Here is a 144179-nt window from a genome sequence, read left to right as displayed (position 1 = left end):
CAAGAAAAGGAAAGAAAAAAGAAATGTTGATTTATTGAAAATTTGTTCTATAGGAGTTAGCTATATTTAACATGAATCAATCTTAAAAATTATTTTATATCTCCTGAGGACCCTGAAAATTAATAAACTGTGTGAAACTAGCTTGGAACCACTGAGAAATAAAGTAAAGCCACCCAAAAGTTGTAAAATGTTTCTGTAAAAGCATTAAAAAACAGATAAGCAAACAAATATTTGGCCTTCTCTGGAATTGAACCATCAGTTCTCTTTACTAAAAGATGAATCAGTACAAGGCCTTCCCTAAGGTCTTCTTTGCACCACCTCCTCCATAGGCTTAAGCATTTCTGTTTCCATGTGTCTTTTCACATGACTATAGACCTCTTCCTACTGGGTGGAGGCACATAGTATTGTTTCAGTGTTGCTCAGACAGAATGCGGCTTTGGGATTAAAATGGTTGTGGTGAGCTAGGAACCAACCCTCTGATCTCCCAGTGTTTCCTAGGAGAAGGCACCAACTGTAAGTCCTTGATCATCCTGTTCAGTTGCTGATTCTTTTCTGGTTTCTGTTGCCCTTTCCCATTTCCACTTCTATCCCACTGGTGGATATTGTAATTAGGTGATGTAAGTGCTGCATAATTCGTATGGTGCCAGGAAATGCCAAAGTAAAATAAAGGGAGTTTAGTCAAGAGGAAATTTTATTTTGAAGATGAGGAGAGGGTGAAGCAGTGGCATGGGGCCATCTGCTTCCTAAGGGCTAATTAGGAATGTGGTTTTCTGAGAATACTTTTAGAAGAAGCATTTGCAAGGGCTGCTGAAAAGCAGCATCAATTATGAGAAGGAAGTAGGAGATATGCAAAGGCTGAGCAGGTGGGGCGCCCTGGAAAAATCCCTAGACAGGTCAACCTTATGGGAAAGAACTCCCCTAAATGGTCCAGCCCGACGAAGGAAATCCTGAAAGTAGGAAGTAGCCAGCAAGTAGATTTGATAACCATGACTCCGATATACTGTCTCTTCAATCTAATGATATTCTAAAATGTCATTTATCTCCAAGAAGCAGAATAGCATGAGAAAAAATATGGACCAAGATGTTTTGAAAAAGTAAAGATTTTCTTCCTTCTTAATATCAATCTGTGACCACGTGCCAATTTTTTTCTCTTTGTTTATTTTTTATTTTTTTAATTTTTATTAGCATTTTCCAGGATTATAAAAAAATATCCCATGTTAATTCCCTCCCCCACACACTTTCTCCTTTGAAATTCCATTCTCCATCATATTACGTGCCAATTTTTACTTCCTGTGTCCCTGCAAAGAAAGGCTTAAGCATGCAACTCCTCAGAGATAAATACCCAGGGAGAAAGAAATAAGCTTCTAAAGGTCTCAAGAGAGGAGAAGGGGACAAAGGAAAGAAGAAAGGGAAAGAAGGGATGAGAGAGAGGGAGGAGGCAGGAAAAAGTACCTGGAAGAATATGTTGATGGGCTCTAAGTTTTAGAAGGTATTATTTCTGAACATGCCTCATGAATCTGGATCAGTATAGATGGGAGAGAGTATCTATCTAATTAACAATTCAAAAGTGTTTGTATTATGTGACTTTAATAAATATTGCACACATACTTCAATGTTTTGATTTTAATGGTTTCTGTAATATGAACTAAATTAGACAATTCACCACAATATTTGCCAGCATCTGTTATAATCACTGTAATTACCTTCATCTGTCTACTAAAGGACAATTTGTACTTCATGTCATTATCTCCACATTGAAATAGCACAACACAAATTATAACTTATGTAGAGACAAATTAAAGTTCTATCCCAGAATTTCAGTTTCTCATGTGAAAACTTTAGTGTCAGGTTCTAAATTTGCTTACATTTTAAACTTAACTACCTCATAGTCTACTTGGTATGAAATAAAGCATAACAAGTACTAAATAGTAAGCGAAATAAAACATCATAAAATCAGATTTTATTAATGTACACTTTAACATGTTTAGCTTTCTCTAGCTATAAAACACAATTTTCTAGAGAATTATTATTTAAATTCAAACATACCAAGATGCTTTCCAAAGCCATCTTTAAGAATCTGAATATTTTGAAATCAAAAACTTAAAATTTTATATAGTACTGTGGAATATACTGTCACAAGGGCCTTGCCTCTCTTTTTTGGGTGGGGGAGGAAGGACATTCTACTTATTCTAGCCTAGACATCTGGCAAGATGTACCATGTTACCGTGAGTGTTCGTTTCCTCCCCCAACATGAAAATACTTTTGAGGTTACAAAGTACAAAGCACCCATGTGATGCTCATACTTTATGTAGCAACTCCCCAGAAGGAAGATCACAGGGTCAATGCTGAGTGGGTGGGAATGTTCAAGGACAGAGTCATCCAAACCCACCACACAAGTCCTTATCACACACCAGCAAAAAAAGCATCTAGGTCACTTCTAACCAAAAGCCTGCCCCAGCTCCTGAGACAGGGCCATGCTAAGATCTCAGCTCATTGTTTCCAGAAGCTGTTCAAAAAGCAAGGAGGGCTGGAAAGATGGCTTAGCAGGTAAGGCACTTGCCTGCAAAGTCTAAGGACCCATGCTTAACTCTCCAGATCCCATGTTAGCCAGACACACAAAGATGAGGCAAGCACAAGGTTGCATATGCCCACTAGGTGGTGCCAGCCTCTGGAGTTTTATTTCAGTGGCTGAGGTCTTGGCATGCCAATTCTCTCTCTCTGTCTCTGTCTCTCTTGGGCTGTCTGTTTGACTGTGTCTCTCTCTGAAATAAAAAAATAAAAGACTTAAAAAAGGCAAAGAAACAAGTGCATGTCTATATTTCCATCGAGTTCATTTCTAGTCCTTTCCTCCTATAGAATTGTTCAACTGGATTGAGATGATTGATCATCTTACTAGATGGAAAAAACAAATAAATTCAGAATGCCTGCCACAAGTGAGTATGCGTCAAGGACAGGGAAAGTTCCCAGGTGGGGTGAAACTGTTCAAAGGAACACATGACTCCTAAGCCACTACCAAAGGCAGTCTTCTATCTCTAGCTCAGTGGATACCTGGTTTATAGGTAGTGACTGTTTTCTAGGCTAAGAAGCAAACAGAAGTCATGCTTGTGAAAGCTGAACCATGAAGTCCTGAAAAAGCTACACCTTGGAGAAGAACCACAGACAGCACCTGTGGCTGGACCAAAAGCCAGGATCTTCAAGATGAGGAAGAGTTTTGGCCAACATGCTGTGAGTGCCGTAAAGAGAGGTGGGAAGAGCTCTACCTTGCCAGGAAAGCCAGGTGTCAATTTGGCTGGACTTTTAGCCAGCTGAAATGAGGTTCCAGCACAATCCTCTGAACAATGTCTCACCTGTAAAATAAATGCAACAAACAGTATGATTGTTCATACAGGTCCCTTCTAGCTCCAGGCTCTCATGATGCTAAGGAATTGCCTACTGGTTAAGTATAATGAAGGTTAATGCTGTCTTTTTAACTATAACGATACACTTAAGAGTGGCACAATTTACCCCACATTCTGTGTAAGAGCTCAACCCAATCAAAAGGTTACTTGGAAAAATATTGAAATTCAATCCATTAAAACACTTGCTTCCCATATTACAAATTCAAGCCTATTTGTTTTCAGTCTATTGTTAATAATACAGAGAAATCTTCAGGAATAAAAATTTGGCTCTAACCTGAGAAATCATGGTGGTTTATATTTCTGTTCTTTGTGAGCAATTACCATCCCTGTCAGTAGAAACATGAGCAACAATTGGGGCCATGAGTAATCAAGAAGTCTGTTTTCATGTCCCAGAGTATTAAAGGTAGAAACCCAAGGGCCTAGGCAGAAATGAGGAAATAGCAGAACATATGTTGATTGTGTTTTTTAAATTTTCAATTTCATTTTTAAGTGCAGAATGTGTCCAGAAGCAAGAGTCTGCAAGCAGCCTACTTATTATGTCCTTAATTACTTCTTTCCCAGGCCTCTTCTACAAAGCTGGCCAGAAATCACTGGAAATCATTTTTCTCATTATTTACTTGAGAAGTAGGAAGAGGTTAAGTTGTGTAATGCTAGCCCACTGTGTAAGTATTCAACAGAATGAGGTTCAATCTTCCAGTCCCAGTGAGATTTCAGAGGCAGCAATGGCCCAAATGCTTTGCTCCCCTTGTGATTTATCTGACCTGGTTCTATCTGCTTCCCCATTCTATTTACCTAGACAGCATACTATTGACTTCTGCTAAGTTCTGGGACATCCAAACATGAAACAGGCTGCCTTATTACTTTTGCCATTACAAACATACTTTTTGTTTATTTATTTGTTTGTTTCTTTGTTTGTTTCTTGAGGTAGTGTCTCACTCTAGCTCAGGCTGATGTGGCATTCACTATGGAGTCTCAGGGTGGCCTCGAACTCATGACGTCCTCCTACCTCTGCCTCCTGGGTGCTGGGATTAAAGGCATGCACCACCACGCCCAGCCATATTTGCTATAATTTGTGCCCTGATTTGTATCCTGAAAGTTTGGGAATCCTGGGGAGTGGGCCTACTACCATGTATTGATGTGCTCTTTCAACAATTCACATGCTCAATTCTTTTAATAAAATTGGTGACAGTCAAATGCTCTTGGCATTTGTTGTAGTTACCTTCTTATTTCTGGGATAGAACACCCAGCCAGAAGCAGCTTAAAGGAGGAAAGGGTTTATTTCAACTTACTGTTTCAAGGAGAAGTTTCATCATGGCAAGGAAAGCACGGCAGGCAGCTGGGCATCACATCTTGTCACATAAGCTGGGGTGGGCAGCAGCAAAAGTAGGCTGGCTGAAATCTTAGTGGGGATAGACTGACAAACCTCAAGGTCCACCCCCAGTGACACACCTTCTCCAGCAGGGCTCCACATCCCAAGGGCTCCACCAGCTGCACACTGAGTACGAGGCTCAATCATCAACACAGAGGCTATGGGGGACATTTCACATTCAAACCATCATAGTGTGTCTTTAAACAAAGTTCACAATACCTCAAACTCTAAGCTGTTTTGATCAAAATATTCTTTCAAATTCTAGTAAAAAAGACACTCAAAATGTAAGAATTGGGGCTGGGGAGATGACTCCGTGGGTCAAGCATGAGGACCTGAGTTCTGATCCTCAGCACCCACGTAGATGCCACGTGTGGTGGTATGTGCCTGTAATCCTCACTCTTAGGAAGTAAGATAGGGGTTTCTCAGGGAAAGCTGACTATATATTAGCTGAATCTGTTAGCTCTGGGTCCTAGCAGAACTTGTCTTAATAAATAAGGTGGAGAGTCACTAAGGAAGATACCTATCATCAGCCTCTGGTCTACACACACATACACAGATATACCCACACATATGCAAATATGCATACCTATACATGTATACCACACAGATATACACAAGGGGACAAACAATTGATTTCATCTTCAGGAGTCAGTCTGAAGTCAATCAATTGTTGGTACAGAAGCAAATACCTTAAGTGCTTTGTGTAGCAGTGTCAAGTATTGTAGTGTGGATACAGGGTAAGGAAGTTAGAACACAGAGATATAAGCCAAAGAATAAAGAGAAGAAGGATAAATTGTCTCAAATAGGAAAAAAAAAGTTTTAACTCTTGAGTTTCTTCTATAAAACATCATTATTTTTGGAACAAGATCACTAATAGGGGAGAAACTCCAGACAGCATATGTGATGTGCTGATGTTGTATTTGACAGAATTAAAGCAAGAAATTCACCTTGAGAGAACCTGGTGCTATCCTCAGGCAGATGGGGCATGCTGAACACCTGCAAGGAGACGCTGAAGTGATGCTCATGCCAACATCGCCCTGTGGCAACCTCCTCTCTGGAGGCCAGACTGGCAATTTTGTAAATGTAAATGTTCCTACTTCAGACTTCTGACAAACAGCCAGTGCTTATAGATGCACCAATTCACTATCTTTGGAATGGAAGCACCCCTCTTGTGATGGCTGGGGCAGGCAGGAGGTCATCACTGGAAGGGTAACACAGCCTTTCCTCCCAACACTGAGATCACACTTCACACTGGTGAGCAGCAAGAATAGGAGAGACAAGGAGATGGATTCTTTTTTTTTTTTTTTAATGTATATTTTGAAGCTGGGCGTGGTGGCACACACCTTTAATCCCAGCACTCAGGAGGCAGAGGTAGGAGGATCACTGTGAGTTCAAGGCCACCCTGAGACTACATAGAGAATTCCAGGTCAGTCTGAGCTAAAGTGAGACCCTACCTCAAAAAAACCCCAAAATAATATATTTTAATAATATATTTTATTCATTTGAACTGCTATCCTTTGGCTTTGTAGGCAAATGCCTTAACTGCTAAGCCATTTCTCCACCCAGGAGATGGATTCTTTCTACAAATAAACAGGAAGCTGCTCTGAGATGCCGAAATCATAAAGATACAATGGGGTCACCAGGATCCTCTTAATTCACCAAGAAAACCTCAGCATAATGTAAGAATTATTTGGCACTTGAGTAAAAGACTTCACTATCAATGCTCTTTAAAATGAAATCTAAAAAAAAATTAAACTAAATCTAATGCTACTCTGGACAACTCAGGAGGGTGTACTTTAGACTAGGGCATTGGTAGGAGGCACTTTCTAATCCTTTTTTGTTTCATAAACATTTTTACGACTCATCCTATTATTGCTTCTTGATTTGAAATGTAACACAAACACCTCTGGAAAAACTACTAATCTTGTAGCTTTGGTCAAGAGTCTATCTTGTATGTTGGACCAAACTCTTGAGGATGTTGCTGAGCCAGTGGGTACCATGGCGCTGTCATCCTGAGTAGCATTGACTCAGTGATGCTAGTTCTGGAGTTGGCAGCCCCAACCACCAGTTGTATCTTCTCTCATTTTAAAAATGTCATTTTAGGGCTGGAAAGATGGCTTAGTGGTTAAGCGCTTGCCTGTGAAGCCTAAGGACCTTGGTTCGAGGCTTGATTCCCCAGGACCCACATTAGCCAGATGCACAAGTGGGTGTATGTGTCTGGAGTTTGTTTGCAGTGGCTGGAGGCCCTGGCATGCCCATTCTCTCTCTCTGTATCTTCCTCTTTCTCTCTCTGCCTGTTGCTCTCAAATAAATAAATAAAAATGAATGAAAAAAAATTTTTTTAAAAATTTTATTTAAAAATTCCCTATATACATATGCACATTTTAAACTAAATGGAGTTGTTTGGTTTTGCTTGCTTGCTCCTTTTCTTCTATATGTCTCCACCCATATCATTGCTTCTTTCTTCAAACAGGAATCTTCTGGAAACAACCTTGTGTAAACCCTTCCATATTTTCCCCTGTGTTCATAAAATAACATAAACTCACACAAATTTGTATAATTGTATATTTTAATAAGAAACATAGAGTTGTTTAGTACAAGGAGGTCTTATTTTAGGTACTTTTATGCATCTCATTTTGCTTGCATCCTCCCTCATGGAAATCTCTCCAAGCCAAGAGATGTAGGCCTGGGCCTTTGCTTTTTAAATGGCTGAATAAGATGCTATGATACATATACAAATACAATCACTGACAAAATCACTCTCATCCAAGGAAATATTCACTTTGTTTCCCATGGGTAAATCTACATGTGGCTTCTACAGAGAAACAGTAAAGGACGTGTGTGTAAATTGGTTTATTATAAGGAATTTGTAGATTGAATGTATGTCCCCCTTAGACTCAGGTGTTTTATTATGGTGAGTGGTTTTTATTGTGTTTAGGTACCTCTTTCTTTGTCTTTGCATCCTTTTTGTTTTTGTGAGACAAGGCCTTATATAGCTCAAGTTAGCCTCAAAGTTGCTATGCAACTGAGGATGACCTTGACTTCTTGATTCTGCTGCTCTGCCTTGCACGAGCTGGGATTCCATCTATAAACTACCATGCTTGAGCTCTTGCTTCTTTCATGTTTGTTTCTTTCTTAATATTTACTTGAGAGACAAGCGAGTGAGCGAGAGATAGAGCATGGACACGCCAGGGAGTTCTGCCATTATAAATGAACTCCAGATGCATGCACAACTTTGTGCATCTGGCATTACATGGGTAATGGGGAATCAAACCTGAGCCATCAGGCTTTGCCAGAATCTTTAACCACTGAGCCATCTCTTGGGCCTGTTTCTTTCATTTCTCTATTACTTAGTTTTGTTTTAAAAAAATTTTATAAGAGGGCTGGAGAGATGGCTTAGCCATTAAGGCACTTGCTTGCAAAGCCTAAGGACTTATGTTCTACTCTTCAGATCCCACATAAACCAGTCGCACAGGTGATGCATGTGCAAGGTCACACATGTGCACAAGGTGGCGCAAGCATCTGGAGTTTGATTATAGTGGTTAGAGGCCCTGGCATGCAAATTCTCTCTCTTGCTCGTTCTCAGTCTCTTGAATTAAAAAGTTCAGCCAGGACTTCCGGTTAAGATGGCAGCGTAGGTACCACGCCAAAGCAGCCTAGGGGGGAAAAAGACCAAAAAAACTCAGCAAAATACACACTTTTACTAAAAAGTGAGGTGTATAGGAAATTGAGGCGGCAGCGGAGAAGTAGAAGAGTTCCAGAGCATCCAGAGCCTGCACAGGCGGGAACAGCGGCTCCGGGGCGGCTCGGCCACCCGCCGCAGCCGCGGAGCAGCGGAGCGGCAGAAAGGCGCCGGACTCTCGGCTCGAGCCGCATGACAAGCCAAGTGCGGGATTTTCCCCTCACACCGCGCTCTCTGCAACTCGGGAAACGTGAGGGGAGAGCGGCAGCGAGCAACGGAGGGAAGAGCAGACCGCGAGGTAGAAGCACACGTGGAACAGCGATACAACCAGAGCAGCCGCGGCTCCCTCCCCTCCCCCACCACCTGAACCCAGCTCCAGCGAACACAGCAGCGGCCCGGGACCCGGCCACGCCAACTTGGGCTGACAGCAGGACCCAAGCAGGAGCAGACTTCGGCAGCAACTTCAGCGGCTCCAGCACCGGTACCAGTGGCCCCAGCAGCAGCAGACCCAGGAGCGGCAGCGGCGGCAGATCCTGCAGCAGCGGCTTCGGGGGGAGCAGCAGCGGTGGACACGGCAGCGGCAGCTTCAGCAGTGGTGGTGGCTCTGGTGGTGGCAGCTACAACAGCAGCAGAGGCAGCAGCAGCGGCTCAGTTTGCCCTGTAGGAAAAGCAAGTGCCCAGCTCCAGAAATCAGAACAGCAGCCCGACGACCCAGGCAGCAACTTGACTGAGACCACAATCACCCAAGGTAACTGGGATAGCACCAGGGAAGGGTCTCACTTGGTCACAGGCTGACTTGGATACCTCAACAGACCAGAAATCTAAACCTCTTTGTTGATAGAGGATCTGGTCATTATAATAACTACTCTTGCATACATACTCGGGGCTGTTTTTGATTGAATGTGTACAGTGTTTAGTTAAATTTTAGAATCTACTAGTATTTTATTCCACTCAGCCTGCTTGAATACTCCTATAGCAGGGAAACTCAACCCCTAGGAACATCTTTGTAGATACTCTGAGAGTCTTAAGAGCCACACCTAATACCTTAAGGTCCTACCCTGAAAATATATTACATCAAATCAATTGATACAGCTAAGAATACACAGCTAGCTAGAAAATCCAAGCATTAACTTAATCCAAGATGCAAAAATATATACATTATAACACAAGAAACACTAAAAAGCAAGACGATATAAATCCACCTAAAAGTATTAATGCATCAGAAATGTCCTCCAGTGAGAAAGAGTTAGAGGAAATGCCTGAGAAAGAGTTCAAAAGAATAATTATAAATATGTTCAAAGAGGTCAAAGAACACATCAAAACAATCAAAGAAGAAATCAAAGAGGAAATCAAAGGAATCAAAGAAGAGGCAGGACACCAATTTAATGAAATAAAGAAGGCAATACAAGACATAAATAGGGAAATAGAAATAATAAAGAAAAACCAGTCAGAATTACTAGCAATGAAGAACACAGTTAATGAAATAAAAAACTCTGTAGAAAATCTCACCAGTAGGATGGATGAGGGAGAGGACAGAATATCTAAGCTAGAAGATCAGGTGGCAGACCTAATGCAGTCCAACAAAGAGAAAGACAAACTTATAGAAAAGTATGAGTGGGAATTTCAAGATATTCGGGACACTATGTAAAGATCCAATATAAGAATTCAGGGCATAGTAGAAGGAGAAGAACTCCACTCCAGAGGCATAGTAGGCATCTTCAACAAAATCATAGAGGAAAATTTTCCCCAAATTGGGAAAGAGGTGCCAATACAGATACAGGAAGCCTTTAGAACCCCAGCCAGACAAAACCCAGAAAGAAACTCTCCTCGCCACATTATACTCAAACTTCCAAACACACAAACCAAAGAAAAAATATTGAAAGCAGTTAGAGAGAAAAATCAAGTTACATACAAAAGCAAGCCCATCAGGATTACAGCAGATTATTCAACACAAACTTTTAAAGCCAGAAGGGCTTGGAGTGATATATTCCAAGTTCTGAAAGATAACAACTGTCAACCAAGGTTACTTTATCCTGCAAAGTTATCCATCCAAATAGATGGAGAAATAAAGACATTCCATGACAAAAGCAGGTTAAAGGAGTATCTGAAGACAAAACCAGCTCTACAGAAAATACTTGATAGAATCCTCCATGCTGAAGAAAAGGAAAAGCACACATATAAGGAACCTAGAAAAAACCAGCTATACTCAAATACCAGTTAACAGAAGAGAGCACAGGTAGAACAAGTAACACACACACACACACACAAATGGCAAACATAAATACACACCTTTCAATAATATCTCTTTATATCAATGGTCTCAATGCCCCAACGAAAAGACATAGATTTGCAGACTGGGTTAAAAAGCAGGATCCTACAATTTGTTGTCTCCAAGAAACTCACCTTTCTACAAAGGATAGACATTATCTTAGGGTGAAAGGTTGGAAGACGGTGTTTCAAGCAAATGGGCCTAGAAAACAAGCAGGGGTTGCTATCCTAATATCAGACAGGGTAGACTTTAGTCCGACGTTAGTCAAGAAAGATAAGGAAGGTCACTTTATATTGATTAAGGGCACACTCCAACAGGAGGACATTACAATTCTAACATATATGCACCTAACATGGGGGCTCCCAAATTCGTCAAACAAACACTATTAGAACTAAGGTCACAGATAACACCAAACACAGTGGTGGTGGGTGACTTTAACACCCCACTCTCATCAATTGACAGGTCATCCAGGGAAAGAATAAACAGAGAAGCATCTGGACTAAATGAGGTCATAGAAGGAATGGACCTAACAGATATATACAGGACATTTCATCCAAAGGCTGCAGAATATACATTCTTTTCAGCAGCACATGGAACATTCTCTAAAATAGACCATATATTAGGACACAAAGCAAATCTTAACAAATTCAGGAAAATTGAAATAATTCCTTGCATTCTATCTGACCACAATGGAATTAAACTACAAATCAGTAGCAAGAAAGGCTATAGAGCATACACAAAATCATGGAAACTAAACAATACACTACTAAATGATGAGTGGGTCAATGAAGAAATCAAAAAGGAAATCAAAAAATTTATAGAGTCAAATGATAATGAGAACACAACATACCAAAATCTCTGGGACACAATGAAGGCAGTTCTAAGAGGTAAATTTATAGCCTTAAGTGCCTATATTAAGAAATTAGAAAGGTCGCAAGTAAACGACCTAATGCTTCGCCTTAAAGCCTTGGAAAAAGAAGAACAAGGCAAACCAAAAAGTAGTAGACGGGAAGAAATAATAAAGATTAGGGCAGAAATTAATGAAATAGAAACAAAAAGAACAATCCAAAGAATTAATGAAACAAAGAGTTGGTTCTTTGAAAGGATAAACAAGATTGATAAACCCTTAGCAAATCTGACCAAAAGAAAGAGAGAAGAGACACAAATTAATAAAATCAGAGATGAACAAGGTAACATCACAACAGATTCCAGAGAAATACAAAAAATTATAGGGACATACTATAAAAGCATATACTCCACAAAGTATGAAAATATGAAAGAAATGGATGATTTCCTTGATCTATATGACCTACCTAAATTAAATCAAAATGAGATTAATCACTTAAATAGACCTATAACAAACATGGAGATCCGAGCAGTTATCAATAATCTCCCAACTAAAAAAAGCCCAGGCCCGGATGGATTCACTGCTGAATTTTACCAGACTTTTAAGGAAGAGCTAACACCATTGCTTCTTAAGCTTTTCCAGGAAATAGAAAAAGAAGGAATCCTACCAAACTCCTTCTATGAGGCCAGCATCACCCTGATACCAAAACCAGGCAAAGATAGAACAAAAAAAGAAAATTACAGACCAATCTCCCTCATGAACATAGATGCAAAAATTCTCAACAAAATATTGGCAAACAGAATACAAGAGTATATCAAAAAGATCATTCACCCTGACCAAGTAGGCTTTATCCCAGAGATGCAGGGATGGTTCAACATACGCAAATCTATAAATGTAATACATTACATAAATGGGTTGAAGGACAAAAATCACATGATCATCTCATTAGATGCAGAGAAAGCATTTGACAAAATCCAACATCCCTTCATGATAAAAGTCCTACAGAGACTGGGAATAGAAGGAACATATCTCAATATAATAAAGGCTATTTATGACAAGCCTACAGCCAACATATTACTAAATGGGGAAAAACTGGAAGCTTTTCCACTAAAATCAGGAACAAGACAAGGGTGTCCACTGTCTCCACTTCTATTTAATATAGTTTTGGAAGTCTTAGCCATAGCAATAAGGCAAGAGACACACATAACATGGATACAAATTGGAAAGAAAGAAATCAAGTTATCATTATTTGCAGATGACATGATTCTATACATAAAGGACCCTAAAGACTCTACTAGCAAGCTGTTAGAGCTGATCAAAACCTACAGCAATGTAGCAGGATACAAAATAAATACACAGAAATCAGTAGCCTTTGTATATGCTAACAACAAACACACAGAGGATGAAATCAGAGAATCACTCCCATTCACAATTGCATCAAAAAAAATAAAATACCTTGGAATAAACCTAACCAAGGAAGTAAAGAATCTATACAATGATAACTTTAAAACACTCAAGCGAGAAATTGCAGAAGACACTAGAAAGTGGAGAAACATCCCTTGTTCCTGGCTTGGAAGAATCAATATCGTGAAAATGGCAATCTTACCTAAAGCAATCTACACATTTAATGCAATCCCTATCAAAATTCCAAAGGCTTTCTTCATGGAAATAGAAAAAACAATCCAAAAATTCATTTGGAATCACAAAAAACCTCGAATATCTAAAATAATACTGAGCAACAAAAAAGAGGCTGGTGGTATCACCATACCTGATTTTAACCTATACTACAGAGCCATAGTAACAAAAACAGCATGGTACTGGCACAAAAACAGACATGTAGATCAGTGGAACAGAATAGAGGACCCAGATGTAAGCCCAAGTAGCTATAGCCACCTGATATTCGATAAAAATGCCAAAAATACTCATTGGAGAAGAGACAGCCTCTTCAGCAAATGGTGTGTTGAAAACTGGATAAATATCTGCAGAAGGATGAAAATAGATTCTTCTCTCTCGCCATGCACAAGAATTAAGTCCAAATGGATTAAAGACCATAACATCAGACCGGAAACTTTGAAACTGCTAGAGGAAAAAGTAGGGGAAACCCTTCAACATATTGGTCTTGGCAAAGACTTTCTGAATACAACCCCAATTGCTCAGGCAATAAAACCACAGATTAACCACTGGGACCTAATGAAATTACAAAGATTTTGCACCGCAAAGAACACAGTGAAAAAAGCAAAGAGGCAACCTACAGAATGGGAAAAAATCTTCGCCAGCTATATATCTGATAGAGGATTAATATCTAGGATATACAAAGAACTCAAAAAGTTAACCAATAAGGAATCAAACAAACCAATCAAAAAATGGGCTAAGGAGCTAAATAGAGAGTTCTCAAAGGAAGAAATACGAATGGCATATAAGCACCTAAAAAAATGTTCTAAGTCACTAGTCATCAGGGAAATGCAGATTAAAACTACATTGAGATTCCATCTCACTCCTGTCAGATTGGCCACCATCATGAAAACAAATGATCATAAATGTTGGCGGGGATGTGGAAAAAAAGGAACCCTTCTGCACTGCTGGTGGGAATGCAATCTGGTCCAGCCATTGTGGAAAACAGTGTGGAGGTTCCTAAAGCAGCTAGAGATTGATCTACCATATGACCCAGCTATAGCACTCCTAGGCATATATCCAAAGGACTCATCTCATTTCCTTAGAAGTACATGCTCAACCATGTTTATTGCTGCTCAATTTATAATAGCTGGGAAATGGAACCAGCGTAGATGTCCCTCAACAGATGAGTGGATAATGAAGATGTGGTACATTTATACAATGGAGTTCTACTCAGCGGTAAAGAAAAATGAAGTTATGAAATTTGCAGAAAAATGGATGGACCTGGAAAGTATTATACTAAGTGAGGTAACCCAGGCCCAGAAAGCCAAGCGCCACATGTTCTCTCTCATAAGGGGATCCTAGCTACAGATGACTGGGCTTCTGTGTGAGAATGAAAATACTTAGTAGCAGAGGCCAGTAAGTTAAAAAGGAGACATAAAGGGTGGAGAAAGGAAGGAAGGAGGATACTTAATAGGTTGATATTGTATATATGTAATTACAATGATTGTAATGGGGAGGTAATATGATTGAGAATGGAATTTCAAACGGGAAAGTGTGGGGGTGGGGAGGGAGGGAATTACCATGGGATATATTTTATAATCATGGAAAATGTTAATAAAAATTAAAAAAAAAAAAAAAAGTTCAGCCAGAAGGTATCATGGTGATGGAAAGAAATGACCGCAGTGCTCAGTACTGCAATATTTGTATACACATTCCAAGGCTCAGGGTCTAATGCGGAAGAGGTGGCGGAAAGGATGTAAGAGCCAATGGAAGGGCAGGACTCCATACAACATGCTCCCTCCAGACACAAAATGGCCTGGATGTCCATGGCCTCACAGTGCCTGATACTACCTGCATAAGACCATCATAAGAGGAGGAAAAGATGAAGACATCAAAAGTAAAAGAGAGACTGATTGAGATGGGGAGGGGGTATAATGGAGATTGGAATTTCAAAGGGGTAAGTGGGGAGAGGGAGGGTATCATCATGGGGTGTTTTTTTATAATCATGGAAGTTGTTAATAAATTTTTTTTTTAAAGTTCAGTCTGTTGGGCTTGCCTCAAAAAAATTAAGAAATTTTGTAAGATGTATTTTTTAAAATCATCAATATAATCTCATGATTTTTCTCTTAATTTGCTAACAGTGAGTAATTCTGATACTCTTATGACCATCTATTTTTGGATTCACTAGATAAATCATACTAGGTCACATTGTAGAGTTATTTTAAACTTTAACTAGATTCCATTTGCTGTTTATTTTTGCATAGATACTGGTTAGATTTGTACTTTTTAAAAATTATACTTCCTTTAACAGAGTTGAATGTTAAAATTAGATGGGGCCCATTTTTAACTTTTCTGTGATTTAGGAACATTTGAATCACTTTAGAATTGCCTTTTTGGAAATGCTAGATGAACAGCTGGAGGCTGAGCAGCCCTGTTCTTTCTTGTTCTCTCCCTCTTTTGAGCCCAGAGCTGGAGACTGTGTGATCCTTTCAGGATCTACAAAAGACACAGGTTCTTTACACAAACCATTTGTCTCTACTTCATCTTCATCTTGGTCTAGTTCCTTTGCTATTGATGTTGACCCCTTTCTGGAAGATTTCTGAAACCATGAGTGTGAGCTAAATGGCTTAGAGGAGGGTGTGTCTTCAAGCCACTTTTTTTTTTTTTTTTTTTTTTTTTTGGCTTTGACACACAGATATTTTGATGATAGGATTCTCATCTATTTTTTGAAGTTTTTTTTCCAGTATATTCTAGCTCCCATATGAAAAGGCTGATGTTAATTTTATTCCTTGGAGTAATAACTTATTTTTCCTAAACAGTTACAAAATGTTTTATTCATTCCTAGAATGTGTCAAGTGTCACTTTCCTTGTCACTCTGATCTAGAACTCGGCTGGCCCTTCAGTGTATAGGTAAAATTTCCTCTAGAAAGTTGTCTTCTGTTGTGCATTTATTAATTCTTTTTTATTTACATTTATTTACTTATTGGACAGAGACAAAGAAGCAGAGTCAGTATGGGCATTCCAGGGCCTTTTGTCACTGTAAACAAACTCCAAACACATGTGTCACTTTGTGCATTTGGCTTTACATGGGTACTGGGGCATTGAACCTGGTCCATCAGACTTTGCAAGCAAGCACCTTTAGCCACTGAGCCATCTCTCCAGCCCCCAATATGTTTATTAATTCTTTTTTTTTTTTTTTAAGAGTGACAGGCAGAGAAAGAGGCAGATAGAGACAGACAGAGAATGGGCGCGCCAGGGCTTCCAGCCACTGCAAACGAACTCCAGATGCGTGTGCCCCCTTGTGCATCTGGCTAACATGGGTCCTGGGGAATCGAGCCTTGAACCGGGGTCCTTAGGCTTCACAGGCAAGCGCTTAACCACTAAGCCATCTCTCCAGCCCATGTTTATTAATTCTTATTCAACTGCTTCCTTTCAGTTTCAGTCCTACCACTTTCAGAGTAAATCTGTTGGTTCTACCAGTTTTACTTTTGATCTCACGTGATTTCTTCTCCATTTGACCTTGCTTAGTGCTCTGCTCTTCCAACCTATGAAAGTGGGTCTCAGCAGTGACTGTTAATTCTGTTACACCTACTGAATTGGTTGAGTGAGGACACATCTCCCCTCTTTGGGAGTCTTTTTCTGTAATGCATCTGTGGTAGTCTAAATGTATGTTCTCCCATAGACTCAGGTTTGTTGTGTTTTTTTTTTTTTTTTTTTAATTAAAGCTTATAACTTTGGTTTCCAGATGGATGGCTGGAGGATGTGTCACTGGGGGCAGATCCTGGTATCAACTCCAAAGATGTGTTTGGGGGCAGATCTGAATTCCAGCCCAGATATATGGAGAGTAGTCTGAGTTCTGTGTTCCTACTTGCTGCCAGTTTGTGCTTGCTGCTTTTGGTTTTTGCTGGCTGGTTGTTTCTCTATGTTTGGATGTATGGAAACAGCTTCTTCTGCCATTGATGGAACTTACCTCTGGGTCAGTAATCTTGAAATAAATCCTTTACCCATAAACAGTGTCTGGTTTGGATGTTCATCCCAGCAGCATGAAGCTCTCTTTAGGCTTCTTATCACTCTTTGCCCTTTTCCTACAGCAGCTCCACTTTGCTGAGATTACGTTCTTGGGGTTCTGGCTCATCTTCCTCTTTCCAGCTACATGTCCTTTTTCTCTATTGGTTCAGTGGAGTTGGAACTGGTTGGACGTGGGTGTAATGCAGTCTTTTCTTCCAAAGGCTGGCAGCACAAAAGCCAGCATATTTGAGGTCCTATTGTGGATTCAAGAGGAAAGTGATCCTCTCCCTGCTTCCAGAGAGGCTCTAGTGCTACCCCTTTGGCTTGTCCTTAGGCCTGTGGGCACTTGGGGAGCCAAAAGGGCCCAGTGGCTGATATCACCCTTGTCCCCTGAGATGCTGAGATCTTCAGAAGGGCCATGGGATCATATCACCCTTCTCCCCTGAGTTGCTGGACCAAACTCTATGAGGTCAACTCCCTTCATTCCTCACTGAACTTTATTGACTGTCCCCACTCCTTACCATATAAGCATCTGGTTCTAGCATAACATCTGTGTGAAGATTCTTGTGTACAGAGTCCCCCATCCCAACATAGCCCAATGAGCATCGGTTACAGTTGTCATTTAGTCTAGGAGATACAGACACACTGGAACTTGAGGTGTGGTGACATTCACTAGTGTGGGAAGCCATGCTGGCTTCGTCAGGCTTTGCCATGTCAGCTTGTTTACTGCTTTTGTATCCTAATTGTCTGCGCATGAGCACATGATGTTATTCTAATATGGTTGCTCACCCATCCCGATTGGGTGATGCAAAATCATCTGATGAGACTTAAGCCAATCAGACGATGCTATACAATCACATGACCACAAGTATATAAGCTTGGCGCTCCGTAGGGTCGGGGTCCTTCTCTCTTTCAGTTTGGAGCTCCCAATAAAGTGTGCTTGAGAAGAATCCTGTTGTTGTCGTTCTTCCTGCTGGCGGGAGGGGCGCAACACACTAGCTAATAAAACTAAATAAAAATAACCTCTAAAACCTGCTTTTCTCCTCCCTTCAGCCTAGTTCCAGCAACAGAAGGAAACGGATTCCTGTAACACAGCCCTGCTGGGGGGAGAGAAAGAGCAATCCAATGGAAGAAACATATTTTTAATATTTTTGTTTATTTTTACTTATTTATTTGAGAGCGACAGAGAGAAGCTTCACATGCAAGTGCTTAACTGCTAAGCTATCTCTCCAGCCCAGGAAGAAACATTTTAAATGATGTTTCTCTTCATTTCTGCAAGGCCTTCTCTGGTTCTGTGGGCCCTCAGCATGGGAGTCAATTCATAGCTTTGCCACTGTGTTTGCTATATATAAGAAACTGGATCATAAAGGCAGATCAGAAGGAGAGGGATATTTCCTTCCAAGTCCTACTTGCACTTTGTATAATTCAGCTGCAATGTCAAGAAAGCTAAATATTGCACAGCAATCATCCTTGTGTGAGCCATGTTAGGAAATGAAGAATATCACTGGCTTGTGCCCTAATAGACCTGAACCTTTGAAAACTGAGAATTCATAGCCAAATCCCACCTGAGGTGCCTAATGACCATTTAGCATTTATGTTTCCTTCTTACCATGCATGGAGAACATTTATACAGCCTCAAGCTGTCCTTTAATCAGCCTTGCTCACTTGAAATATAAACACATGGAGAAATTTCATGCTCCAAACATCAAGCACATGAGGACAATGTCAGCCAGCTTGGATGCACATGCACACGAGAGGATGATGTCAGTCAGCACAGGTGCACATGCACATGCAGATGGTGTCAGTCAGCATGGGTGCACATGCACACAAGGACGATGTCACCCATCATGGGTGCACATGCGCAGAGACTGGAAGAGCAATGGGAAGAAGTTCAGGACAGGGCACTACCCAGGTTTCCTAACCTGAAGGGTGGAGGCCCCAACACTTGCCTTCCAGAACTACTGGAAACTAAATGAAATGCTTCATAAATTGCCTTGTCAAAAGGCAATGATAGCCCTGCTGTCACCCTTATTCCAAAGGAGTGTGTGGGTCTCTTGTTTCAGGTCCAGGTCCCTGTTCATTTCAAGCCTGGCAGGTTTCAGCAAATAACATTCCTTCACACCTGTATCTATTTTTATTGTTTCCATAGCAATAAGAGGCTTCAGAGTGATGAAGCATGTGTTATTATTCACAATAGCTCATTGATTCACAAACAGAAGGATCTTATGGGTGTAGTTAACTGAATATAATAACCATGTACTAAAAGGCATGACTGTACTCATGAGTAGTAAGTCAATCCTAACTCTTAAAAAATAGTTAAGAATAAAAGACCCAATGGATTCAAATAGGTAAACAAGGGTTTTTGTCTCTCTCTCTCTCTCTCTCTCTCTCTCTTTTTTGCCATTCTTTGCCTGTTGCTTGCATATTTATTTTCAATCAAGGACTTTCCCTGTATCCTTTTAGCAGAGAAGTAACAAGGTTTTTCTTTACCAGATCCCTTAGCAATTGTTGGATGTGCTGGTCTTGACTGATTGCCCTTCCTCTAGTAAAAAGAAGTCCCATAAATTAGCAATACAGGGTGGTGGTATGAGATAGGCTCTTTTCCAGAGTCAAAGAGAGTGGGTCTGTAGCAACATAACTCTGTTTGGACATGTGAATCAAGCATACCAAGAAATTTTCAACATTTGTTAGGTTGTGTCACCTTGGCTTTGGAGAAAAGAATGCATTGTAAATAAGTTGTGATTAGCAAGAACTTTCCATGATATAGGAATAGAAAAAGACTTCTTGAACAAAACCCCATGATCTTAAACACTCACTCAACAAATGGGATCACATGAAGCTGAAGAGTTTCTTTACAGACAAACATACAATAAGCAAAGCCAATAGATTACCCACAGAATGGGAGAAAATATTTGCAGGTTATCCAACTGACAGAGGCCTAATCTCTAGAATCTACAAAGAACTCAAAAATCAAAACAGTAAAAAGCCAAACACCCCACTCACAAAATGGGCAAAGAGCTGAACAGGCAGTTCACAGAGCAAGAAATATAAATGGCAAACACACACTTAAGAAAATGTTCTTCATCCCTAATCATTGGGGAAATGCAAATTAAAACAACTATGAGATTCCACCTTACCCCAGTAAGGATAGCAAAATATCAAAAAACCAAACAAAAATAAATGCTGGCGAGGATGTGGAGAAGTAGGAACACTCATCCATTGTTGGTGGGAATGTAGGATGGTAAAACCACTTTGAAAGCAATATGGAGACTCCTGAAAAAGCTGAGTATAGAGATATCAACAGACCCAATTATTCCCTTACTGGGCATCTACCCTAAAACCTTCAAACCACAAGCCAGAGAGATTTGCTCAACCATGTTTGTAGCGGCTCTATTTGTGATAGCTAAGAGCTGGAATCAATCCAGATGTCCATCACTAGAAGCATGGATAACTAAGATGTGGTATATCTCTACACAGTGGAATTCTATACAGCAGTAAGAAAAAATGACACAAAGAAATTTGAGGAAAAATGGTTGAACCTGGAACAGATCATTCTCAGTGAACTTACCCAATCACAGAAAAAAAATTGCCAAATAATCTCACTCATCTACAGCACCTAACCTGAATCTACCCAAGATACCTTACATACCCAGCAAGCATCTCATGGACTAGACACTAGGATGGATGGGGATGGAGGGGAGGGCATCGAAGGGGTGGGAAATACTAATCTAAACCCAAACGGCAATGGTACCATAAACTTCTACTTCCTAAAAGGCAGACCAAATGGCTGAACCTTCACCAGGCCCTTATTTGTCCTAGTGCTAACTTACTCTCCGTTGGAGAATCTGCTTCTCTTTTTCAGATAGATGCAGATCCTAAGGAGAGAGCCACCCCATCATACCTCAAAAGGGTCCTGGCTGAAACTAAGTAAAATTGGCGAAACAAGCAAGGGTGTTGTTTTTCTCATGAACTGGATACCAGCAAAAGGGGGAAGGAGACCAACACAGAGAAAAATCAACTCCTACCAAATCAGAGAGCCAGAACCTCAGAGGCCCCCAACACCTCATCACTGAAGCAGACCAAAAATGAACCCAATATGGCTCAGGGAAATTTAGCAGAAGAGGGGACGGAAAGAATGTCAGAGCCACATGTTGGGTCATGATATGCAGAGACCTTTATTGTACCAATAACTGTGGGCTAACTCCACAATGCACAACCCATATACCTCAACAAGGAGGGGCTAATGGGGAGGGCGTAGGTCACGGAGGAGGCTAATAATGGTAACAAACTGCCTGTATTTGCTTAATACAAAAATAATTAAAAATGCACTATATACTTGTATAAATGAATCAGAAATAAAAATTAAGAGTTGAAAAACAAAAAAAAAAGTCGTGAGAATTACACTAAGATAAATCTTTTTAATTTTTTTTTTTGTTTTTTTTTTGAGATAGGGTCTCACTGTAGACCACGCTGACCTGGAATTCATTATGGAGTCTCAGGGAGGCCTTGAACTCATGGCAATCCTTCTACCTCTACCTCCCGAGTGCTGGGATTAAAGGCGTGCGCCACAATGCCCGGCTATCTTTTAAATTTTTTTGATGTGTGTGCAAGCTCATGAGTATGAGAACTGATGTGCACATGCCACAGACTTCATATGGAGGTCCAATGCTAACTTCAAGTTCTCTCACTCTCATTGTTCTTCACACTGTGTTTGTCAAGCTAGCTGGCCCATGAGCTTCTAGAAAGTTCTACCTCCACTTCCCTTCTCACCATAGAAACATTGGGATTACAGATTACCACTACAACATCTGGCTTTTACATGGGTTCTAAGGATTGGAACTCAGATATTCACAATTGCATAGCAAACACTTTATCCACTTTATCCATTAAACCATCTCCCTATCCCAAGATAATTCTTTTAAAAAGTAATTATTGGATCTGGGCATGGTGGTGCATGCCTTTAATCCCAGCACTTGGGAGGCAAAGGTACCAGGATTGCTATGAGTTCAAGGTCATTCTGAGACTACATAGTGAATTCCAAGTAAGTCTGGGCTAGAGCAAGATTCTACCTTAAAAAAAAAAAAGAAAGAAAGAAAGAGTAGGGTTGGAGAGATGGCTTAGCGGTTAAGAGCTTGCCTGTGAAGTCTAAGGACCCCGGTTCGAGGCTCGATTCCCCAGGACCCACGTTAGCCAGATGCACAAGGGGGCACACGCATCTGGAGTCCATTTGCAGTGGCTGGAGGCCATGGCATGCCCATTCTCTCTCTCTCGCTATCTGCCTCTTTCTCTCTCTGCCTGTCGCTCTCAAATAAATAAATAAAAATAAACAAAATATTTAAAAAAAGAGTAATTACGAGGCTGGAGAGGCGGCTTAAGCAGATAAGGTGCTTGGCTATGAAGCCTAAGAACCCAAGTTCAATTCACCTGTACCCACATAAAGCGAGATGCACATAGCAGCACATGTGTATGGAGTTAGTTTGCAGTGGCTAGAAGTTGTGGTGCACCCTCTCCCTCTCTGTGTCTCTCAATAAATATAAAAATACAAATTTTTAAGAAGGTTAATTTTTAAAATTTAATTTTAATTAACATTTTCCATGATTATAAAAAAAATCCCATGGTAATACCCTCCCTCACCACCCCTCTGACTTTCCCCTTTGACATTCCATTCTCCATCATATTACTTCGCCATCTCAATCACTGTACTTACATATATACAATACCAACATATTAATTACCCTCCTCCCTTCCTTTCTCTTCCCTTTATATCTCCTTTTTAACTTACTGGCCACTGCTACTAAGTATTTTCCTTCTCATGCAGAAGCCCAATCATCTGTAGCCAGGATCCACATATGAAGGAGAACATGTGGCGCTTGGCTTTCTGGGCCTGGGTTACCTCACTTAGCATAATACTTTCCAGGTCCATCCATTTTTCTGCAGATTTCATAACTTCATTTTTCTGTACTGCTGAGTAGAACACCATTGTATAAATGTGCCACATCATCATTATCCACTCATCAGTTGAGGGACATTTAGGCTGGCTCCATTTCCCAGCTATTATAAATTGAGCAGCAATAAACATGGTTGAGCATGCACTTCTAAGGAAATGAGATGAGTCCTTAAGATATATGCCTAGGAGTGCTATAGCTGGGTCATATGGTAGATCAACCTCTAGCTGTTTTAGGAACCTCCACACTGATTTCCATAATGGCTGGACCAGATTGCATTCCCACCAGCAGTGTAGAAGGGTTCCTCTTATTCCACATCCCTGCCAGCATTTATGATCATTTGTTTTCATGATGGTGGCCAATCTGACAGGAGATGGAATCTCAATGTAGTTTTAATCTGCATTTCCCTAATGACTAGTGATGTAGAACATTTTTTTAGATGCTTACATGCCATTCGTATTTCTTCCTTTGAGAATGCTCTATTTAGCTCCAAAGCCCATTTTTTGATTGGCTTGTTTGATTCCTTATTATTTAACTTTTTGAGTTCTTTGTATATCCTAGATATCAATCTCTATCAGATATATAGCTGATGAAGATTTTTTTTGCCATTCTGAAGGTTGCCTCTCTGCTTTTTTCACTGTGTCCTTTGCTGTGCAAATTTTTGTAATTTCATGAGGTCCCAGTGATTAAACTGTGGTTTTATTGCCTGAGCAATTGGGGTTGTATTCAGAAAGACTTTGCCAAGACCAATATGTTAAAGGGTTTCCCCTACTTTTTCCTGTAGCAATTTCAGAGTTTCAGGTCTGATGTTAAGGTCTTTAATCCATTTGGACTTAATTCTTGTGCATGGCGCGAGAGAAGAATCTATTTTCATCCTTCTGCACATACAGTTTTCCCAACACCATTTGCTGAAGAGGCTGTCTTTTCTCCAATGAGTATTTTTGGCATTTTTATCAAATATCAGGTGGCTATAGCTACCTGGGCTTTACATCTGGGTCCTCTATTCTGTTCCACTGATCTATATGTCTGTTTTTGTGCCACTACCATGCTGTTTTTGTTACTATGGCTCTGTAGTATAGGTTAAAATCTGGTATGGTGATACCACCAGCCTTATTTTTGTTGCTCAGTATTATTTTAGATATTCGAGGTTTTTTGTGATTCCAAATGAATTTTTGGATTGTTTTTTCTATTTCCATGAAGAATGCCTTTGGAATTTTGATAGGGATTGCATTAAATGTGTAGATTGCTTTTGGTAAGATTGCCATTTTCACAATACTGATTCTTCCAATCCGGGAACAAGGGATGTTTCTCCACTTTCTAGTGTCTTCTGCAATTTCTCGCTTGAGTGTTTTAAAGTTCTCATTGTAGAGATTCTTTACTTCCTTGGTTAGGTTTATTCTAAGGTACTTTATTTATTTGTTTATTTATTTATTTATTTTTTGATGCTATTGTGAATGGGAATGATTCTCTGATTTCATCCTCTGTGTGTTTGTTGTTAGCATATATGAAGGCTACTGATTTCTGTGTATTTATTTTGTATCCTGGTTTTGATCAGCTCTAACAGTTTGCTAGTAGAGTCTTTAGCGTCCTTTATGTATAGAATCATATCATCTGCAAATAATGATAACTTGATCTCTTCCTTTCCAATTTGTATCCATGTTATGTGTGTCTCTTGCCTTATTGCTATGGCTAAGACTTCCAAAACTATGTTAAATAAAAGTGGGGCCAGTGGATACCCTTGTCTTGTTCCTGATTTTAGTGGAAAAGCTTCCAGTTTTTCCCTGTTTAGTAATATGTTGACTGTAGGCTTGTCATAAATAGCTTTTATTATATTGAGATATGTTCCTTCTATTCCCAGTCTCTGTAGGACTTTTATCATGAAGGGATGTTGGATTTTGTCAAATGCTTTCTCTGCATCTAATGAGATGATCATGTGATTTTTGTCCTTCAACCCATTTGTATAATGTATTACATTTATAGATTTGCATATATTGAACCATCCCTGCATCTCTGGGATAAAGCCTACTTGGTCAGGGTGAATGATCTTTCTGATATACTCTTGTATTCTATTTGCCAATATTTTGTGGAGAATTTTTGCATCTATGTTCATGAGGGAGATTGGTCTGTAATTTTCTTTTTTTGTTCTATCTTTGCCTGGTTTTGGTATCAGGGTGATGCTGCCTCATAGAAGGAGTTTGGTAGAATTCCTTCTTTTTCTATTTCCTGGCAAAACTTAAGAAACAATGGTGTTAGTTCTTCCTTAATGGTCTGGTAAAAATCAGCAGTGAATCCATCTGGGCCTGGGCTTTTTTTAGTTGGGATATTATTGATAACTGTTCATATCTCCATGTTTGTTATAGGTCTATTTAAGTGATTAATCTCATCTTGATTTAATTTAGGTAGGTCATATAAATCAAGGAAATCATCCATTTCTTTTTGATTTTCATACTTTGTGGTGCTTTTATAGTATGTCCCTATGATTTTTTGAATATCTTGGGAATCTGTTGTGATGTTACCTTTTTCATCTGTGATTTTATTAATTTGTGTCTCTTCTCTCTTTCTTTTGGTCAGATTTGCTAAGGGTTTATCAATCTTGTTTGTCCTTTCAAAGCACCAACTCTTTGTTTCATTAATTCTTTGGATTTTTTTTTTTTGTTGTTGTTGTTTGTTTGTTTCTATTTCATTAATTTCTGCCCTAATCTTTGTTGTTTCTTCCTGTCTACTGATTTTTGGTTTGCCTTGTTCTTCTTTTTCCAAGGCTTTAAGGTGAAGCATTAGGTCATTTACTTTCGACCTTTCTAGTTTCTTAATATTGGCACTTAAGGCTATAAATTTACCTCTTAGAACTGCCTTCATTGTGTCCCATAGATTTTGGTATATTGTGTTCTCATTATTGTTTGACTCTATAAATTTTTTGATTTCCTTTTTGATTTCTTCATTGACCCATTCATCATTTAGTAGTGTATTGTTTAGTTTCCATGATTTTGTGTATGCTCTATAGCCTTTGTTGCCACTGATTTGTAGTTTAATTCCATTGTGGTCAGAGGGAATACAAAGGAGTTCTTAAGGGTTGAGTATCCCTGCTATGGGAGTATTCAAGTAGGCTGAGTGGAATAAAATATAGGTTGATTCTAAAATTTAACTAAACACTGAACACATTCAATCAAAACAGCACCGAATACTTATGCAAGAGTAGTTATTATAGCAACCAGATCCTCTAGCAACAAAGAGGTTAAGATTTCTGGTCTGTTGAGGGATCCAAGTCAGCTTGTGACCAAGTGAGACCCTTCCCTGGTGCAATCAATCCCAGTTACCTTTTTGGATGATTTTGGTCTCAGCCAAGTTGCTGGCTGGGTTGTTGGGCTGCTGTTCTGATTTCTGGAGCTGGGCACTGGCTTTTCCTGTGGGGCAAACCGAGACTGGCAACTGTTGCCCTGCAGATTGGCACCCCTCGTGCTGGAACTGCCACTGCTGCTAAAGCTGCCGCTGCTGGGTCTGTCACCTTTGCTGGGTTCACCACTGCTGCTGCTGCTGCCACTGCTGGATCCTCCCCTGCTGCTGCAGGATCTGCGACTGCTGTCCCTGCAGCTGCTGCTGCTTGATCTGCCACTGCTGCTGCTACTGGATCTGCCACTGCCGGGACCACTGCTGCTGGTGCTGGAGCTGCTGATGTTGCTGTGGGACCCTGCTCCTGCTTGAGTCCTGGTGTTCACTCAAGTTGGCGTGGCCAGGTCCTGGGACTGCTGCTCTGTTCAGTGGAGCTGGGCACAGGCGGTGGGGAAGGGAGGGAGCAGCAGCTGCTGTGGTTCTCTCACTGTTCCACATGTTCTTCTACCTTGTGGTCTCCTCCCCCGTTGTTCACTGCTGCTCTCCCTTCACATTTCTTGAGTTGTGGAGAGCTCTGCTGTGAGTGGAAGTTCCTATCACGTGGATTTTCCTCCCTGCTGGTGGCTTTCTGGTGCGCTGCCGCTGCTGTGGTTGGCGGATCTGCCTGGGCCGCTTTAGCCGGCCTGTGCAGGCTCTGGATCTCTTCTACTTCTCCACTGCCATTTTGATTTCCTATACACCTCACTTTTTAGTAAGTGTATTTTCCTGAGTTTTTTTTTTTTTTTTTTTTTTGGTCTTTTTTCCCCCCTAGGCTGCTTTGGCCTGGTACCTAAGCTGCCATCTTCAAAAATAAATTTTTTTAAATAAAAGTAATTATCCTATGGTGGTGGGGAAGGGATGAGTAGATCTCAGTTGGTACAATGTTTCTTATTATGTGCAAAGCCCTGGGGTCAATCCTAAGCATGTACTACTTCATAGTAGCATATGACTGTAATCTCAGTAGAAAAGGTGGAGTCAAGATCAGAAGTTAATGCAAGGTCATCCAAAGATACATAGTGAGTTTGAGGACAGCCTGGAGTATATAAAACCCTATATCAAGACAACATCAATAAAACTCATCTAAATACTGAGCAAAAACAAGTACAAAGAAATTTAATTTTAGATTTGTTAATAAAAATTCACTTCAATCCTATTATGTCTATATTTTCTTCAAAAATGCTAATATAATGAAATCTGAGTTAAGATTCAAGTGGGTGATTCCAAAGCCTGGCCACTCACCAGGCTTTTTTTTTTTTTTTTTTTTTTTGAGATAGGGTTTCAATGTAGTCCAGGCTTAACTGGAGTTCAGTATGTAGTCTCAGGGTGGCCTTGAACGCACAGCAATCCTACCTCTGCCTCCTGAGTACTGGGATTAAAGGCATGTGCCACCACACCTGGCCCTCATCAGGATTTTATTTTATTTATTTATTTTGTAATTTTTAAAATTAGTTTTGTATTCAGCAAATACAGTCAGTTTGGTACCATTATTAGGCTCATCTGTGACTTACCTCCTCCCCTTGGCCCCTTCTTGTTGAGGTATATGGATCATGCATTGTGGAGTTAGCCCACAGTTATGGGTAGATAAATATCTCTGCATATCATGACCCAACATATAGCTCTGACATCCTTTCCACCCCCTCTTCTGAGTTCATTTTTGGTCTGCTTCAGTGATGAGGTGTTGGGGGCCTCTGGGTCTCTTGCTCTCTGATTTGGTAGGAGTTGATTTTTCTCTGTGTTGGTCTCCTTCTCCCTTGTGCTGGTATCTGGAAAACAGCACCCTTGCTTGTTTTGCCAATTGTTGTAGTTTCAGGCAAAGCCCTTTTAAGGTATGATGGGGTGGCTCTCTCCTGAGGATCTACATATATCTGCAAAAGAGAAGCAGATTCTCCAATGGAGAGAAAGTTAGCACCAGGACAAATGAGATAACCCTTACTTTTTTGTACAGAATATAATAGGTGTAGGCCCTCTTTTAGCCCATGCTTGATGGTAGCTTGATAATGGAGAGTGGGCATATGTTGGGATATGGTTCTGACTTGTTTCCCAGCTCCAGCTATGGGTCCTGTACCACAGAGCGGACCAGTTAGCCGAATCAAGAGCAGTTGGTTCCCCACCCAGGCTGTGTGCAACTATTGCACTTGTGTGGGTATCACAACAGGTTATTTGCTGCTAAGTAGGTTAGACCATGAGTTGCTTGGACAGGTATTGGTCATTTTCCCCCAGTTGCCCATGTAGCATCTTCTGGCACTAGATGCACTGACTATCTGGGGACTGACTCTCTTCCAGTTTCCAGCCATGGCATCCCATTTTACATGTTGACCACATAAGGTGTCTTCAGCAGTAGGGTCTTACCACTAATCTTTGGTGGGTCATCAAGAACTCAGACAGAAATCTGTCTTTCTTTTAGAAAACCTTTTGGTCTCTCTGATGAAAAGCTCATTGTGGATGATAGCCCCATGCTGGTACTGGAAGTTACAGGTCAGTGCCCACTAAGAAAAGGAGGAAAAAGATAACTAATATACAAGAGTTAGAGAGACAAGAGAGAGAGAGAGGGAGAGGGCGAGAGAGAGGGAGAGGGAGGGAGGGAAGCTGTAGAAGATTAAGGTCAGTCCTCATCATACTCTCTCCAGTGTCCTGTGGTTCAGGTGATCCGTCTAAGTGCCTGGTGAAGGTTCAGCCATTTGGTCTGCCTTTTAGGAAGTAGAAGTTTATGGTACTGTTGCCGTTTGGGTCTAGATTAGTGTTTTCCACCCCTCTTTGCCCTCCCCTCCCTCCCCACCCATCCTATTGTCCAGTCCACGAGATGCTTGCTGGGGATGTAAGGCATCTTGGGTAGATTCAGGCTAGGTACTGTAGATGAGTGAGACTATGTGGTGATTTTTTTCCTGTGATTGGGTAAGTTCACTGAGAATGATCTGTTCCAGGTCCAACTGTTTTTCCTCAAATTTCATTGTGTCATTTTTTCTTAATGCTGTATAGAATTCCACTGTGTAGATATACCACATCTTAGTTATCCATGCTTCTAGTGATGGGCATCTGGATTGATTCCAGCTCTTAGCTATCACAAATTGAGCTGCTATGAACATGGTTGAGCAAATCTCTCTGGCATGTGGTTTGAAGGTTTTAGGGTAGATGCCCAGTAAGGGAAAAACTGGGTCTGTTGGTATCTCTACACTCAGCTTATTCAGGAGTCTCCATATTGCTTTCAAAGTGGTTGTACCATCTTACCTTCCCACCAACAGTGGATGAGTGTTCCTACTTCTCTACCTCCTTGGCAGCATTTATTTTCAGTTGATTTTTTTGATGTTTGCTATCCTTACTAAGGTAAGGTGGAATCTCATAGTTGTTTTAATTTGCATTTCCCCAATAATTAGGGATGAAGAACATTTTCTTAAGTGTGTGTTTGCCATTTGTATTTCTTGCTCTGTGAACTGCCTGTTCAGCTCTTTGCCCCATTTTGTGAGTAGGGTGTTTGACTTTTTCTGTTTAGATTTTTTAGTTCTTTGTAGATTCTAGAGATTAGGCCTCTGTTAGTTGGATAACCTGCAAATATTTTCTCCAATTCCGTGGGTAATCTATTGGCTTTGCTTATTGTATGCTTGTCTGTAAAGAAACTCTTCAGCTTTATGTGATCCCATTGGTTGAGTGACTGTTTAAGATCATGAGCTACTGGGTTTTTGTTCAGTGTGGAGAGCTGTGATGTGCCACGCCCTAAACATGGCAACGGCTTCCACCTTCCAATAGCCTGATAGCGAGCACTCTCTGGGATAAACAAGTCCTTATTTGGCTGAGGCTGCTTAACTAATTCTGCTTCCTTAATCATGGACCTATCTGCATGGGCCATGTGGCTCACTAGGATTGGCTAGTGCAGGACTACTTAGCTTGTGGGTCGGCTCTCCCCGGGGTCAGAAGATTGTTCAAGGTTCCTGAATAAACTGCTTAAAGAAGAGATCTCGGGTCGCGTCATTCTTGCTGGTCGAGGTGGTCGCGACAAGTGGTTGCCCATATGGGGAACCTCTGTCTCGAAGGAGGCTCAGAACTTTTTGCAGTCAGGGCAGTGCTGGTAAGTTCTCTAAGGTAAGGTGGGACAATAAAGATCGCCGGGAAATGACAACTTGTGCTCTACTCTGTAGATAAAAAGCAGTCAGGGCAGTGCTGGTAAGTTCCCTAAGGTAAGGTGGGACAATAAAGATCGCGTAGAAGCGACAACTTGTGCTCTACTCTGTAGATAAAAAGAGAGCGAAGAAGAGTTCGTCGTGATAGCAAACCGAAAGTAAAGTCACTGCGGACCAGTGAGCAGAGCTAAAGGTAAAAGTAACTATGGGCGCTTCTCATTCGCACCCAAATTTTTTGGCTCTTTAGGAGCTGCTATTGTCAAAGAATTTAAAAGTTAAGAAAAGTACCCTAATATGTTAAATGGAAAGATGTGCTCACGGGAACGTGGCATGGCCCTGATCCTGTATTGACGTGGACGAGAGGGTCTGTTTGTGTTTTTCTGCAGGATCACCAGGATCCAGTGTGGGTGCCCGAGAGACTGACCAGAAAAGTCCAACATGAAGATCCTTCTGCTAGCTGTTCTCCTGGTGCTGGCCTTCTTGGTGGGCCTGTGGTGTCTATGCAAGATGAGGGTCACACAGCAAAGGAATGCAGCTATGATTATTCAGCCTTTACAGCCATTGAGGCAGGACAGTCCCCTTATGCATGGCTTGCTGTCATGAAGAGCTAGAATACTCAGCACGTTCAGGTTGCGAGGCAAAGCACTGCACTCTAGGTATGCCGCCTGCAGTTAGCAGCCTAGAGGAGAGCATGTCTGAGAGAAAGCGGGTTAGTACCGTCCTTTCCCCATAATATCCATCCTTACTCCCGCCTCTGGAAAAATCGGTACTGGATTTCACTACAGAGCTCAGACCTCTACTCTCACCTGTTTCGTTTAAAACAAAAAGGGGGAACTGTGGAGAGCTGCGATGTGCTGCGCCCTAAAGATGGCGTCGGCTTCTGCCTTCCGCTAGCCCGATAGCGAGCGCTCTCTGGGATAAACAAGTCCTTATTTGCCTGAGGCTGCTTAACTAATTCTGCTTCCTTAATCGTGGACCTATCTGCATGGGCCACGTGGCTCACTAGGATTGGCTAGCGCAGGACTACTTAGCTTGTGGGTCGGCTCTCTCCGGGGTCAGAAGATTGTTCAAGGTTCCTGAATAAACTGCTTAAAGAAGAGCTCTCTGGTCGCGTCATTCTTGCTGGTCGAGGTGGTCGCGACAGTTCAGGAAGTCTTTTTCCATTCCTATATCATGGAAAGTACTTCCTAAATTTTCTTCCAGTAGTAGTCGAGTTTCTGGTCTTTTTTTGAGGTCTATGATCCATTTGGACTTGAGTGTAGTGCATGGAGAAATGTTTCCTGCATATGGTTATCCAGTTTGTCCAGCACCATTTGTTGAAGATGTTGTCTTTTTTCCAGCCTATATTGTTAGGGCCTTTGTCGAATATCAAGTAGCTGTAATTGCTTGACCCAAAGTCTGGGTCCTCAAGTCTATTCCTTTGGTCTATACTCCTGTTTTTATGCCAGTACTATGCTGTTTTTGTTACTGTGGCTTTGTAATATAGCTTTAGATCAGGTATGGTGATTTCTACAGAGGTATTTCTCTTGTTGAGGATATGTTTGGGTATGTGAGGCCTTCTGCCTTTCCATATGAAATTTAATATCATTTTTCCTATCTCTGTGAAGAACAGTATAGGAATTTTAATTGGAATTGCAGTAAATCTATATATTCCCTTTGGTAAGAGTTCCATCTTCATAATGTTATTTCTGCCTATTCAGGAGCATGAGAGACCTTTCCATTTTCTCAAGTCCTCCTTGATTTCTTTTTTGAGTGTCTTTGTATTTTCATTGTATAGATCTTTCACTTCCTTGGTTAATGTTATTCCAAGGTTTTTATTTGCTCTTGAAAATGGGACCATGTCCCTTATTTCTTTCTCTGTATCATTATCATTTGTGTATAGAAAGGCTACTGATTTTTGTGCATTGATTTTGTATCCTGCTACTTTGCTATGGGAGTTATTCACCTTCAGGAGTTTTGGGATGGAGTCTTTCAGGTCTCTTACATATATAATCATGTCATCAGTGAATAGAGCTAACTTAACTTCTTCCTTTCCAAATTGTATCCCTTTTATTTCCTTCTCCTTTCTTATTGCTTGAGTTAGGTCTTCCAGAACTAAACTGAAAAGCAGAGGTGAGAGTGGAAAACACTGTCTTGTTCCTTATTTGGGCCTAAGGAGCTTTGTATATTGCCTTTATTATTTTAAGATGTGAACCAACCATGCCAATTCTCTCCAATGCTTTGATCATGAAGTGATGTTGAATCTTGTCAAAGTACTTTTCTGCATCTATCAAAATGATCATGTGGTTTCTATGTTTAACTTTGTTTATTTGGTGTATTACATTGACAGATTTCCATATGTTGGACCACTCCTGTGTTTTTGGGATGAATCCCACTTCGTCAAGGTGGATAATGCTTTTGATGTGTGGTCGGATTCGGTTTGCAAGGATTTTGTTCAGGATCTTTGCATCTAAGTTCATCAGGGAAATTAGGCCAGTAGTTTTCTTTTCTTGTGGCATCTCTGCCAGGTTTTGGAATTATGGTGATACTAGCTTCATAAAAGTAGTTGGGTAGTTTTCCCTGTTCTCCAATTCTGTGGCACAGTTTGAGGAAGATTGGTTTGAGTAATTCCATGAAGGTTTGATAGAATTCAGCTGAGAAGCCATCTGGTCCTGGACTCTTCTTTTTGGGGAGGTTTTTTAAATTAGTTTTTCAATCTTCATGAGTGTGATGGGTTCATTGAGGAGATTAATCTGCTCTGAGTTTAGTTTTGATAGATGGTATGCATCCAGGAATTTATCTATCTCCTCCATAGTATCCAGTTTTGTGGAGTAGAGGTTTTTGAAATAACTCCTGATGAGTCTGCCGATTTCACTTATGTCTGTTGTGATCTCTCCTTTTTCATTTTGAATTTTGTTAATTTGAAGCTTCTCTTTTTTTAAATTTTTTGCTTGATCAAATTGCCCAGGGGTTTTTCAATCTTGTTTATTTTTTCAAAGAACCAGCTTTTTGTTTTGTCAATTGTCTTAGTTGTTTCCTTGGTTCCCAATTCATTAATTTCTGCTTGAAATTTAATTATTTCTTTCCTTCTGGAGCTCTTTGGGTTGGATTTTTCTTCCTTTCAAGTGACTTTAGGTGGATGGTTAGGTTATTGATTTGGGATCTCTCTGTCTTTTTTTATGAATGTGTTGAGTGCTATGAATTTTCCCCTGAGGACACCTTCATTGTGTCCCATAAGTTTTGGTACGATGTGTTCTCATTGTCATTCAAATCTAGAAATTTTGCATTTTCAGTTTTTATTTCATCTACTATCCATTTATTGTTTAAAAGTGTGCTGTTCTGTTTCCAGGTGCCATTGGGATTCTTGGTGGGTCTTTTATTGTTGATTTCTAGCAATATGGCATTGTGATCTGATATCCTGCAGGGAATTATGTCAACCTTCCTAAATATGCGGAGGCAGTCTTTGTGACCCAGTATATGGTGTATTTTAGACAATGTTCCATGGGTTGCTAAGAAGAATGAGTAGTCTGTGGATTTGGGATGGAACGTTCTGTAGATGTCCATTAGGTCTATGTGATCTATGGCTTTGTTGAGCTCTCTTTCTTCCCTGTTGAGTTTCTGTTTGGATTATCTGTCTATTACTGATAGTGGTGTATTGAAGTCCCCAGCTATGATGGTGTTGGTGGTTATTTCTGTTTTATTGTCAAGTAGGTTTTGCTTTATGAACTGTGGGGCCCCTGTGTTTGGTGCATACAGATTTATGATTGTTATATCCTCTTGATGGATCAATCCCTTGATAAGTAGGAAGTGACCTTCTTTGTCTTTTTTTATTGTTTTTAGTTTGAAAGTCTATTTAACTGATATTAATATAGCTACACCTGCTTTTTTATTCCCGTTTGTTTGGAATATTGTTTTTCACCCTTTCTCCCTGAGGAGGTGTCTGTCTTTAGTGGTGAGGTGGGTTTCTGGAAGACAAGAGATTGAGTGGTCTAAGTTTTTGATCCAGCCTGTTAGCTGTGTCTTTTGATGGGTGAATTAAGGCCATTAATATTTAGGGTAATGCCTATGAGATTTTATTTGATCCCTGCCATATTTTGTTGGTATATGTGGGTTGGTGTTTTCATGGGCTTTGAAGATATTTTGTGCTTTCTCTTAGTTTGGTTATTGTGATCTGCTTTCTGTAGGCATTTGAGTTTGATTATTTGTTTCTTCTCTGTGGAGAATTTCCTGAAAATAGGTTTGGTTTTGTGTTCATATAACTGTAAAGCTGAGTTTTGTCATGGAAAGTTTTTCTTTCACCATCTATTATGAGGGATACTTTTGCTGGGTAGAGTAGTTTGGGTTGGAAGCCAAAGTTTCTAAGACTTTGCAGTGTTTCATTCCAGGCCCTACTAGCTTTCAGGGTTTCCATTGAGAATTCTGGAGTAATTCAGATGGGGCTACCTTTGAAAGTGGTATGCTATTTTTCCCTAGCTGCTTTTAGGATTTTCTCTTTGGTGTCAATGTTTAGAGTCTTAATGACAATATGTGTTGGAGAGTTTCTCCTTTGGTCCAGTCTGTTTGGAGTTCTGTTGGCTTCTTGTATCTTGATGATCCTTTCTTTTAAGAGACTGGGAAAGTCTTCTTAAATTATTTTGTTAAATAAGTTCTTGATGCCTTTGGTCTGAATTTCTTCTCCTTCTGGTATTCTAATGATCCGGATTTTAGGACATTTAAGTATATTCCACAATTCCCTCATGTTCTGTTCACAGAAACTTTTGAATTTACTGAAATTTTTGAACTCTCAAACTGTTTCTTCCATCTTATCTTCCAGATCAGAGTTTCGATCCTCCACATGGCTGAGTCTATTCTTGAGAGCTTCTAGAGTTTTCAACTTGTTCAATTAGGTTTGCATTTTCTACTACTTTTCTATGCATAGTTTCCATTTGTCAAGATCCCTTTTTACATCATTTTCTGATTTTCTTGATGATTCTTGGAATTCATCCTTGCATTTCTTTATGTATTCATTTAGCATGGCCAGCTGATTTTTGAGGTTTTCTTTTTTTTTTTTTCACTCTTTCTCAAATCTCTTAACTGTCTTTGAACTCTTCCATTTTCTTATCTATTAGGTCTAGTTTAGTGATGGTAGCATCCACACGATTATCAGTCCTTTATTGCTTTTCTGCAAGGTCTACCAGTAGCTTGGTCAGGGTTGCATTGCTCATAGCTTCAATTTGATGTTCTGATCCTAATGACTCTTTTTTGTTTTGATTAGAGATGTTCATTGTAGGACTGGGTGATCTAACTGGATTTTCTTGCATTTGATTTTTAATTTTATTTTGTTTGCACTGTGGTCTGCCCATCACAGTGTATGGGCATGTAGGTGGGAGGATCAGCCTGGGCTCATGCACAATGGGAATCTTAGGTAGCCTGAGGCAGTTGCCAAGCAGCCTGGGCTTTGGCTGTCACTTTCCAAAGCTTCCTGATCTATTGCCTGGTCAGGGTGCTAAAGTTGCCTGAGCTCTCAAGTGTTAATGCGACAGAGCTGCCTGCACTCATGCTAGGTGGGACATTAAGGTACCAAGCACTGAAGAAGCCCAAACTCTGGTGGGGGAAAACTGGGACTCAGAAGCAGTCTGCACTCCCCTGTAACAGGGCAATGGTGGCTGGCTGGCATGGCAGACCACTAGGAGTTGGCACCTGAGCTGGCACAAGCAACAGACACAGTCTGAGCTTGTGTGGCAGCTGCTGTGGGCCTGGGCTAACTGAACATGTGGGGGCCAGAGCAGTGAGTGAGCCAGTGGGAGCAGCAGTCTAAGCTTCCACATGCAGAAATCAATTGGCATGGTGGTGCTGTGGATACGGTGGCTACTTGTGGGGAGTGGTGGGCTACCCACCCACGAGGGAATCAGCGATTCCCTGTTTTTGCCTGGACTTGCTGAATGTAAGGCTGCTGGAGCAGTAAGTGATTGAGTGGGTGGAGCAGTCTAAGCTTCCACATGCAGGAATCGATCAGCGTGGTGGCGCCGTGGATATGGTGGCTATTTGGGGGGGGAGGGGTGAGCTACCCACCCATGAGGGAATCAGCGATTCCCTGTGTTTTCCCCTCTGTGCCCTCCCACTGGCAATCTATTGGAGATTGCTCTCCCCTAAAAGACCCAGTGAACCCTTAATGGCTTGCCTTTCATTCTCAGGGATCTGCAGGGCAGCTAGGCAGTCACCATCTTGGCCAGAAGTCCCAGATTCTTTAAAATGTAAGAATGCTAGAGATATCCATTGAGTCTACATATGTTCCACCAGCCATACTCCTCTAATTCCTACAGAAGTTGAGGACTGTGGGTAGCATCTCCCAAGTACAGATAGAAGCTTAGAATAGGAAAGCCTAATGTGGTCAGATCCAAGGAGTTGTTATGATCTACATATCTATGAAACCCACAAACAGCCCTCACAAATAGGAATATATCAACTATCTTTTTTTGTTGCTGGGACAAAGTGTCCACACAGAAGCAGCTTAAGAAGGGAGAAGGCTTGTTTTGGACTTAATATTTGGGAGGAAGTTTCATCATGGTCGGGAAAGCATGGAGGGAGCAGCCAGCCAGCTTCGAATCTTCATGTCACCACGAGGAGGTAGAAAGAGTGAGCAGGGCTGAGCTGTGACTCAAAATCTGTTCCCAGTGACATAATTCTTTCAACCAGCCTCTACTTATTAAAGGTTCCACAACTTTTCCAAACAGTACCAGTAACTGAGAAATAAGTATTCAAACATGAGCCTACAGGCTACATTTTATACCCAAACCACCATAGTACGTTCATAAATGGGGATCAAGTTGCTTGTTTGTCCTTTTACATGATGACATATAGATAGATGGTACCATATGTAGAAGTAGAGATTATTACTGTATTTTATAGTAAAATAGTGTGATGTTCTGAAATCCGAGCACTTGGGAGGCAGAGGTAGGAGGATCACCATGAGTTCGAGGCCACCCTGAGACTACATAGTGAATTCCAGGTCAGCCTGGGCTAGAGCAAGACCCTACCTTGATAAACCAAAAATAAATGAATAAATAAATAAAAAATCTTATAAACCCAAATGCATGTATAATTTGTAGGACATATACAATCATTATTGATTATTGATTATTGATTATTGATCATTTCCTGTGTGTTATTTGCTAGAAGCTGGGTGGGATATGGTAATGAGCAAAACTAAACTCTCTGGCCTCAAGGAGGCCTCTGGCCAACTTTGCTTGGCTGAATTGGAGAGGAGGGAACAAAGAAACAGGCAACAGACAGTGTCAGATGGTGGTAAATGCAATGAAACCAAGCAAAATTACAGAGCATGACTAGGTGACTAAGATGCTACTGTACTTACTGGTCAAGGAAAATCCCATAAAGTGATGCTGGGCCAATGTAGGTACCTGGGGGTGGCGTGAGGGGAAGGAAAACTCCAAGCACAAGAAACAACTAACTCCAGTGTGACTAATATGGACTGAGTAGAGGGAAAGTAATAGAAACTCTAAGGTCAGAAGCAAGACAAAATATGGTATCTTACCAGCCATGTAAAAGGCTTTAGATTTTATCTGAAGTGTGACAGGGAGTCATTATGGTTTTGAGGAATCACACAATACAATTTTTTATTTAAAAGATGGGCTGGAGAGATTGCTTAGTGGTTAATATACTTGCCTGCAAGGCCAAGGTCCCAGGTTCAATTTCCCATGGCCCACGTAAGCAGATACACAAGGGGCACATGAGTGGCTGGAGACTCTGGTGTGCCCATTTTCTATCTGTCTTTTTTTTTTCTCTCTCTCAAATAAATAAGTAAAAATAAAAATATAAGGGTAATTTGGCTGCTTGTGGGGAATAGGTAGAAGTAATGAGACCAGGTAGGAGGTTACTGCAACAATTCTGGGAATAATGGCTTGGAATAGAGTGGACATTGCAGTAGAAATAGTGATGACTTGGCTTTTGGGTATATATCAAAAGAAGAGCTAAGTGGACTTTGCAAAAGCATTAGACTTGAGATATGAGAGACAAGTCATAAATATCTTCAAAGTTTTTGGCTTGAGAAACTAAATCAATACAGATGACCAAAAGAAAAGAACACACTCACCAAAAGCCAAGGGAACATTGCAGAAGAGGGGTTTGGAAAGACTGTAAGAGCCACAGGGTGGGAATGAATATTCTGAGGCATTGTCGTTTGCACAGAGACTGGATGGTCAATTCATGACTTCACAGTGAATACCAATGTTGCAGTCAGGTTCACATTGCTGGTACAAATCACCCAACCAACAGCACCTTGTTGGGAAAAAGAGGTTTATTTTGGCTTACATACTCAAGGGGAAGCTCCATGATGGCAGGGGAAAATGATGGCATGAACAGAGGGTGGACATCACCCCATGGCCAGCATCAGCTGGACAATAGCAAGAGGAGAGTGTGCTCAACACTGGCAAGGGGACACTGGATATAACACCCATAAGCCTGTCCCCAACAATACACTGCCTCCAACAGGCACTAATTCTCAAATCTCCATCAGCTGGGAACCTAGCATTCAGAACACCTAAGTTTATGGCAGACACCTGATTCAAACCACCACATTCTATCCTTGGCCCCCATAAACTGATAACCATATATGATAGAAAATGCAATGCATTCAGTCCAACTTTAAAAGTACCCATAGTTTTTGTCAATCCTAATGATGTTCAAACATCCCCATAATCCAAGGTCTTTTAACTGAGCCATAATACCAAAAAATCCCCCCAAAGCCCATAATGGCAGAGAATAAACACTCACACTGCAAAAGGTGGTATTGGGCATAGCAAAGAAATATTCAGCCTATACAAGATTTAAAATGGCAAACACCAAACTCTGTAGCTCCAAGTCCAACAACTCAGTGACAAATCTCCAAGTCCGATAATTCTAGCCAGCAACAAGACTCTGGACTTCCAATTCTGCCCTTCCAGCTAGGTTACTCACAGTTCTGGAAAACTTCATCTGGGGCTAGCAGCTTTCCTTAGCAGCCGTCTCATAGTCCCAGCATCTCCACTGGGTCTCCACTGCAACCCATGTTTCATGCTCATGGCCCCATGCGGTCTCCATGCAGGCATCCAGCAAACCTGCTTCACACTGCCCATGGCAATTTCCAAAACACAAGACCATGTTACAAATTCAATAACCCTCTCTTCCATTACTTTTTTAAAAAATATTTTTATTTGTTTATTTGACACACACAGAGAAAGAGGGAGAGAGAGAAAGAGAGAGAGAGAGAGAAAAAAAGGGCATTCCAGGGCCTCTAGCCACTGCAAACCAACTCCAGATGTATGCACCCCCTTGTGCATCTGGCTAATGTGGGTCCTAGGGAATTGAATCTGGGTCCTTTGGCTTAGTAAGCAAACATTTTAACTGCTAAGCCATCCCTCCAGCCCTCCTATATTTCTTATACTCCACAATACTAGGTAGGGTGCCAATTTGTTAATCCAGGGAGGAATAAAGCAGACTTTAAAGAACAGGACACTCCTTGAGCATTCAGGCCCTTTCAAAAAGCTGCATTCCTTCTGTTGTCTCAATGCAGGTCAGATGGCCCAATCTCAAAGGTCGTAATCTCTCATATAAATGTAGCTAAACAGGCAGAAGCTTCAGCCCAAAGATTTCATTCTGTGCCATATCCCTCTCCACACACCAGTCCATTTCTATGCAATGCATCCCTGCACTTCTCAGGACCCAGCCACAACAGCAAGCCTCTCACACAAATTCCTTCTAGCCCAGTCCAGATAAAGCTCCTTTTCACCCTCATAAGTCAAACCTCACAGTCCGTAGTTCTTACTGCCTTCAGGTCTTGCAACTCTGACCAGAATAGTCCATCAAACTGTACTTTTAGCACTGCAAGTTGTCTCTTAGGCCAAGGTTTCAAATTCTTTCACATTCCTCTTGAAAATCAGCTCTAAAAGGCCAAAACCACACAGTCAGTTGTCTATCAGCAAATGACACCACTCCTTAACACTAAAATTACTGTTGTACTCAGGTTTGTTCATTTTTTATTTATTTATTTGAGAGCAACAGACACAGAGAGAAAGACAAATAGAGGGAAAGAGAGAGAATGGGCACGCCAAGGCTTCCAGCCACTGCAAACGAACTCCAGACGTGTGTGCCCCCTTGTACATCTGGCTAACGTGGGACCTGGGGAACCGAGCCTCGAACCGGGGTCCATAGGCTTCACAGGCAAGCGCTTAACCGCTAAGCCATCTCTCCAGCCCTGTACTCAGGTTTGTATTGCTGGTAGAAATCACCCAACCAAGAGCAGCTTGTGGGGAAAGAGAACTTTATTTTGGCTTACAGACTTGATGGGAAGCTCCATGATGGCAAGTGAAAATGATGGCATGAGCAGAGGGTGGACATTACCCCCTGGCCAACATCAAGTGGACAACAGCAACAGAAGAGTATGCCCAACACTGACAAGGGGACACTGGCTATAATACCCATAAACCTGCCCCTACAATACACTGCCTCCAACAGGCATTAATTTCCAAATCTTCATTAGCTGGGAACCTAGCATTCAGAACACCCAAGTTTATGGCAGACACCTGAATCAAACATTACAACCCATAACTTAACTGAGGTGGGCCCTCAGTGGAGAAAAGAGGATATAAGAATATAACCTAATAGGAGTATAACCAATAAAAACAAAACACACACACAAAAGAGAGAAAAGAAGAGAAGATTTGGGAATAAATAAGTTCATCTTGGGACATGCTAATTTTGGGATCTCAGATACAAGGATATATATGTTGAATGTACTTGGGTATATGCCTGGAATGCAAGGTACTTGTGCTAGAGATATAAACTTGAAAGTTATCAGTATACAGATGGTACTTTATCCCATGATACCAGATGAGATCACTCAGAGAGAAATGTAGATTTAAAATTCCCAAGAGTTGAGCCATGAATGTCCATTGTGTTTAGAAATCTAGAACATGAGTAACAGAAAGAAAATCAGACTGAAAAGGAGTCAGTGTTTCAGTAAGGTGATAAAGTCAAACTCTGCATAAATTAATTAGGATCAGCCTGCAGAATTGATTTTGGATATAGCAAGAGAAGTTCAATTTAACAAAGCTGCTTTATCAGAGTGAAAGGAACAAAGGCTTAATAATGGAATAGTTTCCAGTACCTACCTTCCTATGGCAACCTGATGATGTAGTACTTAAAAGTGTTGGAATTACTCTTTGTGATGGAGAAAAACATCATTTAGCATTATAAACAGATTCTCTAAGAGTGCTCAAAGACCTTCACCATTACAATGAAGATAAAGATCATCACTAACATTGATTAAAATCTGTTGCTGACCATGTGCCTCCTTTCCATGAAAGCCCCTTCAAATTAACATGAGAAAAGGCTTACAGAATGAAGGAAGTACTCCCTATAGAGGCAAAAGTGCCTACTATGGGAGCACAGAACTCATGGAGGCAGGCCAAACTATGGGTGACTTGGTTGAACATCTTAAGAGATTTTCATGATTCTATGTTTAAAAGCAATTAAGTGGTAAAAGAATAATCTTCAACAAATGATGTTTGGCCAAATGGATAACATATTAAAAATGAAGTTTAATTCATATATTGAATCATATGTAAGAATTGTTTCAAAATGAAGCAGAATTCTAAACAGAAAATCTGAAATGATTAAACTTTTAGAGGAAAACATAGAAAAAACCCTTTGTGGTGTTAGAATCAGCAAAATTTTCTTAGCTATGACACCATACCATAAATAAAGAAAAATGCACATATTTTGAGCAACATGAAAAATTAAAGACTTTTCTCTTCAAAACACAATCAGGAGATAAAAGAATACAAAAAGAAACTCAATATCACAAAAATGGCCATCCTACCAAATGCAATATACAGATTCAGTGCAATTACATTAAAAATTCCAGCAACATTATTCACACAATGGGCGGGGGAGATAACTTGTAATTCATATGGAAGCACAAAAAGGCTTCAGATAGCCAAAAATACCCTCAGCAAAAGGAATAGCATCACCATACTTGATTTCAAGGTATACTATAAAGACATAATACTAAAAACAGCATGGCACTGGCACAAAACAGAAACATGGATCAATGGAATAGAATAGAAGATCCAGGTATAAGTTCTAGTAACTACAGCTACTTGATCTTTAACAAAGAACGTAAAAATGCACACTGAAGAAAAGAGAACATTTTAACAAATGGTGCTGAAAAGATCGGATAACCTCACATGGAAAAATGATCTAGACCCTTTTCTCTCACACTCCACAAAATCAACTCCAAATGGAGGATCATGACCTCAATATAAAACTTGAAACTCTGAAACAACTAGAAGAACATACAGATATAAGGGAAGACTTTCTGAAAAAGACCCCAGTAGTTTAAGGAATTAGAGAAACCCTCAACAATTGAGATCTCATGAAACTAAAAAGCAATTGTAAAGTTAAGCCATCAACACAGTCAATGGACAACTTATAGAATAGGAGAAAATCTTTGCCAGTTATACATCTGACAGAAGTTTAATTTCTATCTTTTAGGAAACCTTGTAGGTCTCTCTGATCAAAAGCTCATTGTGGATGACAGCCCCATGCTGGTACTGGGAGTTACAGGTCAGTGGCTACAAAGAAAATGAGGAAAAAGATAACTAATATACAAGAGTTAGGGGGGGGGGGGGAGAGATTGGGAAGGAAGATGTAGAAGATTAAGGTTAGCCTTGATCCTATCCCCTCCAGTGTCTTGTGGTTCAGGTGTTCCCTGTAAGGGCTTGGTGAAGGAAGTAGAATTTTATGGTACCATTGCTGTTTGGGTCTAGGTTTGTGTTTCCCACCCCTTCGATGCCCTCCCCATCCATCCTAGTGTCTATTCCACATGATGCTTGCTGGATATGTAAGGTATCTTGGGTAGATTCAGGTTAGGTGTTATAGATGAGTGAGACTGTCAAGAGTACTTGATGACCCACAAAAGGTTAGTGGTAAGACCCTACTGCTGAAGACAGCACATGCAGTTGACATGTAAAATGGAACGGCATGGCTGGAAGCTGGAAGAGAGTCAGTCCCCAGACAGTCCGTGCATCTAGTGCCAGAAGGTGCTACATGGGTGACTGGGGGAAACTGACCAATATCTGTCCAAGCAACTCATGGTCTAACCTACTTAGCAACAAATAACCTGTTGTGATGCCCACACAAGTGCAATAGTGGCACACAGCCACTATTTAATTTCTAGAATTTAATTTCTAGAATATACAATGAATTCAAAAAACTAAGCAATAAAAATCAATCACCTCACTCAAAAATGGGGCAAGGAAACTAAACCAACTACTCAAAGGAAGAAATGAAAATGACCAATAAATATCTAGGAAGAAGTTCAACATCTTAAGCAAGCAGGGAAAGATACCAGGGCCTCTAGCCACTGCAAATGAACTCCAGACATATGCACCACCTTGTGCATCTGGCTTACGTGGGTCCCGGGGAGTCAAACCAAGGTCCTCAGCTTTGCAGACAAACACCTTAACCACTAAGCCATCTCTCCAGCCCAACCTTTCTTTCCTTGTCATATTGATGGATCCTGGGTCTCCCTGGTATTCCCTGCCATCTGTAAAAAGCAGATTCTCCAACCAAGAGTGAGTGTAGTATGGATCAAAGGGGATAAGAACAATCACTTATAAAACCTTTTGGTGGGCATATCCTCTCATCTTCCTCAAAGTATAGTGGAGCTTCCCTATAGTGTCTATTACCTTTCTATCTATAGGCTTTTGATTTGGTTCTTAAGACTATGTATAGATTCCCTCCTACTGAGCAGGCCTCCCTGCCAATCAAAGAACAGTTCATTACTCCATAACCTCTGTGCCATTACTGCACAGGTGTGAACATCTTGCCTGGCTGATTGATTTTGCAGCTTACAGGATCCCCTGCTTGTTCACATTGTTGGTTGGTAACCATTATCCCCCAGAAGTTTGTATAGCACCTTGCAGCACTATAAGGGCTAGCCATCAGGTATCTGGCTTCTTTCTCAGTTCCTACATGATCTCTCAATGTACTGTGACCACAGCCTGTAATGTCTTCAGCAATTAGGTCTTACCATTGAGATCTATGGGTAACCAAGTGCTTTTGGCAATGGTCTGCATTATTTTGGGGATCTCATGGTAAGCAGTGACTAATTACTACTGTGGGAGGTAACCCAATTCTGGCACTGGGTTTTACTAGCAAGAACCTATGGTTTTAGAGTTAAGCTCTCTTTACACTCTACAAGGCACTTCTGTCTGGAAAAAAAAATCCCCTTCTGCTTATTACAAGTTATATCTTTTTAAAATTTACTTATTGGGCTGGAGAGATGGCTTAGCGGTTAAGCGCTAGCCTGTGAAGCCTAAGGACCCCGGTTCGAGGCTCGGTTCCCCAGGTCCCACGTTAGCCAGATGCACAAGGGGGCGCACGCGTCTGGAGTTCGTTTGCAGAGGCTGGAAGCCCTGGCGCGCCCATTCTCTCTCTCTCCCTCTATCTGTCTTTCTCTCTGTGTCTGTCGCTCTCAAATAAATAAATAAATAAATAAATTAAAAAAAAAATAAAATTTACTTATTTATTTATTTGCATTGACAACTTCCATAATTATAGATAATAAACAATAATAATTCTCTCCCCACCCCACTTTCCCCTTCACAACTCCACTCTCCATCATATCCCCTCCCCCTCTCAACCAGTCTCTTATTTTGATATCATCATCTTTTCCTCCTATTCTGATGGTCTGTGTAGGGTAGTGTCAGGCACTGTGAGGTCATGGATATCCAGGCCATTTTGTGTCTGGAGGAGCACACTGTAAGGAGTCCTACCCTTTCTTTGGATCTTACTTTCTGCCACCTCTTCCACAATGGACCCTGAGCCTTGGAAGGTGTGATAGACATGTTTCAGTGCTGAACACTCCTCTGTCACTTCTTGTCAGTACTTTGGTATCTTCTGAGTCATTCCAGAGGTCATCACCATCTGAAAAGAGAAGCTTCTCTAACCAAAAGTGAGAGTAGCATTAATATATGGGTATGAACATTAAGAGAAGTGTAGAGGTTCCTAAGACAGCTAAAAATAGATCTGCCAATGACCCAGCTGCACCACTCCTAGGCATATATCCTAAGGACTCATCTCACTACCTTAGAGATACTTCCTCAACCATGTTTATTGCTGCTCTATTCACAATAGCTAGGAAATAGAACCAGCCTGGATGCCCACCAACTGATGAGTGGATAATGAAGATGTGGCACATTTTCACAATGGAGTTCTACTCCACGGTAAAGGAAAATGGGGTTCTGAAATTTGCAGGAAAATGGATGGATCTGGAAAGAATCATACTTAGTGAGGAAACCCAGGCCCAGAAAGCCAAATGTCACATATCCTCTATGTGGATTCCAGCTACAAATGATTGGACTTCTATGTGAGTAAGAATAAAACTCAGTAGCAGAGGCAAGTGAGCTAGAAAGGAGATATAAAGGGAATAGAAAAGGAGGGAGACGGAGGGGACTTAATTGGAAGGTACTGTATATATAAGTAGAACAGATTAATGGGGGTGAAAAGACCAAAGTGAGGTCAAGGAAAGAGAATGAATAAAGGAAAGGTGGAGGGAGGGCTAATCAAAATCTAAGAGGATATAATAAATAAGTCATATGAAAACCTACAGTTTTGGACAATGGAACACTTAAAAGCCATAGATTGTTACTAGAAAATTTTCAGTGCCAGGGATGGGATATTTTCCAGTGAGTTGTTGGTCAGGGAGGCCCCTGATTAGGTGCCATTGTCAAGGCTCTTGGTTTCCCACCAGGAATAGATAGTAAGACCCTATTGCTGAAGACTCCACATAGATGGGCTGCAAGTTCACTGAGAAATCCTGCTGGAGTTAAGCTGAAAACCTCTTCCATATAGACCAGTGGATGGAAAGCTGGCAAAAGCTATGCTGCATGCAGTTCCATGGGAGAGAAATCAACAGTGAAGATACTCAACAGTGGACACTGCAAGCCTTAAATTTGGTCAGCCAGGCCAAATGAGCCAATGGGTGTAATAATGGCATGTCTGTTATTAGGGAAACCAACTGGCATGTCTGTTATGAGGGAAACCAACTGCTCTCTAATTGGACTGGAGACCTGCTCCATGGGAGGGAATACATGCTCCATACTGAAAACCTATTACAGGGGTAGTCATGAGCCCTAGGGGTGTAACGTCTCCTTGTGTCTGGCTAAATGTACATACTATGTTCACCAAACTGCCTGGTAAGCACTTCTCTTAATGTTCTTACCCATATATTAATGCTACTCTCACTTTTGGTTAGAGAACCTTCTCTTTTCAGATGGCAGTGACCTTGGGATGACTCAGAAGGCGCCATGGTGCTGAAAAGTGACAGAATGCTCAGCACTGAAATATCTCAGTCACACCTTCCAAGGCTTAGGGCCCATTGCAGAAGAGGTGGCAGAAAGAATGTAAGAGCAAAGGAAGGGTAGGACTCCTTAAAACATGCTCCTCCAGAGACAAAATTGCCTAGATATCCATTATCTCATAGTGCCTGACACTACCTACACAAGACCATCATAATAGGAAGAAAAGATCATGACATTAAAATACAAGAGAGACTGAGTCGGGGAGGGGATATGATGAAGAGGAGTTTCAAAGGGGAAAGTTGGGGAAGGGAGGGAATCACCATGGGATATTGTTTACAATTATGGAAGTTGTCAATAAAAAAATTAAAATTAAAAAAAGAAGAAACAGAGAAAGAGGACAAGTGAAGAAGTTATATTCATGAGCGAGTCAGAAGAAATGAGGTCCAGCTCACAAGTGTGAGGTTGGCCTTGGGCAATGGCAGGCAGCAGCAGGAGGGAAGGAAGAGCACAGGAAATAGATGTTGGAAGTGGGTGGGTAAGGGGTGGCTGCAGGACAAGTTCTCTTCAGACCATTTGAGCAAAACCTAATGCAGGGTTATCAGCCAACCATAAAGAAAGAGAAGCTTTGAAGTTTTCCATGCAAGGAACTGGGAGAGCAGGAGAGAAGCTAGGAAAGCCCCCAGACACCCACTGAAGGATGGAGATCCTGAGTTGGATAGTGAGGTGGGTCCATATTGCTGTACCGTTTTCCCCTCATTCTCTTACTGCTAAGGTGTTTGTAAAATCATCTATTCCTTCAGTTTTCACTCCCATCACAGTCACCAAAGTAGCCCCTTGCTCCCCTATCCTGTTCTCCATCCTCTTTCCCTGCTTTGCTTTTCTTCATGAGACTTATTCCCACCTGACAGTGTTTAGGTGTCACTACTTACTGTCCATCCTTGCTGTGTCTCTGGCACTGATTAGATGGATGACAAAGGGAGGACTTCTAAGGAGTCCTTTCCTCCTTCAAAACGAGATTCTGCAAGCAGCTAAGTGAGGCAGGAATCCTTTGGGGTAAATGTCTACATTATGCATATGTATACAACTCCAAAGTATCCTCTCCTTTGGGTGAAGCTAAAATCTTTTTGGGGAAAAGAGGATAAGTATGCCAAAAATAGTTCTGTCCACTGCCTTTAAGATGCATACTGGCTCAGCCAGTAAAATGCTTTCCATGTAAGCGTAAAGACCTGAATTTTGATTCTCAGCACCCAGAAATATACTACAGTGGTGGCACACCTGTATAACCCCAGAACTATGGAGGTAGAGACAGAGATCTCTGGGGCCTACTGGCTAGCTAGCCTAACAAAATTGGTGAGTTCTGGGGTATCAAAAAAAGACCCCATCTCAAAAAACAGAGAGATTGAGGAGACATTAATACTGACTATGGCCTCCACATACATGTACACATACATGCATGATCAACACACGTGCCCACACACTATCAACACCATACACATGTGTACACTACACTCACATACACATGTGAAAAAGATGCAAGTTAAACACATTCAGAAATGTTCCTGTCTGCCTTGTTTCTTAAACAATGACCTTAAACTAGCATCCCTGAGTAATGTATATCTTGATTTGAACGTGCTCAGGAATGTGCCTTCCCATGTGAACATGTGTTCCTTGAATCAAATCAAAATGAAGTACAATCAAAATGCTTTCCCATATGAACACATAGGTGATAGATGCATGGAATAAAATACCATGTTTCTATTATTTAAGGAAGGCATCATTCCGGTAGTGACCCCAAGGCTTTCCTTACCTGCTATAGGTAATAAAACTTCACTCTTAATTCTTAGCCATGCTTATTTTGGCTTTGCAATCAGTGAGATGCAATCCCATTGCATTTCATTGTAATTCCATCTATTAATGCTCTATATCTCGGCCAGTTTCTTCATCTTGTTCCCAAACACACTTTTCTACCTTGCTTGTGTGCCCTGGGCCGGGGGGGCGGTATACTATACCCACAAGTAACTTCCTCCCTGGTCTCAGAAGGGTGGGGTCAATGAGGGCCACTAGCAGACTTATTGAGAGAGCCAGCATTTACTCTTTAGGCTCTTCCCTGTCACTGGCCAGATGACTGTACAGTAAAACCAAAGGTCACAAATCAGCTGTATGTGCTCCTCTCTCCATCCTTCCCTCCACATACTCTCAGGGTGAGGTGGCAACACTCCTCTTCCTTACCTTTGTAATTCCTTTCATCCTGCCCTCTTATATGTACATAATCCTTTATTAACCCCCATTAGGATGATCCTAATTTGTGCACACCATCTGTTTCCTGCTGGGGTTTTGATAGACTCTTTATGAATAATGATTTTAATAACTTTTAATTAGACTAGAGCCTCAAGAATGTGGCCATGGGCCAAGAACATCACCATCTCCTGGGAGCTTGGCAGAAATGCACAATCTCAGGCCCTACTCCGATCTACTGGATCAGCATCTAGTATTTAAAAAATAGCCTGATGAAGGGCTGGGGAGATGCTTAGCCTGCTGGACAAGGTTCAATTCTTCAGTATCCACAAGAAAGTGAAATATGCATTAGTTGTTCATGTGCATCGACAAGTGATCCTGGCACCTACATGCACATAAAGAAAGAAAGAAAGAAAATATTCCCTGGTGATTTGCAAACCAAGAAGTTTAGAATATTAGAGTATTCTGAATTTCATTAAAGCTTTTGGAGATTAAAATAATCCAAGATTCTTTCAGACTAGCTCAAATGACGGGGTCTTATGCCTCATGTAATGAAGGAAACAGAGAGACTAAAACCCATGAGTGGGCTGGAGAAATGGCTTAGTGGTTAAGGCATTTGTCTGCAAAGCCAGAGAACCCAAGTTCGATTCCCCAGGACCCATGTAAGCCAGATGTACAAGGTGGTACATGCTTCTGGAGTTTGTTTACAGTGGCTGAAGGCCCTGGCTTTCTTTCTCTCAATAAGTAAACAAAATAAAAAAAAGACCTTAAAACACAAAACAAAACACAACATGAGAAGGTTAAGCCTGTTAACCCCAAACTCCTCAGAATAAAGGGTGCCCAAAATAAGACTTTATGGAACCATTACAGAGGATACCCCCCAAAAGATTGGTTCTGGGACAAGTTTCCACAGCAACCAGTAGCAAGTTTAAATAGCAATTGGAAAAGTTTTGGACCAGAAAAGCAAAGAGCATTTCCTATTAAAAATAAAATAGGGCTGGAGAGATGGCTTAGTGGTTAAGCATTTGCCTGTGAAGCCTAAGGACCCCAGTTCGAGGCTCGGTTCCCCAGGTCCCACGTTAGCCAGATACACAAGGGGGCGCACGCGTCTGGAGTTTGTTTGCAGTGGCTGGAAGCCCTGGTGCGCCCATTCTCTCTCTCTCTCCCTCTATCTGTCTTTCTCTCTGTGTCTGTCGCTCTCAAATAAAAAAAAAAAAAAGAAAAAAGAAAAAAAACTTAGGAGAAGAAAGGTGTATACTGCTTATATTGAAGAGGTCAGAATTATAAGGGAAAGCTTTGTGACAGGAGGAGGATAGCAGGATAGAGAGCAATCACTGTGTCTGGACTTGGTGGTGGTACCTAGTGGGTTAGTTTTTGTTAAATAAGCTCTACGTTTTTTTTTTTTTTTTTGTAAAGACAATGTGTGTGTGTGCGTGCATACACACACACAAACACACACACACACACACACACACACAAACACACACACACACACTACGTACAACATGGGGATGTGGAGGTCAGAAGACCACCTCAAGGAGCCTGTGCTCTTCTTCCACCTTCAAAACCAATGCCAGTCTGGCAGGCCCATGAGCTTCTGTTTCTGTTGGTTCTGTCTTCCGTCATCTTAAGTGCATGCCACTCTGAGTCTGGCTTCAATGGGTGCTTAGGGAATCAAACTCAGGTTGGCAAACTTTGTAAACAAGCACTTTAATGACTGAGCCATCTTCCCAGCCCCATAGGCTTATGTTTCAACACACATTTAATAAAATGATTTCCCCTCCCCATCCCATCTTACCTTCCTTATAACCTTAGGCCCTTCTAAATTCCAGACATTTTAGAATTTTTCTCTTCTCAAACTTGATGAAGACAAAAACTAGAGGATCAAAAAGATGTCAAAACAGGAGTTTTGGGCTGGACAGATGGTTTAGTGATTAAGACATTTGCCTGCAAAGCCAAAGGACCCAGGTTTAATTCCCCAGGAACCATGTAAGCCAGATACACAAGGGACACATGTGTATGGAGTTCGTTTGCAGTGGCTAGAGGCCTTGGCATGCCCATTCTCTTTCTCTCTCTCTATCTCTGCTTGCAAATAAATGAATAAAATAAAAAACAAGAGTTTTATGATTGCTGTGAACGAATACATGGCACAAACAAGGGAAGGTTTATTTTGGTCTTGGATTTCAAAGTTTCTGTCCATCATAACTCCACTGCAGAGCACCTCACGTCATGATACAGAGAATGCTCAGTGTAACTGTAACCGGACAAGTACAGGGCAAGACACAACCCAAGAACATGCACCAATGACCCATTTCTCCCAACAAGGCCCAGATTTTTGCAGCTCTATTATCACCATTTAATTTCATTAAAATTTTGAATCATCTATGGATTTGACCATTCATGTTTCAAGCCCTCTGATCTAATAATCATCCCTGTAAACATCCTCATGGCTTTCCTGACTCAGAATTTTGAGCTTTTTTTTTTTTAAAATCATTATTATGCTCCCTGTTCTATCCACAACCTTCCCATCTTTCTCATTATTTAAACTTCAGTTTCTGAAAATAAAAATGTATGGGCTGGGGTGATGGCTAGTAGTTAAAGGTGCTTGCTTGAAAGTAAGAATGTTATTTGTCCAATTTGTCTGTTTGAGCTGAGATTTTTTTAAAAATTAGTATTTTTAAAATTTTTATTTAGTCCTGGGCAATTAAAGCTGGGTCCTTTGGCTTTGCAGGCAAGCACCTTAACTGATAAGCCATATCTCCAGTCCGTGGGCTGAGATTTTTTTGCACGAGTGTCCCTTGCAGGCTAAATGATGGGACAGATAACAATTCTTGATTAAGCAGGCACTGGGTAATGTAGTCTAAAATATACCTGCCTGAGCTGTCTAATCAGCAGAGACTGTGGAAGAAGTCCACACCATGACTACATCTCTGGACTAAAAAAAAGTTATGGATGAAGTCAACCATCAGTAAGACTTTAAGATATACTTCTCAAGGGGAAGGAGTGTGTTGGAATAACTTTTTGCTAAACAATGCAATCTACCAGAGTTCTAGTTAGCTTTCAAAAGCAACAAAGTGTGGGCCAGAGAGATGGCTTAACAGTTAAGGCACTTGCCTGCAAAGTCAAAAGACTCAGGTTCAATTCCTCAGGACCTATGTAAGCCAGATGCACAAGGTGGCGTATGCCTCTGGAGTTCATTTGCTGTGGCTAGAGGTCCTGGTGCACTCTATATATCTATCTATCTATCTATCTATCTATCTATCTATCTATCTATCTATCAATCAATCATCAATCTATCTGCCTCTTCTCTCTCTCCAAATAAATAAAAATAAATAAATAAAAGCAACAAAGTGAAAATGCTAATGAAAATTAAAAACAAAAAGCAACAAAGTGAGATCCTACATGGCATAGTTAGGGTCCATTCAGTCCTGGGGCGGAATATAACTCAAGGTAGTTTATTAATCAAAAGGAATATATTTATTCAATTACATCCAGGAACTAAATGGCCTTAATTACCTGTCTCAAAAAAACCAACTAAAATGGGAAAGATAAAATCAGTTTATGCACTCTTGTAGTCTTGTAGTTTCAAGATCTTTGGAAAGTATTCGAGGCCAAGAGACTCTTATATTAGAACCTCTAATTTCAAAATTTTCTCAGGTTATTAAACCTTAGATTCTATTCCAACCTATTTACCCTTTCCTTCCCTAACTATAGTCATTTCAACTAGTTTTCATGTCCACGAACTCTGTCTCCTTCCTCCAGAGAGAACAATGTATCACAGACTGGCCATGCAGTTGAAGTGTAGGACCCTCTCCTGCAGTGTACCTTCATTTCACTAGACACAGTAAAATCAGTAGCACTTTATATTATAGGAAATATGTTTGTTTACTTATTATCTCAATTTAAAAATACTTATTCTTTTTTCAGGGCTGATCCATTATAGTAGGTCCATTACAGTATTTCTTTGGAGATATGAAAGACACATACAAAACAAAGCCTGTGAATAGAGTTCAGTGATGTGATCATTTCTCTTTGGAGAGGTGTCCTTTGGGAATAGGACATATGGAACCCACATACCCAAAGCTAATAATGTTCAACTTCTTGCCCACATATGTCCAGTGGTATCAAGGAAGACTCAGACACAGGAAGTAGTTAGCTTGACTGCTGTAATACCAGTTCTTCCCGCTACTAAAGACAGGCCTGTATCCAAAGGCTCTAAGGCTTCCCACTTGGCCTTCTTCCCATGATGGCTTGTTGGTCCCACATCTTCCAATTCACTGTTGCTCCTTTTCCTCATTTCTTGCTTCTTGGTATCACTGGTGGGAACAAATCCAATGATTTACTTTACAAACAATTCACTTGTTAGTATGAAATCAAACATCTTAAATGGTACAAAATAATCCAGAATGCATAATTGATGAATAGATATTACTGAAGGAAAGAAATCACATTGTCAGGATGTTTATGTTGTGTGTAAACACCTTCCCATTAGTGCAAGGGGACAGATAGCCTATCATACAACAGGCATGTTCAGAGTACTATGTCCCATGATGAAGTGAGATGAATCCAATGTTCAATCTACACAAATAAATTAAAGGGATACATGACAGCAATAGAATGAAGAGGAAAAACTACATAGTCATCTCAATAGATGTAGGAAAAGCATTTAGCAAAATTCTACATCTCTTTATGATAAAAATACTGAACAATGAAAGCATAAAAGGGATATATCTCAATGTAATAAAGAACATTTATAATAAGCCAACAGCTAATGATGCAGTGAATGAGGAAAAAAAGCTTAGATCTTTGTAAGATCTAGAATAAGACAAGTGTGCTAATCCCTGCACCAGTTTTTATTTTTGTTTTTTTGAGGTAGGGTCTCACTTAGGCTAACCTGGAATTCCCTATGTAGTCTTAGGGTGGCCTTAAACTCATGGAAATCCCAAGTGCTGGGATGAAAGGTGCGCATCACCACACCTGACTCCCCTTTACCACTTTCATTCAACACAGTGTGCAGGTCTCATTCAGAGAAATTAGGCAAGAGAAAGAAATAAAACAGTATCCAACCTGGAAAATATGAGCTGTCAGTTTGCATGATCTTTTTTATAGAAAATCATCAAATGCCAACAAAATAGTATAACCAATTAATTAACTCAGTGAAGTTGCAGGATACAAGAGCAATATACAAAAGTTACTATTACACTATATACCAGCAAGTTATCTGAAATAGAAATCAAGAAAGCGATCTCATTTATAATAGTGATAAAAAATAAAATAACTAGGAATAAATTTAGTCAAGGTGACAGTTCTACAGTGAAGATCATAAAACACTTAGGAAAGAAGTTAAAGAAACTGAACATGGATGATGGTGCACACTTTTAATCCCAACACTTGGGAGGCAGAGGTAGGAGGTTCACTGTGAGTTTGAAGCCTCTTGGAGACTATATAATGAATTCCAGCTCAGTCTGGGCTACAGTGAGAATATACTTCCAAAAATGGGAGAAAAAAAGAAATTAAAGAGAAAACAAAGAAGAAAGAAATCCCATGTTTGTGGATTAGAAGAATTACAATGAAATGCTCACACTAAGCCAAAGAAACTCCCAGAAAAAATATAAATGAAAGTACTATTGTCATTTTTCACAAAACTGGAAAGAACAATTCTAAAATTTCCATGGAACCACCACCACAACAACAAAAAAAGAAAAAAATGATAATTAAAAAAACATGGGGCTGGAGGGATGGCTTAGCAGTTAAGGCACTTGCCTGCAAAGCCAAAGGACAGAGGTTTGATTCCCCAGGATCCACATAAGCCAGATACACAAAGTGGCAAGTGAGTGTGGAATTTGTTTGCAGTGGCAGGAGGACCTGGCGTGTGCATTCTCTCCTGCTCTCTCAAATAAATAAAAATAATTAAAAAAAATAAGAAATCACGTAGCAAAGCCATTTTGAGCAAAAAGTACACAGGAATTATGCTACCTGATTTCTACATCATAGTACAAAGCTATAGTAAACAAGCAATCATGGTGTTGGGGTAGGCAACTCCTTCTAGAACAGAACAGAAGAAGAGAAAAAAAAAAGTTCCACTAAAAACTGGGTGATAGGCATCTTTCAAAAGAAGACATGCAAATGGCCAGGAGGTCAGTAAAAATGCTCAACATCAATAATCAGCAGGGAAATGCATAATCAAAACCACAAGGAGAGATCTCTTTCTAGTCAAAGTGGTTAATACCAAAAGGACTGCAGATAGTGGCATTGGTAAAGACAGAAAGAAGGAATCGTTGCACACTACCAGCAGGAATGTAAACTAATTCAGCCACTATGGAAAACAGTATGGAGTTTCCTAAAAAATTAAAAATTATTGTAAACTGATCTATCTGAATGCTAGGTATATACCATAAACAGTGTATCAAACACACATCCTCATTCCCATTTCACTGCTATACTATCTATTATAAACAAGATATAGAAACAACCTATTTGTTGTATGTTGTATGATGTATTAAAAACTATAAATGCAGGGCTGGAGAGATGGCTTAGCGGTTAAGCGCTTGCCTGTGAAGCCTAAGGACCCCGGTTCAAGGCTCGGTTCCCCAGGTAAAACGTTAGCCAGATGCACAAGGGGGCGTATGCGTCTAGAGTTCATTTGCAGAGGCTGGAGGCCCTGGCGCACCCATTCTCTCTCTCTCTCTCTCTCTATCTGTCTTTCTCTCTGTGTCTGTCCCTCTCAAATAAATAAATAATTTTTAAAAAAATTAAAAAATATATATATAAATGCAGACTTCCAGCCAAGATGGCGACCTCCTAGTTATGCTGCAAATACTGGGGAAAGAAAGGCAAGAAATTAAGGGTTATCAGGGTCTTCTTTCCAGTAGGAGGGCACAGAGTGGGGAAAATCAGGGAGTCATGGATCCCATCGGGTGGGTAGTCTACCCCCCCCCCATACAACCGCCACGCCCCACGCCCCAAGCGGCTGTGCTCTGATCATGCACGCACCAGCCTGCTGCGCTGTGCTCTGATCGCACACCTGTGGGGACCTCTACTGTTGTGCTCCCTTCACACACCCATGGGAATCTCCACACCTGCGGGGACCTCCACTGTTGTGCTCTGATTGCGTGCACCGGGCTGCCGCACTGTACTTGGTTTGCACACCCGAAGGGACCACCTCTACTGTGATCAGGCAGCTGCCAGAACCCCCACTGCTGTGTTCTGATAGCACGACCACTGGCCAGCCTCGGCTCTGCCCTGATCCCATGCCCACAGCAGCTGCCTCTGTACTACAATTGCACGTGCAGTGGGCCCAGTCCCACAGCAAGGGCCACACAAGCCCACATTGAGTCACTAGCACCAGCTCAGGTGCCATCCCCTACCTGTCCATCGCTGCCCATCCCCCACTCCCATGTGACGGGAGAGCACAGAATGTTTGCATGTCCCAGTGTTCCCAGCCAGAGTATGGGCAGCTTCAGGGCATGCTACCTCAGTCCCCTTCAAAGCTGGAAGGCAGGCAGCTTTGGTGCATTACTGGGTGAGAATTCAGGCAACTTTGGTGCCCCTGCAGGCAGTAGATAGACGGCTTTGGCAAGAGAGAGCAAAAACCCAAGCTGCTTGGCAACTGCCACAGGCTGCCTTGGATTCCCATTGAGCTAGAGCCCAGGCTGGTCCACCCACCTACCTACCCATACACTGTCATGGGTAGACCACAGTGCAAAAGAAATAACATGAAAAATAAAATGCAAGAAAATCCAGATAGATCACCCAGTCCAACAAGGATTACATCTAACCAAAACATAGAAGAGATTTTAGGATCAGAACATCAAGTGGAAGCTATGAGCAATGCAACCCTGACCAACCTACTGCTAGAACTTGCAGGAAAGCAACAAAGGACCAATAATTGTGTGGATGCTACCATCACTAAGCTAGAGCAATATGATAAGGCATTAGAAGAAATGCAAAGAGAGCTAAGAGAGTTGAGGGAGAGCAAAAAAAAAAGAGGACCTTAAAAATCAGCTGGCCACACTAAATGAAAACATAAAAAACGCAAGGATGACTTCCAAGAATCATCAAGAAAATCAGAAAATGAGGTAAAAGGGAGCTGGACAGAGTGATGAAAGTAGTAGAAAATGCAAACTTAATTGAACAAGTCCAAAACTCTATAGAGGCTCTCAAGAAAAGTCAGCGAAGTGAAGGATAGAAACTCTGATCTGGAAGACAGGATCTAAGAAACAGTTCAAGGGATCAAAAATTTCAGTAAGTTCAAAAGTTCCTGTGAACAGAACATGAGGGAATTGTGGGATACACTTAAACGTCCGAATATCAGAATCATTGGAATACCAGAAGGAGAAGAATTTCAGACCAAAGGCATGGAGAACTTATTTAACAAAATAATTGAAGAAAACTTCCCCAGCCTCTGAAAAGAAAGGACCATCATGATACAAGAAGCTAACAGAACTCCAAACAGACTGGACAAAAGGAGAAACTATCCAAGACATATTATCATTAAGACTCTAAACATTGACACCAAAGAGAAAATCCTAAAAGCAGCTAGGGAAAAACAGCACACCACTTTCAAAGGAAACCCCATCAGAATTACTTCAGACTTCTCAATGGAAACCCTGAAAGCTAGAAGGACCTGGAATGAAACTCTCCAAACTCCAAGAAACTATGGCTTCAAACCCAAAATACTCTACCTGGCAAATGTCTCCCTCATAGTAGATGGTGAAAGGAAAACTTTCCATGACAAAACTCAGCTTTACAATTATATGAACACAAAACCAAACCTACACAAAGTATTCCAGGAAATTCTCCACAGAGAAGAAACAAAGAACCAAACCCAAATGCCTACAAGAAGCAGATCACAACAACCAAACCCAGAGTAGACACAAAATTTTTCAAATTCCATGAAAACACCAAACACCTCTACCACCACAACATGGCAGGGATCAAATCAAATCTCACAGTCATTACCCTAAATATTAATGGCCTTAATTCACCTATCAAGAGACACAAGCTAACAGGGTGGAACAAAAAATTAGACCCCTCAATCTGCTGCCTTCAAGAAACCCAATTACCACTAAAGACAGAAACCTCCTCAGGGTGAAAGGGTAGAAAACAATATTCCATGCAAATGGGAATAAGAAACAAGGAGGTGTAGCTACATTAATATTGGATAAAATTGACTTCAAACCAAAAATAGTCAAAAAAGACAAAGAAGGCTACTTCCCACTTATCAAGGGATCAATCCATCAAGAGGATATTATAATCATAAATCTGTATGCACCAAACACAGGGGTACCACAGTTCATAAAACAAAACCTACTTGACAATAAAACAGAAATAACCACCAACAACATCATAGCTGGGGACTTCAACACACCATTATCAGTAATAGACAGATCATCCAAACAGAAACTCAACAGGGAAGTAAGAGAGCTCAACAAAACCATACAACACTTAGGCCTAACAGACATCTACAGAACTTTCCATCCTAAATCCACAGACTACACATTCTTCCCAGCAGCCCATGGAACATTCTCTAAAATAGACCAAATACTGGGTCAAAAAGACTGCCTCCACATATTTAGGAAAATTGACATAATTTCCTCCATGATATCAGATCATAATGCTATATTCCTAGAAATCAACAACAAAAAACCCACCAAGAATCCCAACGACAACTGGAAACTGAATAGCACACTCTTAAACAATAAATGGATAGTGGATGAAATAAAAAATGAAATTGCAAAATTCCTGGAATTGAATGAAAATGAGAACACATCATACCAAAACTTAGGGGACACAATGAAGGCAGTCCTCAGGGGAAAATTCATAGCAATCAATGCTTTCATAAAAAGACAGAAAGATCCCAAATCAATAGCCTAACCATCCACCTAAAGCCACTGGAAAAACAAGAAAAATCCAACCCAAAGAGCTCCAGAAGGAAAGAAATAATTAAAATCAGAGCAGAAATTAATGAATTGGAAATCAAAGAAACAATTAAGGCAATTGACAAAACAAAGAGGTGGTTCTTTGAAAAAATAAACAAGATTGACAAACCTCTGGCCAATTTGATCAAGCTAAAAAAGGATAGGTTCCAAATTAACGAAATTCAAAAGAAAAAGGAGAGATTGCAACAGACATGAGTGAAATTGGGAGAATCATCAGGACTTATTTCAAAAACCTCTACTCCACAAAACTAGAAAATGTGGAGGAGATGGATAAATTCCTGGACGCATATCATCTAGCAAAGCTAAACTCAGAGCATATTAACCACCTCAATGAACCCATCACACTCATGGAGATTGAAAAAATAATAAAAAACTTCCCCCAAAAGAAGAGTCCAGGACCAGATGGATTCCCATCCGAATTTTATCAACCCTTTATGGAAGAACTCAAACCAATATTCCTAAAACTGTGCCACACAATTGAAGAACAGGGAAAGCTACCCAACTCCTTCTATGAAGCTAGTATCACCCTAATCCCAAAACTAGGCAGAGATGCCACAAGAAAAGAAAACTACCGGCCGATTTCCCTAATGAACATAGATGCAAAGATCCTGAACAAAATACTCGCAAACCGAATCGAACAACACATCAAAAGCATTATCCACCTTGACCAAGTGGGATTTATCCAGGAACACAAGGGTGGTTCAACATATGAAAATCTGTCAATGTAATACACCACATAAACAAGCTTAAACATAAAAACCACATGATCATTTCGATAGATGCAGAAAAGGCCTTTGACAAGATACAACACTTCATGATCAAAACATTGGAGAGAATCGGCATGGCCGGTTCACATCTTAACATAATAAAGGCAATATACAAAGCTCCAAAGGCCCAAATAATGCTTAATGGATAGAGACTAGAGGAATTCCCATTAAGATCAGGAACAAGACAGGGATGTCCTTTCTCACCTCTGCTTTTCAATATAGTTCTGGAAGACCTAGCTCAAGCAATAAGGCAGGAGAAGGAAATAAAAGGGATACAATTTGGAAAGTAAGAAGTTAAGGTAGCTCTATTAGCTGATGACATGATTGTATATGTAAGAGACATGAGAAACTCCACCCCAAAATTCCTGAAGGTGATTAATTCCTACAGCAAAGTAGCAGGATACAAAATCAATGCACAAAAATCAGTAGCATTTCTGTATGCAAATGATAAAGATACAGAAAAAGAAATAAGGGACATAGTCCCATTTTCAGTAGCAACAACAACAACAAAAATACCTTGGAATAATGTTAACCAAGGAAGTAAAAGATCTGTACAACGAAAATATAAAAACTCTCAAAAAAGAAATTGAGGAGGACTTGAGAAGATGGAAACACCTCCCATGCTCCTGGATAGGCAGAATTAACATTGTGAAGATGGCAACCCTACCAAAGGCAATATATAGATTTAATGCAATTCCAATTAAAATCCCTACAGTGTTCTTCACAGAGAGAGAAAAAATGATCTCAAATTTCATATGGAAAAACAGAAGGCCTCGCATATCCAAACATATCCTCAGCAAAAGAAATACCTCTGGTGGCATCATCATACCTGATCTAAAGCTATACTACAAAGCCATAGTAATAAAAACAGCATGGTACTGGCATAAAAACAGGAGTATAGACCAATGGAATAGACTTGAGGACCCAGATTTAGGGTCAAGCAACTATAGCTACTTGATATTCGACAAAGGCCCGAACAATATAGGCTGGAAAAAGGATAGCATCTTCAACAAATGGTGCTGGACAAACTGCATAACCACATGCAGGAAACTGAAACTTCATCCACCCATTTCACCATGCCCTACACTCAAATCCAAATGGATCAAAGGCCTCAACATAAGACCAGAAACTCAAATACTACTGGAAGAAAATTTAGGAAGTACTTTCCATGATATACGAATGGAAAAAGACTTTCTGAACAAAACCCTAGTGGCTTAAACAGTCACTCAACCAATGGGATCATATGAAGCTGAAGAGTTTCTTTACAGAGAAGCATATAATAAGCAAAGACAATAGAATACCCACAGAATGGGAGAAAATACGTGCGGGTTATCCAACTGATAGAGGCCTAATCTCTAGAATCTACAAAGAACTCAAAATTCTAAACACTAAGAAGAAAAATGGGGCACTGACTTGAACAGGCAGTTCACAGAGGAAGAGATACAAATGGCTAACACACACTTAAGAAAATGTTCATCATCCCTAATCATGAGAGAAATGCAAATTAAAACAACTATGGGATTCCACCTTCCCACAATAAGGTTAGCCAACATCAAAAAATCAAATGAAAATAATGCTGGCGAGGATGTAGAGAAGAAGGAATATTCATTCACTGTTGGTGGGAATGAAGGATGGTACAACCTCTTTGGAAAGCAATATGGAGACTCCTGAAAAAGCTGACTATAGAAATACCAACAGACCCAGTTATACCCTTACTGGGCATCTACCCTAAAACCTTCAAACCACAGGCTAGAGAGATTTTCTCAACTATGTTTATAGTGGCTCAATTTGTAATAGCTAAAAGCTGGAATCAATCCAGATGTCCATCACTAGAAGCATGGATAACTAAGATGCGGTATATCTACACAGTGGAATTCTATACAGCAGTAAGAAAAAATGACACAAAGAAATTTGAGGAAAAATGGTTGAACCTGGAACAGATCATTCTCAGTGAACTTACCCAATCACAGAAAAAAAGTCAACATATAGTCTCACTCATCTACAACACCTAACCTGAATCCACCCAAGATACCTTACATACTCAGCAAGCACCTCATGGAGTAGACACTAGGAATGATGGGGAGGCAGGGGAGGGCATCGAGGGTATGGGAAACACTAATCTGGACCCAAACGGCAATGGTACCATAAATTTCTACTTCCTAAAAGGTAGACCAAATGGCTAAACCTTCACAAGACCCTTACAGGAAACACCTGAACCACAAGACACTGGAGAGGGTAGGATCAAGACTAACCTAAATCTTCTACATCTTCCCTCCCTTCCTCTACCCCTCTCCCCCTCTAACTCTCGTATATTAGTTATGTTTTTCCTCATTTTCTTAGTGGACACTGACCTGTAACCCCCACTACCAGCATCGGGCTATCATCCACAATGATCTTTTGATCAGGGAAACCTACAAGTTTTCCTAAAACAATGACAGACTTCTGGCAGAGTACTTGATGACCCACCATAGGTCAGTGGTAAGACCCTATTGCTGAAGACTCCATACACAGCTGACACGTAAAATGGAACGGCATGGCTGGATGGCAAGCCCCAGTCAGCGTGTCTAGTGCCAGAAGGTGCTACATGGCCGACTGGGGGAAATGACCAATATCTGTCCACGCAACTCATGGTCTAACCTAATTAGCAACAAATAACCTGGTGTGATGCCCACACAAGTGCAATAGTGGCACACAGCCATGGTGGGGAACCAACTGCTCTTGATTTGGCTAACTGATCCCCTCAGTGGTACGAGACACATAGCTGGAACTGGGAAACAAGTCAGAACCATATCCAAACATAAGGCCACTCTCTCCAATATCAAGCTACCATCAATCATGGGGTACAAGAGGGCCTACACCTATTAAATTCTCTATCAAAAAAGTGTTATCTCAATTTTCTGGGTGCTAACTTACTCTCCGTTGGAGAATATGCTTCTCTTTTTCAGATAGATGCAGATCCTAAGGAGAGAGCTGCCCCAACAAACCTCAAAAGGGGCCTGACTGAAACTAAAGAAAACTGGCAAAACAAGCAAGGGTGCTGTTTTCCTGATGAACCGGATACCAGCACAAAGGGGAAGGAGACCAACACAGAGAAAAATCAACTCCTACCAAATCAGAGAGCCAGAGCCTCAGAGGCCCCCAATACCTCAGCACTGAAGCAGACCAAAAATGAACCGAACATGGCTCAGGGAAATTTTGTGGAAGAGGGGGCAGAAAGAATGTCAGAGTCACATGTTGGGTTATGATATGCAGAGACATTTATCATACCAATATCTGTGGGCTAACTCCAGAATGCACAACCCATTTACATCAACAAGGAGGGTCCATTGGGAGGGGGTAGATCATGGATGAGCCTAAACAATGGTACCAAACTACCTGTTTTTGCTGAAAAGAAAACTAATAAATTAAATTAAAAAATGCACAAAAATAATAAAATTCTGTCATTTGTAATAACATGTATGGAATTTTAAATCACTGTGTTTAGTGAAATAAGTTAAGCACAGAAACAAAAGTACTATACAGTTTAACATTATGTGGAATGTAAAATAGTCTATTTCATTTAAGTTCAGAGTAGAATGGTGGTTACCAGAGGCTACAGATATTGGGGAGGGAAATAGATGGCAAAGTTAGATCAATGGACACTAAGTAATACTTGCTAACAGCAAGAAGCTCTGAAATACTACAGCATATTATGGTGACTACACAAAACAATTATGTACTGTACATTTGAAAAAGTTAGATGGATTTTCAGAGTTCTCACCACTTAAATAATAAGTGTTTGAATAAATAAATAATTATATATTTAAATATTCTGAAATTCATACTTATAAATACTTATAAATGTCATGTCATGTTACATGTTGTATACATGCCATACAATTTATTCATGTTATAAACATATTAACAGTACATGTATTTTTTAGTATTTTTATTTATTATTTATTTGTAAGCAGAGATAGAAGACAGACAGACACAGAGAGAGAATGGGTGTGTTAGGGCCTCTAGCCCCTGCAAATGGACTCCAAATGCAAGTGCCACTTTGTGCATCTGGCTTTATGTAGGTCCTAGGTAATTGAACATGGGTCATTAGGGTTTACAGGCAAGCACTCTAACTCCTGAACCATCTCTCCAGCCCTAGTACGTATGTTTTTGTAGCTCCTCTTCTACCAAATTCCCTGAGCCTTGCTGGGTGTGCTTTAAGTCTACTGTAGTGATGAGTTCTCAGAAGCTTCGGGATTTCTGCTTTGGTGCATTTTAAGTATCCTCAGTGTCTGTCTCTGTCACCCTGTCCCAGGTTGTCAGGCTCACTGTGGAAGCAGCACTCTTGTTCATCTTGCTGATTCTTTTCTGGTTTCACCTGGGCTCTAGCTGATGTGCAAGGGGTGGTTCCTCTGCCAGGGAATCATAAGCCTCAGTTTTCTTCCTAGGCACTGGGCTTATATAATTTTTCAGAATTATTCTGATAATTAAATGAGAAATATAAGTGTTTAACACATGCTAAGCTTACTTTCTGCTTAAAAACTACTCCCTTTCAAACAAAATTCACACTGACTATATAATACTCAATGAAAGTCAGAGAAACATGTATGATATATTCTAAAAGAATAAACTGCTCATTTGAATGGACTCATTACTATTTAAAAAATAGTTAGGATATAAAAATGAATTGCCTAATCAGCATACCAATTATGACCAGCTGGAAGCAAAACTGCAGATAATTCCCCTATTTATCCAAAAGCTTTGACTTAGCCATTTTCTTTCACCAGTGAAAGAAAAGCAAACTAGCTGAGGTTATTCAAAGCCAGAGATTGCTGCATTCTCAAAGGAGCTTGGAGAGATGAGCATGAAAGACTTCCCTGTGACAAGAATTCAGCCACTGAGGAGTTAACTGTTGGAGCTTAAAAAACATAATTAGTCCTAATCTTTTTATGAGTATGGCCAATTCCACTGAGTTATAGTGCTACGATTTACTGGGTGGAAGATAACACTGATTTTTGCCCTGTTTGTACATAAAATGTATCTCAGAAGTCTCATCAGAAAAGAGCCTAAGGAACAGGCTCTAGAATGCATCTTCTTTGTTAATATGCTGCTACACAGTATATCCCCTGAAGGAAATAGATGGTTCTGATAAAAAAGGAGGACAGCTGAATGGTTAAGGGCCTGCTAAGACAAAGGACCTATGTTAGATTCCTCAGAACCCATGTAAGCCAGATGCACAAGGTGGCACATGCATCTGGAATTCCTTTGCAGCAGCTGAAGGCTGTAATGTGCCCATTCTCTATACCCACCACCCACCTCTTTTTCTTTCTCTCTCAAGAATGTAAAACAAAGTATTCTTTTTTAAAAGGAAGATCAGAGCTGGGCATGATGGTACATACTTTTAATCTCAACACTTGGGAGGCAGAGGTAGGAGGATCACTGTGAGTTTGAGGCCACCCTGAAACTACATAGTGAATTCCAGACCAGCCTGAGCTGGAGTGAAACCCTACTTCAAAAAACCAAAAAGAAAAGCAAAAGGAAGACCAACAATTAATGCAGCCCATATATTTTCAATCAGCAGCTTTGCGATCAGTTGAAATTTTACTATTTATTTGCATATGTATATTAGTGATATGTATGTGTGTATGTCTGTGGAGAATATATGTGCCTGTGGGGAATAAGTCAACATTGGGTGTCTTCAATTGTTTTCCACCTTGTTTATCTATCTATCTATTTGTTTGTTTATTTATTTGAGAGAGAGAGAGGCAGATAGAGAAAAAGAGAGAATGGGCATGCCAGGGCCTCTAGCCACTGCGAATGAACTCCAGATGCATGCACCACCTTGTGCACATGGCTTATGTGGGTACTGGGGAATCAAACCCTGGTTCTTAGGCTTTGCAGGCAAGCACCTTAACTGCTAAGCCATTTCTCCAGCCCATCCACCTTATTTTTTGAGAGAGTGTCTCTCACTGAACTTGGAGCTCACTGACTGGGCTAGACAAACTGGCCAGCAAGCTCCCAATGGATCCTCCTGTCTGCTTCCTGTGCTGAGATTATAGGCATACACCATCACCCCCAGCTTTTTACATGAGTGATGAGCATATGAACCAATTATTCACTGCTAATTATTAAGGAAAAGGAAAAAAAATCTTAATTTATCAAGAACTAATTTTTAAACAGAATATAACTTTCTTGTTTTCTAAATTATCTGAGCCCCAAACCTAAAATCATTTTTAGAAACTGAACTGGTGGTATTTCTAATAGGTTTGACTTCCTGGTTTTAATATTTTAATTTTGTCAGGTAATTGTAGCTCTCTAATCTCCCCAGCAAGAATGCCAACTATATGAAGTCATGGGCAACAAAAGACAGGGAGAAGCTGGAGTCTGCATTTTTATGTTGCCATTCCCACCAGTGTGCCCTGTTACAAATATGGCACTTCTTTCCAAGTGGGTCTTGCCTTGCCCTTCAAGGCTTCCTACCTACTCATCTCCCTCAAAAGGTAGGCAATCAAACTAATCTTCCCCTCTGGGTTCACACAGCTTCAATGTATTCTTAGTTACTTTGCACACAGTATTGCTACCTGCTGACATGAATGTAGTTTTTCTCACCTGCATGCAGTTTGGCAGCACCTTTCACAAATAGGCATGCCCAGAGATTTTCTTTTGGGAAAATACTTCCTAAGGAGTAATTAGGGACATGTTTGAAGCTTCCCTAAGATAGAGATTAGAGAGAAAGCTGTTTTTAATTTCAGAAAGTAGAAACTATCCAACCATAAAAGATTAATTTATTATGTAAGGTATAAAATCCAAAGTGAGATGTGAGGCAGCCACTAAGGACAATGCTGCACAAATGTTTGTATGGACAGATACTGAAAAACACAGAATGAGGGCCTGTTTATATTCTTCAAAACCTCTGTATGTATGGAAAGCCATTTATGAGATTTATTTTCAAATATTCTTTTGGCTAATATATGTATCTTGAGGATTTTTCTAGAAAATTAAAATTACTTTCATATTCCAGGTAGCTAAGTACATGTTAATTCTTTGTGCTATAAGAATCTTTGCTCCTGTTGATGATCCAGTCTCTAAATTAGGGCCTTTTGATTTGTATATGGGGGAAGCAAAACTTGTTATGTCAGAATGTGTGAGTGATAGTTTATTTTCAATACTTAACAACAACAACAAAAAACCACAGATACTATTGTACACATCCAACACTCAGGAGACTAAGGTGGAAGGACTGATGCCAGGGATGTGAGTTCAAAGCCAACCTAGGTTACACAGTGAATTTAAAGCCTACTTACATATTGAAACTCTGTCAAAAAACAAAATGTGGGGTGGAGAGATGGCTCTGTGGTTAAGGTGCTTACCTGCAAAGCATAAGGACCCAGGTTCAATTCCCTAGTAACCAGATAAAACCAGAGTCACAAGGTGCTACATGCATCTGGAATTCACTTGCAGTGGCTAGAGTCCATGGTATGCTCATATTCATTCATTTATTTTCTCTCTCTCTCTCAAATAAATAATTTTTTAAAAAATTGTGTATCATAGTAAGTTTAAGGTGTTTTGTTGCTGTTTTTGCTTTTGGCTAGAATCATTTCAGCTGAATTTAGAATATGTTTGGTATGTAAAAAAGTCCGTAAAATCTGGGTATGATGACAATCCCAGCACTTGGGAGTTTGAGATGGAAGGTTCACTATGAGTTCAAGGCCAGCCTGGTGCTACTAAGTAAAACCCTCTTCAAAATAAAAAAGGCAATAAATATATTTAAGGAAAAGAATTGGATATTGCCACACAAAACTTGCATTGAATATTTATGTTAGTTTTACTTATAATTACCAAAACTTGGAAACAACCAAAATGTCACTCAATAGATGAACAATTAAACAAACTGATATGTACAGCAGAATAATACTCTGTGACAAAAAGAACTGCACTGCCAGGCTATGAAATAACTATGGAGAAACCTGGAAGGCAGGGGAAAGAAGCCACCACAAATAGACTATATACTTAGGATCCCAAATATATCACATTCTAGAACAGGCAAGAGTACAGATCCAATAGGAAACCAAACCAACCAGCAAAATCAACAACAGACAGTGCCTGCCAAGGTTTCAGAGGAAGGAAAAATCAGTGAAGCACAGTGAATTTTTAAGGTGGTGGAACTACTGTGTGTGACACTGTCAACACATTTGTCCAAACCCACAGGATATACAAGAGTGATCCTTAATCTATCAATTTTAGTGAAGATTAACACTGGTTTATCAATTCTAACAAAAATGCAACTGTAATACAAGAGATAGCAACAGGAAATTATGGGAGCAATGAGAAAAAATATGGGAATTCTCTGTACTTTCACTTAATTTTGTTATGAAAACTAAACTGCTTTAAAAAAGTCTACTGATTAAATTTTTGTATAGTGTAAAAAGGTTAATACATTATCCAACATATTAAAACTTCAATTATTCAGGCATAAAAATATACTAGATTTTTTTTTCTTATCCTCCAAGAACTACATGCTACTTTAAAACAAACTACTTGAGTGTGGAGGCATATGTCTACAATCCTAGCTGGACTACAATTCAGAGGCCAGCCTAGGCTATACAGTAAAAACAACAACAAAAATAACCTGAATTTCTTTCCAGCCTTCATTTATGGTCCTCAGGTAGGCCTGATCCTTTTGCAATAGACTGGAGTGGCTGCTGTACCTGATACCCATCACCTTTAGCAAAGTTAGTCCGGCAGGAGACATGCATGGGGGGAAGGATGCTTGAATGAAATGCAGCTGAGAATCTCCTATGGCAAGAATACGTATGATTATAAGATCATGGTTATGTTATTAGATTACATATTTAAGTTGTAATAATTGTCCAAATTATTCATAATTCAAATGTTAGGATTTCAATTATTCTTTGCACCTCACCTCACAGAGGCTTCTTTAACTTCTTTCTCTCCAGTGAACTTTCAATTCTGCCTTCAGCATTTATTTCTTTCAAGGCCCATGACTAACTCTGTTCTACTTTCTGTTGACCTTTTATAGTCTATCTTCCATAGTATACGCTCTTTGGGAACTGAGATCAAAGCTCTCTTGTATATAATATGATTGTTGAAGAACTAGGAAAGTGAAAGGCCAGCTTGGAAAAGGTTTTGTAGAGGTGCTGAGAATATTTAGATTAAATTCTATGGGCCCAAGGTTATTAGACTTCTAAACAATAAGGTCTTCCTTCTGCCTGGAACTCTCCATCAAAGTGTTCTGGAGAGCTCTAGCTCTGTACTCACTATTCAACAAATCCAAGTGACTAGTAGCACAACCCTGAGTAAAAGTTACTCCAACAGGGGGTGACAGGTGGACAGTTTAATATATCAGTGGGCTTTAGTGGACAATTATTGGGCCTCCCTGAGATTCCCAACTATAAAATGAAATATTAGGTCAAGAGTTAAGGCACTGTGACAAGGAGTAACTTACAATTATGCCTGAAGGTAAGAAATTTCATAATTGAAACATTTCTGAGAGAAGTTTACATTTCTTTGGGGCATTGGTTAAGCTATCCACATGGCCATATCTTATACTGGAGGGGACCAATAATTAAAGGAACATCCCTCAGGATGTTTTACACATATACACCGACCAAACAGACAGACTTTATAATCTCCACTGTTCCTCTGAAAGATTCAAGAGAATGAAACATCTATAGGAACTAGAGGAGACCTGATGAGATGAAAATGAAGGAAGATATCAACTAACAGTATTTTATTTTATTTATATTTCCATAATTCTTGATTTTTTATTATAAACATATACTCATGTTTGTTTTATATAGTGTATGCTTACATAATTTACATATTTAATTCATATATATAATCTAAATAGACTCATTGATATATAATAGCAAGATATTAAAATAAAAAGTGTAAGAAAAATAGTATTTTTGTGAATGTACATGCTTAACAAGAGACAGAGAAAGTAGGAGAGAGAGAGAGAGAGAGAGAGAGAGAGAGAGAGAGAGAGAGAGAGAGAGACGGGGGGGGGAGAATATGGGCATGTCAGGGCCTCCAGCCACTGCAAAGGAACTCCAGATGTATGCACCAACTTGTGCATCTGGCTTATGTGGGTCCTGGGGAATCAAGCCTCGAACCAGGGTCCTTAGGCTTCACAGGCAAGCACTTAACCTCTAAGCGATCTCTCCACCCCTGGCCTTTTTTTTTTTTTTAAATTTTTATTAACATTTTCCATGATTATAAAATATATCCCATGGTAATTCCGTCCCTCCCCACCCCCACACTTTCCCATTTGAAATTCCATTCTCCATCATATTACCTCCCCATTACAATCATTGCAATTACATATATAAAATATCAACCTATTAAGTATCCTCCTCCCTTCCTTTCTCTACCGTTTATGTCTCCTTTTTAACTTACTGGCCTCTGCTACTAAGTATTTTCATTCTCACGCAGAAGCCCAGCCATCTGTAGCTAGGATCCACATATGAGAGAGAACATGTGGCGCTTGGCTTTCTGGGCCTGGGTTACCTCACTTAGTATAATACTTTCCAGGTCCATCCATTTTTCTTCAAATTTCATAACTTCATTTTTCTTTACCGCTGAGTAGAACTCCATTGTATAAATGTGCCACATCTTCATTATCCACTCATCTGTTGAAGGACATCTAGGCTGGTTCCATTTCCAAGCAATTATAAACTGAGCAGCAATAAATATGGTTGAGCACGTACTTCTAAGGAAATGAGATGAGTCCTTTGGATATATGCCTAGGAGTGCTATAGCTGGGTCATATGGTAGATCAATCTCTAGCTGTTTTAGGAACCTCCACACTGTTTTCCACAATGGCTGGACCAGATTGCATTCCCACCAGCAGTGTAGAAGGGTTCCTTTTCTTCCACATCCCCGCCGACATTTATGATCATTTGTTTTCATGATGGTGGCCAATCTGACAGGAGTGAGATGGAATCTCAATGTAGTTTTAATCTGCATTTCCCTGATGACTAGTGACGTAGAACATTTTTTTAGATGCTTATATGCCATTCGTATTTCTTCCTTTGAGAACTCTCTATTTAGCTCCATAGCCCATTTTTTGATTGGCTTGATTCCTTATTATTTAACTTTTTGAGTTCTTTGTATATCCTAGATATTAATCCTCTATCACATATATAGCAGGCGAAGATTTTTTCCCATTCTGAAGGTTGCCTCTTTTCTTTTTTCACTGTGTCCTTTGCGGTGCAAAATCTTTGTAATATCATTAGGTCCCAGTGGTTAATCTGTGGTTTTATTGCCTGAGCAATTGGGGTTGTATTCAGAAAGTCTTTGCCAAGACCAATATGTTGAAGGGTTTCCCCTACCTTTTCCTCTAGAGGTTTCAGAGTTTCAGGTCTGATGTTAGGTCTTTAATCCATTTTGACTTAATTATGTGCATGGTGAGAGAGAAGAACCTATTTTCATCCTTCTGCAGATATATATCCAGTTTTCAAAACACCATTTGCTGAAGAGGCTGTCTCTTCTCCAATGAGTATTTTTGGCATTTTTATCGAATATCAGGTGGCTATAGCTACTTGGGCTTACATCAGGGTCCTCTATTCTGTTCCACTGATCTACATGTCTGTTTTTGTGCCAGTACCATGCTCTTTTTGTTACTATGGCTCTGTAGTATAGCTTAAAATCAGGTATGGTGATACCGCCAGCCTCTTTTTTGTTGCTCAGTATTATTTTAGATATTCGAGGTTTTTTGTGATTCCAAATGAATGTTTGGATTGTTTTTTCTATTTCCATGAAGAAAGCCTTTGGAATTTTGATAGGGACTGCATTAAATGTGTAGATTGCTTTAAGTAAGATTGCCATTTTCACAATATTGATTCTTCCAATCCAGGAACAAGGGATGTTTCTCCACTTTCTAGTGTCTTCTGCAATTTCTCGCTTGAGTGTTTTAAAGTTCTCATCATAGAGATTCTTTACTTCCTCGGTTAGGTTTATTCCAAGGTACTTTATGTTTTTTTTGATGAAATTGTGAATGGGAGTGATTCTCTGATTTCATCCTCTGTGTGTTTGTTGTTAGCATATATGAAGGCTACTGATTTCTGTGCATTTATTTTGTATCCTGCTACATGGCTGTAGGTTTTGATCAGCTCTAACAGCTTGCTAGTAGAGTCTTTAGGGTCTTTTATGTATAGAATCATGTCATCTGCAAATAATGATAACTTGGTTTCTTCCTTTCCAATTTGTATCCCTTTTATGTGTGTCTCTTGCCTTATTGCTATGGCTAAGACTTCCAAAACTATATTAAATAAAAGTGGGACCGTGGACACCCTTGTCTTGTTCCTGATTTTAGTGGAAAAGCTTCTAGTTTTTCCCCATTTAGTAATATGTTGGCTGTAGGCTTGTCATAAATAGCTTTTATTATATTGAGATATGTTCCTTCTATTCCCAGTCTCTGTAGGACTTTTATCATGAAGGGATGTTGGATTTTGTCAAATGCTTTCTCTGCGTCTAATGAGATGATCATGTGATTTTTGTCCTTCAACCCGTTTATGTAATGTATTACATTTATAGATTTGCGTATGTTGAACCATCCCTGCATCTCTGGGATAAAGCCTACTTGGTCAGGGTGAATGATCTTTTTGATATACTCTTGTATTCTGTTTGCCCATATTTTGTTGAGAATTTTTGCATTTATGTTCATGAGGGAGATTGGTCTGTAATTTTCTTTTTTTGTTCTATCTTTGCCTGGTTTTGGTATCAGGGTGATGCTGGCCTCATAGAAGGAGTTTGGTAGAATTCCATTTCCTGGAACAGCTTAAGAAGCAATGGTGTTAGGTCCTCCTTAAAAGTCTGGTAAAATTCAGCAGTGAATCCATCCAGGCCTGGGCTTTTTTTAGTTGGGAGATTATTGATAGCTGTTTGGATCTCCATGTTTGTTACAGATCTATTAAAGTGATTAATCTCATTTTGATTTAATTTAGGTAGGTCATATAGATCAAGGAAATCATCCATGTCTTTCAGATTTTCATACTTTGTGGAGTATATGCTTTTATACTATGTCACTATGATTTTTGGAATTTCTCTGGAATCTGTTGTGATGTTACCTTGTTCATCCCTGATTTTATTAATTTGTGTCTCTTCTCTCTTTCTTTTGGTCAGATTTGCTAAGGGTTTATCAATCTTGTTTATCCTTTCAAAGAACCAACTCTTTGTTTCATTAATTCTTTGGATTGTTCTTTTTGTTTCTATTTCATTAATTTCTGCCCTAATCTTTATTATTTCTTCCCGTCACTGATTTTTGGTTTGCCTTGTTCTTCTTTTTCCAAGGCTTTAAGGTGAAGCATTAGGTCGTTTACTTGCGACCTTTCTAATTTCTTAATATAGGCACTTAAGGCTATAAATTTACCTCTTAGAACTGCCTTCATTGTGTCCCAGAGATTTTGGTAGGTTGTGTTCTCATTATCATTTGACTCTATAAATTTTTTGATTTCCTTTTTGATTTCTTCATTGACCCATTCATCATTTAGTAGTGTATTGTTTAGTTTCCATGATTTTATGTATGCTCTATAGCCTTTCTTGGTACTGATTTGTAGTTTAATTCCATTGTGGTCAGATAGAATGCAAGGAATTATTTCAATTTTCCTGAATTTGTTAAGATTTGCTTTGTGCCCTAATATATGGTCTATTTTACAGAATGTTCCATGTGCTGCTGAAAAGAATGTATATTCTGCAGCCTTTGGATGAAATGTCCTGTATATATCTGTTAAGTCCATTCCTTCTATGACCTCATTTAGTCCAGATGCCTCTCTGTTTATTCTTTCCCGGGATGACCTGTCAATTGATGAGAGTGGGGTGTTAAAGTCACCCACCACCACTGTGTTTGGTGTTATCTGTGACCTTAGTTCTAATAGTGTTTGTTTGACGAATTTGGGAGCCCCCATGTTAGGTGCATATGTTTAGGATTGTAATGTCCTCCTGTTGGAGTGTGCCCTAAATCAATATAAAGTGACCTTCCTTATCTTTCTTGACTAACGTTGGACTAAAGTCTACCCTGTCTGATATTAGGATAGCAACCCCTGCTTGTTTTCTAGGCCCATTTGCTTGAAACACCGTTTTCCAACCTTTCACCCTAAGATAATATCTATCCTTTGTAGAAAGGTGAGTTTCTTGGAGACAACAAATTGTAGGATCCTCCTTTTTAACCCAGTCTGCAAACCTATGTCTTTTCGTTGGGGCACTGAGGCCATTGATATAAAGAGTATTATTGAAAGGTGTGTATTTATGTTTGCCATTTTTGTGTGTGTGTGTGTGTGTGTGTTTCTGGTTCTACCTGCGCTGTCTTCTGTTAACTAGTATTTGAGTATTGCTTGTTTTTTCTAGGTTCCTTATATGTGTGCTTTTCCTTTTGTTCAGCATGGAGGATTCTATCAAGTATTTTCTGTAGAGCTGGTTTTGTCTTCAAATACTCCTTTAACCTGCTTTTGTCATGGAATGTCTTTATTTCTCCATCTATTTGAATGGATAACTTTGCAGGATAAAGTAACCTTGGTTGACAGTTGTTATCTTTCAGAACTTGGAATATATCACTCCAAGCCCTTCTGGCTTTAAAAGTTTGTGTTGAATAATCTGCTGTAATCCTGATGGGCTTGCTTTTGTATGTAACTTGATTTTTCTCTCTAACTGCTTTCAATATTTTTTCTTTGGTGTGTGTGTTTGGAAGTTTGATTATAATATGGCAAGGAGAAGTTCTTTCTCAGTTTTGTCTGGCTGGGGTTCTAAAGGCTTCCTGTATCTGCATTGGCACCTCTTTCCCAATTTGGGGGGAAATTTTCTTCTATGATTTTGTTGAAGACGCCTACTATGCCTCTGGAGTGGAGTTCTTCTCCTTCTACTAAGCCCTGAATTCTTATATTGGATCTTTTCATAGTGTCCTGAATATCTTGAAATTCCCACTCATACTTTTCTATAAGTTTGTCTTTCTTTTTGTTGGACTGCATTAGGTCAGCCACCTGGTTTTCTAGCTTAGATATTCTGTCCTCTCCCTCATCCATCCTACTGGTGAGATTTTCTACAGAGTTTTTTATTTCATTAACTGTGTTCTTCATTGCTAGTAATTCTGACTGGTTTTTCTTTATTATTTCTATTTCCTTATTTATGTCTTGTATTGCCTTCTTTATGTCATTAAATTGGTGTCCTGCCCCTCTGTGATTCCTTTGATTGTTTTGATGTGTTCTTTGACCTCTTTGAACATATTTATAATCATTCTTTTGAACTCTTTCTCAGGCATTTCCTCTAACTCTTTCTCACTGGAGGACATTTCTGATGCATTAATACTTTTAGGTGGATTTATATCGTCTTGCTTTTTAGTGTTTCTTGTGTTATTATAAATATAGTTTTGCATCTTGGATTAAGTTAATGCTTGGATTTTCTAGCTAGCTGTGTATTCTTAGCTGTATCAATTGATTTGGTGTAATATATTTTCAGGGTAGGACCTTAAGGTGTTAGGTGTGGCTCTTAAGACTCTCAAGAGTATCTACAAAGATGTTCTTAGGGGTTGAGTTTCCCTGCTATAGGAGTATTCAAGCAGGCTGAGTGGAATAAAATACAGGTAGATTCTAAAATTTAACTAAACACTGTACACATCCAATCAAAAACAGCCCCGAGTATGTATGCAAGAGTAGTTATTATACCGACCAGATCCTCTATCAACAAAGAGGTTAAGATTTCTGGTCTGTTGAGGGTTCCAAGTCAGCTTGTGACCAAGTGAGACCCTTCCCTGGTGCAATCCCAGTTACCTTGGATGATTTTGGTCTCAGTCAAGTTGCTGCCTGGGTCGTCGGGCTGCTGTTCTGATTTCTGGAGCTGGGCACTTGCTTTTCCTGTGGGGCAAACTGAGCTGCTGCTGCTGCCTCTGCTGCTGCTGTAGCTGCCACTGCTGGAGCCACCACTGCTGCTGAAGCTGCTGCTGCTGTGTCCACTGCCGCTGCTCCCCCTGAAGCTGCTGCTGCCGAGGCCGCTGTTACCGGTGCTGGAGCCACTGATGTTGCTGCTGAACTCTGCTCCTGCTTGGGTCCCGCTGTCAGCCCAAGTTGGCGTGGCCGGGTCCCGGGCTGCTGCTCCGTTCGCCGGAGCTGGGCTCAGGAGGTGGGTGAGGGGAGGGAGCTGCGGCTGCTCTGGTTCTCTCGCTGTTCCAAGTGTTCTTCTACCTCACGGTCTGCTCCTCCGTTGCTCGCTGCCGCTCTCCCCTCACGTTTCCCGAGTTGCGGAGAGCGCCGGTGTGAGAGAAAGCTCCGGCACCTGGCTTTTCCTGTGGCTCAAGCCCAGTCTGGCTGCTTTCTGGTACACCGCAGCTGCGGCGGTTGGCCGAGCTGCCGGAGCCGCTTTTCCTGCCTGTGCAGGCTCTGGATGCTATGGAACTCTTCTACTTCTCTGCTGCCACTTCAATTTCCTATACACCTCACTTTTTAGTAAAAGTGTGTATTTTGCTGAGTTATTTTGGTCTTTTTCCCCCCTAGGCTGCTTTGGTGTGGTACCTATGCCGCCATCTTAACCGGAAGTCCAACTAACAGTATTTTAAAATGTAAGCCTATCTGAGAGTGTGAGCCTAAAAATAATTCCTGACAACCACAAAGAATGGGGTTGTATAGTGATAATCTGCTTTAAGTCAAAGGAGGAGTCTGTCATAGTGAGACAGGCTCATGAACTAATGGGCTACTTATACACAATAATCTGCTCAGAGCAGAATGTGAGCACCATATTATATCTGTATTTTTACAACAGACCGTAATTACCTATAACAGTTCTATACATTTAGTGTTAGATAAAGCAAACAATCAGTTCTCAAGAATGCTCTTTGAGCAATGCATCTACACTAGCACACATCTAAGATCTATTTGTCTATTCTGCAATACCTGATCCTATATAAAGTTCATTATGTCTCAAACTATCAGAATGACTAATCATTTATATATAAGCTGTGGATAGTCAAATCAAACGTTAAAGGACAAATACTTTGAAACATCCTCATGATTCTCTTTTTCCATCCTTGGCTCTGTGTGCTAAATTTGTGAATTTGCTCTTTAATTCTGGTTTATTTGTCTAGCAACCCTAAATGCAAACAGGGAAATGGCTATTGCTTTAAAGAAATAACCATTTCAAAATTTCCCAGTCAGGTGTGGTGGCACACACCTTTAATCCCAGCAGTCGGGGAGGCAAAGGTAGAAGAATCACAATGAATTTGAGGGCAACCCTAGAATACATAGTGAATTCAAGGTCAGCCTGTGCCAGGGTGTGATGCTACCTCAAAAAACCAAGTAAAATAAAATAAAAGAAAAGAAAGAAGGAAGGCTGGAGAGATGGCTTAGCAGTTAAGACACTTGCCAGCAACACCTAATAACCGGTGTTCAATTCCCCAGTACCCATGAAAAGCCAGATACACAGTGTTGCATGCATCTAGAGCTCGTTTGCAGTGGACAGAGACCCTGGCACACCCATTCATTCATTCACTCATTTGTTCATTCTCTCCTCTTTCCCCATCTCTCTCTCCTTGCAAATAAATGAATAAAATATTTTTAAAAAGATTTCTTGGGGGGGTATTACCACGGGATATTTTTTATAATGATAGAAAATGTTTAATAAAATTGAGAAAAAAAGATTTCTCTATAATATTGCTGCAATTCAATGAATGATACAGAATTCAGGATATTTTTCCATGGTGATCTATTCTTGGGTTATGAGTTTTATAAGCTGACAGTACTTTTGGGTTATAAATAAACTAAAATCTCCATTACTTAAACTTCAATGGAATCTTCAATTAAGTATAAAATTTGAGAAGAATGAATTCTTAGATAAAAGAAGAAATAATATGTGTTAAATATGCATTAGCTTCGTGTTCATTTTGTAATTTTGACATCTATGTGATTATAGAACGTAGAAGAACTAAGCTAGAAACAGGACAAGAGCCTGTAGTAATAATTTGGCATCTCTATAACCAATATAGCTTACAAAAAACATTAACTATGCTGAGGCCCAATTGTCAGATAACTTGACAGACCTTTATTTCAATTTTACAGAAAAGGAAATTAGAATTCAGTTCTTACGATCCAAGGCCATACTGACAGTAAGTGATCAGGTCTGGACTAAAATTAAGTTTATAAACTGTGAACCTGACATTTCTACGGCTACCATATACTACTACCTTCTGTAGTCAAAACAACAAACGTCTAGATGTTAACCAAGAAGATGAACAATAAGGTGGCAAAATGGTTAGCTTTCCAAAAATTAAGGAAGCAGGAAGAGCTCTGATAAATCCTGTCAGACATACCAGCATAGATAACACATTACTAATTTATTAATACAGCATATCCAACTAACGTCAGTGATGAAATGCTTTGGTTTAAACCAGCTTCAACAAGTTAGGAGAGCAAGCAGGGATGTTGTAGCATAAACTCTAACCAAGAACAAAGGTATAGCTTTGAAGTCTTGTCAGGAAATTTGTATGCAGATTAAGGTTAGACGAGCTATATATAGAGAAAGTGAAGACATATTAAAAACTACCTTTGTCTAGAAGAAGCAAAATGGAATATGAACTTTATGATCAGAAGACAGAACATGGTACTTAGCCCTTTTTTTTATCATAAGGAAGTGAGCTCACAGGCCTCTCTGGCCAATATGACTACTATGCTAATAACTAAGAGGCATAGACATATGTGTAGGTAGGAAGGTAACTGACGTCATGTGCATGTATGAAGCATGCTGGGAACACATTCATGTTAGAATGTACTATTGTCATCACTTTGGTTTAAATTTAAGATTCCATACACAAAGTTGATTATGTTTTAGACACTATAAAAATAATATGAATTATCACTATCCTTCTGCTGACAGATTTATTTATAGTGAGTGACAGGACTGTTAAAATCCATGAGGGTATAAGCAAACAAAGGCAACATCAAGTTCCTCTGAGTAAATTAGTACCTATAAAATAAGGAGGGCTCCAACCATGTTTTCTAAATGATTTTTAGATTAATTTAGATGTGGGCTTATTCATTTATTACCAGAATTCACTGGTAATCTCTCAGAGACTAACAAACCTGATATATACCACATCAATATTTTCCTCAGAAAAAAAATAGTAAGACCAGAACAAAAGTAACAATTCTTTTCCAAACAACAAACTTTCTATAATTTTGTTTAATAAAAAGTTTGACAGGGCTGAAGAGATGGTTTGGTGGTTGGGCACGTGCCTGTGAAGCCTAAGGACCCCGGTTCGAAGCTTGATTCTCCATGACCCACGTTAGCCACATGCACAAGGGGGGTGCACACATCTGGAGTTCATTTGCAGTGGCCAGAGGCCCTGGCACACTCTCTCTGTCCTCCGTCACTTTCAAATAAATAAAATAAAAACAAACAAAAATAAAAATAAAAAGTTTGAGGGACTGGGGACATGGCTCATTTGGTAGAGTGCCTGCCTAACATGCATGAGGCACTGAGTTCAATCACCAGCCCTATAAAAGCCAGGCATGATGATGACCCAGCACGTGGGGTAGACCCAAGAGAAACAGAAATTTAAAGCCATCCTCAGCTATGTAGAGAACTAGAGGTCACAGCCAGGTGTAGTGGTGCACACTTTTAATCCTAGTACTCTGTAGATTGAGATAGGATAACTGTGAGTTCGAGGTCAGCCTGGGCTACATGAGGGCTTGTCTCTTTCTCAATAAAAAAAGTATGCTTAGACACTTTCCTGTTTTGGATAGAAGTACTCAATTCTAGAGATAATTTAAAATTCAACTAGTTTCAATATGCTTATCAGACAAAGCAAAATATTACAATATCCCCAAATAGCCTATACCAGGTGTGGCAGGTAAAGCAGCCCCTTGAGAGGCTTGTGGGGGAGGGGCTAACTTGACATTTTTTTTTTTAATTTTTATTAACATTTTCCATGATTATAAAATATATCCCATGGTAATTCCCTCCCTCCCCACCCCCACACTTTCCCATTTGAAATTCCATTCTCCATCATATTACCTCCCCATTACAATCATTGTAATTACATATATACAATATCAACCTATTATAACTTGACATTTCTCTACCAAAATGTAAAGCATTCAAGTTTGTAGTATTTCCAATCTAGAGCACATGGAAATAAGATATTTCATTATTTAATTTCTAGTGTTTTTCAATATGTTATTTTCTAGCAGATACAATTCAGTTGAGGGGGAAAACTGAAAGGATAGAGAGTAAAGATAGCCTAGAAGACAAAAAAAAAATGAAAATATTTGCAGGTAAAATAGTAATTTTAAAAAAGGCAACTTGGCATGTAAATTTTCATCTGGTTAGTTTTAAATTTTTATAATTTTTAATATTTTATTTATTTGAGAGAAAGAAAGAGGGAAATAAGCAGAATGGGTACACCAGGGCCTGTAGCCACTGCAAATGAACTCCAAACACATGAGTCACTTTGGGCATCTGGCTCCTGGGTACTGTGGAATCAAACTTGGGTCCTTAGGCTTTGCAGGCAAGTGCCTTAACTGCTAAGCCATCTCTCCATCCCTAAATTTATTTTTTATTAGCATGTGAAGAATTGGGTTTTCTTATAACCTGTTTACATATTGGGTTTCCACATAGGAAGAATGCTCTTAAAGGCTTAAGGGGATGTCTGATTATCACATATTTTATGCCAAATGTAATACTGCTATAGAACTTACCCCAAATTTGTGTCTTAAGGCTCTAATTCCAAGAACCTAGTCCAACAGAACTGCTGTCTTTATAAGATGAGACAGTAGAGAGACTCCCTGATCTCCTTCTTCCAAGAGCCTTTCTCTTGCTCACAAACCTTGAGAACAGTAAGAAAATACTTTTTTGTTGTTGTTTATGATTTACTCCACCCAGCCTGTGGTATTTTGTTGTGGCAGTTTGTATAGCCTAGTACTAATGCCAAGTAAGTACTTTGTTAACTGGAGTGTTGTTGGTAAAAGCTATTCTTAAAACATTCACTAGTGCCAATGCAGACCTGAGTCACTGCTGCTATTGTAGTTAGCATATGAGAAGGTATTAGCCCTCTATTTTCTCTATGGAATCAGAGATTCCTCTATTTTCTAGAGACTCCCCTGAACACCTGCTCATTTACTCTGAATACACACTGGACATTACAAGTACTCCTCTGCATCTCTGCATTTATCATCAACAGCTGCAACAGGCATTTGGATGAGAGCTTCAAACCTGGAACAACAAAGGCAATCATCCTGGGAGGAAAACATTCCTCCAAGAGTTTACTGCTCCTTAGAGAAGATATCTAGGCAATAGGATTCAACAGCAAACAAACAAACAAAACAGTTTTGACCTATCAGCTAAAACAAGTCTAAGGATTCACTTCTGACAGTGAAAAGAAAGGACAAATTACCACTTTTCTTCCCAAGGGGATAAGACAACATGCTCATTTTCAGTAAGTATCATGCTATTCAGAAACAAAATGTCAAGTTTTTCTCAAATCCGATCTTCAATTTAGACGACCTTTGTCTACTTTGTCAGAACAAAACACAAAAGTCACTTTCCCTCTACTGAAGGGATATTTAGCCCAAGTTTAAATATCATCGTAGCCCGAAATGATAATGTAAAATCTGCTAACATTCCACTAAGTCACCAGTCATGAAGAATGGTGTGGTTAGAATGATTTAACTATTAATTATACCATGATACTTATTCTACAAGCATTTATCCACCAATTTCACTACAAGCTTCCATGTGAGCAATGGGTTCCCATTTTCAAAGATAAGCATGGTTCACACTTAATAACTGCAGTTTTCTAGATCTTAGATGATGTAGAACGGAAGCAAAAAGAATGCAAGGGATGGAAGAGCAAGAATGAATGGCAGGGAGAATTCATAGAAATTAGCATAAAATTTATTAACAAAATATCTGTATTTGCACAAAAAAAATCACTGATAGGGAAATGTTGCTAAGTATTTTCATCAAATCTACATGTGTGAGCAAACAAATCTACTGAGCACCTGAATGCCAAAATCAACTGAGGAGTTCTTCTAAGAGGAACAGAATGGAAATGGTGTCAAAAATAACAGAAGTCCGTTGAGAAGAGAACACACTGAAGCGAAATGGACTCATATTTTAGCTGTCAAAGCAAATTTATTTTGCAAACCAAAGCTGTCTAAACCCAGGGAGAATATTATTTTAAAGTGTTCCTGGTTTTTGTGAAACTCCAAATACTTTTTATATACAACACCCCTCTCTTCTACCTATACAACAAATTCTACAAGTACTAATTTTAAGGAAATGAAGGATTTCTTACATATTTTATGCTCATGTCAATTTGTTTTTACTTAACAAGTTAAGAACTGAAGAAACGACTTATTTTATAGACACTAAAATAGCAAACAATGATACTAAAAGATATTCAGTATAAATATCCACCAAAAGGAAAAATCATTACAGAAAATTAAGTTGGCCTGATTGCAATTAGTCATCAGTCTCATTTCATCATTTGTAATTTGCTTTGATGGTATAACATTATACCATTATTTTGTGTTTGCTGTAAATACATGACAAGATATGTTTCCAAGAATGCACTGTATTAAAGAAAGAATCAAAAGGGCTGGAGAGGTGGCTTAGCAGTTAAGTGCTTGCCTGTGAAGCCTAAGGACCCCGGTTCGAGGCTCAATTCCCCAGGACCCATGTCAGCCAGATGCACAAAGGGCCACACACGTCTGGAGTTCGTTTGCAGTGGCTGGAAGCCCTGGCGCACCCATTCTCTCTCTCTCCATCTCTCTCTCTCAAATAAATAAATAAATAATAAATTTAAAAAAAAGAAAGAATCAAAATAACTCCAAAACAGTTAACTCTTAGGGCAGATTCAAAAAGTCATAATAGATGTCATTTTAGTAATCATCATTAGCATCACAAGCATTTAAAAATCTGTTTCTTGTGTGTGCAAGTATATAATGGTGTATGCACATGAGTGTGCAGATACGTATACTCCAATGCTTATGCATGCAGAGGCCACAGAAGAATGTCAGGTGTCTTCTTGTCATTCATCCACATATTTCTTTTTTAAGTATTTTTAATTTTTATTTATTTACTTATTTGAGAGACAGAGAGAGGGGGAGAGGGAAGAATGGGCACATCAGGGCCTCCAGCCACAGCAGACGTGCTCCAGTCGCTTGTGCCCCCTTGTGCATCTGGCTCACATGGGTCCTAGGGAATCGGACCTGGATCCTTTGGCTTTGGAGGCAAACGCCTTAACCACTAAGCCATCCCTCCAGCCCTTATCCACATATTTCTTACCTTGAAATGGGGCCTCTCCCTCAACCTGCAACTACTGACCATCAGGGAACCCCAGGGATTAGAGGTCCCCATGCTAAGTGGCAAGTGCTCTTAACTACTGAACCATCTCCTCAACCCCTACTTTCTTAATGCTTCATGGAACCTCCTTCATGCATCAACAACCTACCAATGCTCATTTTAAAAAATGTTTTCTAACTCACAAGACTAACTGGTAAGAAAGAAGATAGCTTTGCAATGTGAGCAAAAGGAAAGATGCAGAAAAAAGCTGCTATTACTTTAAGCTCTTGTTTGTGCTAATAAGATAAGTAAAGAGTGTACTGTAAAGGAAGTGAGATAGAAGAAACATAAATAAGGCAACATATCACAACTCATATTTTCCACAAGCAGAGGCTTATGTCTTCTAGACTCCTAACCCCACAGAGATAGGGAGGAATAGTATAACATCTCTGAGGCAACTGGATTTTCCAAGAATCAGTAATTATTCATTGGGCGTCCTTTTACTATTTCAAGTATTCTGTAATTTATATGGTCGCCTGTAGGTGTATCCAACCAACCTGTGGCCTACAGGCCACCTGTGTCACAAGATAGCTATGAATGTGGTCCAACGTATTTCTAGATGACAGCATCATGCCACAGTGTCAAAAGGTTGGACACGTTAGGGCCTACAATAAAGATGATGATGACAATAAGGATAGTGATGATGACAACTAATTACTGTGCATAACATCTTTCTATGGACAAAGAGGGAATGATCCATGTGGAGGATGAAATCAGGGAATCTCTCCCATTCACAATTGCCTCAAAAAAAACCCAAAAAAGTACCTTAGAATAAACTTAACCAAGTAAGTGAAGGATCTCTGCAATAAGAACTTTAAAACACTCAAGTGAGAAACTACAGAAGACACTAGGAAATGGAAAGACATCACATGTTCTTGAATTGGAAGAATTAATATTGTGAAAATGTCAGTCTTACCAAAAGCAATCTACACATTTAATGCAATTTCCATTAAAATTCCAATGGTATTCTTCACTGAAATAGATAAAAGAATCATTTGGGAGTACAAAAAACCTTGACATGGGCCACTTTGTACATCTGGCTTTATGTGAATACTGGGGAATCAAACCTGGGTTCTTAGGCTGTGCAGACAAGTGCCTTAACTGCTAAGCATCCCTCTACCTGGAAAACGACTTTAAATCCTAATAAAACCACCATGTCCAGTCTAAAAAAACAAACAAACAAACAAACAAAAAAACAAACCTTGAATAGTCAAAACAATTTTGAACAACAAAAATAAGGCTGGTGGAATCACCATGCCCTCATGTTTCAGTCAGGTTCACATTCCTGGTAGAAATCATTCAACCAAGAGTAGCTTGTGGGGGGGGGGGTTGGCGTGGGGAAGGTTTATTTTCGCTTACAGGCTTGAGAGAAAGCTCCACGATATCAGGGGGAAAGGATGGCATGAAAAGAGGGTGCACATCACCCCCTGACCAACATAAGGTGGACAACAGCAACAGGAAAGTGTGCCAAACACTGGCATGGGGAGACTGGCTATAAAAACCCATAAGCCTGCCCCTAACTATACACTGCCTCCAGGAAGGATTAATTTCCAATTGCCATCAGCTGGGGAACCTAGCACCCAGAACACCTAAGTTTATGGGGGACACCTGAATCAAACCACCACATTATGCCCCTCATCCCTATAAATTGATAACCATATGTGATGTAAAATGCAATGCATTCAGTCCAACTTTAAAAAGTCCCCATAGTTTTTATCCCAGTGATGTTCAAACATCCCCATAATTCAAGGTCTTTTAACTGAGCCATAATATCAAAAATTCCACCAAAACCCATGATGGCACCGAATACATACTCACACTACAAAAGATGGCATTGGGCATAGCAGAAAAATATTAAACCAATACAAGATTTAAAACAACCAGGGAAAACATCTGTGGTGGTTTGATTCAGGTGTCCCCCATAAACCTAGGTGTTCTGAATGCTAGGTTCCCAGCTGATGGATATTTGGGAATTAATGCCTCCTGGAGGGAGTGTATTGTTGGGGGTGGGCTTATGGGCTTTATAGCCAGTTTCCCCATGCCAATGTTTGGCACACCCTTCTGTTGCTGTGGTCCATCTTATGTTGGCCAGTGGGTGATGTCCACCCTCTGCTCATGCCATCCTTTTCCCTGCCATCGTGGAGCTTCCCCTCGAGCCTGTAAGCCAAAATAAAACTCTTTTTTTCCAGAAGCTGCTCTTGGTTGGGTGATTTTTACCAGCAAGGCAAACCAGACTGCAACTGTAAAGTGGTACCAAGGAGTGGGATTGCTGCTAGACACCTGACTGTGGCTTTGGCCTTTTGGAACTGACTTTCAAGAGGAAAGTGGAAGGAGTTGAAAACTTGGCCTAAGAGATGCCTTGCAGTGCTGAAAGTACAGCTTGATGGACTATTCTGGTCAGAGCTACAAGACCTGAATGCAGTTAAGAACTATGGACTGTGAGGTTTGGCTTATGAGGGTGAGAAAGAGCTTTGCCTGGACTGGGCTAGCAGTTTGTGTGAGTTTGCTCTTGTGCCCATGTCCTGAGAAGTTGTGCAGGGTTGCTTTGCGTAGAAATGAACTGGTGTGAGCAGAGGAATATGGCACAGAAAGGAAAAATCTTTGGGTGAACTGCTGCCTGTTCAACTGCAACTGAGAGATTACAACCTTTGAGACTGGGCTAGCTGACCTGTGCTGGGGCAACAGAAAGAATGTCGACTCTTTTGAAGGGGCCTGAGTGCTCAAGGAGTGTCCTGTTCTTCTAAGTCTGCTTTATTCCCCCTTGATTAACAAATTGGAACCCTACCTGGTATTGTGGAGTGTAAGAAATGCTGGAAAGAGGGTCATTGAGTTTGCAACACGGTCTTGTGTTTTGGAAATGGCCATGGGCAGTGTGAAGTGGGTTTGCTGGTTGCCTGCATAGAGACCCCATAGGGCCATGAGGATGAACTGTGGATTGCAGTGGAGACCCAGTGGAGATGCCGGGACCATGAAATGGCTGCCAAGGAGCTGCCGGCACCGATGAAGTTTTCCAGGACTGTGAGTAGCCTAGCTGGAGGGGAGGAATCAGAATGCCAGAGACTTGTTGCTGGTTAGAATTATTGGACTTGAAGATTTGTCACTGGTTAGAGTTGCTGGACTTGAAGCTACAGAGTTTGATATTTGCCCTGGTTGTTTTAAATCTTGTATTGGTTGAATGTTTCTTTGCTATGCCCAATGCCATCTTTTGCAGTGTGAATATTTGTTCTGTGCCATTATGGGTTTTTTGAGGTTATATTTTGGTATTATGGCTCAGTTAAAAGATCTTGTACTATGGGGATGTATGAACATCAATGGAATTGATAAAAACTATAGGGACTTTTAAAGTTAGAAGAATGTATTGCATTTTACATTATGTATGGTTATCAGTTTATGGGGGCCAGGGGCGGAATGTGGTGGTTTGATTCAGGTGTCCCCCATAAACATAGGTGTTGTGAATGCTAGATCTCCAGCTGATGGATATTTGTGAATTAATGCCTCCTGCAGTGAGTGTGTTGTTGGGGGCGGGCTTATGGGCTTTATAGCCAGTTTCCCCATGCCAATGTTTGGCACACCCTCCTGTTGCTGTTATGTTGGCCAGGGGGTGATGTCCACCCTCTGCTCATGCCATCCTTTTCCCTGCCATTGTGGAGCTTCCCCTCGAGCCTGTAAGCCAAAATAAAACTCTTTTTCCCAGAAGCTACTCTTGGTTGGGTGATTTCTACCAGCAAGGCAAACCGGACTGCAACAACATCAAATTCTATAACTCCAAGGACAACAACTCTAGCCAGTGACACACTTACAAGTCCAATAATTCTAACGAGCAACAAGTCTCTTGCATCCCAATTCCACCCCTCTAGCCAGGATACTCACAGTCCTGGAAAACTTCATTGGGACTGGCAGCTTTCCTTAGCAGCAATCTCATGGTCCCAGCATTTCCACTGGGTCTCCACTGCAATCCACGGTTCATCATCATGGCCCCATGGGGTCTCCATGCAGGCATCCAGCAACCTGCTTCACACTACCCATGGCCACTTCCAAAACACAAGACCATGTTGTAAACTCAATGACCCTCTCTTTACTGCATTTCTTACACTCCACAATACCAGGTAGGGTGCCAATTTGTTAATCTGGTGGTGGGGGGGGGGGAATAAAGAAGATTTTGAAGAAAAGGACACTTCTTGGGCACTCAGGCCACTCCAAAAGAGTCTACATTCTTTATGTTGCCCCAGTGCAGGTCAGCTAGCCCAATCAGAAAGGATGTAATCTATCAAACAATTTGCAGGTGAAGGGCCAGCAATTTAGGCCCAAAGATTTTATTTTCTTGGGTGTCATATCATTCTGCTCACATCAGTTCATTTCTATGCAAAGCAACCCTGCACAACTTCTCAGGACAGAGGCGTAACAGCAAGCTTTCCGCACAAACTGCTAGCCTAGTTCAGGCATAGTCCAACCTCACAGTCCATCATTTTTAGTGCATTCAGGTCTTTCAACTCTGACCAAAATAGTCCATCAAGCTGTACTTACAGCATTGCAAGACATCTCATAGGCCAAGGTTTCAAATCCTTCCACATTCCTCTTGAAAATCAGCTCCAAAAGGCCAAAGCCACATAATCAGGTATCTGGCAGCAACCTCACTCCTGGTACCACTTTACTGTTACAGTCAGGTTCACACTGCTGGTAGAACTCACCCAACCAAGAGAAGCTTGTGGGGAAAAAAGAGGTTTATTTTGGCTTACAGGCTTGAGGGGAAGCTCCTCAATGACAGGGAAAAATGACGGCATGAGCAGAAAGTGGACATCACCCTCTGGCCAACATAAGGTAGACAATAGCAACAGGAGAATGTGCCAAAAACTGGCATGGGGAAACTGGCTATAACACTCATAAGCCAGCCCCCAGCAATACACTGCCTCTAGGAAGCATTAATTTCCAATTGCCATCAGCTGGAGAACCTAGCAGAACAACTAAATTTATGGGGTCACCAGAATCAAACCACCACACTTAATTTAAGCCATATTACAAAGCCACAGTAACAAAAACAGCATGGTATTGGCACAAAGACAGACATGTAGATCAATGGAACAGAATACAGGACCCCAATGTTAATCCAGGCAGCTACAGCCATCTGATATTTGACAAATATGCAAAAATATTCATTGGATAAAAGATAGCCTCTTCAACAAATGGTGCTGGGAAAACTGGGTATCTGTATGTAGAAGGATAAAAATAGATCACTGCATTTCTCCAGGCACAAGAATCAAGTCCAAATGGATCAGGGACCTTAATATCAGACCTGAAACTGCTAGAGAAAAAAGTAGATGAAACACTTCAACATATTGGCATAAGCAATGACTTTCTTATTATAACCCAATTGCTGAGGAAATAACCAACCTCCTGGATCTCATGAAGTTACAAAGCTTTGGTACAGCAAAGGACACTGAATAGAGCAAAGAGACAACCTACAGAATGGGAGAAAATCTTTGCCAGATACACTTCTGACAGAGGATTAATATTCAGAATATACTAAGAACTCAAAAACAGAACCATAATAAATCCAACAACCCAATTAAAAAACGGGTTATGGATCTACCAAAACAAACAAGACAGACTTCTGCAAGAGCACTTGACTACCCACCAGAGGTTAATGGTAAGACCCTACTGCTGAAGATACCAATCACTGTCAGCACGGAACATGGAGAGACCTGACTGGAATCTAGAGAAGAGCCAGTCTTCAGATAATTAGCCCATCTCATGCTGGAAGGCACTACATGAGCTACCAGGGAAAACTGGCCAACATCTGTCCAAGCAACTCAAAGTCTAAGTGACTCAGTAGCAAACAACCTGACCTGATGCTCAACACAAGCTCAATAGTGCCACACAGCCATAGTGGGTAACCAACTGCTCTTGGACTGGCTAACAGATCTGCTCAGTGGAAAGGTAACCATATCTGGAACTGGGAAACAAGTCAGAATCAAATCCAGATAATGATTCCGCTTTCCTTTGTCAAGCTCCCACTAACCTTACACTATAAAAGTGTCTAAACCCTTATAATTCTCTCTGAATTAATAATGGTTATCCCATTTAACTGGTGCTGATTTTGCCTTCCTTTGGAGAATCTGCTTCTCTTTTTCAGATGGGAACTGGACTTGAGACAAATGACTCAGCGTAAATGACTCTGGACCCAGGTGAAACCACAGAGGAACTGGGGAAATGAGCAAGAATGCTGTGCTTTTAGTTAAGCTGATATCAGCACAAGGGGTGATGAAGAAAGATACTGAAGACACTCAACACCTACCAAACCAGATATCTAGATGCTCCTAAGTGCCCATCACTGAAGTAGACCTTCCCAGCATGGCTCAGGGAATCATGCAGAAGAGGGGGAGGAAAAATTGTTAGAGCCACAAGGTGGGACATTTTGTACAGAGACATTGCCTCTCCCCCATAACTGACTGCTGTCCCATAATGCATGACCTTCAATATACATGGGGTTGACCTGAATCCCCAATGAGGAAGGCCTCTTCATAAAGTGGCAAGGAGGAGGGAAAGGATGTTACCAACATGTGATGTTTACATACAAAATATGTCCATATCTAATAATAAAAATAAAAACATATATTTAAAAAAGGGCAATGGAACTAGAGAGTTCTCATTGGAAGAAATACAGATGGTATATAAACAGCTATAAAAGTGTTCTACATCCTTAGCCATCAGGGAAATGCAAATTAAAACTACTTTGAGATTCAATCTCACTCCTGTCAGAATGGCTACCATCAAGAAAACAAATGACAATAAATGTTAGCGTGGTTGCAGAAAAAGTGAACCCTTCTACACTGCTGGTGGGAATGTAATCTGGTACAGCCACTGTGGAAATCAGTGTGGAGGTTCTTGAGACAGTTAAAAATGGATTTACCACATGATCCAACTATAGCATTCCTAGGCGTACATCCTAAGGACTCTTCTCACTACCTTGGAGATATTAGCACAACCATGTTTATTGCTACTCTATTCACATTAGCTAGGAAATGGAACCAGCCTAGATGTCCCTCCACAGATGAATGGATAATAAAGATATGGTACATTTACACAATGGAGTTCTTTTCAGCAGAAAAGAAAACTGAAATTTGTAGGGAAATGGATGGATCTGGAAAGGATTATAGTAAGTTAGGTAATCCAGGCCCAGAAAGCTAAATGTCACATGTTCTCTCTCATATATGGATCCTATCTACAAATGTATAGAACAAAAATTGGTAGCAGAGGCCAGCAATGTAGAAAAAGGCAATAATGGAGAGAGGCGAGGGAAGGACTTACGGGGATGATATTGTATATATGGAAGTAGAAAAACAGATGACAGGGAGGGGAAATGCCTAAGCTAGCCTGGGGAAGAGATTATGTAAAAGAAGGGCTGGGGCAACAAAATTCAAGGCATTCTGAATAAGACATATTCAGATGGCGATGACCACTGGGATGACCCAAAAGGCAACATGGTGCTGAGAAGAAGGGATGGAGGAGTGTCCAGCACTAAAATATCTCTATAAAACCATCCAAGACTCAGGGTCCATTGCAGATGAGGTGGTAGAAAGAATGTAAGAGCCAAAGGAAGGGTAAGACTCCTTACAACGTGCTCCTCCAGACACAAAAGGGCCTGGATATCCATGACCTCACAGTGCCTGACACTACCTACACAAGACCATCATAATAGGAGGAAAAGATGATGACATCAAAATAAAAGTGAGAATGATTGAGAGTGGGGAAGGTGTATAATGGAGTGGAGTTGCCAAGGGGAAAGTTGGGGAGGGAGGGAATTACCATGGGTTATTGTCTACACTTATGGAAGCTGTCAATTAAAAAAATATATAAACAAAAGAAACGAGGCTTCTGGGTAAAATAGCAGCTTAGGAGCCATGCCAAACCATCCTAGGGAAGGATTTAAGCAAAGCTCCAGCAAAATACACTCTTCTTCTGGGCTGGAGAGATGGGTTAGCGGTTAAGCGCTGGCCTGTGAAGCTTAAGGACCCGGGTTGAGGCTCGACTTCCCAGGACCCACGTTAGCCAGATGCACAAGGGGGCACATGCGTCTGGAATTTGTTTGCAGTGGCTGGAGGCCCTGGCACACCCAGTCTCTCTCTATCTGCCTCTTTCTCTCTCTGTCTGTCACTCTCAAATAAATAAATAAATACAAATAACAAAAAAAAATTTTTTTAAATACACTCTTCTTCTGAAAAGTGAAGGAGTATAGGTTATTCTTAGACACTGCGGAAAGGCTGGAGAGACAAAGATCCACCAGAAAGGAGGAAATGGCCAGAATCCCACTAAGGCGCTCTCAGCCCGTGATCCTCACGCCCATCCAGCAAAGTTCGCCAGGCGGCAGCAGCAGCAGCAGAGACTAAGCAACAGATTTTTCAACTCTATTAGCCTTCTTGCAAAGTTAAGAAATCTGCAAAGTTAAGTTAAATCTGAAGGAAAGACAGCTAAGATCAATTAAAGAGCTACTTAAAGTGTGAGCAAAAGTCTGAATTCTCCCATCCCCCACCATCAGAACCGTGAGCCTGTAGCATTCAGCCCCCAGTGGCAGCATAGCCAGCAGAGTGGATCAGAGGTACAGCTGCACAGCACAACACAGAGGGATCATGGCAGGCACTAAGCACTGGTGGGATTGGAAGCCACCCCAAAAGGTAATGAGGCTGACAAAACAACAACAACAACAACAAAAAAAAAACCATGAAGGTCCACAGGCCTGCAAGAGTTAATCTCTCTTTCCTTGTCAAGGCAGGTTACTGGGTATAGATTCTTGGTTGGCTTTACCATTTTCAAATAACCTGTATTTGGGGGTTGAATTCTGTTGCCTTTGGTGCTTTCATATATATATGGCCTTTGTTTTTTGCTTCTGTCATTATTGGGAGCAGGGACTGATCCAGATCCAGATTGATTTGGAACCCAGATCAGAACAGAAATCTCTACCTCCCAGCTGACAAGATTAAGGGTGTAGAACAACACACACCGTTAGGGATTTTGACTTTATATGACTATTTGTTTGTTTTAATCCCCACAACTGAATACTTTGTGCTGGTTTTTATTGATTGTGTATATTACTCGACTGAAGTTTAGAATTTGCCAGTAAATTATTCCTCCCAGTCCACTAGAGTATTTGATTAGCAAGCAAACTCAACACCTAAGATTACTTCTGTGGCTTGATTGGGGGACAAGAGCTACATTTGGCACCTTGAACTCATATTCTGAGGGTATATACAGGTGGATTGCCACATCTGGGAACACTGCAGATAATCAGAAAACCCAAGAATCAAATCAATTCAGGATGTAAAAGTCGCTACACTATAATACAAGAAACTCAAAGAACCAAGGCAATACAATCCCACCAAAAACTATAAATCCATCAGAAATGAGACTACCAAGGAGACTGTTTTAGAAGATATGCCTGACAAAGATTTCAAGAAAATGATGATATCTATGCTCAAAGAAACCAGAGAAGAAATGAAGGGAATCAAAGAAAACAAAGGAATTAAAGAAGAAAACAAACTTCTGAAAGAGAACACAGGAAACCAGCTTAATGAAATAAAGTGGTCATTATAAGACATGAGTAAAGAAATAGAAATACTCAAGAAAAACCCAGGCTGAAATCCTGGCTCTGAAGAATACAGTCAATGAAATAAAAACCTCTGTGGCAAGTCTCACCAGTAGAATGGATGCAGGAGAGAACAGAATATCTCAACCAAAAGATCTAATACAGTCCAACAAAGAGAAAGACAAGCTAATAGCAAGGTATGAATGGGAATTTCAAGATATCCAGGACACTATGAAAAGATCAAACATAAGAATTCAGGGTAAAATAGAAGGAAGAAGAATTTTAGTCCAGAGGCATAGTAGGTGTTTTCAAGAAAACCACAGAAGAAAAATTTCCCCAAATTGGGAAAGAAATGGCAATGCAGATACAAGAAGCTTTTAGAACATCAAACACACAAAAACTGGAAAGAACCTCTTCTCTCCATGTTATAATTAATCTACTAAACACACAAACCAAAGAAAATATATTGAAAGCAGTTGAGAAGAAGCAAGTCATCTACAAAGGCAAGCCCATCAGAATAACTGCAGATTACTCAACACAAACTTTAAAATCCAGAAGTGCTTGGGATGATGTATTTCAAGTTCTGAAAGATAACAACTGTCAACCAAGATTACTTTATCCTGCAAAGCTATCTATCCAAATTGATGGAGAACTAAGGACATTCCACAACAAAAACAGGCTAAGGGAATTTATGACAACTAAACCAGCTCTACAGAAAATACTTGAAGGAATTCTTAATGCTGAAAAGAAAGCAAAACATACATAGGAGGAAATGGGGGGAAAAAACCCACACTCAAATAACAGTTAAACAAGTAAAGGGAAAACAGGAAACACTACAAAATAAGAATGGCAAGAATAAATGCATACTTTTCAATAATAACTCTTAATACCAATGGCCTCAATGCACACCACCCAAAGATACAGGCTTGCAGACTGGACTGCCATTTGTTGTCTCCAGGAAACTCATCTCTCAATAAAAGACAGACACTGTCTTAGGGTGAAAGGATGGAAAATGGTATTTCAAGCAAATGGGCCTAGGAATCAAGCAGGGGTTGCTATCCTAATATCTGACAGGATAGACTTCAAACCAACATTAGTGAGGAAAGATAAAGAAGGTCATTTAAAATTTTTTTTGTTTATTTTTATTTATTTATTTGAGAGTGACAGACAGAGAGAGAAAGAGGCAGAGAGAGAGAGAGAGGAGAGTGGGCGTGCCAGGGCTTTTAACCACTGTAAGTGAACTCCAGATGTGTGTGCCCTCTTGTGTATCTGGCTAACGTGGGTCCTGGGGAATCGAGCCTTGAACCAAGGTCCTTAGGCTTCACAGGCAAGCGCTTAACTTCTATGCCATCTCTCCAGCCCAAGAAGGTCATTTTATACTGATTAAAGGAACACTCCAGTAGAAGGACATTACAATCCTAAACATATATACACCTAACATGGGGGCTCCCAGATTCATCAAACAAACACTATTAAGACTTAAGGTCACAGATAATATCAAATGCAATTGTAGTGGGAGATTTCAATACCCCACTCTCATCAATTGACAGGTCATCCCAGCAAAAAATAAACAGAGAGACATCTGAATTAAATGATGTCATGGAACAAATGGACCTAACAGATATCTACAGAACATTCCATCCAAATGCTGCAGAATATACATTTTCCTCCGTAGCACATGGAACATTCTCTAAAATAGACCATATATTAGGACACAAAGCAAATCTTCACAAATATAGGAAAATTGAAACACTGCCTTGTACTCTATCTGACCAAAATGGGATTAAACTGAAAATCAGCAACAAGAAAAGCTACAGAGCATACAGAAATTCATGAAGACTAAACCATACACTATTGAATGATCAGTGGGTCATTGAGGAAATCATTAAATTCCTAGAATCAAATGATGATGATAATCCAACATACCAAAACCTTTGAGACACAATGAAGGCACTCCTAAGAGGAAAATTTATGGCTCTAAGTGCCTATATTAAGAAATTTGAGAGTTCACAAATAAATAATTTAATGCTCTACCTTAAGGCCTTGGAAAAAGGATAACAAGGCAACCAAAAATCAGTAGACGAGAAGAAATCATAAAGATTAGGGTAGAAATTAATGAAATAGAAACAAAGACAAAATCCAAAGAATCAATGAAACAAAGAGTTGGTTCTCTGAAAGGGTAAACAAGATTGATAAACTCTTAGCAAATTTGACCAGAAGAGAGAAGAGGCAAAAATTGATAAAATTAGAGATGAAAAGGGTACCATTACAACAGATACCAAAGAAATTCAGACAATTATAAAGATATACTTTAAGAATAGATATGCCTCTAAGTTTGAAAATCTGAAAGAAATGATTTCCTTGATTCATATGACCTACCAAAATTAAATCAAGATGAGACAAACCATTTAAATAGACCTATAACAAGCACAGAGATCCAAGCAGTCATAAAATGTCTCTCAACTAAAAAAAGCCTAGGCTCAGATGGTTTTAATGGTGAATTCTACTAGACCTTCATAGAAGAACTAACCAATGCTTTTCAAACTTTTCCATAAAATAGAAAAGGAAGGAATTCTACTGAACTCCTTCTATGAAGCCAGCATCACCCTCATACCAAAATCAGAAAAAAGAAAATAACACACCAATCTCCCTCATGAACATAGATACAAAAATTCTGAATAAAATACTGGCAAACAAGAATATATCAAAAAGATTATTCACCCGGACCAAGTTGGCTTTATTCCAGGGATGCAGGGATGGTTCAACATATGCAAATCAATAAATGTAATACATCATACAAATGGTCTGAAGGACAAAAAGCACATGATCATCTCAATAGATGTAGAAAAGACATTTGACGAAATCCAACATCCTTTCATGGTAAAAGTATTACAGAAACTGGGAATAGAAGGAACATATCTCAACATAATAAAAGTTATTTATGACAAACCTACAGCCAACATAATACTAAATGGTGAAAATCTTGAAGCTTGGAAGAAAACAAGGATGTTCACTGTCCCCATTTTTTTTTTTTTTTTCGAGGTAGGGTTTTGATCTAGCCCAGGCTGACCTGGAATTCACTATGTAGTCTCAGGGTGGCCTCGGACTCATGGCAATCCTCCTACCTCTGCCTCCCAAGTACTGGGATTAAAGCGTGCCCCACCACGCTCAGCTAACTGTCCCCACTTTTATTTAATACAGTACTGGAAGTCTTAGCTGTAGCAATAAGTCAAGAGACACTTATAAAAGGGATACAAATGGGAAAGGAAGGATCAAATTATCACTATTTGCAGGTGATATGGTTCTATGCATAAAAGACTTTAAAAGGGCTGGAGAGATGGCTCAGCGGTTAAGTGCTTGCCTGTGAAGCCTAAGGACCCCAGTTCGAGGCTTGATTCCCCAGGTCCCATGTTAGCCAGATGCACAAGAGGGCACAAGCGTCTGGAGTTCGTTTGCAGTGGCTGGAGGCCCTGGCACGCCCATTCTCTCTCTTCTCTCCCTATCTGCCTCTCTCTCTCTCTGTCACTATCAAATAAAAATAAAAATAAAAAGACAAAAAAAATGAAAAAAAAGGTTGTATCCTTTAAAAAAATAAAAAATAAAAAGAGTGTGATCTCCCTGCTGACTTGTCCATTAAAAAAAAAAAGACTCTAAAACTCTATCAGCAAACTGTTAAGAGCTGATAAATACTTTTAGCAATGTAGCAGGATACAAAATAAACACAAAGAAATCAGTAGCTTTCCTATATACTAACAACAAACATGTAGAGAATGAAACCAGGGAATCTCCCCCACTCACAATTGTCTCAAAAAAAAAAAAAAAAAGTACCTTGGAATAAACTTAACTAAGGAAGTGAAGGATCTCTACAATGACAACTTTAAAAACACGCAAGCAAGAAATTGTAGAAGACACAAGGAAATGGAGACATCCCATGTTCTTGGATTGGAAGAATCAATATTTGGAAAATGTCAATCTTACCAATGTACACATTTAATGCAATCCCCATTAAAACTCCAATGGTATTCTTCACAGGAATAGAAAAAACAATCCTAAAATTCATTTGGAAGCACCCAAAACCTCAAATAGCCAAAAGAATTTTGAGCAACAAAAATTAAGCTGGTGGTATCACCATACCTGATTTTAAGCTGTATTACAAAGCCATAGTAACAAAAACAGCATTTGGCACAAAGACAGACATGTAGATCAATGAAACAGAATCAAGAACCCAGATGTTAATCCAGGCAGCTACAGCCATCTGATTTTTGACAAAAATGCTAAAAATATTCAGCAACAAGTGGTGTTGGGAAAACTGGGTATCTATATGTAGAAAGATGAAAATAGATCCTTGTCTTTCTCCATGCATAAGAATCAAATCCAAATGGATCAGAGACCTCAATATCAGACATGAAATTCTAAAACTGCTAGAGGAAAAGGTAGGGGAAACTCTTCAACATACTGGCATAGGTAATGACTTTCTGAATACAGCCCCAATTGCTCATAATAGGAGAAAAAGATGAAGACATCAAATTTAGAGAGAGACTAATGGAGAGAGAGAGGAAATATGTCAGAGAGCAGAGTTATGAAGGGGAAACTGGGGGAGGGGAGGGGAGGGAAGTACCATGGTTTGTTATCTGTAAGTAGAGAAGTTGTCAAATAAAAAGTATATGTTTAAAAAAAAGAAAGAAAAGAAATGAAAAATAAACACAATAAGGTCTCATACCAGTTTTATTGAAGAAATAAAAAGTTAAGCCTATCAAGTCAGGCGTGGTGGCACATGCCTTTAATCACACACTTGGGAGACAGAGGTAGAAGGATCACCATGAGTTCAACGCCACCCTGAGATGACAGTGAATTCCAGGTCAGCCTGGACTAGTGTGACAGCCTACCTTGAAAAACCAGAAAACAAAACAAACAACAAAAACAAAGCTTATCAAGTATAATAGACATCAGGTCACTAAACAACTAAAATTTTCCTCAGAGAAGATTTTTTCTATGCTTTAGACAAGACTATGTATAGGTTACTATAGCAAATACTTTTTGAAATTTTAAGAAGTAATCTAGAGTTATCTATTTAAAATTACAACGGCTGACCTTTGAGGCAGGATGATACAAACACCAAGTAGCAAAAACTAATGAAATTTAATTAACTTCATTATTTATTTCACCTCCCCACCCCAAATAATCCAGTTCAAAGATAACTTACCCTTTGGGCTCTTTCTTTTAAATCTTGATCATGGGCTAAAATTTCTTCTACATCTCTATAAGTTTTCTGGATTTATTCTTTTAATTAAATAAAAAGAAAATTGTTAACCTAGAGAAATCAATTTCAGAAGTAAGAAAAAGTATGCCTATTTCCCTATGTTCCTCAGTATGACTTTGAAATATTTAGTAGTAATTCTTGCCTGTGGTCCAAATAGACTAGTACTCCACTAGATAAAATATGACCTACCTGCACATTATGAACATGAGAAAAAAAATGTTTTCCTAAATAGCCCAGTTGACTGAATGAAATACCTAGATTATTAGCACTACAATAGCAGTGATTGCTTCTAAATTCCATAAAGCTTGAAAATAGCTTCAATTATTCAAATTATTCAAAATGAACTATTGAAATGGAATAAATGAAAACTAATGTCAATTTTGTATTTCTGTTTTCAATCAAATAATCAATTTCATTTAATAAACAAGTAGCTAAGACATAAAAATTCTGATTTATTTATCTAGATATTAGATATAACAAAAACAAATAAAATTTTCCTCAACTAGGCTTTAGGAAAGAATGAACTATTTACAAGAGTCTAAATTTTTACATTTTGGACTCTTACTTGTTTTCCTAATATTGACTCATTCATTTTGCTCTTACAAATTGGGAATTGGAGTAAGACAGCTAAGCGATACAAATGAGGTTGTATTTCCTTTTTTACTAGAGAAAATTTCAAACAAAGATAACAATCTTTTAACTTCGAGAATTCAACCCATGGTTAATTTGTTTCTTCTACATTCCCTACCATTCTCCAAATACCTAGCCACAGTCCAAATTATGTCCAGGCAAATCAAACAAGCAGTCTTCAATGGTCCCATTACAAGTAACACATTGATGAATGCCACTGATGTTCAGTTGTACACGTCTTCAATAGGAGGAGAGCATGGGCCTTTGAAATGAACAACCTATAAAATAATGTCATTCAAAAGGGTTCAGCCGTTTAAATCTCAATGATTCATGACACTACAAGTTCTCCTTTTCATCTTTTTTATTTTGGTTTTTCGAGGTAGGGTCTCACTCTAGCCCAGGCTGACCTGGAATTCACTATGGAGTCTCAGGATGGCCTCAAACTCATGGCAATCCTCCTACCTCTGCCTCCCGAGTGCTGGGATTAAAGGCATGCACCACCATGCCCAGCTTCATCTTTTTTTGTATGTGTATATACATGTGTAGTGCGTGTGCATGTGTAATGTGTATGCATGCACATGTGTTCATGCACCTGTGGAAGCCAGTTTGATATCACGTGTCTTCTTCAATCACTCTCCTATATTATTATTATTATTTTTTTTGAGGTAGGGTCTCACTCTGGCCCAGGCTGACCTGGAATTCACTATGTAATCTCAGGGTGGCCTTGAACTCATGGCAATTCACCTACCTCTGCCTCCCAAGTGTTGGGATTAAAGACTTGCACCACCACGCCAGCTCACTGTCCTTATTTTTTGAGACAGGCTTTTTCACTGAATATGGAGCTTACTATACAGCTAGCCTAGCCAGCCAGCAAGCCCCATGGATCCTCTCTCTACCTCCCTGGCACTGGGATTACAAGCACATGCCACAGTGTCCAGCTTTTATATGGGTGCTGAAGATGTGAATTCAGGTCTTCATGCTTGCATGACAAGCTGTAACAACCAACTGAGCCATCTCTCCAAGGCCCCTGCTTTCCATCTCTTTTAAGTCTCCTAAAAATCTGTTTAAACAAAATATTAAAAAAAAAATTAAGTGTTAGATCGTTCAGTAAGTTGGGAGCACTTGCTGAACAAGCCTGAGTGTGTCAAGTTTGACCTCCAACACTCACATAAAAAGCCAGTCACAGGACTGGAGAGATGGCTTAGCAGTGTTAAGGTACTTGTCTGTGAAGCATAAAACACTAGTTCAAATCTCAGTCCCAGGTATAGCCAGAATTGTCAGTGACACAAGCATGCAATGTTGCACGTATGCACAAGGGGGCACATGCATCTGCAGTTCGTTCACAGCTGCTGAAAGGCCCAGGCATGCCCTGTCTCTATCTCTCTGGTTCTTTCTCCCTCTCTCTCTCTCTCAAAAATAAATATGTATATATATGTAATAAATTAAAAATAAATAAAATAAATTTTTAAAAAGCCAGGCATAGCATGCCTGTAGTTCCAACAAGTAATTTTGTGGGTATCAAGAAACTAAATCTGTAGTATACATGGAAAAGCTAAAGATCTAGAAAAGCCAACACAATACTGAACAGAACAGGTTGCAGGATTGGCACTTCCCAGGCTCAAGATGTAGTATAAAGCTATAGCAATAAAGATAGTGTACTATTTGCAAAAGAATAGACTTCAGAAATAGAGTCACAAAAATATATTCAATTATCTCTGGACTCTGGATAACACAGATAGATCAATGAAAGTTGATAAACTCTAACAAACATAGCAACCTACTGGAAGATTCCAGTTGGGAAGTCTATGCATGTGTGGGGCAGAGAATATACAGCAACTCCGTACGTTTCCTCTATTTTCTCTGAACCTAAAATACTTCTTGAATGATTGCATGCTCATACTATCCTAACAATTACCTAAGAATAAATAGCTCTTACTTGATTTCATTCACAGGTACCTTTTTCTGGAGAAGCTGCTGCACCATCCCTTGTTCTTCAGAGGGAAGCAAAATTGACAACACTTCTCCATCCTCTCTGTACCTGAACAAACAACCAGAAGCATCAGTACAACCTGCATTTCACACTTACAGTCAGATGAACAGTAACATGAAATAATGCTCACTCAATTAGCCAATATTAGGAACATCCGTTTATAATCTTCTTTGACAATAGAAAAGTAGGGTTCTGGCTACCTTGTGTTAAATTTGAATCACCTGCTATCATTACTGGTGACTTTAACACTGCATGTGCCTCAATATTAGAGCTAGCTAAAGAATCCATTTAAAAGTTGTTATATTTTTTGATTTGTTTTTTAAATCACAAAATCATGCCCCAGGATCTCTTTTATCTTGCTCTGTAGCTCTACCTGACTCTGAACTCAAGATCCTCCTGCCTTTGCCTTTGAGTGCTGACCATATAGTTGTGCAACATTAGATCTGGCTCTGAAGGTAATTTCTTAAAATGATCTAGACTCATATAGCAAGAACACTATTTTTCAATCAAACCACTAGAGCTCTGCAGTAAAATTAGTTACTTAATGAACATCACATCCTAATATATTTAAATAAGTTACCAGGAAATGGTGACACATGCTTATAATTCCAGGATATAGGAACTAAAGGCAGGGCGACTGCCACAAGTTCAAGGCAAGCCGTGGCTACACAGTAAAGAGGTTGCCTCAAAAATAAACAAATTTGGGCTGGAAAGATGGCTTAGCAGTTAAGGTGTTTGTTTCCCTGTGAAGCCAAATGACCCAGGTTCGATTCCCCAGGACCCACATACACCAGATGCACAAGGGGTACATGCGTCTGGAGTTTGTTTCCAGTGGCTATAGGCACTGGTGTGGCCATTCTCTCTGTCTCTCTTCACTCACTGCTTGCAAATACATAAATAAATATTAAAAATAAAATAAACAAATACAACTTTCTAGGAATTTTTGTAATACTTTGGAAATAAAACTGTTCATGGATCTTTCAGAAATGGATATTTGTTTAAACACTTGCCTCCAAGAAAGTCTTACTTAATGCTTACCACTTTGGAAATTTTTGCTGACACGGACCATACGGCTTCCTGAAGTTACTAAGTTCCTTGGGCTACTTGCATATAGTTTACTGAGACCACAGTATCAGGTGGCAGATATAAGCAGTAACACTGATGGCTTACTGGGTAAAGTACTTGCCACCCATGCCATGAAGACCTGAATTCAGAGCCCCAGCACCCACAAAAAAAACCAGGCGCACCTCTACAAGATCTGCTAGGACCCAGTAAAAATGGCAGAGAAAGTGTCGACATGAATACTGTTCTTACTGCAAGCCTAAATACCAGCTCCAGGGTGATGGTGACAGAGATAGTGACCAAACAATTCAAGAAGAAATCCAGAGGCTACAGAGAACTCAACACTAAATCAGACTGCCAACAGGCCTGCCATGGCTCAGGGGACATTGCAGAAGAGAGTAGAAAGAATGTAAGAGTCACAGAGTGGGAAAGAGTACACTGAGGAACAGAACAGTCTGTCTGTTCCCAACACCCACCCCAGGAGCTGAGTAAGGCCTTCATGACTCCACTGAGGAGGGCCCCCAGAGAAACAGGACCAGGGTGAGGGATAAGAGTATAACCTGTGATACTATATATAAAACTAAATTAAAACAACAAACCCAGGCACAGTGCCACACACCAGGCAGGGAAGGCAGAGACAGGAGGATCCCTAGGGCTTATCGCAGCTAGTCTAGCCAAACTGGTGATCTACAGGATCACTATGAGATCCTTTCTCAAAAATAAGGAGCAGTCGTCCAATTCACAATACCTGGGAAATGGAACCAGCCTAGATGTCCCTCAACTGATGAGTGGATAATGAAGACATGGCACATTTATACAATAGAGTTCTACCCAGTGGTAAAGAAAAATGAAGTTATGAAATTTGCAGGAAAATGGATGGATCCGGAAAGGATTATACTAAGTGAGAAAGCTAAGCATCACATGTTCTCTCTCATATGTGGACCTAGCTACAGATGATTGGACTTCTGTGTGAATAGGAAGAAAACTCAGTAGCAAAGGACAGTAAGCTAGAAAACAGATATAAAGAGAAGAGAAAGGAAGGGGGGGTACTTAATAGGATGGTATTGTATACATGTAAGTAGAAGAACAGATTAATGGGGGTGGAAAGGCCCAAGTGAGGTCAGGGGAAGAGATTGAGTAAAGCAAAGGTGGAGGGAGGGCTAATCAAAATCTGAGAGGATATAAATAAATCACATAGAAACCTACTTTTTTGGACAATAGAACACTCAGGAGCTGTAGATTGTTGCTAGAAAATTTTCAGTGCCAGGGATGGGATAACTTCCAGCGAATTGTTGGCAAGGGAGGTCCCTGATGACCCCAAAACATTAATCATTATAGGCCATTGCTGAGGCCCGTGGTTTCCCACCAGAAATAGATGGTAAGATCATATTGCTGAAGACTCCACATACTTGGGCTGCAAGGTCACTGAGAAATCCTGCTGGAGCTGAGCTGAAACCTCCATGTAGACCAGCTGACAGAAAACTGGAAGAAGCCATTCTGCATGTAATTCAATGGGAGAAAGAGAAACCACCAGTGAAGACACTCAACAGTGGACACTGCAAGCCTTGTATTTGGCCAGCCAGGCCAAATGAACCAATGAGTGCAATAGTGGCATGTCTGTCATGGTGGAAGACAACTGCCCTCTGATTGGAGTGGAGGCCCGCTCCATGGGACGGAATACATCCCTGATACTGAAAATTTAAAACAGGAGTAGTCATGAGCCCTACGGGTGTACTGTCTGCTGCTGTCTGGCTAAATGTATATACTATGCTTATCAAACTGCCCAGTAAGCACTTCTCTTAATGATCACACCCTTATATTAATGCTACTCTCACTTTTGGTAGAGAATCTTCTCTTTTCAGACAGCAGTGACCTTGGAATGACTCAGAAGGCATCATGGTGCTGGAACGAAGTGACCAGAGTGCTCAGTACTGCAATATCTCTATCACACCTTCCAAGGCTCAGGGTCTAATGCGGAAGAGGTGGTGGAAAGAATTTAAGAGCCAAAGGAAGGGTAGGACTTCTTACAACTTGTTCTCCCCAGACACCAAATGGCCTGGATATCCATGACCTCACAGTGCTGGACACTACCTATACAAGACCATCATAATAGGAGGAAAAGATCATGACATCAAAATAAGAGAGACTGATTGAGATGGGGAGGGGATATGATGGAGAATGGAGTTTCAAAGGGGAAAGTGGGGGGAAGGAGGGTATTACCATGGAATATTTTTATAATCATGGAAGTTGTTAATAAAAATAAATTAATTAATTAAAATATAAGGGGCAGAGTGACTGAGGACGACACCTGATACTGATCTCTGCACACATGGGTGGATGGACAGATGCGCACGCGCGCGCGCGCGCGCGCGCGCACACACACACACACACACACACCAGAATCAAATGGCATATTCAAGATTTGGGACTTTTTAATATTATTTATTTATTTATTTATGAGAGAGAAAGAGAGGCACACAGAGAGACAGAAAATGGATATGTCAGAGCCCAGGATTTTGTTTTCTAATACACAAAAGAAAAGCTATTCCAAAGCATTCTCTTCAAGATTCATGCTATAAAACTGGGGAGGCACATTTTTGTAACTAACAAACTATCAAACTATTTACAGTGTAACTATGGGTCAGGGAAAACCTGAAAATTACAGAGAAACAAAAGACATCTTTAGTGACCTAATACTCAGGTTGACCAGGAACAACGAACACACACAAGCAAGAGATTCAGAATATATTCAGAGGATGGTAAATAAGTCCATGCCAAAGGACAGCCAACAGCAACAAATGCCACCAACTCAGAAGTGAAGAGAGACTATCCAAGATTGGCCAGATGAGAAAAGGTGGTAGCAGATGGAATTTCAGGTAGGTTTTTTAGATGGAGAGAAAGGGAAAGCTAAGAATTCCAAAAGAATGGTCTGTCCAAGTAAAAACCAACAATGTTAAGCCTAGCTGTGTGAAGAGGAACTAGACATGGAGCAGGCACAGCTGGAGTGCAAGTGTGCATGGCAGAGAGATGATTACAAAGGTACATTAGACTCCTGTTTGCATTATTACCTCAGGTGCCTCTGCACAGATTCCATTACACTGTTTACAAATAGAATTTTACCACTGAATGTGAGAGGGAAAAAGTGGACTTAGTAATTCAACTTACTGAAAGATGGTACTGTATTTTGAAAACTAAAGGGCAATTTTTTTATCTTACATGTTAACTTTAAAACTTAAATATATAAAAACTCCAATATAATAAGAAAATATATACAAATATCCTTGTATGCATAGGCAGAAAAATATGAAATAAAATATACCAAAGTGATGTTTATTCATAGCTAATTGATTAACTCTGAAGAATCTTATGAAGAGGCTAATATAGGACAGGCACTGAAACAGTCCTGGTATAGCAAACAGCCTCAGATTGCTGGCAGGAACCTCAGGACCAGAGACAGTTTAAGGGAGAAAGAAGGGATTTATTTAAAGGTTACAGATCCAGGGGAAGTTCTATAATGGCAGAAGTTGGCATCCTTTCACAGATCCAAGAAGAGAGAAAAGCCACCACCAGCACCACAAACAAGTACTTTGCATATTTTTAGACTAGAATTCCCAATCCACCCCACACCTTAGGCTGGACCCTAGGACTTGCCCACAGTGACACAGAGGTTCAAATTACAAACTTTTAATAAACTTCTGAATCAAATGAGGAATATTCATTCAAACCACCACACCTGGCTATTAACAGAGCTGACAGACGATTCAGGACAAGCATTAAGAACAGTAATAACATAGGATTATGAGTGTTGTGACAATATGTGAAAAGAGGCATAGAAAAGGCTCTCAGGACACTTCCTGCTCTTGGCGGACTGTGAAAAAAAAAGAAAAGCAGTATGGTTTGAAGGTTATCTCCGTGATACAAAAACCACAGGATGTTGTTGAATGCTAAGTGGAGTAATGAAGACAGAAGTATATAGGGATTTGCAGTATTTTTTCCTTCCTGTATATGTTCACATAGACACTCGAGAACTATTTATGCTCATAGTCCAAGACCCTAACAGATACAATCCTTTCAGGTGTAGCGTAGACTAAAAGCTAAGCAGCAGGTTTTTCCTTGTTTGAAAATAATGCTTCTTCCGAACAGTCTATCTCCCTTTCACCTGATGTTGACACAGCAATAGTATTAATCATTCAGCTTCTTCCTACTAAAAGGTATCAGGTCCATATATTGCAAGGTTACTTGTTTTAACACACAGGTTTAGTCTAGCTGGCCTACACATCTGTCTGAACGCTTAATTAATTCACATGCCATGAAAAAAAATGGATTGAGACGTCAATTCCTAAGCAGCTCTAAAGCTGCTATAAAGGACAACTACCAATGTTCAGAAAGTTCTCAACCAACACCAAAATCCCCATGAAGTGAGCACACTGCAGCTTATCCTAGACAGATGGTAAATGTCAATGCTGCCAGCAGGCTTGCAAAGGCAAGAGCGGAAACAGCACTCCCCACCTGTTCTTCTTTCTACAGAGCAGGAGGATTGTGAAGTGTCACCCTGTAAACCCACATCCTACAGAAAGACGATGGCTTGTCAAGGCACACAAGAATCATTCGTTCAGTAGGTGACTGGGTGCCTGCCATGGGAGAAGTGCTGTGCCAGGAGTTGGGGAATCTGTGAGTCAGGGATGGGGATGACGACAGATGTCATGGCTTCTGTCCAACCAGGGAACTATAGCATGCAAATAACTGTTCACACAATTATTTGTTTCTTACACACACATAATGCTATAAAGTTGAAAAACTGAAGTTCTGACCCAAAATAAATGTACCCATTGGAAGATTTGTAAGGTTCACTTACTCAAATAATACTATAGACAATAATAAAGGGATTGCAGCTGTTTTTCACCTTATAATCTACATGTCATCTTTCCCAGAATTTTTTTTTTTAAATCCAGATGTTTTATTCTGTAAAGCACAAATGCACATACTCCAAACATGGAAAATTAACAAGGGAAGTGATGCCATCACAGATCAGCTAGTGACTCTCATGCAGCAAGGGACGGGAAATGGATCCGCTGCCCTCGCACCCCACAGTGCCTTCAGGAGGGCTGAAACACTGGGAGGCTGAATCCCTACAACATCGTCAGAGAAAACGCAACAGAAACGGTGGGTTCCTAATGAGAAAAACTTACACACAGAATCAAAACTGATTCAAGTCGTATCATACAGCGACAGGACAAAAGGAAAAGGAAAGAGATCAATATGATCTGAAACAACCATCTCATAGGGAGTTGCTGACCTTTGACTGGACCTCCAGTCCAAGATGCCTGAGGATGAGCCAGTGCTGCTGCAGGGGATCATCCCCAAATGGCCAGCGGGTCACTGTCTGTGACATTCTTCCAATCCTGAGGTCCACCAGCAAGAACCAGCTGAGGACTGGGCCATGTGTGTTCCTGAGACAGACATCTCTTCAGGTCCTAGAACCCCTTCCTCACCCAGTCTGTGGCCGTCTCTTCCCCCAGCCTCCTCCATCCACCCAGCCTGATATGGTGAATGCTAGATTTTAAAGTGTCTGGCCTCAGAATTTTGGTACTTCCCCTCCTCATGCCTAACCCTATTCCTCCCCAATGTACAAATTCCAGCCACTGCCTGTAATTGAAAGAAGGGTGACTTAATAGCAATATAAGCTGGATTGAACAAACCAGTGAAAGTGACTTTTTCCACTCATTTTCCTCTTATTCTGCCACCTACAAATCTATCCTTGTAACTCCATTCCAATGGGATTTTGTTAATCAGTAGCAGCTTAATCTGAAATTTGATGGTCCCAAGGACACTAATGTTTCTTATAGTCAAGCCAAATGGCTCTTTCTCAATCTTGTCTAATAGGGGTCTCAAAGTCTCTGAAGTGAAAACTAAATGGAATTCATAGTAAATTAGCCATGTTGTATGACCCTGGGTAGACAGCCATGATTAGTGCCCTTGAAACATACTAAGGAGTGGGGGAGATACTAATATATTACAAAACTTCAGTGATTACTTTAGCAATCATACTGTTTTCCACTTAAGAATGCCCGGGATAAAACACAACCAAAACATTTCAGAATGCACAAGGTAATTCTAATTGAGACAAACTACAGACCTAAAGTTACAGAACAGCAGGCAGTTATGTCTAAGGATTTTTTCTTTTGTTTCTAGGGAACAGGCCTTGCTAGATAGCCCGGGCTGGCCTGGAACTCTTGACTCTCCTTGCCTCAGCCTCTGAGAGCGGGGATTATGGGCACAACAGCATGTCTATAACACAACATGGGAGAAAATAAGAATCATTAATCATTGAGTTATTTAAGGCAAAATGATGTAACAAAAAACAGGAAGAACACAAGTAACAAAACCACTGGAAAATACATGATGCATAATTGTCTTAAAGGGAAAATGAGACAGTGAGAGAGATATAAGCAAGACGCTTTAGTTTTGTTTGATGAACAGCAAATCAGAACTGTAGCTTCCAACTTTACACTACACACCTAGTAGCTGCCATCTTCCTTTTGAAGACTTGTTAGGTGTATAAAATAAATGCAATATTCAAAAAAGAAATTCATCCTCTTTCTTAAAACAGAAAGAATAAAAACACGTTTCATGACAATCATTCCCTCCATACTACTATCTGCATTCAAAAGGGAGACTGTGCTGTGACCCAACTGCAGAGCTGTTAACTGAATTTTTAAGCCCTTCTGAGTGAGGAAGTTATTTTCACTTTTGTAACACAGGAAGGAGGTAACAGAGGAAAAGACCAATGCAAACAAAATTAAGTTCCTCAGTGTCCATGTGGAAAATGAAAGGTCACATAGGTGACTTTTAAATACTTAACCTTTCACTCAGAATAAAAGCACACATCTGTCCTAACTAGAGGAGTATTAAAATGTGACTATTTTATTTTTTCTTAAAAAAATAAAAATACTCAAGACAGTATTTTTCCTTGCAAGCAAAATGAAAAAAAAAAGGTATTACTGTCATTACTATGATTATTAAGCCACAGACACATGAAATCCACAAAATGGATTTGTGGCTTCTGAAACGCAGTATCTATCAAAGGTGCAGACTGTGTCAAACATTGCACACATGGGCCACAAAGGAGCCACAACCAACCTCACCCACCCATGAGATGCACTTGTGACCTCGGTACAAACATGAGCTGCTCTGCTCCAGCAAGATCCACAAATCCCCCCAGCGCTACACGGAAAGATCCCAAGTCCACAGGCCCCCAGTGAAGATGACAAGGGTGACGGGCTCAGGCTACACCCAGGGCAAAGCATGTGCATCAATGGACCAGTTTCCAGATCAATTTTTATAAATATGTACAAATCAGTTACAGGCACTTGAAATGTCTTTGGCTGGAATAACCCAACATTGCAAGATTGTGTATTCACAGAGTGACCAGGCCCTGGCTGGTTCAGCAGGCAACAATCATGGTTCTCAGTCTCAGAAAAACGGAGCTGTGGGATTAGGCTTCAGCCAAAGCCACCTTCTCAGGACAAAATTCAGGATTGCTCTGACGTAATTTGCTGGGCCTGCCTTTGATAACAGCATAGCAAAACATCGTTATCACCATCACGAAGAGGAAGTAACTGGTGTGCATGAGATGCAAATTTATTAATGAACGGTCATCATCTGGAACAATAATGGTGAGCTTGGGATTTAGTGCATGGTACACTTTTCCGATGGCCCCCTTGTAACACCAGAAAGGATTGTAGTCTTGAGCATACTTTGTGTTAGCATCTCTGGCAGTTGTGAAGATCTTATACCAGAGTGTGGCATTGCTGTATGGGTCAGGAACACAGTGTGGTGGCTGTACAGTGACAGGGAAGACGCCAGGAGTGGCTGTGAGGGTCATGCAGGCTGTGAACACCACCTGCTCACAGTGACCATGGAGAGCACAGTCATCAGAACTCCATGCAGCAGGCAGGGTGAAGGTGATATTTATCTCCTCGTGAGCTTGTCTGCCTGACAGTCCAATCTGATGTCCTAGGATGGTAGAGTACAGGTGAGTGACATTGCAAGAGTACCCTCCAAAGGGCTTGAGAGGGTCAAGAGTCAGGGTAATTGCCACTGAGATGTTAACAGGGCCTGATTCCTCCAGGGTCTGGGGGACCTGGGTGGATACTCGGACCTGCCCGCTGGTCATGGTGCTTTCTGGGGTGGTGGTGTCATTGGAGAGGTGCTTCAGTGTTTCGTTTTCCGATACACAAAAGTCCAAATCATTAAACCGTAGCAGAAATGTATTCCAATCCTCTGCCATTTCTGGTGACTTGATCTCCTTGATTTTGAAGAAGTAGCCCAGGGTCAGGAAGGCTATGGCCATAGCACTGACACTGATCATGAAGACCACCAGCGGAGGCCGGCTGCTGATGTACAGCTTCAGGTTCTCCAGAGGGTTGATGACGATCATTATTCTCGTCAGCTGCACCCGGCCGGGCCGGGGCGGCTCTCGGTGGCCGCACTGGGCTCACTCGCGCGTGGCGGGGCCGGAGCCACCAGGCTGCACCATCCTCCCCGTCCCTCCGGGGACTGCGTGCGGCTTTCCCAGAATTTTTAACATAGCCCATGAAGGATTCCCTGATGCCCTCAAACAAAGGAAGACACAAATACTAAATCATCTTAATTCCTACCAATCACTTCAGTTAGCCTGATATCCATTTCCTCTCACATACACACATCAACACACATACACACCCTCCTCTTCTTCCCTCACACATACTCCCTATAAATACATTGCAGTTCCCATACATTCACCTCCTCCCAACATACCTCATCACATATACAAACCTTCCCTACTTCCCAAACATCCCCTCTGGACACACCCTTCCCTGTTCCCTCTTCCCACACATACTCCACCTCCCCCAAACCCACCTTCTACATACCTTCCCACATACTCTCCTTATACCCACACATACCCTCTCCCAGCCACACACACACACACACACACACTCCCCACAGGCACGATACATCCCTCTACCCACATAGTCACACCCTACCCAACGTCTGCTAAATACACACACATCCTCCCTACACAGAACTCCTCCCACACACCCTCTTCCACAATACAACCAGCTACAAGCTAAGGGTTAGCAGGTCAAGCTGGAAGAAGCTAGGACTAGTTTCAGCCTTACAGCCTACATAGGGAATGTGGCCATGCCAACACCATGATATTTGGCCAGTGAAACTAATTTCACACTCTAGGCTCCATTCAAATCTATGAAAGAAAGAATAAATGTCTTTTGTTTCAGTCATAAAGCTTGTGGCAATTTTTCACAATAACAATAGAAAACTAATACACAAGATTACAAATATGAGGGAGTATTGAAATGCAACAAACAATAACTTCTGGCATCTGACATATCCTATGATACACTTATCAAGAATTGAGCATAAGGGCTGGAGAGATGGCTTAGCGGTTAAGCGCTTGCCTGTGAAGCCTAAGGACCCCGGTTCGAGGCTCGGTTCCCCAGGTCCCACGTTAGCCAGATGCACAAGGGGGCGCACGCGTCTGGAGTTCGTTTGCAGAGGCTGGAAGCCCTGGCGCGCCCATTCTCTCTCTCTCCCTCTCTCTGTCTTTCTCTCTGTGTCTGTTGCTCTCAAATAAAATTTAAAAAAAAAAAAAAAAAAAAAAAGAATTGAGCATAATCAGAAATCAGGATAGGGGCTGGGGAGATGGCTCAGTGGTTAAAAGCACTTGTCTCACAAGCCTGAAAACTGCAGTTCAGAACCCCAGTAACTACGTAAAGCAAGTCACAAGGTGGTGCATACGTCCATAGTACCAACTCACGAAAGAAAGAAGTATATGAACTCAGAAGGGCTCTGGGCAGAACACCACATGAAGTCACTAGTCCACAGGAATAAATCAAACAAGGGTTGAGGCTATATTCCCTAAGCAATTCTCCTCATGGTCCAAAACAAAATCCAATAACATTTACTTTTAAATAATTCTCAACTTTAGTAGTAACACAATGGACTATTTCTGTGCGACAGGCAGGGCACATAATGCTTTCCGCACATTATCTTACTAACTCTCCACAACAACTTACAAAGTACATGCCATGCTTATACCTTTTTAAGACAAGAAAAGAGGAAGCGGACAAACTTGCCCCGTCACAGAACTGGAGAACAAGAGTCATGATCAAACATCATCTAAACTCAAAACCCAAATTAACTCTTCAACTCCAACCTCTACCTAACCTTATTGTTAGCATCATTTAAGGAAAGCTATACCAAGATAACTAGTGATGGTTTTTAATGCCAGGAATGTCCCACCTGTTAGGTCCCTGATTATACTACACTAGAAAGGTGGCTGTCACTGAAGTCTAAGGGAGGTGGGTTAAGGATGAAAAATATGAGACTTTTGAGCAAGGAGAGAAACTAAAATTCTTAAAGAGCCTAAGGCAGGAGGCAGTTGATAAATACTATGGAAGTACTCAACTGGGAACATCCTGTGCAACGTAGGAATTACAATGAGAGAAAGACAAGCAGTCTGGCTTTTCTACACCAATCCTTGGCTGGGAATATGAAGCCAAGGAAGAGAGGCGCAGGGCAGCGGATGAATGGGGATGAAGAGCGCAGTCTGGCATAATGGTTTTTAAAGGGCAAAGGCTTTGGGCTGGAGAAACGGCTTAGCAGTTAGGGGGCCTGCGGTCCGCCCCGCTCCGCCGCAGCCGCGCCGCAGTGACGCGGCCCCCGCGGGGACCCTCCCGGCCCAGCCTCTCCGTCTCCCAGTTCTGCGAGAGGCGGCTGACAACCCCGCGCTCGACCTACCGCGAGGCCTCTTCCGCTGCCTGCTTAACTCCTTCTTCTGGCTCTGCCTGTGGCTGTGTTTCTTCTTCCAGCGACTGAAACTCCGCACCGGGTCGGCTCTGGCTCCAAGACCGAGCGAGTGGGCACTTCTGGCCATCCCGGCGGAAGGCAGCCACAGCCCACGACGCCCCAGACACGGGAGAGAGACCGCAGGCCTGAGAGATGCACCGGAAACAGCGCGCGCGGGCGCATGCGCAGGCCTGGGACCACCCCACCCCCAGCCTTTGAAGCCTGGGCGGAGGCTAATGAAGACAGGGAAAATGCAGGCGCTGATTGGTGGTTTGGCTTCCGCAGGGCGGGGCGCTCCCGCAGGCTGTGTTGTAAGGTACTTGCAGGAGCTCCGTTCACCTCTCCGCTCGCTCGCTTTTTAAAAGGGCGCCTGTGTGCTGGTGGTTGTTAAGGTGGTCACGTCATACTACTTAAACATTTAAAAACTGGTGTTTGGGTAAGGCAGTTTAGAGTGACTGAGCACCAGAAGGTAAAAAAGCAGGACTGGTGATGGGGAGATGGCTTAGCGGTTAAGGTGCTTGCCTGCAAAGTTAAAGGACTTAGGTTCGATTCCTCAGAACCCATGTAAGCCAACTGCACAAGGTGGGGCATGTGTCTGGCTTGCAGCGGCTGTTCACCCTGGCACGCTCATCCTCTATCTCTGCCTCTCTTTACTTCTCTCTTGCTCTCAAATAAATAAATGAAAAAACTAAAATATTAAAATAATTTTTTTAAGCAGGAACTTCCGTGGGCCTGCCATTGCAGTCTCCACTTTGCTAGAGATTAGAGAAGGATCTGGCTTCTTCTGACCCATGCCTAAAGGAGTTACATAGATTTGTTTTTCCCATACACAATCTGAGTCCTTCCCTGGGAAGACTGGCCTCTTCTGAGCCAGCTCCCGAGTCCACATCAATCAGCTCTGTCTTCAGATTCCACTGAACCACAGTGTAAAACCCACCACAATAAGATTATAAATAGATGCTTACCCGACAGGGAAGGCCTCTTTTTGGGTTGTTATCTCTCCTGAACTTCCAGCTCCTTGCTCTGGTAAATTCCCCCCCCCCCCCGCCCCACAATCTCAGCCCATGGGGGAGGGACCTGCTACTCCCAAGTGGGCTCCCTACTCACTTCTGCCTTCCACGTGGCAAGGAGCACTCTGTACTTCCTCCTTTTTCCTTCTCATAATCTAATAAAGTCTCTCTAAACCTTGTACTCTGCTCTATGGATTTTAATTTTTTAAATTGGTAAGGCTCACCCAGCATGGTAGTGCAAACATTTAATCTCAGCAGAGGAGGCAGAAGTAGGAGAATTGCTGTGAGTTTGAGGCCACCCTGAGAATACATAGTAAATAGCAGGTTAGTTTGGGCTAGAGCAAGACCCTCCTTGAAAAACAAACAAGCAAACAGAAAACAACAATCCATAAGACAAGGATTGGGGGTACTCTAAATTTTTTGGAGCATTGGCAAGGGACCCCAATTCCCATTTCACTGAGCTCAACACCTTAGGGCTGGACTCCAAGATCTATCCACAGTGACATGACTCTTCTCCAGTAGGGCTCCACCCACTGGAGACTGTGATTCAAGAGTGGGGCCACATATTCTAACTATCACATGGGTGTAGTATGGGTGAATGGGATGAAGGTTCCTGTCTTTAGGAAGATACTGAGCCTGTCTGGAAGACCATGGCAAGAATCTGCCTAGTCTGAGATTTGGAACTCTTATTTCAGAGACGAGGATAGCAAGATAGTGCCAAGAGAGGCCATGGTTCTCTGGAGTCTAGGTCTCAGGGTGGAGGGACTGGCCTTGTAACTAAGGCTCACCTAGCTTCCTGAGGTAGCTGAACCCCTGCACTGTTTCTTCTCTGCCCATATGGTTCCCTGTCCTGTTTCTCTTTATTGTTTCTGGGGGAAGTTGTGTGACCACATTCAGTTAAGGAATGATTTTACTGAGTCCTGGCTACCCAAGGGCATGAGGTGGGGGAGAGCAGGAGAATAGACAGAACCTGCACTTCAAGGAGTAACTTGTTTCCACAAAGGGATAAGTGCTCAACTGACAGAGCCTCTACTGTTTGGAAGGGGGTTTAGAGGTTCCTGTGAAAGTTACCATGGTTTGAATTACTATCAATTATGCACAAACATTTGTGTATATTTGATGTAACATTTGAACTGGAGCTTGGACACAGGTATAGTTGGAGTGGGCATCATGGGTGGAAAGGTAAGAATCGACTGAAACTCAAAGAATGACATAGCTGTTTGGGGGTGACCCACATTTCTGTAAGTTACCCCTCCATCCATACAGCTGTGCATAAGCCCAATAAACTCTTTGGCTTGTCACACTTGACTTGGTTCATATCATTACTCTGTTCTGTCATGAGTGCCCTATCTGGGTAGCATAGATGTTTCTATCTCCCTGGAAAGATCCCATAGTACTCAGTTGAATATCTTGGTCCAATAGAGTGGAGCTAGTTTAGTGAGGGCCATTTGTGTGAAGAATACATTTGTGTGAAGAATTTGTTTTTACTATTCTATTTTATTTTTATTAGATATGGACAAAATACAGAATTTTAAAGTGCTCAGTTTGTGTTATGGTACTTGTTCTGCAGTGGATATACCAGACTGAGCTAAATACCCTGCCTCAGGAGCTGCCTCTAAAGAGGAGACAAAGGTGGGAGACAGGGGAGGACAGTAAGAAAGTAGTAGGGTTGTTGTATTTGAGAGAGGAGTGGATCCAGATATGACTATATCATACTTAACCGAGTAATGACAGCATGCCACATGCCCAAAGCAGAGAGTCCCAAGTGGGAGAAGCAGCACATTTTAATCAATAGCTGGGCCTGTGTTCTACGGGGACTTAGAGTGTGAAAGAGAGTATCTTCATAATCAAGAGCCCTTGAAGTAATATTCTCAGCAGTGACACTGACGTGTCTATGGAGCAGTTGTGTTGGGATGGGAGCACAAGGCCAGGTCACATGTGCACTGTGTGGCCAGAGGAGAGGTGCTGGTGTTGATCCTCTGTTTGGTTCTCATCTAAGAAAGAACAGGAGAAGAAGGTCCACCCCCAGCAACACACCTCATGCAGCAAGGCTTCACCTCCCCAATGACTATCAGCAAATCAAACATTCAGAGTACACATTTATGTGGGACACTGTCTTGGTTCAAACTATATTTACCACTGTTGCCCATAAACTGATGAACATCTGTGATGTAAAATGCAATGCATTCAGTCCAACTTTAAGTCTTCATAGTTTATACAAGTCTCAGCACTGTTCAAACATCCCCATAGTCCAGCGCCTCTTAACTGAGCTGTAAAACCAAATTCACATAATGGTACAGAATAAACATTCACACTGCAAAACATGGCATTATAAGGAAAGGCTGAACCAATGCAAAATCTAAAGTAAACAATGAAAACTGATGTAGTGCCAAGTCTGATGTTCTAACCAGTGAAGTCTCTGGTTTTCCAATTCTGCCCCTCCAGCTAGGCTCTCACAGCCTGGGAAACAATCCATCCTGAGATGGAAGTTCTGCCATGGCCTCTATTCAGCAACTGACAGTGCACCACATTGTTTTTTGTGTGTGTTGTTTGTTTGTTTAAATTATTTTTATTTATTTCTAAGAAAAGAGAGAGGAGAAAAGGGGAAATAGACATACCAGGGCCTCTTGCATTTACCACTGTAAGTGAACTCCAGATACCTATGCCACTGTGTATATATCTGGCTTCATGTGATCATGTGATTTATTTTCAATGATATTTATTGATATTTTAGATATTGAAATGGACTTGTTTCTACTCAAGAAATTTTTTTTTAAAATTATTTATTTATTTATTTGAGAGCGACAGACACAGAGAGAAAGACAGATAGAGGGAGAGAGAGAGAATGGGCGCGCCAGGGCTTCCAGCCTCTGCAAACGAACTCCAGATGCATGCGCCCCCTTGTGCATCTGGCCAACATGGGACCTGGGGAACCGAGCCTCGAACCGGGGTCCTTAGGCTTCACAGGCAAGCGCTTAACCGCTAAGCCATCTCTCCAGCCCTCTACTCAAGAAATTTGAGGTGGCCATGCTATTTAATTTTTTTCATGTTTCTGAATATAGTGTGGAAGAATTTAGTGAATTTTATTTTTATAATCCTGAAGGATATTACTCTATATGTTATTTTTTTCAAAAAATATTTATTTGTTTGTTTGAGAGAGAGAGAATGGGCACCATAGGGCCAGATCCACTGTAAACAAATTCCAGTTGTGTGCATCACCTTGTGCCTCTGGCTTATATGGGTACTGAGGAATCAAACCTGGGTCCCTAGGTTATGCAAACAAGCAACTCAACCACTAAGCCATGTCTTTATCCCTTATATATTCTTTTTTCTAAAAGAGTTTCATTTATTTATGTGAGAACAAGAGAGAAAGGCAGATAAAGATAGAGAATGAGCATGCTAGGGCCTCTAGCCACATTGCAAAAAACTCCAGAAGCATGCACCACCTTGTACATCTGGCTTTATATAGGTACTGGGGAATTGAAACCAGGACTTTAGGCTTTGCAGGCAAGCACCTTAGCCACTTTGCTATCTCTCTAGCCCTTGTCTATAAATTCTTTTTAGGAACTTTGTCTGATTTGAATAAAATATTCATAGTAGCTCTATCAAACAGGCTGGGGACAGTTCCTTATTGAATTTTCTGATGTTGTATAATCATTAGTCCTTTAAACCTTAAACCTTGGTAGAGTTCTCAAAAGAAAAAAAAGCACCTAGAATGCCTTTTATATGTGATCTATTAAAGTACTGGTTTGCTGGGCATGGTGGCACACATGTTTAAGCCCAGCACTTTGGAGGCAGAAGTAGTAGGATCATTGTGAGTTTAAGGCCAGCCTGGGACTAAAGAGTGAGATCCCGGCCACCCTGAGCTAGTGTGAGACCCTAGCTCAAAAAAAAAAAAAAAAAAAAAAAAGTACAGGTTTAATTTTGCTGATATGCTGATGGCTTTTCAAATTCAATGTACAAGTTTCCTTCAGGGAATTAGCTTGTTCAATTTATTTTGGAATAGGTTACATTTCTTTTTATAGCTTGTTTTCATGAGCAGAGCATGGAAATACATTACATGGATCGCCTTTATGGCTATATTATACTTAATTTTACATGAATACTTGAAAATTTACATTGAATATCATAATTGTATATTTATGCCTAAGATATTTATTTATGCACAAGTATGTTTTCAGAGAAAATACTTTTGTCTTATTTAGTCACTGAGTAGCCTATCATTTAAATGCATGGGAATATTTTTCAGTGTAGTCAGACATATAGCAGCAAGGAACTTCATAATAATTTAAATATATGAGGAATATATATACTTTGACAGTTATAGTCTTAGGGAAAGACTATTACACACACACACACACACACCTCTTGAATGTCTTGAACTATAAGCACACTTGTCTAACACCAGCTGTTGGATGTCACAGTAGAGATTAAGAACTCACTGAAAGTTCCATTACCTATTGTGTTATCTACCCTCTTAGTGCTGAATTCTGCCAGTATGTGTCTAGACACTGAGCCATAAACACATATTTCTGTGGAGTGTGTTAGTAGAATTATTTTTTAATGGTATTTAACTATGGGCTGTTGTTCATCTAAAGGTATGTTGACTGGCCATTGGCTGCTTTCCCTTCAGGTAGACTGGACAGTATATTTCAAAATATTTAGTTTGGGCTGGAGAGATGGTTTAGCGGTTAAGCGCTTGCCTGTGAAGCCTAAGGACCCCGGTTCGAGGCTCGGTTCCCCAGGTCCCACGTTAGCCAGATGCACAAGGGGGCGCACGCGTCTGGAGTTCGTTTGCAGAGGCTGGAAGCCCTGGCGCGCCCATTCTCTCTCTCTCCTTCTATCTGTCTTTCTCTCTGTGTCTGTCGCTCTCAAATAAATAAATAAATAATAAATAAAAAATATTAAAAGTGCTTATCCATATACCTTTAAAAAAAAAGAATAAAAAAAATATTTAGTTAATTCTTCTTAAATATACACTGATAATTATGGTTATGCTATAATTTCATTCACTAAATTACATATATGCTGTTTATATTTATATAAAAGTTCATAAAGATGTGTATTGCTTTTGTGCCATTGAACTAAAAATGTATTCATCTTATGCATTGTGGGTTATACAGAATGCAAGAGGTATCCATTATAGATAACTACCCAACCCATTTCCCTTCCTCAGGTCACTTTTCATAGTTATTCAATCAATCATCATTATTTTCACATACTAATGGATAATCTGTATTTCAACACATGAAAGTATAAATAAGATAAATTGTCAAGATGGATGCACAAGAGTGTAAAGGTTTGCTGTTGGTTTACACTGATTAGTTTATAGGTACATAGCTATGATAACGTAGAGATGGTTGTGAATATCTATCATCTATTTACCTACCCTAGTTATCTACTTGTAGATTTAAACAGTCATGGGAAGTGCTAATCTTGTTGTTATGTATTAGTGGCTTAGTTCTCCTTACCGGTATGAGCTTTGTCAAAAAGTTGAACTCTGGGCTTTCCCTTGATTTGGCAATGGGCTAAGAGTAGAGGCCCTCATATTTATGAGAAATTAATAAAGTAATATTATGGGTTTTCACAGGTACTAGAGTTTTGTTGTTGTTGTCGTTTGTTTAAAAAATTTGCATTTGAGGCGGGGCATGGTGGCGCACACCTTTAATCTCAGCACTGGGGAGGCAGAGGTAAGAGGATTGCATTGAGTTTGAGGCCACCCTGAGACTACATAGTAAATTCCAGGTCGGCCTGGGCTAGAGTGAGACCCTACCTCAAAAAACAAAAAATAAGTTAAAAAAGGCAAAAAAATTGCATTCGAAAGCATTATTTTTAATATTAAGAGAAGTTAGCATTACATCACAACAGATTTATATGCAGCTGTCAACTATAGAAAACACAAAGCTGTTTCTGTGGTTGATCCATACAAAGGTATATTTTACCAGAACAAAGTCAAGTTAAAACACAGAAACATTTTAAACAAACTCTCTTCGTGTTTAAGAAAAAGCTATTTTTTTTTTCTATTCGTGCCCAAACTTTTAATTCTTTCCAGTAGAAGCAAAATCTCCTGAAACCCTTTTCAGTGTCAGCCAGCACTTTAACTTCTTCTGTTTCTGGATTAAAAAAAAAAAAAAAAATCCACTCACAAATAAACTGTGGAATTAGATTATCGTATTTTTACTTCAAACTTCTCTTTCCCAAAATTAAACAGTACAATATCAACATTTCCTCTATAATTTTCATCTATAAGACCAGCTCCTGCATCAATGAAATGTTTTACAGCCAAGCCAGAGCGTGGAGCTACTCTTCCATAGCATCCAGGGGGAACAGCTATCTGAATGTTTGTTTGCACAATGGCATTCTCCATTGGCGGCACTTCTTAATCATAGGCTCTGTAGTAGTGGTTGTAGTGGTTGCAGGCGACCAGCGCGAACCCTAGGATGGGGGCCGTCCTGCTCCCAGAGCCGCACAAAGCGAAGCCGGGGAAGTGACCATGATCCCATGATCTCCTCCGAGAAGGGCGAGGCCCGGGAGCGGGTGAGGCGTGGCCATGGTCTCACTTCCACCATGCTGCTCTCTGCCTAGGCCCAGAGCCAAATTTTTAATAGATAATATGGTTCCATCCAGTATTCTAGGGTTCACCTCATTCAAACTGGTATCCGTTGACCATGGTCAGGCAGTTGAAACTTTCTGAATTACTATTCTATTCTTCCTTTGGAAGTGGGCACTCATACCAACACTAGTATCATATTTGAAATTGTCATCTGATAGGTGCTTTCAGCCCAAGCAGGCATATGTCATAGAAGAACAAGGGCCTTCGTTTTTCCTTTCCCTTTTTTGGATAATGTCTTTTTATTTATTGATTGATTGATGAAACAGACAAAAAAGAGAAAGGAAGCAAGAAACAAAAAGAAAGAGAGAGAGAAAGAGAAAGAGTGTGGGTACATCAGGGCACTCTGCCAATATAAATGAACTCCAGATTCATGTGCCACTTTGTGCATGTGGCTATCCATGGGTACTGGAGAATCAAACTCTGGACATTGTCCCTTGCAAAACAGCATCTGTAACCAGACCCATCTTTCTAGCCTGCCTTTTCTTTTTCAAAGGCATAAATGTATGCAGCAGTGCCTGGGAGCTAGGGTTTACCTTGCATTGGGTGGTCACTTAAAAGAGATTTTCCCCAGAAGATCTGTTCCTTTCTGCTTCTGCCTTTGCCAAACCTCTAAGCCTTTGGTAGGTCTCCTGAGGAATTGTGACCACAAAGTGTTTTATTGAGTTTTGAGCACTGATCTATGATATAGGGAATGTGGTGGGACACAAGTCTCACATGGCACTCACATGACCTTGGAGGTAAGGTCTTAAGAGTGAGTCAATGAAAAATCAGATACTCTCTCTTCTCATTCAGGATTTAAATAGTACCTTCATGTTCATCTCTGTCTCATAGATCCTGGTTAACAGTACACCCTGAAGTAACTGGAATGTATGTGGAGGGGAGTATTTTGACAGTATAGTTTCACTTCTCTGATGTCACTAAGTCATAATATTTTGAATTATCTTGAACCATTGTCTATGAGACTGTGAGAATATTTCCTATAAAGTTTATATTAAATGATAATTAGCATACATTATAATTCAAGTGGTTTATTGGCTTTAGAATGCCATCTACCTAGGTTTCAACCTGCTCACTGTAAGTGATAGGACACTTACCAATACCATTTAGATGCTATTTTTTGTTGTATTGCTTCTCTCCTCCCCCCACTCTCTGTTTTTGGTATTTTGAGGTAGGGACTTACTGTAGCCTAGGCTGACCTGGAATTCAGTATGCAGCCTCAGAGTGGCTTTAAACTCAAGCAATCCTCCTACTGGGTGCTATGACTAAAGGCATGCACCATCATTGCCAGCAGAAAGAGACAGACAGAATGGGCATGCTAAAGCCTCTGGCCACTACAAACTAACTCCTGATGTATGAGTCACTTTGTGCACCTGGCTCTACATGGCTACTGAGGACTTGAACTTGGGTCTTTAGGTTTTTCAGGCAAGAGCCTTAACTGCTAAGCCATCTCTCCAGCCCTTTTTATTTCTTCTTGATTAGTGTCTGCTGTCACTTGAGGAGGCTGCTGTAGCAGCACTGATTCTGGTCTTCAGAGCACAGCCATACACACTGGCCTTTGTGTTGGCTAAGTGGTGCTCTGTGAGTAAACATGAGCCTCACCACTTCTAAGTAACACTTACTCTGTTGTCTTCCTAGTGGAGGATGTTACCACTCATGACAACAGACTTACTAATAAATATGAAGACACTGAAGCCCATGCAAAGGCAAAGGTAAGATGATCTTTCTTCATCTTTTATGTTGCTTTCATTTTTGTTTTGTTTTGTATTTTGAGGTAGGGTCTCACTCTAGCCCAGGCGGACCTGGAATTTACTATGTAGTCTCAGGGTGGCCTTGAACTCATGGTGATTCTCCTACCTCTGCCTCCTAAGTGCTGGGATTAAAGGCATGCACCTGTTTTTAGTTCAGGTCATTCATGGCATTAAACTATGATACTGAGTATTATAGATACTAATAGATTTCAGATTCTGTTTTACAAAGTGGTGGAAGAGTAGATGCTTAGCAGCTGTTACATTTTGCAAATGGACAATTGCCAATGCAAAGTTAGGTGATACAGTGTATGATAGGTCTTCTCCAGCATGGAAGCAATGTCTTCTCCTGGGGATCTGTTGTAATGCATGAGGTAATGACAGGTAGTGAGATCTCCTCCCAGAAATGATCACTGCTTTTGAATGATGCATCTCATTCTTGTGTTGCAAACCTGTAACCTTGCCAGTGATTGACAATTTTTAAATAGTCAGAATGAAAAACAAATCCATATCAGCGAGTCCCATGACTTCTTACACTGTCTTTGTTTCTATAATTGTAGACTGAACCCCCAAAGGATTGTGAAAATTGTAAGTATTCTATTACTAATGTTTATGGAAAATATGTAATTTCTTACTGGGTTCTGTTAGAATAGTGGCAATGATTATAGAGATTCACAGGTTGAAAGTGCAGAAAACAACCTCAGAATAATATTAATTGTCTAAGTAAAAACTAGTAAAGTTTTCTCTAGTTCTTAGAAACAATTTCACTCACTGATCTGTGCTGTGTCTGGTGTGCTTCTGTTTCATATGATCTTGAATGTATGTGTGATTCTGCCTGAGGTTACGTTTTCTCAGAAGATATTTGAAACTGAAGTCACAATTACCCTCATTCTCTTCCTTAAAAAACTCTATGACAAACATGTACATTACATGAAAATTATGTAAACTAATGCATGTAATAAAACTACATTTATACACAGTGTTGGTGTAATATCACCTCTAATGCACAACCAAACTAAGCAATCTTAGCTCTCAAATTTGCATGTGGACAAAGAAGAACATGAATCTAGAAATAGGGGCCATTGCTGTTTTTCCCAGATTGTCACACAGACACTATGAGAGAGCAGAGAGACAACACTGCCTGTGGACTCCTCAAGCACTCCAGTCTGTAGTTCACAAATGTATCCATTCTTAGAGAGGCTCCTCTGTCATCACACAAGAAATAGGAAGGGGGTGACAGACTTTGATCATGTCCATCCTTTTACCACTTAAGAAGATATCATGTTTCCTGTGGGAAGAAATGGCCATAATCATCTGACCACGATTCAGCTGTACTTTGGTGTCATCTAGGAAATCTGTGAACCAGGAGTAAGCTGAGGTTGGTCTTGTATGAGCCACTGTGGCTTCATTGTTGTAGTCAGGAATAGGTAAGCCAAGAACTCTGCTGACTTCTTTCAAATGTTAGTGAAAGAGAACATTTGGATGTGTGCATTGTAAAGACTGAACACCAACTCACACAAGCATACATACCTGTTTCCTCACTGCACTGAACTTTCATCAGAAAGTTAATGAGCATTTTCTCTGTGCTCCTTTTTATGGGACCATTTTCATAATCTAGGAATGCTTTTATAACGGCTTATAACTAACAGAGAGTGAACATCAGACACAGAAACTGAATTCTGCGAAGACTTAGGAATCATTTTGTATTATTGTATAGAAAGAAATTGGAAAATACAATGTATTGGATTTAAAGATCATGTTTTTTATCAGCAAACAACTGTTTGTGTTCAATTTAATATCCTTCAGGAATGTTTCTGCCTTCCTTCCTCCCTCCCTCCCTCCCTCCCTTCCTTCCTTCCTTCCTTTCTTCTTTCCTTCCTTCCATAATGCCAATATCAGCTGTCCTTTCCTTCTTCTGCTACCTTGTCTCAATCATGTTTCTTAGCTTCAGGTACCATTGGTACAGAAAGCTCTATGAACTTGAACCTTGAGATTACTGCCAGATCTCAAAAGTACCACCTTTACACAGAATGATAAAAAATTCTATGACTGGCTTATCATAGGGAAACAACATATTGTGCTCAAAGAGTTCTGCAAAAGGAGGTGAAATAGGCAATTATGCACTATTTTGAAATGCTTGTACTTTTAATTGACCTATATTTATTTGGTGATGATATGGGCAAAAACTAGTTATAAATGTGACATAATTCATATTGTACAACTGATTCCAAACACTCTTTGACCAACTTACATTACCCAGTAAAAACTAGCAGCAAATCACAGCACCATGGATCCCCATATATTGAAATGATCTGGAAAATGTCATGAGGACCTTCATAGTTTAGATGGCTTTGCAAACATGAAGAAAGAATGGCAGGAGTCTTGTATTGACTGTCAGTGTGCAGTGTGTCATCTCAGCCTCAGTATATCTTAAGTAAGAGACAGGATCTCTTGTAGCCCAGAGATTCCTGAAGATTAATGTGTACCTGATATTGGACTCAAGTTCACATGCCTGCACTTCCTGAATGCTGAGATTACAGGCATGTGTTATGACATTCAGCAGAGTTTGATATTTTTGTATCATTTATGAAGACTTATATTTGCAAAGACAGGGCTCCCATGTGTCATTTCTTTCTGTTCCCTTCCAATTCTTCTTTTAGACAGAAGGTTGAGGCTGTCACAGCTCAGTCCACAACTGCTAACAATTCATCTGCATACAGTCTTAATAAGGTAGAGAAAGCTCCCCAAGGGATTATGCCTCCTAGTTAACAACATGCTGACAGTTGTGTTCTTTCATCTTAGGTTCACTCCCAACAATACTGGGAAAAGGACCATCAGATAATGTAAGACAATCTTTTTGAGACTTATGTAGAATCATTGCTTTATGTTCTTTCAATAAGCATAATTCTTGTGCAGACATGTTTTGGGGTTTGGTGAATTTGAATAAGAATCTCCTACAAAACAATCCATCACACCCAAGGATAGTTAATGTGACTCCTGAATGTAAGAACAATTTCCAGTGTAAATGATTTATCTTCTTCTACTAAGATTGTGTGCTTCAGAGTGTAAATATGCTTGTGCATGAAAGGTACTTCATAGTTCTGCTGTTGTCTTGGTGAAAACTTTTTTGGTTTGTGATCAGTTTGACTTAATTCAGTTTTCCTGCATTTCAAATGTAATACAAAGAAAGCCTTGCCTATGGTATTGTCTGCTTCTTACAGTGTTTTCTGTGATTGCAGGAATCCTATACCATATCACCGGGTATGTATTCTAAAGCTATTCCTTTACTGAGAAAATATCTTTGGGTTTCAGTTCTTAAATCCTTGAATCTGTGTTCCTTGTAGGAATGAGGGCCGGGTGTAGGGTGTGAATAAGATGAAATGAGTCTTCTATGAAGGCTGTATGGAAAGTCTGTGGAAACCTGAAGCTTACTGTCTATGAGTTAATGTGAGTGTATCTACTATATGCAAGAATGGGTGAACCACCTTATTGTTTAATGTGCACTCATATGTTTCTTATAGGTAAATGGGAGCGCATAAGTTTAACAAGCTTGGGAAGTGAAGATCAAAGTAAGTAACAGACATCATTCCTGGTCAGATATAATTAAACAGGCCCCAGGGTTTAGTCAAATTTTACCTTATGCTTATCAGTCTGAGGTCTGGGGAAAGGTAACATGAAGACCAGGTGTTATATGTGGAGGTGCCTATTCTTTTCCTTCTCAGGGGCATAACTGTAAGCAGTACCGTTCGTGAGTTATACTGTGTCTTGCTTCTTGGTGATAGTTAAAGTTGATCTTCTCTTGTGAACCACTTCTCCTGCTTCTTGCACTGGCAAACATCCATGACTCTGGTACCTGTTCTTAGCAATTGTGGCCAAGTAATAGTGTTGTGTTGGGTTTTGAGCACTGACCTGTGATATGAGGAATGTGGTGAGGCACAACTCTCACAGGGAACTCACATGAACTTGGAGATAAGGTTTAAGAGTTGGTTGACTGGACAAGCTGGTCCTCTCTCTCTGGGCCCTCAGGACTTACACCAGTACCTCCATGTTCATGTCTTCCTCATATAGTCTTGGCTTAGAGAACACATTGAAGAACTTATGCTTAGAATGGGAGAGTTCTTTGTAGTTTTATATTTCATGTTCTCTGATGTCACTACACAAACAATATTTTTGGAATTCACCTTGGATCATTACTTAAGAATCTAAGAGGACATTTCTTCTAAAATTTTGTATTATACACCACTTTTCATGCAACAAAACTCAAATGGTTCAGGCTTTTAGAATTTCATGTGTCTAGGTTTCCAAGCAATCACTCAGGAGTATAGGACTATAGTTCCATTTGGAGACTCTTTTCTTTTATTCTCCCATTGCCATTCTCAGAATGCCAAGTACAGTCACTCTTTTCTCTGCTGCTTTTTTGTTTGTTTGTTTTATTTTTTATTTTTTGTTTTTCGAGGTAGGGTTTTACTCTAGTCCGGCTGACCTAGAATTCGCTATGTATTCGCAGGGTGGCCTTGAACTCATCGTGATCCTCTTACCTCTGCCTCCTGAGTGCTGTGATTAAAGGTGTGCGCCACCACACCTGGCTGTTTTTTTTTTTAATCTTTTCACAATTTTTATTAACATTTTCCATGATTATAAAAAATATCCCATGGTAATACCCCCCCACACACTTTTCCCTTTGAAATTCCATTCTCCATCATATTACCTCCCCATCTCAATCATTCTACTTACATATATACAATACCAACCTATTAAGTTCCCTCCTCCCTTCCTTTCTCTTCCCTTTATATCTCCTTTTTAACTTACTGGCTTCTGCTACTAAGCATTTTCCTTCTCATGCAGAAACCCAATCATCTGTAGCTAGGATCCACATATGAGAGAGAACATGTGGCGCTTGGCTTTCTGGGCCTGGGTTACCTCACTTAGTATAATCCTTTCCAGATCCATCCATTTTTCTGCAAATTTCATAACTTCATTTTTCTTTTTGCTGAGTAGAACTCCATTGTATAAATGTGCCACATCTTCATTATCCACTCATCAGTTGAGGGACACCTAGACTGGTTCCATTTCCTAGCTATTATTAATTGAGCAACAATAAACATGGTTGAGCATGTACTTCTAAGGAAATAAGATCAGTCCTTACACACCTGGCTTTTTAAAAATTTTATTTGTTAGACACACAGAGAGAGAGGATATGTGTGCCAGAGCCTCCAGTCACTGCAAATGAACTCCTGAAACATGTGTCACCTTGTGCATTTGGCTTATGTGGGTTCTGGGGAATAGAACTGGGATCCTTAGGCTTTGCAGGCAAATGCCTTAACCACAAAGCCATCCCTCCATCTGCTGCTTCTTGACTAGTGTCTGCTTTCACTTGAGGATGCTGCTGTAGCAGCACTGATTCTGGTCTTTAGGCACAGCCATACACACAGACCTTTGGCTTGCCTAAGCAGTGCTCACTGAGTGAAAACCTAACAACACCACCAATGACTAACAGTTCCCCTCTGTTTTTTTTAGTTGAGAAAATTACCGTTCATAAGCAAGAATGTCCGGAGCAGGACAAAGGTCTTGAAGTAAGTAAAAATGTAAGGTGACCTTTCTTAGCCTGAAATAAAAATACTGCTTTCCTAATTTGTTATTTTTGGTTGAGTTTTGCCATAAAACATGACAGCTAGTATTATATATATATTGATTGATATTTGATCTTTTTTCTGTAGTAATAGCAGAATAGAAATTTATTGTTAACTCATACAAATGTACATTTGCAAGTGCAGGATTAGGTTGTACATTATATGTTAGGTCTCCCTCTGCTTGCAAGGAGAGTCTCCTTCCATTCCTTTGTAATTCATGAAGTGATGACAATTACAGAGAAATATTCTAGGAAATAATCACTGGATACCCAGTGTGCACCTCATTCTGAGTTGTAAGCCTATGACATTACTTATGATTGACAATATTTGGATGGTCAGAATGAGAAATTAATCCATGTGCCAGTAAGTTATATGAATTACTTCTTACAATGTGCTTGTTTGTATAATTGCAGATTGACTTTGAAGATACTGAAAAAGGTTAGTATTTAATAAGTTCTATAGCCCACAAGGTCAGGAATCAACCTGAAATCATTCTGATAGTCTCAGTTGAAACATGGTGGAAAGCTTTACCTAGTTGCTGGCAGCAATTTCACTCACTGCTCAGGTTTATGTGGGGTCATGTATGTGTTGAATTCTAGGGTCTAGTGTGCTTCTGTGTCTTGTGATTTTGAATGTATGAGTGATTTTGCCTGGGATTTTCTTTTATTAGAAGATAGTCTAAGTTTAAATCACCATTACCCTCACCATCTCCCTGAAAAAAAAAACTCAATATTAGAAAGGTACCTTAAATGAAATTATGTAAATTAGTGCCTGCAATGATACTATACTTATAAGTGGAGTTGGTTTCATATCACTTCTAATGCAGGCATACAATGAGAAATCTTAGTTCTCATATTTATATGTGGACAAAAAATATCCAGAACTGTGGGCCATTGCTGCTTCTCCCAGATTGTCATGCAGACAATACTCAGGAAAGCAGAGAGACAAAAATGCCTGTGGACTCCTGACATACTCCAGTCTCTAGTTCCTAGATCTAGCATCCTTAGAGAGGGTCCACTGTCATTACATGGACTTCAGAAGAAATAGAAAGGTAGTGAAAAACTTGGGCACAGTCATTCATGTATTGAGCACAAATATACACATTTCAGATCAGTTCCAGGTACTTGCTGGTAGAAGCAATCAGTAGGTCAGTATAGCCGACATATGTACTTTTGGGCTCCTGTCTTAGAAACTAGCCCCAAATGTGAAAATTCATAAAATACTTTAAAAAACTTGATAACTTCAAAATGAACACAAGAAATTCTTAGCTATTTGTCAACTTAAGACCTTGCAGAAGTGACAGTGAAGCACTGAAAGTGGTAGTAAGATTGTTTGCCATACTGATGAGCACTCTCATGTACCCCATTGGGCCCAGTCAGTGGCATTCCCATATAATGAACAATGTCAATGATGACTACTAGTGTGTAGCCACTACTTCAATGGAAAGACAGAACACAGAAGTACAAGGACTGTGGGAAACATACTCAATGAGTTGTCTTTGTGAATGTTCAACTCAATGTATTTTTAAAACGTTCTGACCACAGAATCACCAGTTATCATAATAGAGACTTTCTATGGAGCCCAAGAGAAGATTGCATTAAAAGTTCTAAGGATTGTATAGAATGTGGCAGTGCAGTACCAACATAGAATGAAAGTCAGAGCTTTGGGCCAGGTAAAGGACAATGACCATATGTTTAAATTTGAATTGGGTAGAGGTAAAAACCACACTGCCGCTAGATCCTAGTATATAGTTAGTGCCTTGTATAGATTAAACAGCTCATGTAAAATAATGGGGAAACTGGACATGCATCCAAGATGCATGTTCTCCATTATAGCTTCAACCCGTCTATCCTTTCACAACTTAGGAAGATACTATGTTTCAGGTGGGATGAAATGACCATATTCATCTGAACAGTATTCAATTGTACTTTGGTGTCACTTAGGAAATCTATGTGAACCAAGGGAAAGCTGAGGTTGGTCTTTTCTGAGGCACTTGAATTTCATTGTTGTAGTCAGGAATAGGTGAGCCACAAGCTCTGCTGACTTTCAGATGTTACTGAAAGAGAACATTTGGGTGTGCATATTGTAAAGAATTAACATAAAGATCCACATAAACATACATACATTCTTTCTCACTGTAATGAGCTTTCATCATTAATTTGATGTTTTTTATTCTCTGTACTCCCTTTTGTGGAGCCATTTACATTAAATGATCTGGACACGCTTTTTTATGTTACAAATGCATTACAGAAAGTGAACAGGAGTATTAGAAGCTGAATTCTGTGAAGACTTAGCAATCAGTTTGTGTCATTGCCTGGAAATAAATGAAAACACAATTTGTTCAATTTAAAGATCATGGTTTCATCTGAAAACAACTGTTCCTGTTCATCTTAGTACCTCTCATGAATGTTTCTTCCTTTCTTCTATACTGCCAATATGAGCTGTGCTTCTCCTACTCCTGCTGTCTGTTCTGAATGACATTTCTTAGCTTCAGTTGCCATTGGAATAGAAAGCTCTGTGAACTTGAACCATGAGGTTAATGCCAGATCTCAAGCATCCACTTCACAGAGTGAAAAAAAAACAAAACAAAACATGACTCTCTGAACACAGGGAAACAACACTGTGCGCACTAAGAAATATGCAAATGACATGACATTGGCAATGTGAAACATTATGAAATGCTTGTACTTTAAATGAGATATATTTATTTGGTGATCCTATGTAGAGTAACTACTTATAAATGTTACCTAATGTACTTTCTAAATTAGAATCCCAACTGTCTTTGAATCAATGTTTAGTATCCTGTGAAGAATGGCAGCATATATCTGCATCATGAAACCCAAGACTTTGAAATGGTCTTGAAAATGTCATGAGGATATAGTAATTCAGATTGCTTTTCAAACATGAAGTAGGAAGTGTGAAATAAGTCTGCCCTTGAATGTCATTGTGCAGTATGAGTTATGTCACTTTCAGTTTGTCTTAATTATGAGAAGGGACCACGTCCATCTACCACAAGGATGCCTCAAGTTAGTGTATACGTGAGAATAGATTCAAATCCACTTGCTTCCACTTGTTGTGTGCTGAAATTACCAGATGTGCTACATTATTCAGTAGAGCTTTGCTATTGGGTACCATTTACAGCGACTATATTTGCAAGGGTAAGAGTTCTATGTGTCCTGTGTTTCTGCTACTTTTCCATCCTTCTTGTAGCCAGAAGGATGAGCTCACCACATCCTGGTCCACACTATCCAACCATTCACTGAAATTTAGCCTTGATGACACAGAGAAAGCTCCCCTAGGGATTAAAACTCCTATTTAACAACATGCTGACTATTGCTTTTTTTCCCATCAGGTTCCTTCTTCACAATATTGGGAAAAGAATCATTTGTTGATGTAAGAGAATCTTTTTGGAGACTTATGTAGAATCATCACTTTATGTTTTTTCAGTGTGCTTAATTCTTATGCAGACATGTGTCAGGGTGTGGTGGAGTTGAATAAGAATCTCCTGCCAATCAGTTCATCACACTGAAGGAAATTTAATGTGACTCCTGAATGGGGAAACAATTTCTAATGTAAATGATTTATCTCTGATACTAAGATTGTGTACTTTAAACTGTAAATGTAATTGTGCATGAAACGTTCTTGGGAGTTCTGTTGTCGTCCTTTGTGAAAACTTTGCTAGTTTGTGACCAATTTGACAACTCAGTATTCTTGCATTTCCAAAGTAATACAAAGAACGTCTTGCCTATGCTGTTACCTGTTTCTCAAAGTATTTTCTTTTCTATAATTTCAGGAATCTCGTACCATATCACTGGGTATGTGTTCTAAAGCTACTACTTTTTGAGGAATTATCTTTGGGATTTATTTCTTAAATTACTGAATCTGTGTTCCTTGTAGGAATAAGGGTTTGGTATAGGGTGTGAGTAGGATGAAATGAATCTTTCATGAAGGCTGTATAGAAAGTCTGTGGAAATCTGGGGCTCTTTGTCTATGAGTTAATGTGAGTGTATCTACTGTATGCAACAATGGATGAATCACCTTATTGTTTAATGTGCACTCATGTTTATTATAGGTAAATGGGAGCGCATAAGTTTAACAAGCTTGGGAAGTGATGATCAAAGTAAGTAACAGACATCATTCCTGGTCAGAGATATGAAATAGGCCCCCAAGCACAATGAAATGTTAACTGAAGATCAGTAGTCTGGGGTGCTGGGAAAGGTAACATGAGAAGCAGGTGTTATGTGTAGAGTTTCTATTCTTTTCCTTCTCAGGGGCAGAATTATAAGCAGGTTTGTCTGTGAATTATGCTGTGCCTTGCTTCTTGGTGATAGTTAAAGTTGATCTCTCCTTGTGAACCACTTCTCCTGCTTCTTTCACTGACAAAAAAAAAGTCCATTACTCTGGTACCTGTTCTTAGCAATTGTGCCCAAGTAGTAGTGCTGCTTGGTTTAAGCACTAGCCTGTGATATTAAGAACATGGTGAAGCCCAGTTCTCACAAGGCACTTACATGAACTTGGAGATAATGTCTAAGAGGTGGTCACATGGAAAATCTGGTCCTCTGTCTCTGAGCCCTCACAACTTACATCAGAATCTTTATGTTCATGGCTTCCTTCATATAGTCTTGGCTTAGAGAATATTTTGAAAAACCTAAGTTATGTTTACAGTGGGAGAGTTCTTGGCAGTATTTTTGTTTCCAAGTTCTCTGTCCTCACTCTAGAAACAATATTTTTGGAATTACCTTGGACCATTGTTTAAGAACCTATGAGGATATTTCTTCTAATACTTTGTATTATACAGTACTTATGAAATATAATTGAAATGGTTTGTGCTTTGAGAATTTACATGTCTCAGTTTCTAAGCAATCACTCTTAGTTATAGAACTATTGTTTCTTTTAAATTCTCTTTTCTTTTGTCCTTCATTGCCATTATCACAAATCCAAGTGCTCAGCCACTCATTTACCTGCTTCTTCTTGACTAGTGTCTACCTTCACTTGAGGAGGCTTTTTTAGCAACACTGATTCTGGAATTTACAGCTCAGCCATATATATAGGACTTTGTGTTGGCTAAGCAGTGCTCTGTGAGTGAAACCCTAGCCACAAATCCAATGACTAACAGTTACTCTCTGTTTCATTTAGTTGAAGACATTACCCTGAATCAGCAAGAATGTATGGAAGAGGAGAAAGTTCTTGAGGAAACTGAAAATGTAAGTTGACCTTTATTAGACTGAATAAATTTCCTAGTTTTGGATAAGTTTTGCCATAAAATATGGTAACTAGTACATATATATCTATATCTATATCTATATGCTTATTTATGTTGTTCACTTTTCTGGAATAAAAGTAAAATAGAAACTTATATCCTGTTAACTCATGCAAAGGGACACTTGCAAATACAGGTTCTGATTTTAAATTATATATTAGATTTCAACCTGCTTTCATGGAAAATCTCTTTCTTGGTTTCCTGTGTAATTCATGAGGTGATAAGAGTTACAGAGACATTCTCTAGGAAATGATCAGTGGATGTCCAGTGTGGACCTCATCCTGGGTTGTCAGCCTATGAGATTGCCTATGATTGGCAATTTTTGCATAGTCAAAATGAGAAATAAATCTATGTGCCAGCAAGTTGTATGAGTTACCTTTTACAATGTGTTTGTTTGTATAATTGCAGATTGACCTGGAAGACTCTAAAAAAGGTTAGTATTTTCTAATTCTTTCTTGTGGAAAAATTGTAACTTTTTCCTAGATTTTCCTTAAATATGGACTCTGATTTTAGATTTCTACAGGTTGAAAGTGCAGGAAGCAATTTGAAATTATTCTGATAGTCTCAGTTAAAACTTGTAAGAAAGCTTTCTCTAGTTGCTGGCAGCAATTTCATTCATTGCTCAGGTTTATGTGGGTTCATGTATATGTTGAATTCTAGGGTCTGGTGTGCTTCTGTGTCTTGTGATTTTGAATGTATGAGTGATTTTGCCTGGGGTTTTCTTTTATTAGAAGATAATCTATGTTCAAATCACAACTACACTCTTCCTTTTCCTGAAAAAAAATCAATGCCGAACATGTACCTTAAATGAAATTATGTAACTTCGTGCCTGCACTGATACTGTACTTGTACCTGCAGTTGGTTTCATATCGCCTCTAATGCAGGAATATAATGAGAAATCTTAGTTCTCATATTTGTATGTAGACAAAAGAAAAAGTAATCCAGAAGTGCTGGCCATTGCTGCTTCTCCCAGATTGTCATGCAGACAATACTCAGAGGAGAGAAGAGAGACAAAAGTGCCTACAGACTCCTGACATACTCCAGTCACTAGTTCCTAGATATTGCATCCTTAGAGAGGGTCCACTGTCATTACATAGACTTCATAAGAAATAGGAAGGTGGTGAAAATCTTGTGCACAGTAGTTCATATAATGAGCACAAATATACCCATTTCAGATCAGTTCCAGGTATTTGCTGATAGAAACACTCAGAAGGACAGTGTGGCCCACGTATGTAATTTTGGGCACCTAACTTAGAAACAAGCCACAAATGTGAAAATTCATAAAGTACTTTTAAAAACTTGATAATTTCAAAATGAACACAAAAAATTCTTAGCTATTTGTCTACTGAAGACCTTGCAGAAGTGACAGTGAAGCACTGATAGTGGTAGTAAGATTGTTTGCCATACTGATAAGCACTCTCATGTACCCCATTGGGCCAAATGATCAGTAGCATTCCCATGTAATGAACAATGTCAATGGTGATTGCTACTGTATAGCCACTACTTCAATGGAAAGAAAGAGCACAGAAATACAAGGAGTGAAGGAAACAAACTCAATGAGTTGTCTTAGTGAATGTTCAACTCAATGTATTTTTAAAATTTTTTGACCTCAGGATCACCAGTTATCATAATAGAGAGCTCTCTGTGGAACTCAAGAAAAGATTGCATAAAATGTTCTAAGGATTGTATAGAATGTGGCAGTGCAGTACCAACATAGAATGAAAGTCAGAGCTTTGGGCCAGGTAAAGGACAATGACCATATGTTTAAATTTGAATTGGGTAGAGGTAAAAACCACACTGCCACTAGATCCTAGTATATAGTTAGTGCCTTGTATAGATTAAACAGCTCATGTAAAATAATGGGGAAACTGGACATGCATCCAAGATGCATGTTCTCCATTATAGCTTCAACCCGTCTATCCTTTCACAACTTAGGAAGATACTATGTTTCAGGTGGGATGAAATGACCATATTCATCTGAACAGTATTCAATTGTACTTTGGTGTCACTTAGGAAATCTATGTGAACCAAGGGAAAGCTGAGGTTGGTCTTTTCTGAGGCACTTGAATTTCATTGTTGTAGTCAGGAATAGGTGAGCCACAAGCTCTGCTGACTTTCAGATGTTACTGAAAGAGAACACTTGGGTGTGCATATTGTAAAGAATTAACATAAAGATCCACATAAACATACATACATTCTTTCTCACTGTAATGAGCGTTCATCATTAATTTGATGTTTTTTATTCTCTGTACTCCCTTTTGTGGAGCCATTTACATTAAATGATCTGGACACGCTTTTTTATGTTACAAAAGCATTACAGAAAGTGAACAGGAGTATTAGAAGCTGAATTCTGTGAAGACTAAGTAATCAATTTGTGTCATTGCCTGGAAATGAATGAAAAGACAATTTGCTCAAATTAAAGATGATGTTTTCATCTGGAAAAAATCTCTTCCTGTTCATTTTAATACCTCTCATGAATGTTTCTTCCTTTCTTCCATACTGCCAATATGAACTGTCCTTCTCCTTCTTTTGCTGCCTGTTCTGAATGACGCTTTTTAGCTTCAGTTGCCATTGGAATAGAAGGCTCTGTGAACTTGAACCATGAGGTTAATGCCAGATCTCAAGCATCCACTTCACAGAGTGAAAAAAAACAAAACAAAACAACAACACCATGACTCTCTGAACACAGGGAAACAACACTGTGTGCCCTAAGAAATATGCAAATGACATGACATTGGCAATGTGTAATATTATGAAATACTTGTACTTTAAAATGAGATATATTTATTTGGTGATCCTATGTAGAGTAACTACTTATAAATGTTACCTAATGTACTTTCTAAATTAGAATTCCAACTGTCTTTGAATCAATGTTTAGTATCCTGTGAAGAATGGCAGCATATATCTGCATCATGAAACCCAAGACTTTAAAATGGTCTTGAAAATGTCATGAGGACCATAGTAATTCAGATTGCTTTTCAAACATGAAGAAGGAAGAGTGACATGAGTCTGCTCTTGAATGTCATTGTGCAGTATGAGTTATGTCACTTTTAGTTTGTCTTAATTATGAGACGGGACCACATCTATCTACCACAAGGATGCCTGAAGTTAGTGTATACCTGAGAATAGATTCAAATCCACTTGCTTCTACTTGCTGAGTGCTGAAATTACCAGTTGTCCTACTATATTCAGTACAGCTTGGCTATTGGATACTATTTACAGTGACTATATTTGCAAGGGCAAGACTTCTATGTGTCCTGTGTTTCTTTTCCTTTTCCATCCTTCTTGTAGCCAGAAGGATGAGCCCACCACATGTTGGTCCACACTACCCATCCATTTACTGAAATTTAGTGTTGATGACATGGAGAAAGCTCCCCTATGGATTACAACCCCTATTTAGCAACATGTTGACTATTGCTTTTTTTCCCATCAGGTTCCTTCTCCACAATATTGGGAAAAGAATCATTTGTTGATGTAAGAGAATCTCTTTGGGGACTTCTGTAGAATCATCACTTTATGGTTTTTTCAGTGTGCCTAATTCTGATGCAGACATGTGTCAGGGTGTGGTGGTGTTGAGTAAGAATCTCCTACTAATCAGTTCATCACACTCAAGGAAAGTTAATGTGACTCTGGAATGGAAAAATAGTTTCCAATGCAAATGATTTATCTTCTTATAGTAAGATCGTGTACTTTAAACTGTAAATATAATTGTTCAGGAAATGTTATTGTGAGTTCTGCTGTTGTCCTTTGTGAAAACTTTGCTGGTTTGTGACCAATTTGACTTAACATAGTATTTCTGCATTTCCAAAGTAATACAAACAAATTCTTGCCTATGCCGTTATCTGTTTCACAGTATTTTCTTTTCTATAATTTTAGGAATCTTGTATCATATCACTAGGTATGTGTTCTCATGCTACTCCATTTTGAGGAATTATCTTTGGGTTTTGCTTCTTAAATCCTTGAATCTCTGTTCCTTCTACACATGATGGTTTGTTGTAGGGTGTAAGATGTAATGAGTCTTTCATGAAGGCTGCATGGAAAGTCTGTGGAAATATGAGGCTCTTGTCTATGAGTTAATGTGAGTGTATCTACTGTATGCAACAATGGATGAATCACCTTATTGTTTAATGTGCACTCATATGTTTTTTTGTAGGTAAATGGGAGCGCATAAGTTTAAGAAGCTTGGGAAGTGATGATCAAAGTAAGTAACAGACATCATCATCATTCCTGGTCAGAGATATATAATTGGCCCCCAAGCACAAGTAAATGTTACCTGAAGATCAGTAGTCTGAGGTCCTGGGAAAGGTAATATGAGGAACAGGTGTTTCATGTAGAGTTTCTATTCTTTTCCTTCTCTGGGGCAGAATTGTAAGCAGGTTTGTCTGTGAATTATGCTGTGCCTTGCTTCTTGGTGATAGTTAAAGTTGATCTTTCCTTGTGAACCACTTCTCCTGCTTCTTTCACTGACAAACAAAAGTCCATTACTCTGGTACCTGTTCTTAGCAATTGTGCCCAAGTAGTAGTGCTGTTTGGTTTGAGCACTAACCTGTGATATTAAGAACATGGTGAAGCACAGTTCTCACAAGGCACTTACATGAACTTGGAGATAATGTCTAAGAGGTGGTCGAATGGAAAATCTGGTCCTATGTTTCTTAGCCCTCACAACTTACACCAGTATCTTCATGTTCATGGCTTCTCATATAGTCTTGGCTTAGAGAATATATTGAAAAACCTAAGTTATGCTTACAGTGGGAGAGTTCTTGGCAGTATTTTTGTTTTCATGTTTTCTGATCTCACTATAGAAACAGTATTTTTGGAATCACCTTGGACCATTGTTTAAGAACCTATGAGGATATTTCTTCTAACATTTTGTATTATACAGTACTCATGAAACATATTTGACATGGTTTGTGCTTTGAGAATTTACATATCTCAGTTTCTAAGCAATCACTCTGAGTTACAGATCTATACTTCCTTTTAAATTGTCTTTTCTTTTGTTTTCCATTGCTATTATCACAATGCTTCATGCTCTGTCACTCATTTATCTGCTTCTTCTTGACTAGAGTCTACCTTCACTTGAGGAGGCTGCTGTATCAACACTGATTCTGGAATTTAAAGCACAGCCATACACATAGGACTTTGTGTTGGCTAAGCAGTGCTCTGTGAGTGAAACCCTAGCCACAAATCCAATGACTAACAGTGACTCTCTGTTTCATTCAGTGGAGGACATTAACTTTCATCAGCAAGAATGTGTGGAAGAGGGGAAAGTTCTTGAAGAAAGTGAAAATGTAAGGTGACCCTTCTTAGCCTGAATAAATTTCCTACTTTTTGATAAGTTTTGCCATAAAATATGTTAACTAGTATATATATATTCACTTTAAAATAGAAACTTATATACTGTTAACTCATGCAAAAGGACAATTATAATTGCAGGTTCTGGTTAAAAATTATATATTAGGTTTCAACCTGCTTTCAAGGAAACTCTACTCCTTGGATGTTTTAACCTGTTTTCAAGGAAAGTCTACTCCTTGAATTCCTGTAGAAATCATGAGGTGATAAGAGTTATAAAGACATTCTGTACAAAATCATACTGGATATCCAGTGTGGACCTCATCCTGGGTTGTAAACCTATGACATAGCCTATGATTGGCAATTTTTGCACGGTCATAATGAGAAATAAATCCATGTGCCAGTAAGTTTTTGAATTACCTTTTACAATGTGTTTGTTTGTATAATTGCAGATTGACCTGGAAGACTCTAAAAAAGGTTAGTATTTTCTAATTCTTTCTTGTGGAAAAATTGTAACTTCTTCCTAGATTTTCCTTAAATACAGACTCTGATTTTAGATTTCTACAGGTTGAAAGGGTAGGAAGAAATCTGAAATTATTTTGATAGTCTCAGTTAAAACTTGTTAGAAAGCTTTCTCTAGCTGCTGGCAGAAATTTCATTCACTGCTCTGGTTTATGTGAGCTCATGTATATGTTGAATTCTAGCATCTGGTGTGCTTCTGTGTCTTGTGATTTTGAATGTATGAACTATTATGCCTGGGTTTTCTTTTTTAATTAGGAGATAGTCTAAGTTTAAATCACATTTACCCTCACCCCGCCCTGAAAAACAATCAATGCCAAACGTACCTTAAATGAAATTATGTAAATTAGTGCCTGCAGTGATACTGTACTTATAACTGGAGTTGGTTTCATATGACTTCTAATGCTGGATAATAATGAGAAATCTTAGTTCTCATATTTGTATGTGGACAGAAAAACAAAGTAATTCAGAACTGTGGACTATTGCTGCTTCTCCCAGATTGTCATGCAAACAATACTCAGAGGAGAGCAGAGAGACAAAAGTGTCTGTGGACTTCTGACGTACTCCCGTCTCTAGTTCCTAGATCTAGCATCCCTAGAGAGGGTCCACTGTCATTACATAGACTTCAGAAGAAATAGGAAGGTAGCGAAAATCTTGGGCACTGTCATTCATATAACGAAGACAAATATATCCATTTCAGATCAGTTCCAGGTATTTGGTGGTAGAAGCAATTGGTAAGACAGTGTGGCCCACGGATGTAATTTTGGGCTCCTGTCTTAGAAACCAGTCCCCAAATGTGAAAATTCATAAAGTACTTTAAAACACTTGACAATTTCAAAATGAACACAAGAAATTGTTAGCTATATGTCTATTGAAGACCTTGCTGAAATGACAGTGAAGCACTAAAAATTGTAGTAAGACTGTTTGCCATACTGATGAGCACTGTCATGTGCCCTATTGGGCTCCCCCATCATCAGTGGCATTCCCATATAATGAACACTGTCAATGGTTTCTGGTAGTGTGTAGCCACTCCTTCAATAGAAAGATAAACATAGAAATAAAGGATTGAGGAAAATATACTCAATGCATTGTCTTTGCAAATGTTCAACTCTTAGTGTGCCTTTAAAAATTCTGACCTCAGGATCACCAGTTATCATAATAGATAACTTTCTGTGGAGCACAAGGAAAAATTTCTTTGGAGGTTCTAATGATTATACAAAATGGGACAGTGCAGTAGCACCATAGAAGAGTGGTAGCTTTGAGCCAGGTAAAGGCCAGTGACCATATAACTAATTTTGAAGTGGGCAGAGGTAATGACCACACGCTGGCTGTAAGTCATAGTATATCGTTAGTCCCTTGTATAGATTTAAAAGCTCATCTGAAATACTGGGGAAACTAGACATACATCCAAAGACACATATTCTCCATATGGCTTCATCATGTCCATGCATTCACAACCTAGGAAGATATTAAGTTTCTCGTGGGATGAAATGACCATATTCATCTGACCTAGAGTCAACTGTACTTTGATGTCATCTAGGAAATCTTTAAGCCAGGAGAAAGCTGAGGTTGTTCTTCTGTGCACCACTGTGGCTTCATGGCTTTCTTTCTGTTGTTTTCCAAGGTCGTGTCTCACTCTTGCCTAGGCTGACCTAGAATTCACTAGGTGGTCTCAGGTTGGCTTTGAACTCAGAGCAATCCACCTACCTCTGCTTCCCAAGTGCTGGGATTAAAGGCATGTGCCACCATGCCTGACCTGCTTCATTGTTGTACTGAGGAATAGGTGATTCACAAGCTCTGTTAACTTCCAGATATTCCTGAAAAGAACACTTGGGCATGTGTATTGTAAAGAATGAATATAAACTTACACATAAGCATACATACATTCTTCCTCACTGTACTGAGCTTTCGTCAGTAAATTATTCGCTCTGTGCTCCCTTTTGTGGAACCATTCACATGATGTAGGCATGCTTTTTTAAATAGCTGATGTGTTACAGAGAACAAACAGGAGTCATTGAAACTAAATTCTGTGAATACTTAGTAATCGTTTTGTGTTACTGCCTAGAAATAAATTGGAAAACACAATTCATTAGATTTTATGATCAAGTTTTCATCAGCAAATAACTGTTCCTGTTCATCTTAATATCCTTCATGAATGTTTCTTCCTATAATGCCAATATAAGCTGTTCTTCTCCTTCTCTTTCTTCTGCTGCCAGTTATCCATCACATTTCTTAGGTTCAGACACCATTTATATAGAAGGCTCTGTGAAGTTGAAGCATGAGGTTAATGCCAGATCTCAAGAGTACCACCTTCATAGAATGAAAAACAAACAAACAACAACAAAACACCACGACTCTCTGAACACAGGAGGGAAACAACAGTGTGTGCACCAAGAAATATGTAACATTGACAATGTGTAATATTATGAAATTCATTTATTTTAAATTGAGCCATATTTTTTGATGATCTTATAGAGAGAAACTAGTTATAAATGTGACATAATATGTTTTCTACATTAGAATCCCAACTATCTTTAAGTTATCTTTTGGTATCCTCTAACAAATGGCAGGCCTGTCAGGTTCTTGACAGGGCAGGGTGGGGATATGGTACTGCTGTGGTTCAGGTGACACACGGGGATGGGGGACGGTTAGGTCTCCTGTAGTGGGAGAGCCTAGGGAGGGGGGGAACCCAAGCCTGTTGGCATGGGTCCATGCACACAGGGGCAGTGGCATGTCGAGGTCCCTGGTGGCGGTGGGTGGAACACTAGCCGGTTGACCTGGGTCTGTGTAGGGGAATGCTAGCCTGCTGGTCTGAGTCCGCACATGGGACTGGAGGGAGGCAGTGGTGAATGGGACAGCGTTCAAGCCTGGAGGTCCCCTGGAGGAATGCTAGCCTGCTGGCCTGGGTCTGCACATGGGCGTGGGGCGTGGGGGGTGGCAGCGAGTGGGATGGCGTTTGTAAGCATGGAGGCACGTGCCTGGGTCCCCTTGCCTGCACGGTTGGTGCAGGAGTAACCTAGAGCTGGGACTATGGCTAGGACGGGTGCTTGAGGGGTCTGGGGGAGGGGATTGGGGGACTGGTGGGCTACCTGAGAGCATGGGAATCAGAAGATTCCCTTTTCTTTTGCTCCATGCCCTCCCACTGGAGGTCCATTAGAGTCTGCTCATCCCTAGAAGACCCAATGAACCCTCAATGTCTTGCCTTTTCTTCCCTAGGTGGTGCAGCATGGTTAGACAGAGGTCATCTTGATCAGAAGTCCAGTTTTTCTTAATTATGAGACAGTACCTCCTCTAGCCCAGGGATTCCTGAAGTTCAATGTGTACCTGAGATTCAACTGAACTTCACTTGTCTCCAGTTGTTGAATGCTGATATTACTGGCATGTGCTACAATATTCAGCAGAGCTTGACTATTGTGTATCATTTACAGTGACTATATTTGCAAAGGCAAGGTTTCTACGTGCCCTGTGTTTCTTCTCTTTTCCCATCCTTCTTATAGCTAGAAGGACAAGCCAGCCACTTCTTGGATCACACTATCTAACCATTCACTGAAATTTAGTCTTTATGACATCAAGAAGACTCCCTGAGGGATTAGGACTTCTAGTTAATAACATACTGACAGTTGCTTTTTTTTTTTTTTTTTTTCTCTGTCAGGATCTATCTCGACAATATTGGAAGAAGGACCATTCAATGATGTAAGAGAATCTTTTTGTGACATGTAAAATAATTGCTTTATGTTCTTTGAATGTGCACAATTCTTGTGCAGACATGTTTCAGAGGTGGTTGATTTGAATAAGAATCTCCTACCAATCAATTTATCACACCCAAGGTTAGTTAATGTGACTCCTGAATAGAAAAAAATTTCCAATGCAAATTATTTATCTTCTTATACTAACTAAGGATTGTGTACTTCAAAGTGTAAATGTACTTGTGTATGAAATGTTCTTGTGAAAACTTTGTTGCTTTGTGACCAATTTGTGCCTGCATTTCTAATGTAATAAAAAGAAAGCCTTGCCTGTGATATTACCAGCTTCTCATAGTGTTTTATTTCTATAATTGCAGGACTCCTGTACCATATTACCGGGTATGTATTCTAAAGCTATTTCTTTATTGAGAAAATATTTTTGGGTTTCAGTTCTTAAATCCCTGCATCTGTGTTCCTTGTAGGAACGATGGTTGGGAGTAGGGTGTGAGTAAGATGAAATGAGTCTTCCATGAAGGCTGTATGGAAAGTCTATGGAAACATGAGGCTCATTGTGTATGAGTTAATGAGAGTGACGGGGTGAACCACCTTATTGTATAATGTGTATTCATATGTTTATTATAGGTAAATGGGAGCACATAAGTATAACAAGCTTGGGGAGTGAAGATCAAAGTAAGTAACAGACATCATTCCTGGTTAGATCAAATGAAAGAGGACCCCCAAAAAAATCAAATTTTATCTTATGCTCAGCAGTCTGAAGTCCTGGGAAAGGTAACATGAGGAGCAGGTATCATGTGTGGAGGTTCCTATGCTTTTCCTTCTCAGGGGCAGAATTGTAAGCTGTTCTGTCTGTGAGTTATGCTGTGTCTTGCTTCTTGGTGATAGTTAAGGTTGATCTTTCCTTGTGAACAATTTCTCCTGCTTTTTGCACTGACAAGCAAGCATCCATGCCTTCGGTACCTGTTCTTAGCAATTGTGCCCAACTAATAGTGTTGTGTTTGGCTTGTGCACTAACCTGTGATATGCGAATGTGGTCAGGCACAACTTTCACAGGGCACTCACATGAACTTGGACATAAGGTCTAGAGTTGGTTGAATGGACAAGCTGGTCCTCTCCCTTTGTGCCCTCAGGACTTAAACCAGTTCATGCTCATGTCTTTTTTTTCATATAGTCTTGGTTTAGAGAACACATTAAAGTACCTAAGATATGTTTAGAATGGGAGAGTTATTGGCAGTATTTATGTTTTCGTGTTCTTTGACGTCACTACTGAAAAGAATCTATGAGAATATTTCTCCTAAGATTTTGTATTATACACCACTTATCATACAGTAAAAGTCAAATGGTTCATGCCTTAAGAATTTCACATGTCTAGGTTTCCAAGGAATCACTCTGAGATATAGGACTCTAGTTCCATTTAAAGACTCTTTTCTTTTGTCTTCCATTGCCATTATCAGAATACCAAGTGCTCAGACAGTCACTCATTTCTCTGCTGCTTCTTGACTACTGTCTGCTTTCACTTGAGGCTGCTATAGCAGCACTGATTCTGGAATTTAGAGCACAGCCATACACATAGGCCTTTGTGTTGGCTAAGTAGTGCTCTCTGAGTGAAAGCCTAACCACAACTTCAATGACTAACAGTTAACCCTTCCTTTTTTTAGCCGAGGAAATTACCTGTCTTGAGCAAGAATGTATGGGAGAGGACAAAGTCCTTGGAGGAAATGAAAATGTAAGGTGACCTTTCTTAGCTGGAAATAAAAATGTTGCTTTCTTAATTTCCTGGTTTTGGATGAGTTTTGACATAAAACATGACAACTAGCCTTATATATATGAATTGATATTTGATCTTTTTTC

At 40.1% G+C, this 144179-nt stretch overlaps 2 protein-coding genes across 6 annotated transcripts; both read right to left on the bottom strand.

Annotated features, from left to right (window-relative positions):
• Nucleotides 1-53030: 53030 nt before the first annotated feature.
• Nucleotides 53031-112739, bottom strand: LOC123459300 (probable ATP-dependent RNA helicase DDX10). 5 transcript variants are annotated; one of them, XR_006636204.1, is made up of 5 exons: nucleotides 112510-112739; nucleotides 100598-100699; nucleotides 97975-98051; nucleotides 80548-80675; nucleotides 53031-53480 (listed from the first exon to the last, which is right to left on the bottom strand). XR_006636204.1 is itself a non-coding variant. In XM_045145219.1 (2 exons), the coding sequence occupies exons 1-2, from the start codon at nucleotides 112647-112649 to the stop codon at nucleotides 53300-53302; spliced, it is 321 nt and encodes a 106-aa protein (XP_045001154.1). In that variant the 5' UTR covers nucleotides 112650-112739; the 3' UTR covers nucleotides 53031-53299. The 5 variants fall into 5 exon arrangements, 1 of the variants encoding a protein (XP_045001154.1); XR_006636203.1 differs by lacking the exon at nucleotides 80548-80675 and adding an exon at nucleotides 98794-98939 and having other exon boundaries at nucleotides 100618-100699; XR_006636202.1 differs by having other exon boundaries at nucleotides 100618-100699.
• On the bottom strand, nucleotides 109022-110177 carry LOC123459299 (transmembrane protein 248-like). Its single transcript, XM_045145218.1, has one exon. It carries the CDS (start codon nucleotides 110151-110153, stop codon nucleotides 109209-109211), a length of 945 nt encoding a protein of 314 aa, XP_045001153.1. The 5' UTR covers nucleotides 110154-110177; the 3' UTR covers nucleotides 109022-109208.
• Nucleotides 112740-144179: the final 31440 nt, after the last annotated feature.

The sequence above is a fragment of the Jaculus jaculus genome, chromosome 3, assembly GCF_020740685.1.
Source record: "Jaculus jaculus isolate mJacJac1 chromosome 3, mJacJac1.mat.Y.cur, whole genome shotgun sequence".
NCBI classification, from domain to species: Eukaryota; Metazoa; Chordata; class Mammalia; order Rodentia; family Dipodidae; genus Jaculus; species Jaculus jaculus.
This window is presented reverse-complemented; position numbering and strand designations above follow the sequence as displayed.

Coding starts and splice junctions, on each gene's coding strand:
- LOC123459299 (XM_045145218.1), bottom strand. CDS start 110,153: ATGATCGTCATCAACCCTCTGGAGAACCTGAAGCTGTACATCAGCAGC.
- LOC123459300 (XM_045145219.1), bottom strand. CDS start 112,649: ATGGCCAGAAGTGCCCACTCGCTCGGTCTTGGAGCCAGAGCCGACCCG. Junction 53,481..112,509: donor CGGAAGAGGCCTCGCGGTAG/GTCGAGCGCGGG, acceptor TGTTCCCACCAG/TGATACCAAGAAGCAAGAAA.